General features: G+C 38.4%; 13 protein-coding genes, 2 long non-coding RNA genes, 3 other non-coding genes and 1 pseudogene across 22 annotated transcripts; 8 read left to right on the forward strand and 11 right to left on the reverse strand.

Moving 5' to 3' along the window:
* Positions 1-11,993: 11,993 nt before the first annotated feature.
* On the reverse strand, positions 11,994-12,452 carry LOC106407899. The gene has a single exon (XM_013848747.2). The coding sequence runs from the start codon at positions 12,450-12,452 to the stop codon at positions 11,994-11,996; it is 459 nt and encodes a 152-aa protein (XP_013704201.2).
* Positions 12,453-12,860: 408 nt separating this feature from the next.
* On the reverse strand, positions 12,861-13,250 carry LOC106442507. The gene has a single exon (XM_048764114.1). The coding sequence runs from the start codon at positions 13,248-13,250 to the stop codon at positions 12,861-12,863; it is 390 nt and encodes a 129-aa protein (XP_048620071.1).
* Positions 13,251-13,868: 618 nt separating this feature from the next.
* LOC125590515 (glutathione S-transferase T3-like) lies at positions 13,869-14,654 on the reverse strand. Its single transcript, XM_048764115.1, has one exon. The coding sequence runs from the start codon at positions 14,652-14,654 to the stop codon at positions 13,869-13,871; it is 786 nt and encodes a 261-aa protein (XP_048620072.1).
* A 10,719-nt stretch (positions 14,655-25,373) lies between these two features.
* Positions 25,374-26,388, forward strand: LOC111207784. The gene is made up of 2 exons (XR_002660042.2): positions 25,374-25,516; positions 25,595-26,388. It is a non-coding gene; the product is annotated as an uncharacterized LOC111207784 (long non-coding RNA).
* A 2,376-nt stretch (positions 26,389-28,764) lies between these two features.
* LOC125590330 lies at positions 28,765-29,292 on the forward strand. The gene is made up of 2 exons (XR_007326640.1): positions 28,765-28,931; positions 29,020-29,292. It is a non-coding gene; the product is annotated as an uncharacterized LOC125590330 (long non-coding RNA).
* A 15,223-nt stretch (positions 29,293-44,515) lies between these two features.
* On the reverse strand, positions 44,516-45,661 carry LOC111212930. The gene is made up of 2 exons (XM_022714564.1): positions 45,169-45,661; positions 44,516-44,949 (listed from the first exon to the last, which is right to left on the reverse strand). Exons 1-2 carry the CDS (start codon positions 45,659-45,661, stop codon positions 44,516-44,518), a joined length of 927 nt encoding a protein of 308 aa, XP_022570285.1.
* An 18,152-nt stretch (positions 45,662-63,813) lies between these two features.
* LOC106409174 (plastocyanin major isoform, chloroplastic) lies at positions 63,814-70,208 on the forward strand. 2 transcript variants are annotated; one of them, XM_022706017.2, is made up of 2 exons: positions 63,814-68,510; positions 69,028-70,208. In XM_022706017.2, exon 2 carries the CDS (start codon positions 69,494-69,496, stop codon positions 69,995-69,997), a length of 504 nt encoding a protein of 167 aa, XP_022561738.1. In that variant the 5' UTR covers positions 63,814-68,510; positions 69,028-69,493; the 3' UTR covers positions 69,998-70,208. The 2 variants fall into 2 exon arrangements, with proteins under 2 accessions (XP_022561738.1, XP_048619749.1); XM_048763792.1 differs by having other exon boundaries at positions 65,051-68,510; positions 69,021-70,208.
* Positions 70,209-70,856: 648 nt separating this feature from the next.
* Positions 70,857-72,457, reverse strand: LOC106409191 (uncharacterized protein At1g76070). Its single transcript, XM_013849864.3, has one exon. It carries the CDS (start codon positions 71,777-71,779, stop codon positions 71,036-71,038), a length of 744 nt encoding a protein of 247 aa, XP_013705318.1. The 5' UTR covers positions 71,780-72,457; the 3' UTR covers positions 70,857-71,035.
* Positions 72,458-81,117: 8,660 nt separating this feature from the next.
* On the reverse strand, positions 81,118-85,216 carry LOC106410220 (V-type proton ATPase subunit B1). Of its 2 annotated transcripts, none has more exons than XM_013850701.3 (15): positions 84,462-85,216; positions 84,227-84,317; positions 84,010-84,065; positions 83,837-83,935; positions 83,695-83,754; positions 83,488-83,599; positions 83,190-83,398; positions 82,808-82,936; positions 82,584-82,721; positions 82,294-82,444; positions 82,131-82,213; positions 81,985-82,032; positions 81,839-81,892; positions 81,666-81,749; positions 81,118-81,575 (listed from the first exon to the last, which is right to left on the reverse strand). In XM_013850701.3, the coding sequence occupies exons 2-15, from the start codon at positions 84,276-84,278 to the stop codon at positions 81,390-81,392; spliced, it is 1,461 nt and encodes a 486-aa protein (XP_013706155.1). In that variant the 5' UTR covers positions 84,279-84,317; positions 84,462-85,216; the 3' UTR covers positions 81,118-81,389. The 2 variants fall into 2 exon arrangements, with proteins under 2 accessions (XP_013706155.1, XP_013706156.1); XM_013850702.3 differs by having other exon boundaries at positions 84,400-85,216.
* A 154-nt stretch (positions 85,217-85,370) lies between these two features.
* Positions 85,371-85,443, reverse strand: TRNAK-CUU. The gene has a single exon. It is a non-coding gene; the product is annotated as a tRNA-Lys (tRNA).
* A 5,320-nt stretch (positions 85,444-90,763) lies between these two features.
* On the forward strand, positions 90,764-96,583 carry LOC111213482 (heterogeneous nuclear ribonucleoprotein A1). 3 transcript variants are annotated; one of them, XM_048762048.1, is made up of 15 exons: positions 90,764-90,966; positions 91,081-91,203; positions 91,552-91,632; positions 91,720-91,808; positions 91,894-91,968; positions 92,061-92,125; positions 92,206-92,268; positions 92,382-92,900; positions 92,994-93,954; positions 94,025-94,103; positions 94,199-94,389; positions 94,717-95,215; positions 95,300-95,410; positions 95,587-95,798; positions 95,923-96,583. In XM_048762048.1, exons 1-9 carry the CDS (start codon positions 90,835-90,837, stop codon positions 93,083-93,085), a joined length of 1,239 nt encoding a protein of 412 aa, XP_048618005.1. In that variant the 5' UTR covers positions 90,764-90,834; the 3' UTR covers positions 93,086-93,954; positions 94,025-94,103; positions 94,199-94,389; positions 94,717-95,215; positions 95,300-95,410; positions 95,587-95,798; positions 95,923-96,583. The 3 variants fall into 3 exon arrangements, with proteins under 3 accessions (XP_048618005.1, XP_048618006.1, XP_022570964.1); XM_048762049.1 differs by having other exon boundaries at positions 92,994-93,896; positions 95,479-95,798; XM_022715243.2 differs by having other exon boundaries at positions 92,994-93,896.
* On the reverse strand, positions 93,631-93,702 carry TRNAD-GUC. Its single transcript has one exon. It is a non-coding gene; the product is annotated as a tRNA-Asp (tRNA).
* On the forward strand, positions 93,791-96,390 carry LOC111213481 (annotated as a pseudogene).
* Positions 96,584-97,594: 1,011 nt separating the features above from the next.
* LOC111213479 (expansin-A11-like) lies at positions 97,595-98,823 on the forward strand. Its single transcript, XM_022715241.2, has 3 exons — positions 97,595-97,854; positions 97,939-98,260; positions 98,334-98,823. The coding sequence occupies exons 1-3, from the start codon at positions 97,725-97,727 to the stop codon at positions 98,638-98,640; spliced, it is 759 nt and encodes a 252-aa protein (XP_022570962.1). The 5' UTR covers positions 97,595-97,724; the 3' UTR covers positions 98,641-98,823.
* Positions 98,824-99,403: 580 nt separating this feature from the next.
* On the forward strand, positions 99,404-99,475 carry TRNAE-UUC. The gene has a single exon. It is a non-coding gene; the product is annotated as a tRNA-Glu (tRNA).
* Positions 99,476-100,600: 1,125 nt separating this feature from the next.
* On the forward strand, positions 100,601-103,984 carry LOC106410219 (subtilisin-like protease SBT5.1). The gene is made up of 9 exons (XM_013850700.3): positions 100,601-100,890; positions 100,978-101,243; positions 101,317-101,434; positions 101,501-102,017; positions 102,387-102,487; positions 102,570-102,812; positions 102,884-102,998; positions 103,122-103,332; positions 103,401-103,984. Exons 1-9 carry the CDS (start codon positions 100,709-100,711, stop codon positions 103,982-103,984), a joined length of 2,337 nt encoding a protein of 778 aa, XP_013706154.1. The 5' UTR covers positions 100,601-100,708.
* Positions 103,962-104,794, reverse strand: LOC106409721 (SKP1-like protein 3). The gene is made up of 2 exons (XM_013850294.3): positions 104,360-104,794; positions 103,962-104,281 (listed from the first exon to the last, which is right to left on the reverse strand). Exons 1-2 carry the CDS (start codon positions 104,669-104,671, stop codon positions 104,108-104,110), a joined length of 486 nt encoding a protein of 161 aa, XP_013705748.2. The 5' UTR covers positions 104,672-104,794; the 3' UTR covers positions 103,962-104,107.
* Positions 104,795-134,219: 29,425 nt separating this feature from the next.
* LOC106407901 lies at positions 134,220-134,561 on the reverse strand. The gene has a single exon (XM_013848750.1). It carries the CDS (start codon positions 134,559-134,561, stop codon positions 134,220-134,222), a length of 342 nt encoding a protein of 113 aa, XP_013704204.1.
* A 1,596-nt stretch (positions 134,562-136,157) lies between these two features.
* On the reverse strand, positions 136,158-137,169 carry LOC125589721 (SKP1-like protein 3). Its single transcript, XM_048762050.1, has 2 exons — positions 136,511-137,169; positions 136,158-136,432 (listed from the first exon to the last, which is right to left on the reverse strand). Exons 1-2 carry the CDS (start codon positions 136,820-136,822, stop codon positions 136,259-136,261), a joined length of 486 nt encoding a protein of 161 aa, XP_048618007.1. The 5' UTR covers positions 136,823-137,169; the 3' UTR covers positions 136,158-136,258.
* Between the last annotated feature and the right edge of the window lie 5,445 nt (positions 137,170-142,614).

Raw genomic sequence — 142,614 nt, forward strand, 5'->3', positions numbered from 1 at the left:
ACACAAAACTTAAAAAAAAAATTATGATTATTTTATAAAAAAATTTCTCTTTTTTTTCATGTAATACTTTTATATAAGTAATAATGTGAATATAATTTGTCAAATCATATGTTATAATAATAATTATTTAAACTTATACATTTAAAACATTAAGTATAATCAATATGTACATGTATTTATATATTTCCGGATCAGAGCGGATATCCGCTTCTTAAAATTTTGATATTTGTGATTTGCTTCGATTTTAACGGATATTGATTTTTAGTATTTGCTTTGCTTTGGAGTCTACAGATATCCGAAAATTTTGGATCGAATTGAGACGAATAACGAATCGAATCAAATTTAACGGATAAAATGTCCGGCCTTACAAACGGGAGTGCCATCATGAAAATTCTCCATGCAAACTCATTGTCCAAAATTAAGATTCGCCTATGTATAAAAAATATTATGCTTTGATTTTGAGAACACTTTTAGCTTATAGTAATTAATGCAAAAGCTTAGTTTCTTCGCACATTTTTTGTTAGGCAGCTCATTATTCAGAACACTGAAACCCAAAGTGTGGATATTTTAATACCCTCGAGCAAACCAAAAATATCACTTTATACTAGATCTCTATAAACTTGGAGTCTTGGACCAATTAAACCCAAAATATCCGACTAACCAGCAATGCAATTATCATCAAAACATGATAGATCGATGAATACTCAAAAAATATAAATGTATATGTATGACTTGCGTGTTTTGTCTAGAGATGATGATAAATGCATAACTATGATCAAGCAACAAATCTTATCGTAAAAGCATGAAAATTATGAATTGTTTTCAACTCATGATAAACAAAAAGTAAGCAAGCTATAACTTATATTGTATATATATAGGTCAGAAATTATACCAAATGAAGGAGTACACGTAATCTCTACAACTGTTTCAAATAGAATAAGGGAACATCATAATAACGTCGTGGACTTTCAAAACAAGATGCTTCTCCTTCCCCCTATGTTCTTAAAGTAAATCAAAACCTCTGTTACCTTTTCGGAAATCTGGGTCCTTCTCTTTTTCTTAGTGTTTTTTTTCTAGGTCCTTCTCTTTTTCTTAGTGTTTTTTTTCTAGAAGACGAAACATCAAGACTTCAAGACTTCCAAAAAAAAAAAAGCATCAAGACTTCGCACAATGACACCTTCTCACGATATATTTCAAAGTTTTTACACTAGAAAGGTGGAAAATATCACAGGGTATTAAAGTTTTTAACAAAAAGATATAAAATAAATAACGATGCAATGGTCTAGATCAACAAAAAGTGAACGATCAATACCAAAAACGATTTTATGTAAGAACTCAAACAAAAAGAGAACAACAGAATCAAAGTTGTGGGAAACAAGAGAATGGTAATTAATCCACACCTTACCTCATGCCAAATAGAGGCTTGTCATCACCAAGTAACAGATCAAGCTCACCAGATTCAAAACATTGATAAATATGGTATATCAAGAGGGTTTTACAAAGAAAACCTAACAGATGTCTGTTGACAGTATGACCACCTCCCTCTTTCACACACCATGCATATCCATAAACTTGTATACATAGAAGGAGGTGGACAGAATGCCAAAGAAATCTGTAAGAAACTCTTTGTCAAACCCTAGTGAAAGGAAAAGAGTTAAAGTGTAAAAATCCAATCTGTAACCCGCTCATGAAGCTGTATTCAACTCTTGGAGAGAACACACACATTAATTAGAGGAGTCTTGTAGTATATGGTAGAGTGATGTGAGAGAGGGAAGGTGGTGGTTTATTTATTGGAGGAAGAGAGAGAAAGAGAGTTTCCGCGAGGCTGATGACTCCTCTTTATGACGGCTAGCTCAAAACCCTATAAGAAGATCTATAGGATCTGGGATTGAAAAGACCATAGATCTAACAACATTCACAGATAATCGTGTAAGAGAGAGGTTAGAAAAGGAAATATATGTGGCTTTCTTGAGGGGAAAAAACTTATTTCTTCGTTATGAAAGAGATTGAATAGTTTTCTTTATTTATTTCCTTTTGTTTCTTCACCAAAAATAGTTAGCAACTTTTCAACGGGGTTTACCTTAGCGCCTACCGTTTCCGTTTCCTTTTCCTTTTCTTTTCTCTTTCACCCTTTTTCTTCATATATATAAACGTTGACGTTGGCAATATGTACAGAGTCTGACCCAAAAATATAAATTAGAGTAATATCGAATTAAGTCGACTAGTCACGAAAATGTCGACAAAAGTGGAGTAGTCACTACTACGGCCATGTTCGTTTACCTATCGCGCGACTTGCGACATGCGACCTGCGACTGATCGCATATCGCATATTGTTGTTCGTTTTGATGTCGCGTGACATGTGACCTACGATTGGTCGCATGTCGCAAGTCGCAGGTTGTTGTTCGTTTTGATGTCGCGATCAGTCGCGGGTTCTCATTCAAGTCGTCCGAAAAACAGCGACTAAAAATTAAGAAAATTTTGATCGCGCGACTGGTCGCAGGTCGCAGATCGCAGGTCGCGCGACACATAAACGAACATAGTTTTAGTCGCAGGTCGCAGATCGCAAATCGCAGGTCGCGCGACACGTAAACGAACGTAATCTTAGTCGCATGTCGCAAGTTGCAGATCCCGCGACGCGTAAACGAACATTGACCTACTTTTTTTGGTGACATTAATTGAAAATTGACTTTCATCATGTAAAGAACCATAATTTTTTTATTTTTATTTTTATCGAATTAAGTGTAATTTAATTAGCTACAAAAACACAAAATACTACAGTATACATACTCTACATGAACTATTGTGGATTCGCAATAGCATATTGTTATATCATCAAATTTTGCGTGAATAATATGCATGTAATGTTGTCACGTCGATCAGTGATCACTACAACCGTTAGTACGTTACTAACAATATACTATTAAACTTATTAATAGCAACGTTAGTATATCCCAAACAGAGAATAGTAATATGGCTAATTTTGTTGGCGCGAGTTTAACAATTTTCTCATTCTGGTTCATGCCAAAGATACGAGACAACTTCCACTTTGATGGGTCCATTTACTAGTCCACTAGAGGGGAGTGGATTACAGAATCCAAAGCTCGGGGTAAAAATGAATATTAAGTCTAAGACGTCTAAATTAACTATCTCTAGGACTAGGGCTCATAAAAAAGATGGGTAAATCTACATGGAGATGGCCAGCCTCATTATTTGTATTATATATTTTTTGGATATAAATATATTTTGGAGAATACAAAATATAATGGGAATTAAAACATCTTCCCCCACCACGACCTTCATAACAATCTTTTTACAATTTTGCTTCGAAGAAATCACTACTTTTTATGTATATAAAGAATTTTCACACTAATTTTTTTATGGTAGATCACATTGTAAAATTTAGGGTATGCATCTCTCTCTCAAAAACAATAGAAACCTAAAATTAGATGGTGTCGAAGGCGTCTCCCCTAGCCTCTAGTCATCGTCTTTGTTTTCTCGCTGCCTTTGTTTCCTCTCTTCTGTCTGAGATGCATGGGGCTCTGGTTTCTTCCGACTTCACTTCTCCGGCGACCTGCTCATGAGGTTTCGTTCAGTTGTGGAGTTCGTCAGTCCTTGGAGTCCCGGCAAGGCGTGTAAGGTTGGTCAGTTCAGGGAGTCGGTTTTTAGGGATTGAAGATTGTAAGATCTTGTTGGAGGTGGACTTACATCCTCTCTCAAGGCCCATTAGACAATGAATTAGACTCATATTGCTAGAAAACCCTAGGCTTCATCCTCTATAAATAAGGAGCTATCTCCTTCTTAGAAATGATCTTCTCCTCTTCTTAGACTTTAAGAACATATTTTCATAGAGATTGTGTATTCTAAGGTTCACTTTACCCTTGTAATCATCTTGGTAATGAACCTTCAATCAATAAAATCTCTTTTATATTCTTTTTCCATTTGATTTCATCTAAAGATTTCTCATAAGCCTCAAGAATCTAATTCTTATTCTTAGATTATTTTATTGTATTGATTCAACAAACATCACCAGCATAAACACCATTTTTGGATCAAACAGTTGGCGCTAGAAAGAGGGGGCCAAGGAGAATTTTCTTCAAAGCATATCAAACTTGGGAAAATCAAGATCTAGCAAAAAAAAAAAAAAAAAAAAAAAAAAAAAAATCAAGATCGGCTTTTTCCTCTTCCATTCTCGAAAAACAGCTCAGGAGTCTAGCTCTCCAGACTTGGTGACATCGCGACGAGTCTCTCTCGAAAAGGTTCAACGTTTCGACCCACAAATCTAATCAGAGATGAGATATGGCGATTGATGCTTCTCAGACGACGGAGCCACACACGAAAAGGGGCGATCGGCTCCAAATCATCAAAACGAGCAGCGAAGAACCTAAGCGGCAGAGGCCTTATCAGCATCACTCTCGTCGAGAAAGCAGCCCTAGCTTGCTCCGCTTCCGGTAAAGCCAGAGACTTTCTCGCTTTTGATTGCTGCGATGAAGGTCCGGTTGCTTCCTTAGCTCGTGCGAGCTTCAACCTCCATCCATTCCTCGCTGGGGAGCTAAACAGCATCGAATCACCTGGATACAGACCTTGAGCGACTCTCAGCCCAACGGTGACGGAGTCAGAGCCCATCTCGAGAGGTTTGGGTTTACCGGCGTGGGTCAACCAAAAGATCTAGCCAGCGGTGGTTTCAAGATAAATAATGAAGCTTTCTCATGAAATATTGGCTTTCTTCTTGTGGGACTTTGATCAAACACTTGGTGGGCTAACAACAGCATGAAGCAACAATGTCCGCTCGTCTTGTTTCTTACCGTGGGTGCTCGACACAAACGTAAGCTCCTCAAGACCCATTCGTAAGGAACCAATTTGAAGCCAGTGAAGTGAGGCTTGCCTTTGAGGATCAACAATCTGAGAGATGGGAACCACTCTATTAACCTCTCCGGGTTAATTGCGTAACAGTTTCTGATGAACACTCTCTTCCTGCTACACCTCTCGATCTTGTGCAATGAGTTACTCATGAGAGAGATCGAGGTCACGTCTTTCTGAGAGCTATGAAGTCGAAGATGTGCTCTGCAGGAAACATAGTTATGTAAAGTCATGAACTTGATAAACAGAGGAATGATTCCACGAGATCTTGGAACTCACTGACTTCGATCAAATCCCTTGTCGATCCATTGTTGTCCATCTCGGCAAGGTCTCCATCTTCATGATGACAGAGCTCAACACAAGCAGACAAAAACACAGTCACAGTCGCTTCATCGAGCTCGACTCTTTTCCCTTCCATTCGTCAAAACATAGCTTTTTCATTCTCAGTATAAGCTCTGATGTATCTATGGCTATTCTCTCGGCCAACAGCATCAGGTCACCGAGATTAGTTCCGAGGATGAGGCCTACACCAACGGCAACGTCTCCAAGCTCCCCGCAAACACAGTGGTTTTTCAGATAAAGGAAAAAGCTTTGCTGTTGATACCACAAAGAGGGCTCTTGAACCAAGCACATGGTCTGTCTGGTCGACAATCACCGTCTAGTTTCCGAACGATCTCAACAATGGCGTTAAGCTCGGGTCTGTCTGTTCTTTGTGGAATCACCATAACGAGGTCAAGCAAGAACACGATTGTCCTTAGATCCTGATAGATTGCTACAAAAATCAAGACTTGGTCTCGGCAACGAAGCTACGCGATTTGGGTTCAACGCCGAGCTGTTTTGGGCCTTCATCTCTAATCTCTTTCGCTCCAGCAAGAGCTTTGATGGGGTGATAAACATGACAAGGACGAGGAGCTAAACGTGCCGAGGAAGATAAATATGATAGACTCAGCAAGGTGTAGTCATGACGTACTCGTGGTATCTCGTTAGGTTCGACTTCAATCTTCTTTGAGAGCTCATCACCATCTCAGCTCGTACATGTGAAATCTAGATGATGACGCTCTCAAGATTCAACAAAGCCTTACCGACTTGAGTTCCAACATCAACAGAAACAGTCTCTGTTTCATCTTCATCATAACTGGTTTTGAGAAGTGGAGATTGCAACACCTCGCAAGGCACGCTCCAGCTCGTTACTGCCGCTGTTATGATTCCTCTCAGCTTCACAAGTTTGTTCACTGCTCGAAACTCGTTCCAGTCGCCTCTCGCATCTCGTCTTCAAGCTCGGCCTCTTGGACAGTAACAATCACGTGATGACCTTGGCAGTAACGATCTGATCTCCACCACCATGACGTCTTCAAAAGCTCTATACAAACAGAGCCAACAAGCGGTTGCCACCACCATACGTCCTCATTCTTCGAAAGATGGCTCTCAGCCACGAGCTTATCGGAAACAGCACAAGCCGTCGCTTTCTCACGTCATCATAGCCTGACGAATACACAAGCCAACAACTTGCTCGGCACACACGATCTCAACACGAGACTTCGGGTCGGCAATAGTTCGGTAAACATGCATTTTAGGCACGAGTTTAAATTGAACTTGCTCTTTATTAGGCACGAGTTTGCGGTCGACTCGCTTATTGTTAGACACGAGTTTACAAAAACTCGTCTTTGGCTAGGCATGAGTTCACAGAAGCTCTCCTTCTACTAGGCACGAGCTCTCAGTAAACTCGCCTCTGTCTTAGCATGAGTCAAGTAAACTCGTCTTTCGCTAAGCACGAGTTTAAAGCAAACTCGCTTCTTACTAGGCACAAGTTCGAAATAAACTCGCCTAAACCATCATAGGCATGAATGTGTCTAGTTCATTGTCTAATAAACCCTATTCGTAAACTTCGCAGAGATCGATTTCATCTCTCTCAACGAACTTGGGGGGACTTACTGTTGGAGGTGGATTTACATCCTCCCTCAAGGCCCATTAGACAATGAATTAGACCCATATTGCTAGAAAACCCTAGGCTTCATCCTCTATAAATAAGGAGCTATCTCCTTCTTAGAAATGATCTTCTCCTCTTCTTAGACTTTAAGAACATATTTTCATAGAGATTGTGTATTCTAAGGTTCACTTTACCCTTGTAACCATCTTGGTAATGAACCTTCAATCAATAAAATCTCTTTTATATTCTTTTTCCATTTGATTTCATCTAAAGATTTCTCATAAGCCTCAAGAATCTAATTCTTATTCTTAGATTCTTTTATTGTATTGATTCAACAAACATCACCAGCATAAACACCATTTTTGGATCAAACAGATCTCATTTTCCGTTTGGAGATCTCTGGCGTTCCTCTTCGTTAGGCGGCGCGTGAATCTGTTGAAGACATCCTCTCACCGGCCTCGGTGTGTCATGGCTTTATCCGTCATTTGAAGGAACGGTGTAGGAGGTTGGTGGCGCGTGAGAAGTTTTGTTTCTTGGTGTCTTGCGACGGGTCTCTTCCCGCCGGTATCGTTCCAGCTTGTTCGTTTTGCTGATGTCTTTCAATCCCAAGTGTCGTAGTTCTAGGTCTTGTTGTCTTCGTTGTTGGTATCCGTGTTGTTGTTATTTTTTCTGTGTTAGTGGCTTGTCTTTGTGGTGTTTGTGTTGGTTTGTTGTCGTTGTTTAGTTCTCGGTTGTTTTGGTGTCGTAGCTTGGTCCTTAATATCCTTTAGTGTTTTGGTGGGTTTCTTGAATCCGTTTGTGGTGGTAATATTAAAGTGTGGTGAGAGTTGGGTTAGCAGAGGTTATTCTTCGAGTGGTGGGTGCAGTGATCGCTTATCGGTTCTCAGACAGTGTTTTTGTAGGGTCTGTATGGTAAGACCTAGGCCTGGGCATAAAATCCGGAACCCGAAATCCGAACCGAACCCGAACCGAAAAATCCGATCCGTTATCCGACCTGAAACGTAAAAATACCCGAACGGGTCTTGTAGGATGGTACAAAAAATATCTGAACCCGAAGTGTTATTAACCGAACCCGAACGGGTAACCCAAAAAATCCGAAATAAATAGTCAATATAAATATTTTGAAATATATATAAGTATTCCAATTATTAAATTCAATATTTGTGGTAATACTATATATAATAATAAATATTAAAATTCTAATAAATGCTTTAAGTACACAATTAGTTATAAATAAGTATTTTATAATTTACTCATTGAAATAAAAAATCTACTCTCTATAAGGCAATACATATTGTTTACAAATGATGTTTGTTTTCATGCTTGATTTAACATTTTATTGTTATTTTATCAATTTTATATGTGATAGATTAATTTTTATTTAATTTAGATGTTTTTCTTTGTGTTTTACTTCAAAAATTTTGTTATTTTTATTTTGGTCATATCCGAACCGAACCGATATAACCCGAATCCGTACGATATATGATTACTTTACGGGTTTTATGATGCAATACAATTTTGAACCGAACCCGAAGTGTTATTATCCGAACCCGACCCGTACTAATAAAATTTTAGTATGGGACCTAGAAGCGTAAACCCGAAATCCGAAAACCCAAAAAACCCGATCCGAATGCCAACGGGTACCCGAACGCCCATGCCTAGTAAGACCTCGTCTTAGTTGAGTTTGTGTCTGGGCTTCTTTCTATGACTAAGTGGGCGCGATGAGCGTCACACTTTTATCTGAAGGGGGTGTCGATCGTATAGCGGTTCTTTCTGTCGTGTCATGAAGTCGCATGATTTTAGTTCTTGAGCGGTATCATTTGGCGTGCGTGTTGCAGCAACGATAAGTCGTCGTGTAGGAGGTGGAGTTTATCGCGTGGCGAGCTATGGGCAGCAACATCGACAATTTCCGATCATTGGCCTCTACAAAAATTTAAAATCTGCTAATTATCTTTTCATTCACTCTTGGGTTGTTTAGCCTTATCTAGTATTAGTGTCGGTTTTGATTTTTTGGTACTGTAAGCTATCCTGGTATGGGTTAAAGTAGCCGCTTTTATGTGGGTTTTTGTGGATGAGGATTGTTCATTCATCTCCGAGTTTATTTTTGAATCATTCCTTTGTGGGTTTTTATAGTCATTTTCATATGAGTTTATGTGTGTTTCTTTTGAATAAAATAAATTACTTTTCTCTGGAAAAAAAAAGAGTGTAACACCCACTGTGATGTATGCCGAATCTCTTTATTTTTATTCAAAAAAAAAGAATAAAGGAACAAACTCCAATAAAAAGGAGTTAGCATTGCTATAAATCCATCCGTATGAATAATAGATGCACTCTTCAAGGTATTAATTGCACCAACTCATAATAATAGTACTCACTATTTATTGCCTCAAAATCTACCCCATCCACTTTTTTCAGCCACCAAGCCACTTAATTGAATTAAAATTACATTTAAAAAAAAAATTTCTTCCTACACTTTTTATACTGAATGGGGTATGTTCGTAGTGGTTACGTATGAATGTGTTTACGTACGAATGTTTAACAACGTTTTTCTTTTTATATTCCTCGAACTGTTGCATCTGTCTTTTATTTATTTTTTTGTCATCACATCTGTCTTTTATTTGTTTTTCTTTTCTTCATCTTGTATATTAAAGGTCCGAATGGTAACCGCGGTTTTGGTAATAAAAGCGGTACGGAATTGAAGTACGGTACGGTCCAACTGTGGTTTGTGCGGTTTGCGGGATAAGTGCGGTTTTGAAAAAATTAGCGGTGCGGATTTGTGTTTGATTGGTGAAAATATAATTTGCAGAATTGAAATTTTTTAAAAATATAAATAATACAAAAGAAATATATCAGTATAACTAACATAACTAATTTTTTAAAGTATTAACAATTATATTTAAGTTTACATGATTTACTTTAAATTTAAATAAAAAGCCGAATTTTGATATTGAACCAATTTTTTAGTTCAATTTTGTTGTAATTATTTTCTTATTATTAAAATATATGATTTTAGTTTGTTTGTTTGTTTTTTTTAAATAAGAAAATAAATAAAAAGTAAAATATTTTGGATTTAAAATTGTGAAAAGAAAAAATAAATATTAATTTCATAAAGTATTTTAGATGAATAAAATCTATATTTTCAAAAAGAATCGTAAACTAATAAAGTAAATTATATTATTTAAAAAATAAATCAAGTGGAACTTGTAACCCAAAAAATTATACACAATGCAAGTCAAAATATTATTATATCCTATCAAAAGCATAACAAGTAATGTAAGGTACTTTTCATTAATATTATAAATAGTGGTACGTGAGTCGATGATATTTGAAACGTAGACTTTGTGCTATATTGAAACAAATATTAATTACACAGGTGCGGTTTTCAGCTGAACCACTATCTTTTATGTGGGAGTAGTTTTAAAGTGCGTTTTTTGGATTCTGCATGTATACAAAAATAATTTGCGTATTTACTTTTTGTTTTTTTTACTAGTGTGCGTTTTTGAGTGACAGTGGTGAATGGTGATCAATTGGCGGTTTTGACAATTCCGCACTGAAAACCGTGAATTGCATGTCGCCATTCTCAACCTAAAACAGAAATCAAAATCTTGATTTATGGATGATTTTTTTTTAAAAAAAACATAATGAACATATTTCTAGAAAGTCATGTTACATTTAATCTCTAATCTTATCACTTAAATTTTAGGCATACCAAAAATTTTTATTGGGCTATCAATAATTGGATTTAAACAATAGATGATCCATTGAATTTACAAATAGTATAAATTAAATAGATATAATTTAGTGTTGTGATCCTATACCTTCATATGTTAATTATTTAAATATTTGTCGATGTTAACTTTTAAAATTATAAAGATTTTTTTTTAAATAACAAAAATCATATTATCTAACAATGATTAATCTTTACTACCTTAAACCAATGAAAACAAATTTTAAACTATATAGTTTATTTTAAAAATTAAACAAAAACTAAATGTTTAATTATTTACTCGATAATATAAATCTATGAAGCAAAAAGTTTAATTTTTTTTTAACTTTCTAAATTTGTGAAATGTTACAGTATCTTTGAATATGATTATAAAACAATATTTTCCTAATTTTTAAATATATAGTTTCAATTTTAATAATAAAATAATAATTCGAAAATATATATATATAAAAAGATATAAATACATATGAAAGTTTGAAACAATCTATTCAATGAAAAAATACACCATAAACTTATTATGTTTGAAAATTAGGAGACACATATATATTATAATGTATATCAATTTAGAATTGAAAATAAAATGTTTATATAAAAATAAATGAAAATAAAAATCCATCGAAATCTAGTACTCCCTCTGTTCCTTATAGATCCATTTTTTAGAAAAAAAATTGTTTTAAAAAGATACATTTTTTACATTTTCAAGACATTAATTAATGAAAAAATGTACTTTTCAAAAAATACAATTGCGTTTAATAAAATTTCATTGGTTAAAAGTTATTGAAAATAGCTAATTAAGGAAAATAATGTATTGGAAAATATAATTTTAAATGTTTTCTTAATAAGTGTGAAAAAACTATAACATGGATATTTTAGGAACGGATGGAGTATTAATTAAATGAATAAATCACTGAATTCAACCAAGCTCTGTGATGAAATGGGTTTCGTATTTATTTGCATTCAATGATAGTGAAAGTAAAAACTGAAACATCGGGTTTGTCGGATTGTGATGATGTCAGTGAATGTATGATTAAATCATTTAATAAATGTTTCAAATTTCTGCTTTCCAGATCATTACAGGCTATTGGATTTCAAAATCTGTACTATAGTGATTTTACCTTCACAATTAATATATGTGAAAATGTTTTATATTTATATATCTTGAGAAAGTAAGAGCATGTACATCAATGAACCCCAAGGGGGTTCATTGGATTTTTTTATGTATTTAATGGTGGGGTCATGAACAATGTTGAACATAAAACAAATGTGCTTCTCCATCAATGAACCTCAAGTTCGGGTTTATAAGAATAAAATTATATATTTTTGGAACAAAAAAACAAATTTTGAAAAAATTAAAAATTTGATTTTTTTTTTTTAAGAAGTTGTAATTCAGTACATTGAGAATTCATAAACTTACTAAATATTTTTAATTATTTCTTAAAAGGTTTTATTTAATATATTGGAAATTCAAGAACATACAAAAGATTAATCACTACGATCACCAAATTTTGCCCATACATTTTCAACTAAATCAGCTTTCAGACGCTCATGAATTTGTGGATCCCGAACCAGATTGCGAATGTTAAGCATATCAACATTCACACTTTCTCTCCTTCTTACCTTCGAACTTCGGTTAGATTCTCCTGACTCGAACTCAGATGTATTAGCTAGAATGTATCCTTGTCTTTCGTCCTCTACTATCATATTGTGCAATATGACACATGCTCTCATTACCTTTCCTATCTTTTCTTTGTCCCATTTAAGAGCAGGGTTTTTAACAATTGCAAACCTCGATTGCAAGACTCCAAATGCCCGTTCGACATCTTTTCTGGTCGATTCTTGACGTTTTGCAAATGCCACTGCTTTAGGACCTTGAGGAAGCGGGATGGATTGGATAAATGTTGCCCAATTAGGATAAATCCCGTCGGTAAGATAGTAGGGCATACGATAAGTGTGGTTGTTGACCTTGAACTTCACTTTAGGAGCTCGACCTTGTAAAATTTCATCAAAAACCGGTGACCGATGAAGAACATTGATATCGTTGAGGGTACCTGGTAATCCGAAAAATGAGTGCCATATCCAAAGATCTTGTGATGCCACGGCTTCTAAGACAATTGTCGGTTTTCCCGAACCACGTGTGAACTGACCTTTCCAAGCAGTTGGGCAGTTTTTCCACTCTCAATGCATACAATCGATGCTGCCTATCATTCCCGGAAACCCCCGTGCCTCTCCAGAATCAAGTAGTCTTTGAAGATCTTCAGGTGTTGGTTTTCTTTGATACTCATCTCCAAACACTTGTATTATCGCTTCCGCGAAATTCTCCAAACATAAAATTGCAGTACTTGCCCCAAGTCAGAGATATTCGTTATTCGCATCTCCGGCACGACCGTAAGCCAACATTCTCATAGCTGAAGTGCATTTTTGAAGTGTAGATAGGCCGTTCCTTCCATGACCATTTCTCCGTTGTTGAAAGTATGGAACTTCATTACCTAGACGTTCGACAATGCGAAGGAACAATGACTTGTTCATTCGAAAACGTCGCCTAAACAAGTCGTGTGTGTATGTAGGATTTTCACTGAAATAGTCCTGCCAAAGTTGAATGTGTCCTACTTCCCGATCTCTTTCGATATAGACTCGTGTCTTCGGCTGTTTGGTAAGAGCAGACTCGATGTAATCATCAATTTGTTGGTCGACCATTTCTTCAAATACTCCATATACTTCATCATCTGAGTTGGTTGACATTGTTCCTGTTTTTTTAACATATACAAAAAATTATTGAATATTTTTAAAATCAACCTTGAATTTTTTGGTGGTTGTTTGGTTGCTTCTTGTTGGTGATGTACGAAGAGGCAAAGATGTACGACGAAGTGATCAGAGAGGGAGATAGAGAGTGGACTTGAAGATGTGAATCGAAGAGAAACAAAGGATAATTTCTAAGGAAAAAGCATTCAGATAAAGAGAAGAGGTAGAGTTTTGATTTATAAAGGCATACATCAAGAGAGCATATTTATATATGCTTGTTTGTTACATAACCAGTGACATGACAAAGCATTGTAGAAACAAAGTACCACCCGTGAAACAAAGCAACATCAATGTAGAAACCAACAAAATACTACACTGCATCCGATAGACATAAAGCATCCGAGAGACATAAAGCAACACACTTATTAAATCAGCAACAGACACCAACCCGTGAGACAGCAACAGACACCAACCCGTGATACAGCAACTCCTGACATAGCAACTCGTGAGACAAAGCAACCTGCACAACAATAACGTGACAACATAAGTTAATTACTACACCTATTGAGGCAAATAAATAATGAAAACACAGAGATTCGATCAAGCAAGTTAACCAAATCAATCAAGGATTTCAGATATGAGTTTTTGTTTGAGGGTTATTTCGTTAGGGGTTAGATCAGTCTCAATTTTGGCTAGTAGAAGTTGTAGGATTTTCTGCTGCGATATCTTTTTTCTCTCAGCCAGGATGGTCTCTATTTGATCGAATGCAACTTCTTTCCCGTGCCTCTTGCGTTTGGCTGCTTTAGCAGCCTTAACACCAGCTGGTCTAACCTCGTCCTCAGCCATTACCTCTTCAGCTTCCTTCGTTTTCTCCTTCCCGCCATCTCTTGTCTTGAAAACTGACTTCCACTTCTGATCATGTCTCAGTTCCCTCCAACAGTGTTCCATGGTGAATTTCGCTTGGTAATCATTGAAGAAAATCTCATGGGCAGCCTTCATCACATCATCATCATTTTGACCACTTGATTGGTGCTTCAAAGCCGCGTCGTAGCTTCCTACAAACTTGCACACTTGGTCGTTGACCCTTCCCCACCTCTGCTTACACTGACCCCACTCTCTTGGAGCGCTGCCAGTGAGCAGAGAGCTAGAATTCACGTACGCCTCTATTCTCCTCCAAAAGGAGGTGATCTTCTGCTCATTACTGACAATAGGGTCCTTGCTCGTGTTCACCCAACCACTGATGAGCACAAGGTCCTCTTTAGTTGACCACTTCCTCTCGGAAGCCGGTTTCATTAACCCAGGAGAGTTAGCTACTGCTTGTGGAGGGTCGCAGTCCGGGAATGGACTGCCCTGCGAAGCTAGTAGGGAAATGAAACCGGAAGTTTGTGTGGAAAAGGGTTCCATGGTTTTGGTTTATGTTTTAGTTATGGTTTAGGTTTATTTTTTAAGATAATGGGGTTTTGGTTCTCTATTTAAACTAGTTTTCACGCAGGTAGTAGAGTTAAATTAAATTCAACCAGCCAAGCATTGAATATAAAACCTAATAGATAACAACTACTCCACACAGAGAAGTTAATACACATCAAATCAACAACTTAATACTATCAACTACTTAAATAACTTAATACTATCAATTACTTAATACTATCAACAACTTAATACACATCAAATCAACAACTTAATACTATCAATTCACGCAAACACATTCCAGTCTACATCACAGCTAGAGATGGGTTAGAACATTTACCTCTCTATTTCAGTCGAAGCACACCTTCTCTAGGGTGCCGACCTGGACTGTGAGGCTTCGAACCTGTTCCTGGACATGGAAACAACAAGAATACAGTGTTACTCATTAATATTAATAGAGGACATACATATTAAAGTAACAAAAATAAAGCAAGCTATTGTATTTACCTGCAGGCTCTCAATCTGGTAATTGAGACTCCACACCCCCTTGATAACCTCCTCAGCCTCTTCCAGACGCTTCCTCAGCCTTTCCATCTCCTCCTGGACACCAACCACCCAAGGATGACTATAATGCAACCCATTATCCTTGTTGACAACAGAAAACAAAATATTAGAGACAGTTCGAGTTTCATAAATTTTTATGACATAGATTAAGGAAAATATACTAACTTCATAGTTTATGCACGTGAAGTAGCGCTTTCCAGGATGACTGTCGTAGTCTTCCTTCCCCCGTACCTCGTCAATGATTCTTCCACCGCAAGCACACCGTCTTGGAATACCGTACTGTGAATCCTCCACTAAGCCTAACATGTCGCAGTACTCCTTTTGTTTCTTTGAATGTCTTCGTTCTTCTGAGGGATCCATCTGCACCAGAAAACGAATTGATTAGAACAAACTAATGAAAAATTTTGATTACCCAAACACAAATCTCGACTCTATTAGAACAAACGAATCCTAACAAAGAAACCCCCTTTTCAAATTCATATCGACTCTATTAAACCCTAAAAAAGAAACCCTCTAATCGATTTCAGCTAATAGAAATCTCTCAGACTCGATTTAGAACCCTAACGAAGAAATCTCCTAATTTATTTCCCCTACAGATCGATTTAGAGCCGTAACAAACAAACCCCCTAATCGATTTCTCCTCCAGACTCTATTGGAGGAGAAACCCCCAATTCGAATTCGTATCGACGCTTTTCAACCCTAACAAAAAAAGAGACTGAAAAGAGAGAGGATTACAAAGGACGGTGAAGTCGATCAGAAAACTCTCCCTCGTCGATTTGATGGAAAAACGACCTCTCGATCGTCGTCGCTACAAAAATCGCCTCAGAACTCGAAAACCCTAGGCGTGTCTTTTCCGCGTCGGCGTGTCTTTTGGAAGAGAAGAGGAAATGAGGAGAAACACGCGAGGCGTGTCTTTTCCGCGTCGACAACCCTAAAACGTCAAACCAATCCCGTGCCGACACGTGTACTGAACTCGCTTCACACGAGATCACTCCAGCGGCCCGGTTCACTTAAAATAACCCATTTTTCATTTTCTTTTTTGATTAAAACCCTGTGAAACCCAGCCCATGAACCTCTTTTAATCTCTTGATGTACATGGTCTAAGAAAGCAGAGATGGCCATGTACATACTAGAAAAAACGTAAAACCTATTTGCATAATCTTTTCTTATGCCAACATTTGTAACCCATTTACATGTGTCATGTGGTGTATACATTTCAATAATATTTTCAGTATGTGTAGTTTTCGTCCTTGAAAGGTTAGTGAAAGACTGAAAGATGATTTACTAATAAAGAAAACATTTTCAAGTCGCCCGCAAAATCATAATTATGTTTTGGCGAATTTATTCCCTTCTTTGGAACCTTTTCCATTATGCATGCGTAGACACTCTCTCTCATGCATACCACATCATTATCGCCATTTACTAGAAGACTTATTCTTGGGTTGTGTTATTTACCAACCAATAGGATTGTGTTATTTTATATTCGATATATTTTAAAAAAGGAAACAAAAATTTGTCAAATTATATTATTTTTTTAAAAATTAAAAAGTAAAAAAAAATAAATAAAAAATAGTATTAATTACAAAAAAAACTAATATTTTTAACGTCATCACCAAAACATTAAACCTTAAATCCTAATCCCTAAACCCTAAATCCTAAACCCTAAACCCTTGGGTAAACCCTAAACTCTAGGATAAATCTTACACTCTAAATCAAAATCAATAAACACTAAAACACTTAAAGGTTTAGAGTTTAGGATTTAGGGTTTAGAGTTTTAGGGTTTAGTGTTTTTATTTAGAGTTTAGGATTTACCCAAGGGTTTAGAGTTTACCCAAGGGTTTAGGGTTTACCCAAGGGTTTAGGTTTACCCAAGGGTTTAGGGTTTATGATTTAGAGTTTAGGGATTAGGATTTAGTGTTTTGTTGGCGACGTTAAAAATATTTTTTTAATTCTTTTTTTTCTGTAGCTGCTATTTTTTTTCACTTTTTATTTTAAAAACATAATATAACTTGATAATATTTTGTTTCCATTTTTAAAAGATATCGAATTTGAAATAATGAAATCCTAGTGGCTAGTGAACCTAGAGGTTCACCCTAAGGGGTGAACCCAAGAATAACTCTTTCTAGAATTATCAGGTGTATTAATTAAAAAATCCATGAACATAAAGGTTTGATTACAATTTTGTATGCTTATTATACTTACGTAGTTACATTATTAATTTATTACGACCTCACTTATAGGTCATAAGTTGCATTGCTCAAAAATTTCAGTTGAGTATATATGAAAACATCCAATCTTTTTATGAAAATAAATAATAAGTTTGTTCGGTCTCGATCACAAGCTTCTAAACATCAGCATCGATAGAGCTCTTCTCATAACTAAAATTAGAAAATTTAAACAAAGAAAAAAGTTAAAACTAATTACAATATGTCAAGTAAGTTCGAAGATCTCTCACAATTTTTTTTGAGTTTCAAACGAGAAACTATCTATGTTCTCTCATTTTTAACATTTACACCCAAAAAAAATCTATGTTCTCTCCTTTCTTGGCCTCTTCTTTTTTTTTTTAATAGAAAGAGCTTTGGTAAAATGTGCTCTTAGTTACGCAAATGTTATATAAATAAACATAGCTAGAAAAATCAGAAATATATGCAAAATATTCTTCTTAAAAATGAATATTGACTCCAAAAGTTTATCGTATGCTTTAAAGCTTAATATGGATGTGAGTAATAATCATATTTTTAAAAGACGAATAATTGAATTTCCTTTTTTTATCGGGAAGATCTACGTGAGAATCCATGATTGAAAATCTCTTTGGGCAGCATTTCTTTTATTTATTTGAGAAAAGGAGCAACATTTCACATGATGGTGAATGTCTTTAATGTATATAAGCTGTTCTTTAGACCGTTGTAGAGTATTACTGAAATCTTAAAGGGCTTTTTGCATTGACCTATAACTTAAAGTCAAACACAAAACTAACCTTTTTTTTTTGAAAATTGGTTTTGCCCTATTCACCGCACAAGTTCATATAATTTACGAAAATGCCATCAATTTTTTTTTTCTTTTTTTTTTCGAAAATGACATTTTTACTCTCTCACCCTCATCATCTTCAAGTAATTACAAGATTTTCATTGTCATCAATACCACAACCACCATGAACAACCAATTTGAAGCTCTTAATGCTCCCAAAATCGATTTACCCTTCTTCTTTTTCCATTCTTGTGAACTAAACACAACATATCTCTCACTTTCTCTCCACAATGAGCTAAAAAAACCCAAGATTTTGATTCTAATTTTTTTATGGTTCATAGAGTCATAGAAGCTAACGATTTTGGGTGGGTTACTTTCGTTTGTGATTCTGTGTGCTTGGAGAAGCCTTATGTATGCTAAGGAACTTATCTCACCAATTTAAGGTATGACATCGAGTTTTTTTCCAGATCTGTTCGTCAGACGACTTACTTGGGAAGTCGTCTGGCTGTAGACAACTTACCTGGAAGTCGTCTGATCAACGTAGAGGTTATTTTTGCAATTGACTTTGAAATCTGTAACCAGAGACGACTGAAAGTTAAGTCGTCTGTTTTTGTTTGGTTTCAAAAAAATTTCCAAAGAACCTAGATGACTTACATTTCAGTCGTCATAGGTTAGTTTTGCATTTGACTGGATAATTTCAGAAGTTTGACTTCCCCAGACGACTTACATTTCAGTCGTCTGGCGAAAATTAAAATAATAATATTTTTTTAAAAGTAGGCGACTTACCGTTAAGTCGTCATAGGTTAGTTTTGCAATTGAAAAAAAAAACTTCAAAATTTAATTATACACAGACGACTTATACTTCAGTCGTCCAAGATTTTTTTCTGAGATTCTGGTCAAACCTCGTAAATCCTGGACGACTTACATTTCAGTCGTCTCGTGGACGACTGAATTATAAGTCGTCTGTATATAATTAAATCTTGAAGTTTTTTTTTTCAATTGCGAAACTAACCTATGACGACTTAACTGTAAGTCGTCTACTTTTAAAAAAATATTATTATTTTAATTTTCACTAGACGACTGAAATGTAAGTCGTCCAGAAAAGTCAAACTTCTGAAATTATCCAGTCAAATGCAAAACTAACCTATGACGACTGAAATGTAAGTCGTCTAGCTTTTTTGGAGTTTTTTTTTTAGCCAAACAATAGTAGACGACTTATTTTTCAGTCGTCCGAAATAACAGATTTCAAAGTCAATTGCAAAAATAACCTCTGTGTTGACTAGACGACGTATAGTTTAGTCGTCTGGACAACTTAGATTGAAGTCGTCCGCGTCTTTTCCGCTAGTTTTTAAGTCTTCTACGTTAGTTTTTGAATAACTTGTATTTTTAAGAGTGATAAGTAACTTCAAGATATGTAAAACTCATATTTACAAAATATGTTCTCTCCCTTAGTTTTACTAAATTTGACTAAGTTTTTCAACGCAAACTTATAATAAAATATGATATGCTTTGACTAATTACTATTGTTTGTTTCCATCTCTTAAGTATTATTGTTATAGACAATAATGATGACTATTGTTATGAGTTGGAAGAAGGGTTAAAATACTTCTTAAAATGTTGTATCAATATAAAGCTACCAACTTTCTTGTTTATTAAGATGAGAAAAAGGCCATTGGAGTTTATTATTGCATATGAGAGATCCAAAGATAAGAAAAAGACTACTGAAGTCTATTATTTCATTGATTTGTAAATGTGTAAACACATTGTTAGCACATTTAATACATCTTGGAAAACATTATTACTGATTTTACAAAAAATTCACAACTAAAAGAGTAGACATGCAATTCACAAAACAAACCACAAACAAAACTATTATAGATCATTCCTCTACAAAGACAAGCTTGGATTCCACTTGAGTAGACAAGACCACACGACTTTTAAGAAGTCCAGACGACTTCTAAGAAGTCCAGACGACTTCCAAGAAGTTCAGACGACTTTGTCAGAAGACTTTTAGGAAGTTCAGACGACTTCCAGACGACTTTACAGGAAGTCCAGACGACTTTACAGGAAGTCCAGACGACTTTACAGGAAGTCCAGACGACTTTACAGGAAGTCCAGACGACTTTGTCAGAAGACTTCCAAGAAGTCCAGACGACTTCCAGACGACTTCCAGACGACTAACAGGTAAGTCGTCCCAGAAGTCTTACAGATCTGAAAAACCTGCATATTAAATCCAGATCTGAAAAACCTGCATATCCAAAAACGTTCAAATGGCTTAAAAACAGAAAAAATGAGTGAAAGATTAGATAAATCTACTTTTACAGAACACACAAAAATACATATCTAAAAATAATAGATCTACCTTTAAATTAGTGGAAGATGAGTACCATCTAATTAAAAACCTGCAAAAAAGATAGATTAGTAAGAAAGACATGAGACAAAACTGGAAAATTCATATAAAGTTTGGTGTTTTCAAGTCAAAGAGATTAGAGTGGGTTTGGAGAGTTTTAGTTTGGGAAAAAAGTAAGAACTTTATACAACAAGAAGTTCCCAAATGAAGAAAAATCAGACATAAGAACTTACCAAAACGCTCAGATCTATTATGAAAGGGAGACTTCGTCAGAAGACTTCCATGAAGTTCAGACGACTTCCTGGAAGTCCAGACGACTTCCCTGAAGTCCAGATGACTTTCTGGAAGTCCAGACGACTTCCTGGAAGTCCAGACGGCTTCCTGGAAGTCCAGACGACTTCCTGGAAGTCCAGACGGCTTCCTGGAAGTCCAGACGACTTTGTCAGAAGACTTCCAAGAAGTCCAGACGACTTCCAGACGACTTCCAGACGACTAACAGGTAAGTCGTCCAAGAAGTCTTCCAGATCTGAAAAACCTGCATATCAAATCCAGATCTGAAAAACCTGCATATCCAAAAACGTTCAAATGACTTAAAAATAGAGAAAATGAGTGGAAGATTAGATAAATCTACATTTATAGAACACACAAAAATACATATCTAAAATTAATAGATTTACCTTTAAATTAATGGAAGATGAGTACCATTTGATTAAAAACCTGTAAAATAGATAGATTAGTAAGAAATACATGAGACAAAACTGAAAAATTCATATAAAGTTTGGTGTTTTCAAGTCAAAGAGATTAGAGAGAGGTTGGAGAGTTTTAGAATGATGAACATTACATTTTTGTTGCAGCCATTTGAGAGGAGGAGAGAGAATGTGTAAATTTTTCTTTATATAGGGAGACAAAAAATCCAATTAGATTAAATATTTTTTACTCAGACGACTTCCTGGACGACTTACATTTCAGTCGTCTTGTGAAGAAATTAAAACAGAAAGTCGTCCAGAAGAGTTTAATATTTTTAGCGGGAAATTAAATATTTTTAGCGGGAAACTAAAATAGAAGACTTTCCAGACGACTTACAAGTAAGTCGTCTGGTTTAAATTATTTAAGCGGGAAAATAATTTTTTAAAAAAATTTTAGGCGGGAATATTTGGACGACTTACATGTAAGTCATCTGTTTTAATTTCTTCACCAGACGACTGAAATGTAAGTCGTCCGAGTAAATTATTCAACAGACGACTAAAATATACGTCGTCCGAGTAAATTATTCAACAGACGACTGAAATATAAGTCGTCCACACCCTAAACATAACCCCTAAACTTAATTATCTAATTAAAGACTTCATAAAATCAAATCAAACTTGAAAAGTGTTTACTATACACATAAATAAACACATATAGGTGAAAACTAATTTTTGAAAAAAACATTTTAGTTTTCCAAAATCTAACCCTAACAATACATACAATACTACAACATATGTTTGCAAAACTCCTAAACCAAAGTATTTCATGATTCTCTACTTCCACTCATCTATCTTCAAAACAAATCAATTTTATCATATCTTAATTTATATCACTTAAAACTGTTTATAATTACTTGATTTTTATTTTTCACGCATCAAAATATTTTTTTACAAGATTTATAAATTATTTTTAAAATAAACTGGTACCAGACGACTTAAACTTCAGTCGTCCAGACGACTTCCAACATCTCAGACGACTCAGACGATTTACTGGGGCTATATTCGTAAAAGTGGCTTCTATTTTTTTGTTTGGTCACAAGGGGTTGAGCTGTAATTTCACTAGGCTTTTAGGTTAGTTTTGCATTTGATTCAAGTTTGGGTATAGGTTTGAGATTAAAATAAAGTTGTGGGTTAGTTTTGGCAAAAACTCCAATCTTAAATCCAAATTAATCCTTAAAATAAAAATTTAAGATAATGAGTGCAGAAACGAACAAGAGAAAACGAAGAAGATAAAGAATGGAAAAGATAGTGTTGGGTTTGGTCGAACGTCAAGTGATAAGATGTCACAAAAGATCGGCTTTTTGTTATATAATTCAAACATGAATCATGAAGTCCCATGACTATATAATATTCACATCACTTATTACTTTCGGGTATCCTTCACTCCTGGATATGCGTTCATTATTTTATTAACTGATTGTGGTTTAACGACGAATGTCAGTGTACTAGAGTAGATAAACAGTATTCGAAGTTTTAGACCTATGTTTTTCTTCGGCCTAAAATTCTTGAAAATATATTCAGTAGTTAAGTGAACACTTATACGTGAACAAAAAAGAGAGACGAGAGAGAAAAAGCTCTATCCTCTCTCTAAAGCCGGCTAGTTTTTCCGATCTCCGTTTTTCGACCGGCGACGGTAGGCTCTCAAAGACACGTTGTCAGTCGGGATTTGTGTTTGTTGGATCTGTTCCTTTGTCGCCTCTCTGTCTCTTCTTCTTTTTGGCGATGAGATGTATCTCAACCGGGATCTCTCGGTGATTTCCGGCGACGCACCAACGCTAGGTGGTTGATCGGGTTTTGACTCCGATGTTGCATCTGTTTCAATTGAAAGTGAACAGTCGGCTTCTGACTCCGCGTAGCATCGTCTTTGGTGTTGACGGCGGCTCTGTTTCTTTCTTTGGGTTGTGTCCGGCGTCGGCCGATTGATGATCCACGAGGTGGACGATGGATGAAGATGGAAAGAGGGGGGGGGTAGTGGTGTCTCTTCCTGGTATGCTCGATGGTGGAGATTGGGAGACGGTTTCCGGCAGAGGTCCGGTGAAACGCCAGTTAGGTCTCCGGGAGGCAGCCATGTGACGCGTGTTGCCTCGTCGGTGAGGATTTCAACACGTGTACCGTCCACGTTAATGCTTGACGCGTGGAGTGAGTGGCGTCTCGGTGAAAAAGATGGGTCTTAGTGTTTTGGGCCACATTTGGACTTGTGGTCGAAGTAGTTTTATTTCGCCCTTATGTTTTGGGCTTATGTTGTTTGTATGGTAGATGGGTTTAGCCTGTTGGGTTTTGGCACGTTAATAATAATAAAAATAGATGGAAAAAAAAAAAAAGTGAACACTTATACAAAACGTCCAACCAAATTCAAATGGTTAAATCAGAACTGGCCCATATGATGCATAAAGCCAAAAAAAATGTTTTGTAACCTGAAAAAAAGTTGTATAGAATGTGTGGTTGGGTTTGAACGCTCAAAAAATTGTAACTATACCACTACACTTAATAACATAGATACCATGCGATGCCTTCTAGAGTAAACCAGGATAAGACATAGATGAGTTTATATGATAAAACATATAGTATTGAGAAACTAAATTTTTTATATTTGATAGTTTTTTTTTTTTCACACATGTACAATTATGTTTTTAGCTATTATATAATAAGCAACCGATGGGCCAGTCTATTTTTAATAACAAATTTAGGCCAGACCGATGAGAAATTACTGATGGTCCTAAGGATTTGGACCTTAAAAATAATTTTCGTTGTGCTTGTTCTCTTTGTAGTTTGGTTCTACCGACGACTTGGTTACTTTTCACAGAGTCGACTGGAAAGGAGATTAGATTATGGGATTAATTCAACCTGAGAATCATTCGAGTTTTAAATTGACGTCGATGTAATCTCGAAAATCTCTAACATAAGATTCAATTCCAAATCGACGGCAAGACAGTTCAACCGACGAATACTTCGCTGAGATTGTATGGATATAGTTCATTCAAATAGAGTGATATAGATCCAGAAATGTGAAAAAATAAATATGCTAAAAATAAATGATGGGTTGATGAACTACTTAAATAATTGTTAAGCCTTAACTATATCAAAAGCCCGAATAAATATAGTGAACCTATCTTCCATATCTTGTTTATTGTCACCATCTGTCTCTTAAAATTTTAAAACTTAAGATTTATTTTCAGAAGAATAGAGACTATGTACAATCTTGACTCATCTGAACCTCTCGCTGGAGCTCTGCTACATGAAGATTTCGTAACTGTTTTTATACGCTACCGAAACTACACTAAAACTTATTACGATATCTATTAACTACACTAAAATAAAGTTTTTGGCTTACGTATTTCCAGCCAACGTTACGGTACGAAGTCCCGTTATCAACATTATGTCTTCGTTATTTACAACTGATAAATAACAAAATAATGCAGTCAGCACAGGCTGCACAGCGCAAGAAACTCTTCTTGTAATGACATAGTTTGACATTTAACTAATAGTTTTCACTAAAAAGATACAGCTGTGTCAAAAGCTTCTCAAAAAACCCCAAGTCTTTCTGAGAAGAGTTGGTTCTTCTCTCATTTGTAATAATGTCTTTGTAAGATGAATCTTGCAGTGTTCGCAACTATAGATTTGTCCTTCAAGATTCACGATAAATCCCTTCCATCTCGGCTGTGAATTGAATGATCCCCGAAGTCTTGAGTATTTTGATATGTATATAGTGAAAGAGAAGAAATCAAGAAGAGGTTTGATAAGACGTTTTGAGTAGTTTTGAGGAGCTTATAAAACTGTTATACGACCATTAGCACTAATGCAACAAAAACACAAGACTAAAAAATATATAAGAGTCCCAACTATCACAACAAGAAATATCGGTATTGGTAGCAGTTCACAGTAGCACGAATTCACCAAGTGCTACTAAAAGCGTCTAAAATCGGACTCTAACTCTATCGTATCATTAAATTTGCGCTACTAAATATTTTTGCGCTAAATAAAGTAAAAAAATCACTGTTATAGCGGGAAGTTGTTTTGGAGGCAGGTTTTTAGTTTGCATATATATAGTTATGAATTCTTTGCATCTCTTCAAATTTTGAAAGGTTGAATATTTTGTTCTTGTTGTTTAGATAGTGGGTGAGTCACAGCTACTAAAGGGTTTAACACTGATGGTATGTCTGCTGGGTTACGAGCTTCGGGGATGAAGCCTGATCTCGGTCTTGTGACCTGTGATGTCGATGTTGTTGCTGCAGGTTCAGTGCTATAGTTATGTTTGTTGTGCTTAAGTGGAAAAATGTTTCTGATTTTCTTCTTGTGTATTTTTTCTTCAGTGGTGTTGCTGTGATTTGTCTCTTTTGCAGGTTTGTTGCAATGTTGTTCCCTTCTTTCTCAGTTTTTGTGGACATGCCGCGTACACGTGACTGGTTCCTGGTGTTTGAAACTTCTGCATTTGTATGCAGTTTTTCTCGTACTTGTCCGCTTTCTTGAAACTTCCAAAGTCAAATCCCCATGTGCTTTGGTTGGTTCTCAAGTATTTTTTGCTTTGAGAGATCGCAAGCTTGTCTCCTTTGCATAGTCTGTATCAGATGTTGTTGCAGTCTTTGTTGGGGGATCTGGAACTCCATCTTTCACCACCTCCCATAGCTCTCTGACCATCAAACTTCATTGTTATGTCTCTTCACTTCTTCTTGTTCTTTTTATTGAACATGCTCCACAGGGCTTGGATCCTCAGAGCCCAGATTCCATACTTCACTCCCTTGCGTGCCTCTGCCTTCAATTGATCTTCATTCTCTTCCTTGGATGTGATGAAACTCCACATAGTTTCAGACGATTTGATACCAGTCGTTGTCAAAACACTTGAAAATCAAGCTTTGATTTTTCTTGAACTGATACAAACTAATATGCAAAACTCCAATACTCTATTCCTTTGGAATACTTTGTCGGGATGATTTTTAATGGCAAAGAGAGATTGAGCATAACCAATAGAATAGAAGATGATCAAAAGAGACAGCCGATTAAAAGGAGAGTCGAAGATAACACAAAATTAAAACTTTATTGATCTTCAAACCAAAATCAAAAGGGTGATGATAGAACTTGAAGAACAGATTCGATTTAGGTTTGAAAGCAAAACAAAATCGCCTAAGCGAAGTTTAGATCCGCAAACGGAAGATGAAAATCGATCTGTAAGATCGAATATTTACAACAAAAACTCAAAAAGATATGAAGATCTCCTCCCTCTGAAAGATTTGGATGGGTTAAGAGGGATAGAGAATTCTCTCTCTGTTCATAAAAAGTTTTATATATTGTAAGTTGAAGTTTATAAGTTAAAAAGAAGTAAACGAATGTTACAACTTTAATCTTACGAAATTTCTGATTTATAGGAATATTTTTTGCTTATTTATATTTTGTACTTTTTGAAACAAAACCCTAAACCCTAAACATATTTTTAAACCCTAAACATAAGCTTAAAATCTTCAATCTTTTCATAATAAAACTTTAATATTAAATTTAAAATCAATTGTTTTAATATCTTATCTTAAATTTAAATTCTAAACCTCAAACACTAAATCTTAAATCTACACCCTATATCTAATACCTTAAACCCCATCTTAATCCTTACATACAAAATCATAAATCTAATCTTTACAAAATTGTCTACAGATATAACAGATTGTTTCAAAAAAAAAAAAAAATCTTTACAAAATTATAATAGAAAATTTAAATTTAAACTTCAAGTATATTTTAAAACTCAAATCATATACTTGATCCTAAATCTGAACCCTAATCCCTAAACCACACATCTCAAAATAACATATATCATAAAACATTAAATCTTGAATTTTAAACCTTACATACAAAATCATAGATCTAATCTTTATAAGTAATATAAATACTAGACTAAAACCTATTCCTTACAGAAAGTATAACTTTATTATTTTATTTTTCAAATATTTATCCTAAATTTTAACTTAACCAAAATTCTATTTTAAAATCTTCAAACCATATATACTTTAAACTTAACCACAATTATATAAACTAATAGTAAATAATTATAATGTTAACTAACAGATTTTTAAAACTAAAGTATTAATTATAAAATATTATTTTTTTATCAAACATCAATTTTAAATAATTATAAACCAAAAATGGAATAACAAAAGATAAAAACAAGAAGAAAAAAAACAATAGGATAATTATTTTTAAAAAAAGAAAACTATAGGCCAATCAGCTCTCATCACGCGGATCATCCTTTAATCCGTAGGATACAATAAAATCAACGGATGAGATGTTTTTATTTCTTTTTTTTTTTTCTTTTTTTTTCTCGTTCTCTCTGATCTCACATATCTCTTTCTCTCCATCGACAATCTCTCTTCCCATTTTCTGTTCTTTATGTTTTTTAGAATTCATTTCCTCCATCTTTGTTCTTAATCATCTTACAAGTTACAACACACACAATTCATCTCACACAGACACCTCTCTACTCTTAAACTCTATCTCACACACAATTCCATAGCCGGAGCTCTCTTCTTCACTCTCATATAACTAGGGGTGGGCACTTCGGTTATTTTCTCGGTTCGATTCGGGTTCGGTTAGTTCGATTATAGTATTTTTCCAATTGAAATAAACCATAGTTGGTTTGGTTCGGTTTAGTTCGGTTTGTGTTCGGTTCGGTTTATATTCAGTTCGGTTTGTATTCGGTTCGGTTGGATTTATTTTTTGGATCAGTTTATTTAGGTTCTTCTTAGTTTAATTTTTTTAAGAGAAATTATGTTTTAAAGCATAAATTATGTAAACATAAACCATGTGAACTAAATTCAATATCAAATTGAAACAAAAACCTTTAAAAAGTCACAAAAGATATATAAAATTAAAACAAATGAAAGTTAACTAAAATTAAAAAAAAACAACATCATTAGTAATGTCTCTTATATCATTATTAAAAAGCTTGCAATTAATCATCTTCCATGTGACGCTGTGGAGAAGAACTTTTGTTTTTAATAAAATTTGCTTTAGGTTTAGGTTTTAGGTTTAGATTTAACATCCATGTTTACATATATAAGAATACAAAGATACCAGACTTTTCTATTTTTTAAATAAAACATTTTAATGATTACATATTCGGTTAGAAGAATATATGTTAATAAATGAAAATGGAAAATGGAAAATATGTGTTATGGTATTATAATTTTATTATATTGGTATTACTAATATTTTTAATTTAAATCATTACAAAAACATATCGGTTTTTCGGTTTAATAAATGAAAATGGAAAATGGAAAATATGTGTTATGGTATTATAATTTTATTATATTGGTATTACTAATATTTTTAATTTAAATCATTACAAAAACATATCGGTTTTTCGGTTCGGTTCGGTTTAAAACCGAACCATTCGGGTGGAGGAAATCTTCAACCGAATGGTTTGAGATAGACTTTGGTTCGGTTTGAATCGGTTTCGGTTCGGTTCGGTTCGGTTTGGGTTTTTCGCCCACCCGTACATATAACTTGGTAAGTGGAAAAAGGAAGATACTTTATTTTGAAGTTTGGATTTTCTGGATGGATTAAGTAAGTACGAAGCTTTGTTGTTGCTACTTTAATTTGCAGAAACAAAAGATCTGGTCTCTGGTCAAAATCTGCGTTGGCTTCACCTCCTCACCACCACCACAGGTCGAACTCACTTCACCTTGCTCTTATCTGCTCTCTTCTTCTCGTCATCTTCTAATAAATTTATTACTGATTTTTGTTTTGTTTACAGTTTATTAAAGAGCAGGGAAGGAAAAGCATTGGTGTGACATAGCGGAGTCTCCGGTCAAGCGTGGTGCGGCAGTGGTGCAAGCCGGTGGTGGTCGTGCGGTGGAGATGCGAGCAGCGGCGGAGACTGAAGAAGTTAATTAGGTTTAGTTAGGGTTAATTAGGTTTTGGTTTAGATTTCTAAACCGGTTTTGTCTGTGAACCAGGTTTAATAATTAAACCGATATCATTTGTAAACAAATTTTTTTAATAATATATTAATTTCATTTTAAAATCAGTTATAAGAAAATCAATTTTAATTTAGATTAAAATATATTAATTAATATTTTTATTTAATAATTTTAAAATATAAATAAGAAATAATATTATATTTATGTTTTATAAAATATTTTATAGCGTTGAAACAAAGCTATAACAAATAAATAACAGCACGAATTAAATGATATGAAAACTTATTTTATAGCACAAGATAAACGCTATAATATCTCTATTTTTTTATAGCACACGAAAATACGCTAAAATAGAGGGGTGTTTATTAAAGCTGCGGCTATCATATTGTTTATAAAAACGCTACGAAAACGATATGGTAGCGTTTTTACGGTGCCACTAATACCGATATTTCTTGTAGTGTATGACAGTATGAGTCACATGACCCATCTTTGAACAAACCATTCTTCTTCTTATACTTTTTTTTTTTTTCTTTTTACTTCATGACATTTCCTTCATTCTCTCTCCCTTTACCATGAAACTTTCTACTACTATTCCTTCTCCTCCTCTTCTCAGCCACTATCCTTGCCGCTCCTTCCCTCTCTCCAACTCCTTCACAGATATATTCGAAATCCCACTTCTAGCACCTCCTCTTCCCCATAACCTCGCCTCCCAGACTCATTCCACTCCTTCTCTACAGAGGCGGATCCACTTGAGGTAATGGGGTGTCACATGACACCCCTTAAATTCCTATAAATAATAATATGTTCCCAAAAACAGCAAAAAAACCATAGTTCTGCTGGAAAAATTTACCTCTTGACACTCCTAAACCACAGTTCAAACCCCACCAATGACACCTATTAACTTTTTTGACCCCTGTTAAATGGATTCCTAGATCCGCCATTACTTCTCTACCGTCTCTTCCTTCATCAGCCGCCGCAACGGCTCTTAGGACTCCAGCTAGCTCGTCTCGTTCCTCACTGACCTCACCGTCTCCTCCATCCCCATCCCCACCTTTGGTCTTTTCATCATCCTTGGAAACATGCACAAGATCATAATAACGGCGATGCTGTGTTTTAGGGTTTACATGTGCTGGTGTGGTGACGAAGCTTTGAAGCTTTGAAGCTTTAATATCATTACTTTAATAAATATGCATAGAGGCGGAGCTTTAATATCATTCGTTTTATAAATATGTATAGAGGCAGACTGGTTTTAATTATGTTACGTTAATTGAATGTTTCTAGAGAATTGTTATAAATCATATTGTGGATGTTCATAACCGGTCCGGTTCATAACCGGCCCAATGCTAGAGAGAGAGAGTCGACCGTGAGGAGAGAGAGAGAGAATCGGCATTCTGTCTTTTCCTTATTAGATTATGATTTGTACTCTTTCCATATTTGTATTTCATTTCTTTAGTCTTTCCATTATTCTATGACGGTGTAATTTTCTATATATAAAGGGCTCTCTATGTTTATGAATAATACAGAAACATAGATTCTATTTTCTAGTTTCACAACACGTTATCAGCACGATAGAATCTAAATCCCTAACCTAAAACAAACCGCCTAAAACCCTAACCCTAATCGGCGAACATCCTTACCGGCGAACCATCCTAATCCCGATCGCAAAACCTTACATCCCGATCCTTGTTTGCAATCTGTCCCCGATCAGCTTCAGCTCAAGGCGTTCCTGATCATAGCTCAGACGATCTCGTCTTGTTCAACTTCAGCTCGCAAACAAGACGATCCCAGTCAGCTCGCGACCCGATCAGCGCGTTGGACAGCTCGCGTTCCCGATCTCAACAATCAGACAGCTCGCGACAACATTAGCTCGCGTTCCGATCAGTTCCAGCTCGCGGTTCATCTCTTTGGTGGTCCATTCAACCCTACTTGAGGTTAAGGTAATTCAAAACCTTAAAGAGAACCCATAATCGAATTTGATTGTTTGATAAGAATCGAAACCATACAAACTACAAACCCTAATAGTATGATCTAATGTTGAAATCAAAACCATAGGGTAATAGATCAAAACCCCAATGAGTAAATCGAAGCTCATAATCATAAGTTCGATACCCCAAACCCTAATCGAGATTGATTGTTTGATCAATTAAAATCAAAACCTTAATGGTTTTGAATCTCAAAACCCCAATGATCTAAGATCAAATCGAAACCCTAATATCCATGATCCTAGCCGCATATATGCTTATTGCATGAATGCATGAAATCAATTTTATTTAAAACCCTAATACTAAAACACATTCGATTTTATAAACCCTAATTCGAAATCAAATTGATTGATTGAATGAATTAAAATCGAAACCCTAATCTAATGCTTTGTATCGAAATTGATTGTTTGAATGATTGTATGTTTGGATATAGTATGCTAGCCTTGATTAATTAAAACCGTATTGAATTTGATCACATAGAAATCGATTGCTAGGATTGATAATCTCATTCTTGAATTTGGTTGTTTGAATTGATAAAACCGATTGAATGATTTTCAAATTCAAGTCGTATTGATTGTTTGATCGAAACCTTAATGGCTTGAAATTAAAATCGAATACTATCTTGTTTGATTGATTAAAACCAAATGCTTGAATTGAAATAGAAATCGCTTGCTAGGTTTAATGATTTATGCATTCTCGTCTTGATAATGATCCGGCTAGTATTGATAATTTTCATACATTCTCGAATGAACCATAATTGTTGCATTGCTCGACTGTTTGACTACAATTACACATTGAACTCTTAGAAAACCGTTTGCTAAGATTGAAAACGAATGACCATTGTATTGATTGCATTGAAACCGCTTCCTAAGATTGTAGCCGTGCGGCTTGTTTGCATCATGCATGCATAATAGTACGAACTGATTGCATATAGAATCTGAATGCTAAGATTGAATATGTATGCATCATATACGAATGACCTATTTGCATCATACCTAGAATCTGGATTGCTTGAGCATATTGATTGCATTCGCTTAAACACTTTTAAATCTAAATTATGAAACATATGATTTCAGATGTCGAAAATCAACAACTTGGATTTTGCTGCCCTAAGTCTCTCTGTAGATAATTACTTGCAATGGGCACTTGATGCTAAGATCATCTTAAAATCCAAGGGACTCGGTGAATGTATCACCGAGGGCAATAATGCAAGTGAGAAAGATAGATATAGTGCGATATTAATTATACGCCATCATCTTATTGAAAGTCTCAAAGATCAGTATTTGACTATTGAGAATCTTCTGACCTTTGGACATAGTTGAAAACGAGATATGATCACCAGAGAACAGTGTTATTACCAAAGGCTATGTATGATTGGATGAATCTCGGAATCCAGGACTTCAAGTCCGTGGACGAGTATAACTCGGTCCTGTTTAAAATAGTTTCAAAATTGAAACTGTGTGGTGAGGATATAACGGATAAGGATATGCGTGAGAAAACCTTTTCCACCTTTCACACAAGCAATGTGTTGTTACAACAACAGTACCGTGAGAAGGGCTTCACAACTTATGCTAATCTGATCTCTTGTCTCTTGCTCGCTGAGCAGAACAATGAACTGTTGATGAGAAACAGTGAATGGAGACCTCCTGGAACAAACCCATTACCTGAGGCACATGCGACCGTAAAGGCTAAGAAAGAGTCTAACCATGTCCAGAGTGATAGCCAACACAACCGTAGTCGTCGAAAATGGCATGGACATGGTGGTCGAGACCGAAACTCGTTTGGTCGAGGCCAAGGCAACTCATATGGCCGTGGCTCCTATGGAGGCCGTGGACATGGCCGAGGCCTTGGTACATCTTTCAAGCCACAAAACTCGACCAAATCCGTGTGCCATAGATGTGGTATGGATAATCATTGGGCTAAGACATGTAGGACTCCCAAACATCTCGTTGACCTCTACCAAGAGAGTTTGAAAGGAAAGAATCTTGTAGCCCACATGACATATCAAGATGGTGAAGATGATTTCATTCATGACCAAGACGATCTTATGGATTATGAAACTTCAGATTGTTTAAAAGAATAAAGTTGAATTCGACATCTATGTTTTCATGTTCTTTGCTTTATGTTTTCAATGTTTTGATTGTTTTGAACTTATTTTATTAATGAATGAAAGTTTTTATATGAAGTCTCTAAAGTATCATTCCGGGTATAGCCAGTCTCATAGAAGGCTACGACCAGGCTAACATCTTGTTGCCTAAGGGTACGCATCTAGAGATATCTGATGCATTGTATTCACCCAGCTCTAAGAGAAGCCTATTGAGCTTTAAAGACATTCGAATGAATGTCTTTCATATTGAGACTAAGGTCGAAGGAAACAAAGAGTTCCTTCAGATCATAGAGATCGGCCAAGGCTATAAGAAAGTCCTAGAGTCTATACATGCGCTCTCTACTGGCCTTTTACTATGCTAAGGTCGGAATGATAGAGACCAATGCTGGTGAGTTCACGTCCCAAGTGTTTAATGATTACTGTATGTCCATGGGGGTAAGTGTGGAACACTCCGTGGCATATGTACATACACAGAACGGCTTGGCCGAATTATTCATAAAAAGAATTCAGCTAATAGTTAGACCAGTGCTTATGAGGTCTAAGCTTCCGGCCACAGCTTGGGGACACGCGGTCTTGCACGCGGCCGAACTGATTCATATCAGACCGTCTAGTGAACATAAATATTCCGCATCACAATTGCTTATGGGTCATGAGCCAGACATATCCCATCTTAAAACATTTGGCTGTGCCGTCTATGTACCAATTGCTCCACCACAGAGAAAAAAGAAAGGACCTCAAAGGAGGATGGGGATATATGTTGGATATGATTCTCCCACGATTATAAAATACCTTGAGCCAACTACGAGTGATTTATTTAAGGCCAGGTATGCGGATTGTTACTTTGATGAATCCGAACATCCAACATTAGGGGGAGATAGCAATAAGCTGGTAAAAAAAAGATTACATGGAATCAAACATCCTTATCTTGGCAAGATCCTCGGACTCAGGAATGTGATTTAGAAGTCTAAAAGATTATACATTTACAAAAGCTAGCTAATCAATTGCCAGATTCCTTTGCTGACCCGAAAAGAGTGACTAAGTCATATATACCAGCTGCTAATGCACCAATCAGAATTGATGTTCAAGAGGGACATAATCAAGTTGCTACAGAGTCTAAACAACGTTTCAAACGTTTGAGACATGGTAGACCAATAGGTTCCAAAGATAAGAACCCTCGGAAAACTAAGAAAGGTGCAGAGAATGAAACCGAGGTTGTTGAAACCCTAGACACGACCGCGGCTGTTCCTAAATCCTGGGACTTAACCACGGCCGAGCCCAAAACCCTAATAGCGATCGCGGCCGATCATGAATGCTTAGATGCGGCCGACCCTGATGTATCTAATACTGATTCTTGGGACACCAAGATTCAAGGTACTGAAGGTCCTGATAATAATGAGATCTCAATAAATTATGTCTTGTATGGGATACGATGGAACATAAAGAATGTCAACATTGATGATATATTTGCATGCAATGTAGCACTTGAAATCATGGATGATAATGAGGATCATGAACCCACGTCTATTTATGAGTGCACTCAACGATCAGATTGGATCAAATGGAAAGAAGCTATAAACGTGGAGTTAAACTCTTTAAAGAAGAGTGATGTCTTTGGACCAATAGTTCGGACACCATATGATGTTAAACTAGTCGGCTATAAGTGGGTCTTTGTGAGGAAAAGAAATGAACACGGCAAGGTCGTGAGATATAAAGCACGACTTGTTGCACAAGGATTCTCACAGAGACCAGGAATCGATTATGAGGAGACATACTCCCATGTGGTGGATGCTACTACTTTTAGATTCCTGATAAGTCTGGCTATAAGAGAGAAATTAGACTTGCGGTTAATGGATGTTGTAATTGTATACTTATATGGGCCACTCGAGAACAACACTGTATAAAGTTGAATAAGTCACTTTATGGATTGAAACAATCAGGCCGAATGTGGTACAATAGGTTAAGTGAGTACCAAGAGAGAGAAGGATACAAGAATGATCTGATCAGCCCTTGTATCTTTATAACGAAATTCGGCCAGGGCTTTGTGATTATATCAGTGTATGTTGATGATTTAAATATCATAGGAACCTCTGGAGAGATTTCCCAAACAGCTGAATATCTTAAGAAAGAATTCGAGATGAAAGATCTTGAAAAAAACAAAGTTTTGTTTGGGATTACAGCTTGAGTACATAAGAGATGGAATCCTCGTGCATCAAATGGCATATACAGAAAAGTACTCAAGAGATTCAACATGGCCGAGTCTCACCCATTATCTAGCCCCATGGTCGTGAGGTCCCTCGGCCTGGACACTGATCCGTTCCGTCCTATCCTTGGTCTCGAAGTACCATATCTCAGTGCCATAGGAGCTTTGATGTATCTGACTAGTCACACGACCAGATATATGTTTTGCCGTGAATCTATTGTCTAGATTAAGCTCTTGTCCAACCCAAAGGCACTGGAACATGATTAAACATGTTCTTCGTTACCTGCAAGGAATGAAAGACTTGGGTTTATTTTATACTAACCAAAACAAAGAAGATTTAGTTGATTTTGCTGATGCATATTATCTTTCGGATCCACACAATGCTCGATCACAGACAGACTATGTTTTCACACATGGTGGAACGGCCATATCATGGCGTTCCATGAAGCAGACGATCGCGGCCACATCTTCAAACCATTCGGAGATCTTGGTTGTTCTTGAGCCCAGCCGCGAGTTGTTCAGAACAGGGAGAGTAGTACGTGTTGTACTCTTTTTCCTTCACCATGGTTTTGTCCCACGGGGTTTTCCAGGTAAGGTTTTAATGAGGCAACATCTAAAGCGTATTACAATCCTTGTATGGTTATGGCATCCGAGAGGGAGTGTTATAAATCATATTGTGGATGTCCATAACCGGCCCGGTTCATAACCGGCCCAATGCTAGAGAGAGAGAGAGTCGACCATGAGGAGAGAGAGAGTCGACCATGAGGAGAGAGAGAGAGAGAATCGGCATCTTGCCTTTTCCTTATTAGATTATGATTTGTACTCTTCCCATATTTGTATTTCTCTTCTTTAGTCTTTCCACTATTCTATGACGGTGTAATTTCATATATATAAAGGGCTCCTTATGTTTATGAATAATACAGAAACATATATTTTATTCTCTAGTTTCACAACAAGAATAATATTTTAGTCTAAGGTTTACCCAAAGTCCTTCTAAGACGGTCACATAAGCAATAAAAAAATGTGAAGTGTTGAGATCTCATCAAATTCATTTTGTAATTAATACAAAATTGAAGTTATATTTTTTTTTAAAAAGATCTTCAAATAATATACATGAGATACACGAAGGCAATTTCGACTTTCTGGGATTCCTCCTTGCTTAGACTTTGTTTGATTCAACTAAATACGCCCGATCTAAGTCCAGTTAGGACTTTGTGTGTCTTGGGTCAGAGATGAATTGCTCAAAGATTAAACGCAACGCAACTGACATAAATTCCACTCACAAATAATACTATTTACCGAAAAAGTGTTAGTATTTTAATTGGGTTACAATACTCATTATTATTTTATATATCCAAAGTTTCCAAACTACTCAAAACGATAGAAATGAACTTTTATAAAGCTTACTAGTGGTATTCCGGCGCTACGCGCCGGGTTCGTATGTTTTATTTTTAAATGAATTATAGCTTAATATTATTTAGCTTAATTTTAACATTTTAAATATTTTTGATATGTTTTTTCTGAGATCTTCTATATGTTTTTGTGTGTATTTGTTATCACACATGTTTTCTGAGATTTTCTAACTAATGTATTTAGTATTTACAGTAGGATCTTATCTTAGATATATAAATATTTTATATATTCAATCTGTTTTTTCTTTCATCTGTATTTTTTTGTTTTTGTTTTTTGCAGTTCTCTCCCAGTTGTTCCATATCAAAGATTAACAAACCAAGCCGATTTTAGGTTGCTTTTACGCTGATGACATATATGTACTACTTGTTAACTGCTTTAGTAGTATTTGGTTTCTCTAAAGTACATAAGACATACATATGAGAGTGAACTGCAAAAAGACATAAACCCAAATGAAATATAATTGCAACCTTTAACAACGATGTTCCTGTGGATTTCTAGCCTTTCAAGTTCAATTATAATAATTTTATCATTTTCCCAGTCTAAACAACTATCACCATCTAAAGACTGTAAGATTCTTTGTCTCTGCTCTTGCTTTTCTCATTTACCACTTTTCTCTCAGCCAAAGACTCCGCCCCGGGAATTGATGTGCTCATTGAGAGTAATTTGTAGGTACAGCCACAAAGATCTGTTCTGTTCATGCTAATTACTCGAGCATCATCAGTCAGGAGAAATGGCCTTGAAACTGAAATGTGTATCGATGGAAATGGGCTAATCATATAATCTTCGATGGTCATTTGTTCTCCATACAATCGTGTTATTGCAGGAAATAATAGACTCACATCAACCCTAAAGCTTGAATAAGCATCCCTCACAATCACATGTACTGAGGTTACCAACAGAGCAATGAAAAATTGTAAATCTGGAAACAGGAGAAACCATGTTACATCTTTGCCTGAAAAGCAAAAGTTCCAAAAGATATAATGAATAAGAAATATTACTTACATGTTATCAAAGTACGACTTTTGGTGTAAATTGTATAACATGAACCAATCTGGCAGCACAAACTCTGTTCCAATAATGCACCAATTCACATCCAATTTATAATTAGAGGAACCAGGGTAATTAGTTTATCATCAACAAATAATGTTTTTTTAACAAATAATATGATTTTGACGTAAAACATCCAGACACTACATAGAAAAATGGTGTATATAATCAAAATTTGAAATGGCTTGACATCTATATTGCATCTCTCTTCTTATACAAATAAAAATACATGATATTATTGCATTGTGCTTCTTTTCTTCCTATTGCGTTAATTGAACCTTACAACTCCAACAACACTGGCATTAAAACATGTTGGGCATGTGAAAGATGACATTCCACGCTGGAGCTTCATGAATCACTTAGCACAGGAGATGTAACACCAGTCGTAGTTTTTTCCAATTAGGCAATCTTGGATTTGCATAAGAACTCAATAGCCTGAGTTTGTTGAGGAATCTGGGTGATAATGTCATAATCCACTGTATTATGAGGTTGAGATAGTGGTTGCAGTAAAAAATTACTCGTGGGGGTGACTCCAGTACATAGTTCTCCAATTCGCCTAGTGAAACCTGTTCCAGCTTCTTCACACCACGATACTGCTTCCCACTGGTGGAGTCATTGTCGGGTTGACAACCTGCAAATTGTGTGTAATCCAAATGTGGCGTCATGGTTTTAAGTACTCCTCAAATAGATTATGGTTTGCGGCCACCTCATTGTTAAAATAAAATGGTTCCAAGAAGTAGCATTGAGGTGAAGACGACCTGCAGTGACATTAATCTTTTTTCTTTTTCTTTTTTATTTGCTATAAATATATTATTAGGTGTGAGAATAATTCAAAAACTGGTTACCTCCTATAAACTTGGGGTTGATGTTGGTTTCTATCATCACTTTAGGGTGGACAACACCAGCTTCCAATCTCTTGTGGAGGAGTTCAGCAAGACTGTCAAAAACGCTGACGCAAACAGTTGCATCCCTGAGAAGGATGTACGTGTTTTTTTTTCAGTTATTATCTATTCTGGTTATAAAGTTAATTATTCGAGTAATAGGTGGGTAGAGAATTAACTTATCTACTCGGTCGTTAACCATAAGTCGTTGAGTAGTCTGACTGTGGTCATTGTATGTTGTCCTGATGTCGCAAACCTCGCCAAGAATGTCTGAAAGAGAAGGGTTATCTTGGATTAGCGACAGCTGGGACTTCGACCATCTTCGTAGACTGGTTTAGACGGATGGCAACATTGGAATTACAGAGCTTGAAATGGTTGTTGCTTCTGGTGACATCAAAGCCACTTAGCTCGTACAAAGCACCCTCTCGGAAAGTGTTTAGGCGATGGACAGATACAGATATTTTGATGAGAGAGGACTGCAGTATAAAGGAGATTTGTAAAAAAAATAAGACGCTGTAATCCTAAAAGAAATAAAAACAAACATGAAAGAGATTAGGCGAAACAATTACCTGATCATCCAAGAGCAGCATATTGAAGCCCATTAATTCTCCACCTTTCTGAGAACTTGAATTTGGTTATGCTACCTCTAACATCAAATCCGCTGATCTCGTAAGTTGTACCTTCTCTCAGAAGATGTCGGAAAGTGTTAAGCCGATGTTCACTGATAGACCTTTGGATAAGCGTTGCCTGGGAAGAGTCAAACAAAATTAGAGGTCTTCAACTCTATGAGAAGCTGTCAGGTTTAGAGACAATAAAGGAACCTAAGGAGACAAACCTTTTCATCAAGGAGCATGTCCACTTCAATCAGTTCCCCTCCCTTGTTGAGAATGTTCTTTTTAGGGTTTTCATCAGTTCTTTTGGGAAGGATGAAATTGAATTCATCGTAGTGGGAGAGACTGAAGGACTGAAGTAAAGACAACGTTTTATCTTCTAGGCTTCCCGTTACAGAGACCCCAAGCCGTCGTGTGAGGGATTATAGAGAACAATGAGTACAGAAACGCAGGAAGATAATATAATGAGTGGGCTGCTTAACTATTGTGGCAGTTTGGGTTTAGAAAGCATTAGACTTTGCCGTTCCTAAAAAAGGGCCCCATTACAAAAACAATAATTCACACGGGAAAGTGTTTTGGATGAGCGCTGACGTGTCGGGATTTGCCCCTCCCTCCGTGATGACGTGGACAATCCAACTTTATTATATAAGATATGTATTTGGTGATCTCCTTCTTATGTGACTTGAAAAATATACTAGAATTAGAATTTACACCAAACAAGAAAAAGGAAAAGAAATATTGACATATCTCTTTCTTAGTTCGAAACCCTAAGCAACTTAGACTATCTTCAATGGCGATAAACCTCTAGAATCTGATCATGATATATCTATCACACAAATTCTTAGAAGTTTAAAACCTAAGCTCTTGGCATTTTTGTGACGGTCCTGGCCCGGTGATCCATATCAAAAACTATCATACAACTCATTATGTCCAACAACTCTTATTAAAACGCAAATAGTCTTACATAAATCCGAACTCAACTTAAGGACCGAAATATCCAGTGAAATCTCAAAGAAAATGTTTGAGAAATAAGGAAAAACTCGAGAAAACACTTACACCATACAGACTTCTACTCCTGCTCCCCCTCGGCCATACCTGTAAGAAGAGGGGTGAGTACGGATACTCAGTGAGGGCAGGTTCTAGGAACCCATAAACTCAACTCAGGAGAAGCAAGCAATCACAAGTCATGAGTTAATGAGATCTATTATGCAATAATCAACCACCCGACCATGAACTAATGCAAACTACTATGCACGTTTTTATATCCCGCCTCTCGCGGCTGGCTCGTCTTATCATCCCCTGTGGGTAGCTCTCGTTAGGCCACTACCCCACAGGTTCCTGCGGGTGCCTCGTTAGGCACTACCCCACAGTTCCCATAGGTGCCTAGCGTAGAGCTACAACCCCACGGCTTACACCTCCTATACTCTATATGATCACCCATTCTCATACTTATCCTTAACGTCATTCACTTATCCATTCACATTTACCGTCTCAACATCTTATCGTCCCTTCGTTGTCAACCTAGCATGTCTAAGGATTTCATCACATCAACACATACCATAATTCATAACACTTAGATCTATCACATATCACATCAACACATACCATATTTCATAACACTTAGATCTATCACATATCACATCAACACATACACCCAAGATCGAGATCTGATTAACAAAGGACTATGTCCCATTGGTTTACTCAACCTAAAGTGAGTTCACAACCAAGTCCTCACCTTAGCTTATTGCAGTGGTAGATCTGGATCTAGAATGGGAGGGACGGTCACTTCTCGGGATCTTATGGTTAAGATCTAAGTTGGTTACACGAAACCGAATCAAGGAGGCGACAGCTAGGTGCTCGGGTGCGGCGGCTAGGGCTTCGCGGGCGGTGGTCTGTGTCCGGCTTCGACGGAGGCGGGCGGTCAGCGGCTGTGAGAGGCGGCGGCAGGGTTCTGCTCGGACAGGGCTTCGCTTGCTGTCTCTCTTGTGACTGAACTCTAAGGGGGCTACCCCTTTTATAAGAAATGGGATGGGTTATGTCTAGGGTTTCTCCTTCTTGGGCCTCCAGCACTTGAGTTTTATTTTGGGCTGGGCCCGAGATGTTACAATTCTCCCCCACTAGAAAAGAATTCTTCCCCGAATTCTGGATCGCGTTCTCACCTCTCTCAACGTTCTCGAATATCCCGGGGTGGTTAACCCTCAGATGAAACTCAGGTTCCCACACATCCTCGTGGATTCCATCCCTCTCCCAGCGAACTAGCACCATCTTTACTTTCCGTCCGCGGTTATCCACATCCTTTTCGTCCACAATCTTCACTGGTTTGCTAACCAATGACAGGTTGCGCATCTGCAGGTGGACGCGGCAGGATTAACTCGGATTCTCGTACCACTTTCCGTAGCACAGAGATGTGGAACACATCATAAAAGTCAGACAATTCTAACGGTAGTGCCAGCCGGTACGTAACTGTACCAATCCTTTCTTTTATCACGTACGGGCCCATGTACCTGGGTCTCAACTTCTTCAACTTCCGGTTTGGGTCACTCCCTCGGAAGGTCCTCATTTTTAAATACACCTCGTGTCCTACTGAAAACTCTAGATTCTTTCTGTGTTTGTCGGCGTAACTCTTCTGACGGTCATGTGCTACTTTCAATCTTTTCTTGAGGAGTTCCACGTGCTCAATCGTTTCTCCGACCAGTTCAGGAGTCATATCTCGTTTCTCCCCCACTTCGGTCCAACATAAGGGGGTTCGACAGAGTCGACCGTACAACGCTTCGTAAGGAGACATTTCAATGCTCGCGTGGTAGCTGTTGTTATAAGAGAACTCCACTAATAGTAGATACTCGCCCCATCTACCTCCCCATTCCAAGACACTCGACCTAAGCATGTCTTCATTTGTCTGGATGGTCCTCTCGGACTGTCCATCCGTCTGGGGGTGGTAGGCAGTGCTAAGGTAAACCTTTGTTCCTAATGCCCTCTGGAACACCTGCCAGAAGTTTGAGGTAAATGTTGGGTCCCGGTCAGATACTATGCTTGCAGGTACCCCGTGTAGCTTCGCTATCCTGTTCAGGTATTCTCGCGCTAGGTCCTCGGTCTTATCGGTGGTCCGTATAGGCAGAAAATGAGCCATCTTTGTCAGACGATCGACTATAACCCATACTGCATCCCGGTTTCCCGTGGTCCTTGGTAGTCCCGTGACGAAGTCCATTGTCACCATATCCCACTTCCACTGGGGTTGGGGTAGTTCTTGCAGTAGTCCTCCTGGAACTCCACGTTCCACCTTAACCAACTGACATGTCTGACACCGGACGATCCACATAGTAACATTTCTCTTCATTCCCTCCCAATGGTAGTACCGTTTCAGGTCCTGGTACATCTTTGTCCTCCCCGGGTGAATCGCGAATTGCGACTGGTGGGCATGCGCCAGTAACTCGTCCCTTAAGTTTCCTCCATGAGGTACGCACACTCGGCCTTTAAACAGGATGGTACCATTCCCGGCCGTACGGTACCCACTCACCTCCTTGTCAACCATCCCTTAGAGAGTGGAGTCCGCTTGATGGGCCTTACTGATGCGACTCAGTAGATCAGCTTGTTCCACGACTTACAACCCGACACCCTCCTCATTTACTGTTGTCACACAGAGGTGTAGGTTCGTTAGGGACGTAACGAGTTCCTGAGTTTCCTTGGCTCCAGAAACATCAGATTTCCTCCGGCTTAAGGCGTCCGCCACCATGTTTGCCTTCCCGTGGTGGCAATCGATGTCCAGGTCATAATCTGCTAGCAGCTCCATCCATCTGCACTGCCGTAGGTTCAAGTCCCCTTGGGTGAAGACATATTTTAAGCTCTTGTGATCCATGAAGATCCGCACCTTTTTCCCCGTACAGATACGATCGCCAGATCTTAAGAGCGAAGAACACCGCTGCTAGCTCTAGGTCATGCATTGGGTAATTCGTCTCGTATTACCGCAGTTGTCTGGACGCGTAAGCGATTACCCTCTCATCCTGCATGAGCACATATCCCACTCCAACTCCGGATGCATCAGTGTAGACCACAAATGGCACCCCAGGTTTGGGTAGGACAAGTACTAGGGCTCTGGTCAGCGTTTCCTTTAGTTGTTTGAATCCATCCTCACATGCCTTTGTCCATTCGAACTTAACCTCCTTACCAGTAAGTCGGGTGAAGGGCCTTGCTGTTGTGGCGAAACCTGAAACGAATTTACGGTAGTATCTTGCTAACCTGAGGAAGCTTCGAATTTCGGTTGTGTTACTCGGTGTTGGCCATTTTGCGATTGCTGCGATCTTCTCTGGGTCCACTGCTATCCCTGCCTCGGAAATCACGTATCCTAAGAACCTGATCTTCCGTTGCCAAAAACTTCACTTGCTAAGCTTAGCATATAATCCATGCTCTCTTAACTTGTCCAGCACTATACTCAAGTGGCATCCGTGGTCCTCCCGGTTCTTGGAATAGATCAGGATATTGTCAATGAAGACTATCACACATTGGTCCAGATACTCTCTGAAAACGTCATTCATTTATCCCATGAAGGCCGCCGGAGCATTAGTAAGCCCAAAGGGAATTACCACGAATTCGTAATGTCCGTACCTGGTACGTAAAGCCGTTTTCTTAATATCCCCTTCGTGAATAGGAATTTGGTGATAGCCCGAAGCAAGGTTGATCTTTGAAAACCATGTGGCTCCTTCCAATTGGTCCATGAGTTCATCTATGCGGGGTAGAGGGTACTTGTTTTTGATGGTCACCTTGTTTAATCCTCTGTAGTCGATACACAATCGAAGGCTTCCATCCTTCTTTTTGACGAAGAGCACTGGCGCACCCAATGGCGAACTACTTGGGCGTATGAATCCTTTCTCCACTAGTTCCTCCAGTTGCTTCTTAAGTTCGGCCATCTCCGCCGGTGCCACTCGGTAGGGAGCCCTGGAAACCGGGGCAGTTCCGGGTTCTAGCTCGATCGTAAAGGCATTATTTCGGTGCGGTGGGGGTCCGCGTAAAGGTTCAAACACATCCGAATACTCCGCAGCTATCGGAATATTTCTCAGATCTGGTGCTTCAGTCTCCCCCACCATTTCTATTGTGGCTAGGAAGGCTTCTCCTCCCTTCTGATTGCTTCTTCAGCATGAACCATCGATATCACGGATACCCTGGTCCGAGTTCTCATTCCCTTATACACGATTTGTCTTCCCTCCAGCGGTATCCAGACACATGCCTTGGCACATTCGACTACAGCTCTGTGCTGTGCTAGCCAATCCATTCCCAATATCACTTCGTATCGCCCCAGCTCTAACTCCAGTAGGTCCCCCGGTAGGTTCACTACTGCGAGGATCACCGGCACCTCTTCATACTTTCCCCTCGTCGCCATTTTCTCTGTACCCGCAGTCTCGACCCCCGTCACCATGGTGTTGAAATTCCCCTTAAAGTTCCACTCACGTGTAAGTTTAGGGCTTACAAAACTTTGAGTGGCCCCAGTGTCGAAGAGAGTGAATGATGTCACTCCTCCGACCGCGACGGATCCTACACATTACTAACGCTAAGCTACGCGATGTCTAACGGTTCTTTTCACAAAACATACTCGTACTGTTAAAGACAAGGACATACCCGCGATTGGTTCGGCTCCTTCATGACCCTCGACTGCGTACGCTCGTGGCCTTGCTGCTAGTCCTCTCTGCTATTGGGGTTGTGCTCCCCCCGCGTTCCCTCCTGGTTACATTGGACAATCCCAGGACATGTGACCTTCTTGGCCACAATGATAACAGCGCCCTCGATGGGCAGCTTCCGGGCGTCCTTGTCTCTCCCTCAGACAATCCCTCGCGATGTGACCGTGCTGTCCATAGTTGTAGCATGCTCCCATCCGACATTCTCCCGGGTGTAACCGTCCACACCTCCCGCATGGGGCCCTTGCCGGGGCAGTCTTGGTCAGGGGTGGTGAATCCCGGGGCCGCTTGGCACCCTGATTCTGGGAGGCCTGGTTTCGTCGTCGCTCCTCCTCAAGCCCTGTTTCTTGTTCAGCGGCCTTCTCGATCAGTTCATGGACATCACGGTAATCTCGCACATTGCAGCTGTTCCTCAGTTCTATCATCATTCCCTTGAGGAACCGGCGGACTAAATCGTGGTCACTCAGGTAGTGTCCCGCAAACCTCCTGAGTCGGTTGAATTCGTCCCCGTAGTCTCTCACGTTCCTGGTCCCGTGAAGGATGTCCTGAAACTTGCTTTCCATTCCATCCATTGCTTCCAAGGGAAAGTACTTTCCGTTGAATGCTTCCAGGAAGTCATTCCAAGTCAAACATATTCCATGTGCTCTTCCAACCACTTCTTCCCACCACACTAGCGCGTCGTCCTTGAGGTGGTGGACAACCAGATCCCTACGGAACTCGGGTGGGCACCGTGCAGAAACGAAATTCCTCTAGAGTTGGCGCCTCCAATTATCTGCGGTAATTGCATCGATCTTTCCGTTGAAAAACTCCATCTGCATACTCTTCATATGCCTCATCATGTCCCATAGTTGGGCCCTGGGGCTTGCACCACTATAGGCGCCGCCAGTGGTGGTGGTGGCGGATTCTGGCCCGCCCCAGGTGGTATGGGGGCGTCCCCCGCCCCTGCTGCGGCTTCACCGTTGGGCAGTTGTCCCCCATAAGCTTCTCGGTACCTTTGCAGTTCTGCCAGGAGTGCTGCATTCACTGCGTTTGGTCCCTCTGTTGGGTTCTCGTTCATTGGTGCAGCCACACTCTGACTTTCTGCCTCGCTGGAGGCCTGAGTCGTAGACCTGGTGACCCGTCGTGCCGCTCGTTGGGCGGTCGCGGCTGTCCTTGCAACTTTGGTGTTCTTGGGAGGCATCCTGTTGACAAGCGAAGAGACATTTAGACACTGTTCTACTCAAGTTCGTTTGCTTACCGACCAAGCTAGGAGTTTCGGTCCGAGTGGTGCTTTTTATTTCGACATTCGTCGAATCAATATTTTGAAAACACTTTTACAAACATTTGAAAGGAGTTCTTTTGAAAATCCGACTTTTATCTACTTCTACCCAACCCTTCCCTTACCCACCCGGAACAGCACCGGGTGAGTTTAACCGGCTCTGATACCAATTGTGACGGCCCTGGCCCGGTGATCCTTATCAAAAATCATCATACAACTCATTTCGTCCAACAACTCTTATTAAAACCCAACTTAAGGACAAAAATATCCAGTGAAATCTTAAAGAAAATGTTTGAGAAATAAGGAAAAACTCGAGAAAACACTTGCACCATACGGACTTCTACTCCTGCTCCCTCTCGGCCATACCTGTAAGAAGAGAGGTGAGTACGAATTACTCAGTGAGGGCAGGTTCTAGGAACCCACGAACTCAACTCAGGAGAAGCAAGCAATCACAGGTCATGAGTTAATGAGATCTATTATGCAATAATCAACCACCCGACCATGAACTAATGCAACCTACTATGCACGTTTTTATATCCCATCTCTCGCGGCTGGCTCGTCTTATCATCCCCCGTGGATAGCTCTCGTTAGGCCACTACCCCACAGGTTCCTGCGGGTGCCTCGTTAGGCACTACCCCACAGTTCCCATAGGTGCCTAGCGTAGAGCTACTACCCCACGGCTTACACCTCACATACTCTATATGATCACCCATTCTCATACTTATCCTTAACGTCATTCACTTATCCATTCACATTTACTGTCTCGACATCTTATCGTCACTTCGTTGTCAACCTAGCATGTCTAAGGATTTCATCACATCAACACATACCATATTTCATAACACTTAAATCTATCACATATCACATCAACACATACCATATTTCATAACACTTAGATCTATCACATATCACATCAACACATACACCTAAGATCTAGATCTGATTAACAAAGGACTATGTCCCATTGGTTTACTCAACCTGAAGTGAGTCACAACCAAGTCCTCACCTTAGCTTATTGCAGTGGTAGATCTGGATCTAGAATGGGAGGGACGGTCACTTCTCGGGATCTTATGGTTCAGATCTAAGTTGGTTACACGAAACCGAATCAAGGAGGCGACGGCTAGGTGCTCGGGTGCGGCGGTCGGCTTCGACAGAGGCAGGAGGTCGGCGGCTGTGAGAGGCGGCGGCGGGGTTCTGCTCGGGCAGGGCTTCGCTTGTTGTCTCTCTTGTGACTGAATCCTAAGGGGATATCCCTTTTATAAGAAATGGGAGGGGTTATATCTAGGGTTTCTCTTTTTTAGGCCTCTAGCACTTGGGTTTCATTTTGGGCCGGGCCCGTGATGTTACAATTTTATTTTTCAAACTGAAAATTTACAAGATCTTCAATATACCCATTGGGATCAAGGGATCATGAATGATGATGAATAACTCTTCTGAAGCCAAATCACGAATGTCACAAATGGAATATTTCTGAAGAGCTACTTTTTTAGACGTCTCACCTCCCAAAAAAAGAGACTCTGAAATATGGAGTAGATAGATAGATGCTCTCATGGTTTATCACATCTCAGTTCATTATGAAAGATGCAAAAGTAATTGTCATTTATATATCCTACGTCTACGTAAAAGAAGAGTTTTTTTTTTTTTTGAAACAAGAAGAGTAAAAAGAAGGGTTTAGGATACAAAAAAAAGAAAAATAAATGGTGCTCAAAATGGTTGGCCAACGGTAACCTATTAGCTTAGGTGCCAATTGTTTGAACAATAAAAGGGCTTCAAAGGCCCAAATATTTGGCGCATTAGATGAATGGCGAACATCAATCATGTTACAGAGCTTTCAAGCCTCACTGACTAACTCATGCCAAAAGCCTCACTGACTAACTCATGCCAAAAGCCTCACTGACTAACTGCTGTCTGATCACTAAACTTCGTCATAGAGATATGTCTCCTTTGATTCTAGTTCTAGCCTCTAGGGTTCTTGTCTGGTTTGAAATAAAATGTGATGCATTAAAGTGTGAGACTGAGAGAAATTTCTGTTATGCAGAGAAGGAAAAATAAATGTTTAACAGCAGACCCGGCTTCCACAACCACCAAAAACCAAAGCAGCAGACCCGGCTTCGAATCACTACATTCTCTCCTTCGATGCCAATACAATGATCATTCTCGACGGAGAATACTTTGTCAAGTGTGAAGTTGTTGGACCACTACAAGGGAAGGAGGTAAAGATAGCATAATAAGATAGTGTTTTAGCCTATAATGCTATCGTTGACCTAACCCTTTTTTTAAGATAGCGTTTTTTTACGCATGCTATGTTATATTTTCGGAGTCTAAGTTGTGTAACACTTTTTATTTTATATAGCTTTGGTAATCTTCAAACGCTATGTATGGTTTAGGCGGAAAATTATTTCATTCTCCCGGTTAAAGTACTTAGACAATTTCATCGTTTTTGTCCCTTCCCTCTCAGTCTCGAGTTTCCCTCTCACTCCTTTTTTCACATCTCTTTGTTTCGGGAAAATCTCGGCTGACTCAATTGAATTCTCTCATCTCCTCTCGATCTCAAAAGCTAGTAGATTTCTTCTTCGATAAAGTTTCTCCGCGAACCAGATCTGGATTTAAAACCCGTGGGGTTCTAGAGTCTTCGGAATTCGATTGAAGGTTTGATTTTTCGGTGTAATCGATAATTATATGGATCTAGGGTTTCAAAATGTTAATTATTTAGGATTTTTGACCGATTTTGGGAATTTTTACAGAGAATCATCGGCAGCTCAAGATCTATCTCGGAAGCTGAGGTATTTATAATTGTAGGGTTTTTATTTGAGAAAGGGGTTTCAATGTTTCTGTTGACTAATTAAGGCTTTTAAAATAGGTTTCACAGACAGCTTTTGGTGGTGGGTTCAAGCTGAGGTATTTGTAATTTCATAGACAGATTGTAGTGTTAAGTGATTTAGTTTTGTCTAACTTTAATCGATTTTGATTTCTTTTGCAGATTATCTTTTACAAGATACTAGGATAAGACCTGCGCCTTGCGCAGGGTAAATTTATATGGAAATTATTTAAGAAATATTGTATGGAAAAAAATTATATTATTGATCGAATTAATATATTTGGCCCTTAAACAATTTTTTCAATTTTTTTTGTTAAGTACATAATTTGTTTACTAATGAACTGATCCCAATTTTAAAAATATTTTAGGTCAAAAAATTATTTATCCCATAAAAACCTAACGTTTAGGTCGAAGAATCTCATGCCTACTATTTGGTTACAATGAAACTATGTTAGCTCGGTTTTATATCATGATTTAGCAATTTAAAAGTTAATTATGGTTATGAGAATTTACGTTCACGTGCCAATCCTATCTATCTTTGATATTTTTTTTTTTTTGTGTCATTTTGGTTATTGCTCGATATAAATATTGATTTTTGAGTTTATTCTCATTTCTTTCATTTATTTTGGCCTGAGATTTAGAAATTTTTAAGATTCAAAATTATAAAAGAGATATATACTTAGGTTAAGATCTGTGCCTTGTGCAGAATAAATACTTATTTTATATTTTTCTGCATAATATGAAATAATAAATAATAATTATATATTAAATAACTAAAAAATCAGTGACTATTATGTAATAAATTGGCTTGCACATATAAATCAAATGACCGCTCTTGTCTATTCGCATCCATTTTAGAATAAAAATCAAACAATCAATCTTCTCTATCGTATATGATATATAATTAAATTTAAACGATATGAAGTATATATATATATATATATATATACAAAAACACTTATTAAAATAAAATTATTTATTTATATGATTTTATTATCATTGTATCTTATTATAGAAAAAAATTTAAACATTGATCACAAAAGTTTATGTGAGAATTTTAACAGTTTTAGTAATTTATACTCGTTTTAAAAAATTGAAAATACAACATATACAAAAAAATCTAAATTTTTAATATATGATTAATGTAATTGTGTAATTTATTTTAATAGTAAAGAATTAAACAAAAATGATAGAAAACATACAGATTATTAGCAAATCTTCATTATTTAAAATCATTTAATTACTATATATATCATAATCACATTAGGTAATTCCGTAGGTTTTATTTAAGGAAATAATATATGATAAATATCCACCTTGCTTTAATTAATATCATATGATATCATATAGTTGATATTAAATGTTTCTAATGAGATATAAAAATCGAATTGGACCAACATGTTTTTTAATTTTAATGTGAAGGTGACACGTATGATTAATTAACTACCTAATTGATTAACACATAAACAAGAGATTTTTTTTTAATTATTACAAAATTAAGGTTACATCTTTTCAAATGTTCCTCAATTAATATATAGGGGATTTTGGAAGCGCAGTAATTAGCGGGCCACTACAAATGAAACAAACGCAAATGGTGTTCTTGTACATCTAAAGACGTGTGGGTTATCGTCTCAACAACAACACTAAGAGCATCTTTATCCCTAAACTCCAATGGGGTTTCTTTAATTTTTTTTTTCTTTTTTTAGGATTAAAAAAAAAATAAAAAATACACCAATCACAGGTCGTCACGTGTCTGTGAGATCCACGAACAGTGCATAAAACTCAAAGTAAACGGTTTTTATTTCACACTTTTGGTGACCGATTTTAAGGAAATTTGTGGAGCCTACAGGGAAAGAAACCCATTAACAAACCCCAATAATTGTGCTCTAAAGTCTCGTATGTGCAGAAACTTTTACTTGATAAAAAGAACTATAACGACCATCAAAATAATAGTAATACAATCTTGTAACTACAGGTAAAGTACATTTGCATATATACAAATTCTAGATCAACGTCTTATCTTAGATCTCAAACATAAAGTTTGGTTAAATATGTCTTGTAACTATTACAATCTAAAGACATGGCATGTGTTTAGATCTAAACTCTTGTTCATGCATCATTATATATAAGTAAACAACTGATTGCAAACAGTTTTTGTAATTTTTATATCTATCAACTAAATGTCCAATATGAGAAGCTGTATAGTTTTTATGTGACATTATGATTCCAAGATATACGATGGACCCACAACGTTTTACACGCCGAGATTAATAATATGAAAACTAGGATAAAACCTACGCAAGGAGTTTATTTCTATATATTATCGATAATTTTTTTATATATTTGATAATTTTATTAATATATATACAATATTTTTTGTTGTTATTATATAATTTCTTTCCGATGGATCAGATCAATTTTTATTAAAAATTATGGAACAAAACTATAATTAATACATCATGGGTTGATCGGATTGGACATGAAACAAATTATTACATAAAAAACTTATTTTTTTCATTGAACACATTCTTGAAAAAAGTGAACAGTATTGTTTTCACAGTTGAATTATTTTAACTTTTATCTTCCATATGGTTTTGAAATCTTTCAAATCAACCATCAAATTGATACAAGTCATTTTAATGTTTTTAGTCGTATACTTAAGGAAAACTTACATTTTTATAATTTAAAGTCGTTTAAAAAAATTCAAAATATAACATATAAGAAAAAATTTAACATATAAGAAAAATATAACATGTAAGGTATCCTCATTTTTGTATTTTAAAGTCGTTTTTTTAGAAAAATATAACATATAAGGTTTTCTTATTTTTGTAATTTAATGTTATTTTAAAAAATTCCAAATATAACATATAAGAAAAAATCTAATTTTTTTATTATATGGTTAATGTGATTCTTTATTTTTTTAATAATATAAAATTAAACAAAATGAAGAATGATGCAAAAATTGTTATCAAATCTTTATTATTCATAATCATTAATTACCATATATATGTAAATAATATTAGGTAATTTCGTAGCTTTTATTTAGGGAAAAAATACATACTTCTTATATTTTAGGTTAATATAATGTTCTCTAGTGGACATTAAACAAATTATGACATAAAAACCTTATTTTTTCTCTCGAACACACTCTTGAAAAAGTGAGCAGTATTGTTTTCACAGTTGAATTATTTTGCTTTTATCTTCTATATGGTTTTGAAAGCTTTCAAATCAACCATCAAACTGATTTGAAAGCTTTCAAAACCATATGGAAGATTTCTTCTTCGATAAAGTTTCTCTGCGAACCAGATCTGGATTTAAAACCCGTGGGGTTCTAGAGTCTTCGGAATCGATTGAAGGTTTGATTTTTCGGTGTAATCGATAATTATATGGATCTAGGGTTTCAAAATGTTAATTATTTAGGATTTTTGAGCGATTTTGGGAATTTTTACAGAGAATCATCGGCAGCTCAAGATCTATCTCGGAAGCTGAGGTATGTATAATTGTAGGGTTTTTATTTGAGAAAGGGGTTTCAATGTTTCTGTTGACTAATTAAGGCTTTTAAAATAGGTTTCACAGACAGCTTTTGGTGGTGGGTTCAAGCTGAGGTATTTGTAATTTCACAGACAGATTGTAGTGTTAAGTGATTTAGTTTTGTCTAACTTTAATCGATTTTGCTTTCTTTTGCAGATTATCTTTTACAAGATATTTGCAACGTATGTGTCAGGTTCTAGGTAAAGACAAAGATGAAAGAGTCAGAGGAATGGGAAGAGGGATTACTGCTACCAAGCTAGCTTTCATACAGGCTCGAGATGCACATGTGCAGAAGCTTGAAGCTAAGCAAGCAGCATTGGTCACTGAGGTTAAAGATCTGAAACACTTGGTTCGTGACTCAGCTAAAGGAAAAAGTGTAAGTGTAAGTGTAAGTGAATAAGGTAATGTGCTTATAATATCCTCTCTCAGCCGAATATTAATTGTTTTCTATGTTCTCAGAAAGATCAGGATGATCGTTCACAATCCGGCAACACTGGTACAAGCAAAGGATCACTTAGGTGTCAGCTACTTTTTTGGTGTTCCGAAGATGATGTTGTTGTCGGTGAAGGAGATCTATGCTCTGTTGAACCGGCTTACAAGATTGGCCGTATTCTACTTGGACCTCATGCAGCAGCTGTACTTGTTAACTTAGTAGTTGATAACAAAGCATATGTATGGAGGCCTACAACAGCTATCACCTTACTTGGAGACGCTATGGAAACCAAAATTGCATGGCCATTCGATAAGATCATTCTCGACAGTATGGATTCTCCAACTGCAAACAAGACTGATGGTTCCTCGGTAAGATTACTAGTCATTTATTCAGTGTATTAAAAAAATTATATCATTAGAAAGGTTATTTACTAGGTGATCCATATATTATGTTTTTGAATGACTACTTAGGCTACAAATGCATTGGAAGATAGAATCCAAATTATTGCTTGGACTAATGATGCTGAAGTGATTGCTGAGGGATATATGGTTTTGACTGACCCAACAGAGATGGTCAATAATATTCATTTGTGTCCGAATGCTGCAAAAGTTAAGATTGACAAAGTGATTAACAAAGAGGCTTACTTGTGGAGACCAAATGAAGACATGAAAGTGATTGGCGATGCACTGTTTGCGTACGTAGCATGGCCAGTTTCTAAGGTTCTACTGTGTGAAAGAGCAAGACCAACTAAAGATTCATCATCTAAGGTACCATCGGTTGCTAAAGGAGCAGTACCATCTAAAGTTTCATCTTCTAAAAATTCATCACCTAAGGTAAAACTCTACACATAATTATCTAACTTTCACATTCATCTATTGTTTTCTTAAAATGATGATCTGTATTTTTCACTTGTAGAGTGTAGCTAACAGCTCAGGTACAAGTGTCTCTCCTAAGAAGAACTGCTTACTCTTAGACTGCTTTGGATCAGGTCAAACGGTTGCAGAAGGAAAAGTTCTATCAGACAATCCAGAAGACAAAGTCCATTTTGTTCCCATTGGGTCCAAACGCCAGCAAGGTCTGGGTTGAGGTATGTAAGATTGACGACGCACGTGTATGGATACCAACCTCAGAATTCCAGATTGTTGCTGATGCATTAGGTTCTACAATCGCTTGGCCTAATGACACGATTGTTTATACGAGAACCAATGTCTTATATTGGATTGTCTCGGGTAGTAGAACTTGTTTGGCTAGTTGAATACTTTGTTTGTGGTTTGGTTGTGTGAGACTTGATGGTTTGGCTATTAGAAATTATGTATTCGAGACTTAATGTTTGGCTTATGACATTGTGTTTCTCTATTGATCAAAATATGGTAGAGCTAATAAGGACAACTCATACGTTGATTCCAATTATAAAACAAAACCCAGCTAAAATTACAGAAACAACAACAAAAGAGAAATCACTATATTAAAACTAACAATAACATCAAAATAGTGCTATGTTTATAACACCAATAGAAAATATAATACGCTATTATAAATATTACAATTGCATAACAAATAACCGCTATCGAAATAAAACTTAAAATTGCATACGGAAAAACGCTATATAAAGTGCCGAAGAAAAGATTGCGGGGGCAGACACAGCGTTCACCATAACGCTATGCTATGATGTAATAGCATTTTTCCGGGGCTATATATGTGATATTTTCTTGTAGTGGACAGAGCTTTCTGCTTCATCAGATAAGGAAAATGATTGGAGTTTCTGTTGCATTCATGAGGAACTATGCACCTGAATCACTGATCCAAACCTCTTTCAACAGGTAAGCTTAAGCTTTGTCTCTGCATATAGATTTGTGTAAGGCAAACTGATGTGATGACTCTCTATGCTAGGGATGTGAGAATAGATGTACCCTGAAATTGGACTATACCTTGATGAATGTTTCTTCACTTCTTATAACAAAAGATTTAAAAGGGAGTCATGAGGAGCTGTCAATGGAAGAGTACAAGGAAGTAGCTGAAGCTAGGGCTGGGAAAAAAACCCGGATCCGAAGATCACCGAACCGAACCCCATCCAAAAAAGTAGTACCAAACCCGAACCAAAATTGATTAAGATTGTAACTGGTTCTCTTTAGTAGGAATGTCATGAATAAAATGAATGAATATTTTTGGAATAGGAAAAAATGGAATGATGAATAAAATAGAATTGAAACTGAAATTATTAAAGGAATTGTTGATTCCACTCATTCCATTTATTCACGAGGGTTTATTTTGTGGAACAAAAGGAATGAATTTTACAAAGGATTTTAAGTTTTGTTCCATTCCAAAAATGGAATATATGGAATTGTTTTGGAATGGTATTCATTGTGGCTGGTAAATATTTTATGGAAAGTTATGGAATGATACATTCCAAACAAATCTATTCCACAAAATTGCATTCCAGTTACAACCTAAATATTCGAACGGGTTCAAAATTTTGGTATCTAAAGAACCGAAACCGATCCCGACCCGAACCGAAGTATCTCGGGTACCCGAATGTAACCGAAATAGATTTATATACCTAAATATATTACTTTTTTTAGATTTAATATATATATTAAAAACATCCAAAATATATAAGATACTTTTAAGTTGTCTAAAATACTTGAAAATATACATAAAGAGTCAAAAGTAAATGTCTAAAATAGTTAAAATATATTCAAACACCAAAATGCTTGAAATATCTATTGATTTTCTATCCAAATATTCAAATCAAACCAATTTATATGTTAATTTTAGGTATTTTGACATATATTATACAAATTTATATGTAATATATTTTTTTATAGATTTTGAGAAATTTTAAGCATATAGTGAATACTAAAATTTTAAAAATAATTTAAATTGGTTATCCGAACCCGAACCGAACCCGCAAAGATCCGAACCAAACTCGAACCAAAATTTAGAAATACCCGAATGGGACTGAAATCTTTAAACCCGAAGACCCGAAACCCGATTAGATCCGAACCCGAATGGGTACCCGAACGCCCACCCCTAGCTGAAGCATTCAAATGTAAGCATGTTATTGGCTCAGCAGAAGAAAAAGATGGAATTGTGGCGATTTGGTTGAACGAAAGAAACTATCCAGACCTATGTGTTGCTTAACACAAACCGGATGAAGTCATTGTCTATAAGAAGATCGGTGCAGCCTCTGAAGAACCATCACTAATGGGGATCAGGAGCTCTTCGTTGTCAATAGTGGAAGAGAACGCCATCGAGTGACGCGGCTTTTGATCCAAACCGGACTAGTGAGGCAGTTCAGATTTTTTTTTTTTTTTTTGGCAGTTCAGACTTGATATGCCTCATTTGTTTTAGATGTTTCCGTGGCATTGAGTTTATGTTTTCCATATGACTGGCTGGCTACTGTGTTTTTCAGTTGTTGTTACTAGCGTTTTGACATTCAGTGGAAGAGAACGCCATCGAGTGATGCGGCTTTTGATCCAAACCGGACTAGTGAGGCAGTTCAGACTTTTTTTTTTTTTTTTTGGCAGTTCAGACTTGATATCATTTGTTTTAGATGTCTCCGTGGCATTGAGTTTATGTTTTCCATATGACTGGCTGGCTACGGTGTTTTTCAGTTGTGGAAGAGAACGCCATCGAGTGATGCGGCTTTTGATCCATACCGGACTAGTGAGGCAGTTCATACTTTTTTTTTTTTTTTGGCAGTTCAGACTTGATATGCCTCATTTGTTTTAGATGTCTACGTGGCATTGAGTTTACGTTTTCCATATGACTGGCTGGCTACGGTGTTTTTCAGTTGTTGTTACTAGCGTTTTGACATTCAGACCAATTAATTCAACGTGGGTTATTAGGTAGGAGTAGGACACTTAAACTCAACGTCACGTGTAGGTATGACTTTGTGATTAACTAAAACCTTTTTTTTTCTTACGATTACTAAACGCTAATCACTAAGACCAAAGACTCACCGGATTCTCTGAGCAACTAACCACTTTTTGTTATATATTTTTATTAAAGGTCAAATATTTCTGAAGTTTTTAACATGCACATGACTCATCGTTACTAAAACCTCGACGAGAAGAGTGACAATGACACGACCTATACCAAAATTGGTAAGGAAGAAGAAGATACATCGTTTAGTAGGTGTGGTTCATGTATACGACATGGAAGCTAACAGGTGGGAAGTTTTGGAGTCAACTTATAGCTGGGCCAGAAGCGCCCTAGACTTCTTTAAGTTTACACCCTCTTTCTCCTTTTTCCAGGAGGATGAGCAGAAAAAAGAGATTGCTAATGACCTAAACGTCGACTATCTAACTGCTGTTATGGGAATTGTTGCCACAACCATCAGTTTCAGTGTTTAATACTAATCATGCAGAAAAAAAGAGGGAGTATACCAATCATGCATCTAAAGAAAAAATACTAAAGAGATGAAAAGATATACTAATTGGCCAAAGAACTGAATTTCAAATTTTCTCTTTTTGGCCAAAAGACAGAGTTTCAAAAAGTTGAAATAAAAACAAGTTGAAATAAAAACAGTTAGAGCACGATTAACCCTGTATCTTAGAGGGTTCTTAACCATAATTAGAATTAAAAGAAAAGAAAAAATGAGAATTAAAAGAAGAACCGTCGCTTAATTTGGAGTTAGAAGAAATGTGCCTTAGTGGACACGTGTAAGCACGTGAGTCACCACTCCAAGCCTCTCTCTCTATACTTCACTTTGCTGCTTTCTCTCTCTGCCTCCTTCCATGGCTCCATCTGTGCAACCTTCTTCATCACCTCTTCGTACAAGGTATAACAAAATCATCAACCTTTATTGTAAAAATCAATCCTTTTTATTACTAATCTCCTGAATCTTTGATATGTCTCGTGTTGAAACAGTAAAGGCGATGACAAGTATGCGAATGTGAAATGGGAAGAGCTCGGATTCTCTTTGATTCCGACAGATTGCATGTATGTGGCGAAGTGCAGACAAGGAGAGAGTTTCACAGAAGGGAAGATTGTTCCTTATGGTGACATTTCAATCAGCCCTTGTTCTCCTATTCTCAACTATGGCCAGGTTCTCTTCTCTCTTATAACTTGTCCTGATCTTAAAACTAAAAACGTTTATTTGCTTTGCATGCCAAATCTCACTGTTTTGTAGATTCATATATTTTGTAAAAGTTGTTTGATATTTTATAGTGTATAAGGGAGCAAAAGCTTAGAACTTTAGTGTTTATACATGTATATATAAGAGTTTGAGAGAAACCTTGGATTTGTAGGGACTATTTGAAGGTCTGAAAGCTTACAGAAGTGCAACGAGATGCTGCTGTTCTTATGGCACATTTAGAAAGTGAGCAGATACAACATGAGAAGTATTACAAGACTTGGCGTTTCAAATACAAATATGAAGAAAAGCATTATGTTGAGAAGAACACGGGAATGGATTATGTTTCTTATTCGATCTTTGATGCCTTGTTGAGTATTATCAGTAAGGATGGTGCTGCAGGAGATAGATAACAAACTTATTGTGTGGAGTTTGCTGAGTTTCCGATGCAGCAACGGCAGTGGCGTATTGGAATTACTTCATATCGGCTAGAGGTGAAGCTGAGTATGTTGTGTTAGGCTGTATCACATGGTTTTTTCTCACAGTGGTTGCAAACTCAAAGAGAGATTGCCTGGTTGATCTTGCTTTCCTATTGTCACTTCAGAACGAGCTGTGGAGTGAGCACCATTTGGTTGTGCAATTGATTCTACTCTTTTGGTACCCTGCAAGTGTTGAACAAAAAGATTATTTTGCTGTGTGGCATTTCTGGAAATACAGAGTTACAAGCAGCACGTTGTGGCAGTATTCAGGGCCAGTGTGCCTATGGACAGAGACTGAAGATGGAAATGCAACATGTTATGCATGAGCTCAAAGAAGTTACAGCGGGTGATGTTACGTTTCACATAAAACATCAGTGGGGATTGCACAATGGAGTCATTGTGTTGCTGCAGAACAATGTGTGCTTCGGAGTTCTGGCTTTGTTGGGTCTGTCATTAGCTTGGACTACACTGCAAAGAGTTCACAACATTTGGCACCGATGGAGACGCAAGGATTGGTGGTTTAAGTTCAAAAACAAAGCAGTGTTATACCTAGAAGGTTGGGGTCAAGCTTCTTTTCAAAGGCGGGGGTATTGATAAGCTGGTATTAGCTTTAGTACCATGAGAAGATAAGAGGATTAAAAGGCTGGTTTCTGTGTACACAGTTCGTCATTTACGCATCTCCCGTAGGAGATTACCACAAGGTGAGTTTCTGTGTTGCTGCTGCTGGTTTGAACTAATTTGTGTTCCTGCCAAAAGACTCCTTAGAACTGAAATGGTTGAGTCTTGTAGGGGAGCACAGGTCTGAACCTAAAAGTTGATCATAAGCATCACAGAGCTCATTCTGGTGGGACGGGTAGTGTCAAGAGTTGCACAAACTATTCTCCTGTAAGTTAAAAGAGACACCAAAAATAATACTATTATACATCACAAACTATTCTCTTCTTGTGATTGTGAGATCCATTTCTTTTGACAACCACAAAGCTCATGTTTCGTCTGAGACAAATGCAGGTACATGTTTTATCATCTGAATTGTTGAGTGTTGGCATCTTACGCTGCTGATGGTGTTTACTACTCCTTCATTGGCAGATGAAACCTCTCCAGTTCCTACGGAAGAAACCGATGAAGAGATTCCAGAAGAAGAAGCGGTATGCAGAATCTGCCTACACGTATGTGAAGAAGGCAACACTCTGAAAATGGAGTGCAGCTGCAAAGGTGATCTCAAACTTGTCCATGAAACCTGTGCCATTAAGTGGTTTAGCACAGAGGGAACAGTGTTTTTTTTAAGAACTTCAAAATAAGAAACTACCATTGGAGATCAAAAATCAATAAAGCTCTTAACTAAGGTTCTTATTTACTTTTAATTACTAAAATAATGAATAAGAGACCCAAATGGAGTTATGGGTTAATCATGCTCTTAGTGGTAACAGAAAAAGTAGCATATAAAACAATTGTCATATGGCATTCTTAGGTGTAATGGCGCAATCACAAAGAAAAAAAAGTAATATAGTTCATGTATATTTCACCATGTACATGACTACATCATGACTCAGTCCAGGAACGATTTTGATAGATCATGACTATCCACGTAACTACCAAAAGTCGATGTGGACTGACGTGGACAGGTGAAAAGAAAAATAAAGGAAAAGCACACAATAAATCGATTATAAATAGAGGGAAAGAGTCATTACAACAAAAGCAGTTTCGTCGAGAAGATTCAGATCATCAGAAGAGAGAAAACGGGGACAGCTTGGTTCGTTTGGCAAGACTCTAGCTACCAGCTGCTGCTCCTGCAAGACAGAGAAAACAGGTAATAAGTTTATTCCACCTATTTCCTATATAATCTATCATATCCTCAATCAGTAATTATAAGTGTTTGGTTTAAACTAAGGGTAATTAAGCCGGCTGCTTGGTGGGATAGAGATGAGGAAACAAAAGACATATTAGGTGGAAGAGATGAGAAAACAGGAGGGACATGGTTGGGTTGTTCTAAGCAAGGCCGAGTTGCATTTCTTGTGAATGTGACGAATCAAACATCTTTTACCCATACAGGAGCCGAGTTGCTTACTGTTAAGTTCTTGAAGGTATATATATACTTCATTCCTAATTATGAAAAGCTATTAGTACTTGGGTTCTCATGATCTTGATACAGGGGAAAATGACTACAAGTGAGTTTGCAAATGAACTTGCTAGCAACAAAGAGCTGTCGTCTGGCCTTACCTTTAACTTAGTTGTGGCAGACATAGCTTCAAAATCGATGGTTTATATCTCTAAAAAGTCTCCAACTAAGGAAGTCGATGAGATGATAGATCCTATTGGTCCTGGTCGTTATTTCATTACCTCAGCCGGGCTTTATGATATCTCCTCCTCACAGGTCAATTAAAGTGACATAATTCTGTAGTCTAACATGTTTTAATATAGTGAGTACCATTTTTGTGTGGGGGAGGGTGTTATGCAGGATAAACACCCGAAAGACAAGTTCAGTGAAGTACTTGATGAAAACAAAGAATCACCGAGGAGGGAGTTTTATGAAAAGTTGATGAATGATGATCAAATCATTGTACCTGAAGGTGAGGGTGAAACCGATACAAGCAGAACTGTAAGAATAAATACAATACAGTCATTTTTTCCCATTAATCTGATGTTTTGGACCCTTCATTCATCTTTTTTTTTTCTTTTGGGTTTAGGGTCCAAAAGGGGAGTGCATTGGAACAACATCGATAGAGGTCAAAAGGGGTACTAGCAACATAGGCTTCAATGAGTACTACTGGGAGAATGATGAATTCAAAGAGCATAAGTTCCATTTCGATATGGAGTAGTTACAATGATCCGCAATGACCGATTTGATTAGTAGTATGATGATATATAAAATAATCTTGTTGAAGTTGATAAAGCTGTTATAAGATCGATTTAGGGAAACTTCTTTCCTTGATAGATATTATTATCTAGTCAAGAATATGGTTTAAAAAGAAGTTGGATTTTCTTAGCCTTTCCTATTACTCAAATTTTACTCAATATAATGCTTATAATGTTCATCTATATAATTCAGTTGATGTCTGTTTGTATGGTTGGAAGCAAAAGAAAGCAGAGCAGTCAGGATTACATAAGTACATTTACGTACTACATGTTTTCTATAACCACTGTGTACTACATTTTATTGTCATTTGTACTGCTTAAAAGACCCATATATACATAAACCAGACCAGCACCAACATTAGAGAAAAAAACCGAAACTGCGACTATATGACAACCTCATCTGCATCCTTACGAAGAAGAGGAATCAGGTAAGAATCTGTGATTCTGTGCACGGTTCTTTCCTTCCCCTGTATATCTTTATTTATATATATATGTATGTATATGTAATTATGTATAAATGTACTTACACACCTACATACATATATCATAGTCATGAATGCTCATCTTGTATTTTTAATAAACTACTAGATTTTGATCCGCGCTTTGAAAGCGCAGGATAACATTTTAGTTAAATTTTCGATTTAAAAGTTAATAATTTTTCTGATCTGAATTTGAATATTTGAGTTTAAGATATTTAACTGAGAATAATTTATTTTAACATCTCATAGTGATGGACATTCGAAATTTAGGTTCATGTCACTTAGATTAATTCAGTTTTCAAGTTATTGGGATTGAGATGTTAAGACCCATTTATGAACCATAACTTTTCGAATCAGATCGATTCGGGTGATGTTGAGTTCGAGTCAGGTTTTATTTTTTCAAAAAAACCCGAAGTGAACCGAATTAGAAATAGTTTGGGTTTATTTGGGTGTTTATTTGGGTCTAAAGCCAAAAATTCCAAAATCACCAAAAAACCTGAGTTAAACCTAAAAAAATGAAAAACAGATAATTTATGTAATTTGGGGTTTTGGATATTTTTATTAAAAATTTACATTATATATATAAATTAATATTATGTTGATTTTCAGTTTGGTTTTAGCTCTTTGGGTTTAGAAAAGTAGAAATCATTCAGATTTTTGTATATTTTTATCCAGTTTTAGTTCTCGCTTTTTTGGTTTGGGTTTAATTTGTTTTTTGGATATTGGATAATATGTCCACGACTACATTCTCATTAGTTTTCTTATCTACATGTTAATATCCATCTTACTAAAACATGATCACTCATGAATTTCCTAAGAATACCTTATAATATTACTTTTGTACTATTTAATTTCGTTTAAAGGGATATTTGGTCTTTCACTAAATTATTTTTATTATTTGTAAACTGATTCAATAAAATAATTTATGGCTTAAATATCATATTTAACTTGCTATATTCAAGGGATGTACGTAACAAATGAACATTATATACTGTGAAAAACATTTTTCAGTATATACACTTTTTCATTAATAATTATTGAACATACCCAACATTAAATAGTATAGATATCTATATAATCGAACTTAATTTCATTTAACGCCATTACGGTTTTGTGGATATAGGTGCTTTGGACAACTATTTTTTTTTTTTAAAGCAATTTTTCAAAGCAATTTTTCAAAGCAATTATGTTTTACTTTTAAAAAGTAAAGCTACAGCAAAAAGTTAGAAAACGAAATATGTTAGCTTTCAAAATCAAAATTTTTACAGCTTTTATTAAGTGTTTTGAAAATAAATCGACAATAAAAAAATTAAAGCCAAAGGAAAAAACTCACACAACCTATTTTCTATAAAAAAAAAAATCTAAAGCTACATCACCAACCAATCAACCCCATAAGAGCCGGGTAATTTTATTTATAGGAAATAAAACTTGTAAAATAAGGGTATAATATTCACAAAAACGTAAGAAAAAATCAACAATTATAGCATCAATACAATTACAACAACAACTTTTTTTTACATCCCCTTGATTTTTCTAAGTATTTACAGGAGTACCACTCCTTTTTAGTTTTAGATAAATAATTAGGGAAATTAGTTGTAACTACCAAACAATCTTCTCCTATTTTCCAAATGTGAAATTTTATTTTATTAAACAAAACACTTGTAAATTATAATATTACTAGTATGCTACCCGTACTGCGTACGGAAAAAAAACATGATTCATTTCTTATGTTAAAGTTTTATTGTCTGTAGAAAAATTTATTCATGGATTCATGTTAATACTCAAATGTTTTGCAAATTTGTAGACATCAAATATATACTTGAGTTCTATTAGGATGGTATGTAATAGCATTCTCTTCTTCTTTATTTATGGAAAAAATTATTAATAACATTCTTACCAGATTTATTTGTTTTAAAATTTATTTTAATTGGTTGTAAGGTTTGTGTAGCTCTGGTTATGTTCTCTTACAATAGTTCCCGTACAATGCTTAGTATACCCAAACTATGATCTCATGTATTGTAAAACGTGACTAAATAATAAATTATATATATATATATATATATATATATATATCTGGTTATGATATATATATCAAACTACACTCGATCTTCAATTTTAACCAAAAAAGAAGAAAAGAAAAAACTCAACTTTCATCCGCACCAAAAAATTGTTCCACTTTCTTTGTATAAATACACAGCCGTCTAAACTGAATCATATTATGGAAATTCATTTCCGCGCCAACCCTGAAAATTTTTTTAGAGCAGACTGAGTGTAAGATATCAATTATGAATTTTGTTTTGAAAATATTAAAAGAATTATGTTTATAGCTTTTCTACTTTCACATCCAATTTTCAAATATGTTGATTTTGGCCATTAGAAAATTAACCAAGAAAGATATAATTGCTATTCAAGCAGGCTTTGAACAGAAACCACAAAAGAATGGTGATAGTATATGTACTATCATCATGACTTATTTTATTTTTGCCAGAAGAAACAAACAAATATCTGTAAAATAAAGTACTTGTATACCTGTAACTCTATTTTTCTTGATAGTAATTTTAGGTAGAGATTAGAGATATATTTTTTTCTCTCCACATCTTTTGAAATCTACATCAGTCAATCATTATTTGTTAGCAATGGAATACAATTTTCTTAAGTATGCAAATGCTAAACATAAATAGAAGCTTTTGAAGACTAACATAGATACAGAGAAATTTCAATATATCTCCTACTCACCTATGTCTTTGATTTACGTACGGGTTTGGAAAGGAAGAATAATCTTGAGTTTTTGAGAAAACCCTACATGTGAGCGAATGAGGTTTGATACAGAAACGCCATAGTAATAGAAAAGAGTGAGATTCATTGAGATTAAGCCAGAACAAAAAAATGATATGAATCAATAATTTATCTTGGAGAAGAAGCGTTGCATGAATCAGATAAGGAGAATATATATGATAGAATAACCGTAGTTATCCTGAGAATGTTGGATCGTGGAGGTGTCGACGGGGTGGAGTGATTTTTTTTTTTTGTCTTAGAATTGAAACACGTAAAATGCAACGTTTATACTTTTGCGTTCTTTAATTCTTTTCTGTTTTATTATTTTAATTTTTTTTATTTCTTTGATTATGTGGTAAAGTTTTATTGGTTGAGTTACTTGTGATTTAGTATATAAAGGATGTATTTTTAAATAATTGGTATATGATTACATGTATATGTGTGTCAAAAAAAAAAAAATTCAACATGTGTGACAAATATCTATGTTTGTAAATTATACCATATAGATTTTAATCTCGGGGTCTGATTGAGTGTATTTTTATTTTGGACGATTTAATTCAGAATAGTTTAAATACTTGATGGTTTATTATATACAATCATAATTTTCTTTTATTGTTGGTTAAGTATGCTATTGCAATATTTTTAATTGCGTATACACTATAACATTTACAAAAAATATTATATGAGAATCTATTATCAGAAAAACTTTTAATGTTCATAGAGATAAAAGAAACAAAACTTGGAGACAATAATATAGAAGGAATTGGCCTCAGCGATTTTGAATACAGATCATTAGTCATCAAAAATAGTTGGATTTGCAATAAATATTAGAATTACTCAAATAAGTTACTGACCTTATTGGTCCAGATTATTTGCCTCATCAGCTCTAAAATTATGGGTCAAACGATGGGTTTTGAAAATTTCTTCGATCATACACTGGTCGGTCAACAACCTTGATTCATAAAAAAAATATAGTGAGCTCTTTCAAAGAAAATAAAATGGTGGATAACAACGACAACTTGGAAATCAAGATTCTCATAAGCATGGGTAGTGAAAGTTTGTATTATGAGAAAGTTGGTTTAGCTTTCTACCTTTCCACCTGATCCGGTTGTTTATTGTACATAGTCACACTTGCATAAGTCGAAGTGGATCATCTGAAAGATGTTTAAGAGAACCAAAAAACCATCATTCAAGTCATCGATATGATTCCAATTGAACATCTGGATTTATAGAAGACCATCCGTGATAGCAGGAAAATATGTTCAAAGCTCTTTCAGTCTAGTTATAATCTAACAAATATTATGATCTTTTATTTATTTTCAGTTTACCTCATTGATAGACTAACGTTTTGCAAGTCATTACCGATGATTTACATTTTCAGTCCGATGAGGTTCTACAGGCTAATTTTCAAAAAAAGCTTCTACAGGCTTCGGCTAACTTCTGTCTGACATGCTTCAGTCTCGACCCTTCAGAGATAAAAAAAAATATTTATTATCCTCTCTTTCAAGTACAGTTTCGAGATTTATCTTTGACTGACACCTTTCTATATATTCTGAACATAATCATTTTATCCACCGACAAATAAAGGCTAGAAAAAAGATCTCTAATATCATTTGAATCTGTCAAACCTGTTCAAAAAGGTTGCCAGAAAGACCAGTATTTTTTGATAGACAACATATAAAGAAGATGGAAAAAAGATCTCTACTATCAAATAAAATTATAGTATTGATCTGGTGGAAATGGGTGGTGTAGATGGTAATATTTATACCAAAAGAGCGTGTAGATTAGCGTGGTGTCTCTAAATTCGGAATATATAATCTTTTTGAAATAATTGGTAAGTCTTAAGCTTAACTATTTATCTTTAATATTTGTCTATGATATTGTTAATATAGAATCAAATCTTTTTAAAAATTTATTTGTTTAGATTGTATGAACAGAACAGTAAGGAAAGATTTTGGGTGAAACTAGTGTTGATTTGGTAATATATATACTTTTAAGATGTGAAATATTTTTTGTTAAATAGTTCTATAAATATGGGCGAGTTAATTAATTCATAATATGACGGAAAATATTTTGTTACTCAGATTTTATTTGTATATGCTTAATGAAGAATTATCAAAAATGAATAGATTGATTTGAGATTATTATATCTCGAACAATTTTGAAATCCAAACTCATACCAAAAACCACATAGCTGAACAGACTTTAGTATTATATTGAATGTGGAGGTATAATTATGATTATAGAAAAGATAATTGTATAACAAACGATTAGACTTCTGAATTATTATATATAGACGAATGAATTTTTTTCATTTTTGGATTATTAAACTCTTTATTAAATAATAGTGATCACATAGTTTTATACCTATGAAAATATGAAAGGAGTTAAATGGCACACTCATTAAAATCATTAGAGGTGACGTATTAGTAATGTAAGATTTGATAAAACATTCCAAAAGGCATGTTCCTTTGTTTTCATCAAAGCATTCCATAAAACTATATATTAATTCATATAGCCACCGATAGGAATTTCATATACTATAATTACACATGTTTAATTAACTAAATAATTGACGAAAAATACACGGAATTAGTAAGTTCAAAAAAAATACACGGAATTAGGAGATGGTTTGTTGCGATTTCAAAACAAAAAAATAAAAGAATTTAATTGAAATTATAGCTTAAAAATAATTCAGTGGCATAGAATAGTAAATACTTCAAAACTTCCAAAGGCACCTCAAAAAAGACCCTCCAGTTTTAATAGTATTGATGGGATATGAATTTTGAACTGAAAGGGGATTTCAAAAATTCCAGACGCTAAAATTACGCTTAACTTTCACTAATTTAAGTACGAAGCAATTTCCAGACGCATATCTCAGCTAACAGTAACCTTACATATACAAATATTCTAGATAAATTTAGTTTAATTTTGAAAAATATCCTTACTTTTGGTAAAAATTGAATACTCAAATGGCTCAAATTAAATACTAAAAAACACGAAAATGTGACAAACACTATACACTCACAATGCCACGTTATAACATAGTATCTTAACCAACCAATAACAACGCATCATTAAAGATAACACCTATGTGAGTGTATTCCTTTCTATGGAGTTTGCTTTTAAAGCCATTCATTGCTCTATCTCATTCTCTATCTCTCACCTGATAAGAGCATCATTAATTAATGCAGTTTCTAAGATGAGTTTTTAAACAAAAAAAGGCATTTAAGTAAATCAAAAAGAAAAGAAATAAGGATAACTGATCTTTAATTAAGCGTTTTTGGAACCGATCGCAAAGGAGACTCTTATTACACGTGTCGGCTTTTGTGATTCTTTTTTTTTCCTTTCTTCCCCAAATCGATTTGCGATGGCCGGCGAAGATTTCCAGTCTCGCGTCGAGAGGATCTTCGGATCTCTCGCCTTCTCCCGCTACACGTCTTCTGCGCCGCCGCTGCGGCAAACGCAATGGGGCTCGGTGTGGTCTCTCTCCGGCGCAGAAGTGGAGAAGCGGGAGTGGAAGCGAGAGCAGCTCGCTTCGTACGATAGGGAAGAGATGCCTTGTGCGTCATCGTTCGACGAGATTCTGAGGCAGCAGAGGATCTCGAGCACTGATCGGAAGGAGGGTGAGGAAGGTGGTGACGAGGATTTTGGTGATGAGGATGATGATTGGAGCATCAGAGCATCCATGGGCCTTGACCGTACTCTCGATGATGAGGTATAATCAATTTTTCTTTAAATTGTTTTGGTTAGGTAACGATTGTGCAAGTTAGGAAACGCTTGAGTAAAACTAGGGAACAATTGAATTCATATGTATTCATATCATTAGCCTGGAAGATCGTTAGGTTTTGTAGTACGTGAACTTTCAACAAAATGATCTTGATATGATCCTTTGTTCACACATGAAGAATTAAAAGATTTAGACTAAGGTTCGTATCAGTTTGAATTAATTTTAATCTCCAAGAGAGTTTTAGCTTAGTGTTAAGAGAAATGGTAGCCTAAATTTTCTAATTCTTTTGCAAATTAAAAGGTTCGTATCAGTTTCCAATTGAAGGTTCTTGAATTTTCAATTTTTATTGTTAACAGTCGTAGGCTTAGTAGGAGAACATCTCGTTCTCTTTGATACTGAGCATTGTTTCTATACCTTTTGCTGTGAAACAATTTTTTTTTAATTCATAAACCACTGAAACAATTCTTCACGGCTTGAAATTTTTGCTTCTTGACGCAGGACGAAGAAGATGAGTATGATAAGGTCGCACTAGGGAAAGAGGATGGTGGTAAATGCGTGTCTATGGAAGATGCCATTTCGAGACCTTGTGGTGTGCGGATTCGGGACCCTCGTGCTAACCATGCTGCTGCAAAAATGAGGTTGAAGGAAGATGAACTCGAGGCCAACAAGTAAGGTTTTCTTGTTTATGTTTCTTCTTCTTGAGTAAGTGATCTTCTTCAATTCTTCTAAAAATTTTAATTTTTTTTTTTAAGAACTCTTAATTAAAAAACTCCCTTTGGACCACTCAAAATGAGAGTTTATTAACTAGAGTTCTTAAATCCAGTTAAATACATTTATATAATTAAATAATCATTAAGAAACCCAAGTTAGTTCATGGGATAATCATGCTCTAGAACTCACTAGTCCAACATTCAACCAAGGGATAAACCCACGAAAAAAAAAAATCACTTTAGATAAACCATATCTTCATCATGGCTTCAATAACCTCAGCCACCGTCGCAATCCCATCTTTCACCGGTCTCAAATCCACATCCTCCAAACCCTCAGCCGTCGTCAGAATCCCCACCGTGGCGTCAACATCACCGAAGCTCACCGTGAAGTCATCATTAAAAAACTTCGGAGTCGCTGCCGTAGCGGCTGCAGCTTCCATTGCTTTGGCTGGAAACGCCATGGCAATAGATGTTCTCTTGGGATCAGGAGATGGGGCGTTAGCCTTTGTTCCCAACGATTTCACTATAGCGAAAGGTGAGAAGATTGTGTTCAAGAACAATGCTGGGTTCCCACACAACGTTGTGTTCGATGAGGACGAGATCCCAAGTGGTTTTGACGCCAGCAAGATCTCGATGGACGAGCAAGATTTACTTAATGGTCCGGGAGAGACGTACGAGGTTGCTTTGACTGAGCCTGGGACTTACAGCTTTTATTGTGCGCCGCATCAGGGTGCTGGTATGGTTGGTAAAGTTACTGTTAACTAATAAAATGTGGCTGTGATGTGACAGAGAATCTCTGAGTCAGGTAGAGGGTTTTGTTTCAGTCTTACATAAGGTGTTTTGAACCGAATGGACCGTGATATGTTATATTGTGACTGGTTCTATAAATGGTATTTCTTGGTATAAATTATATGTAGATTTATGTCTCGCAAGTCTATACTCAAGAGTCAAGACCAATGAGTAATATATTTAATCATAATGTCTCAATCAGGATTTGAGTTCAGAGTAGATAGTATCCATAACATTATTTTAACTGTAAAAGTTTAAAGTGTATATTTAGTACGTACAAATTCAGTTATAAGACGAACTGCAACATGTAAGAATCCATTTATATAACAAATATTAAATTAATTTCATCATGTTTAAATCCAGAATCTGAAGCCTAGTCTTTCGTATGACTGTTTTTGGCTATCCCGATTTTGTTTAGTGGCACAAGTAACAGAAAATGTGGTTTGCTTCAACCGCCACTAAATATGCAATAAATCAAATTTTCATTATATTCGATAGTATTCACTTACAAAGTGTAGCATTGATGCAACTTTTTTTTCCGACTAAAATATTGATGCAACTTGGAAGGTTGATTATGTACTTGTGAGATTGGATGGGTTATTTAAATGGTTTGGACAAAAGCCTATCAGATGTTACATTATGTAATAGAGATATAAGTAAGATCGGGTGTTCAAAAAAAAAAAAAAGGCATAAGTAAGATCTCTACTTGGTTTATGACTTGCTTAGATAATCTTGGCTTCAACCAGTAATGTGTGAGAGTGATTCACGTGTATTCTTCAAGGCAGTAATACGTGATTAGGCCAATCAACTGTGGGGCCAATCATCAGTTTCAGAGGGAGACGAACCAATTATTGTGCCCATCTTATTAATAACGCATAAAAAACGTGTAGATATGTATTCACAAGTCGAATTATTTTGTTTGTTTGAAGTATTCAAAAAATTTAGACCTAGTACGTAGAAACGAAGTTCCGCACAAAAAAAGCAAGTACACATCGAAGTAGGAACGAAGACAAGTTAATAACTAGCTTTAACTTGAAGTGGTTTTGGTCGATCCATGGTTCTTCTCTTCCACAAATTAACTTCACTCTTCTGTCTCGAGCACAGGGCCAGAGGCGTGCTTACAGCGCATGGAATCATCGTCTCTTTGTCATCGGAAGAGTACCCTCGGCGATGATGATCGGACCGAGATTCTTCACGTTTGATCTCGGCCGTCCTATCAAATCCACCGAGAGCTTCTCTGCTGCTCGCGAATTTCTTCATTTTACCCAATGAAGGCACCGCAACCGCTTCCACCGCCGAGATCGGATGCTCACTAGCGGCGGAAACGGCCGTGTAGTTGGATTTTCTCGACCCCATTGAGAAGAGACGTTTTAGTTTCGACCAGTTTCCCTTGCCTGCTTCTTTAACAAGACAAGACGACGCCGGTTTGAGATTCTTACGTTCTCTGTTCTTCGCGTCCGGGCATTTCGACTTATTAGCGAGTTTGATCTGACCGATGCAGGAGACCTTAGGAGAAGTGGGTTCGGCGAAAACGACGGCGTTCTTGGTTCTTCTCCTAGCTCTTGAGGCCGCCGTTGGAAGCAACGGTGTTATCGGACCAGAGAAGAAAAATCCTCTGTTCACCGTCGAAGCCGTACGGTGGTGGTGGTGGTGGAAATCTCTTACCGGACTAAACGGCGCCGCACCGTGACCAATTGATAACGCTTTTTGAAGCATCTTCGAGAGTTTCGTGGGGTTGTTGTCGGATGCTTTTTCCATTTATTCACAAAGTACATGAACACGGAGATCCTTGGTTTTATATGTACTTTCTGTGTCTGAAAGTTCTCAGAAAGTGAGAGTCAAAGGATGATTATAGATAAACACAATTGAAAATGTCAAGATGATGACGTCATGGAAGGGTTTGGGTCAAAGCTGATGCTAAACCGGAGAAGATCTTAATGTTATGATACAGTTTTGACTTCAAACCGGAGAAGAAATTTATGGTTTAAAGACTTATACGGCCGACTTTGATCCGGTTTACAAAATCAAGTGCTGATTGGTTTACAGTTTTCCTTATAGCTTAGGTTGTCTTCTTATTTCGACGCGGGTTAGTTAATGGTTTGTTTGACTTTTATGGGGCTAATCTCACACGTGTTGTAATACGTCGTAGTGTATGAGAACTAATAAGCCACATGATTGTTATGCTTAAAACTGTAGTTGATTGTTTGGAATTTGTTAAAGAAACTAATTAGTACATGAACAGCTCGTTAACCGATATATTATTATATTGAAAGCGACGTGCAAAGTGAACACTTGTCCTTTTGGTTTTGGTCTTGTTATTATAACGTTCTGAAACAGTTGTCAATACAATACAACACATGTATCTACCAGTTTGTTACATTGTCATTAGTTCATGGCAAACCACAAATTTATACAGACAGTTGTATATACACATTACATTCCTTTTTGTTTGGAACTCAAGCTACTTTTTGATCGAATAGCTTTTTTTAAAAGATCTAGGTGACTTAAGGATTTTCTTTTGTATCTCTTGAGTTTTTTTTCCCCCCAACACGTTCTTTGGTTTGGTTGAGTCATGAGACTCATAACATTATCTCATATATAAACAAATATCCAAAAAAAGTTGGGGATATAAGTAATTTGGTGAACATTTCAAACAATTTAGAAACCGTATAGTTTGTGCATATTTTTCTTAGAAATTTGGAGGCCATCGCCCATAATCCAATATTTCACCGACCCTATTAATAATTTAATACCTCGTGATGCACGTAAACCAGTGTTTAGCCCAAATCAAAGTTACAAACTGATTGACAAATTGCTTGAAATGATTCTTAAAACTTTTTTTTTGACTAAATTTTTTCTTAAACTTGATCGAGGTAAAAAATGGTTCTGCTTTGATGCTTGAAAGGCTCCTTCCTACAATGGCCATGCTAATGACTATGGAGAATGTGATATTATCAGGCACGCATCCGTGATTTTCTATTCTGTGAAAGCAATGTACATCCTCTGAAGCTAACCCAGCTCCAAAGTAACGCCGGCCTAATCAAGATCATGATTCATGAAGGTATCCATCGAAGTCTCTACGTCACTAGATTTCATGATATCAATCAAGTGCCAAGCTGATAGGTTGAACTGTCTTACTTTACCTGCAAGACGATGATTTTATTGTAACTTGTAAGGATGAGGCGATTTCTTGTGGTACACGTAAGTTACCCAGTGAAAGAAAGCTAGCGATTGGAGGAGAGGGATTCCGTCAAGAGAGAGTTTTGATCGTGTTAACGCCATTAATGAGAGGTTTGATGACCTCTCTTGAGTCTTAAGTCTCTTTCAAAGCTCAGAACTCAGAGTAGCTCTGGATCTCTGGTGAGCCAGCAAAAGGTCAAACTTTACCTGAAGCGGCGACGTTTAGTGCTTCCTCTATAGATGATACCTGTTTTTTTCGTTTAATAGTCTTTTTTGTTTTTTTTGCTTAAACGTGTCATTATCGTGTTACTAGTCTTTTTTCACGTAAATCTATTGCTTCGCAATTAAAAACATTTAATGGAAAAACCAATACGACAAGTCATAATTCAAAAGAAAATTACTCATTTTATTTGAACATATCCGACTATATAAGGATATACCCATTTGGCAAAAAAGGGGTAAGGATATAACTCAATACATTAGACAGTATTCTACACGTATTATATGATGCTTGACCACGTTTTGTGGCTATGATATGTGTTACATCGATATATGTGTTACATGGATGCAGAGCTGTGCCCACCATGAAGTGAAAAAAGGCATTTGCCTAGGGCCCTTTTATAATATCAAAATTTTGGGACCCCTAATTTCTATTTTTTTTGTATTTAGTAAATATAATTAGTTAGATTTTTATCAGATTTGAGATTCATTTTTTTTTTGAAACCATTTTTTGTTATAATCTGTTTTAATTAAAATCCCAGAGACTTTAATTGTTTTTTAAAGTTATCAATTTCTAAGTTCTACCCATGCAAATTATGATGATTTGCTGAAAAAAATCACAGAAATAAAATTTGATGCAATTTTTGTTGATTTTTAAGGTCTTATCTATTATTATCTAGTTATATATATTTTGTATCATTTTCATTGAATATAAGTAAATATAAAAATATGTAAACATCTTATATAGTAACTTAGTTTTAGAGGCTTATTAAATCTTCTTAAAAGTATCATCATTTTAATAAACAATTTTAACCTTCATTTTTATGTTACTAATTTAATATTTTCCATCCCATTTTATATACTATGATAATTTAGTGAAAAATTTCAATGAACCAATATAAATTAATCAAAAAATTTGCATTCTATATTTTGTGTATCACTTTTTATTTTCTAATTTTTAATCCATATGGCAAAAATAAATTATTTTGAATTATTTCATTTTAAATATAATACTCATAAAATTATGTAAACAAAAAAAATATTATCTCGCCTCAGGCCCCTGTATCTCTTCGCACGACACTGCATGGATGAAGAAATATTGGATGATGGTAATTGCTACATTTTTGTCATTTAAGGTATATAAGTAGCTTGACCATGCCAATATCCCGAGTCCTGACTCGCAATTGTTTGGAAAAACTATTCTCTCATTATACAAATAAGCATATACGATATTAAAAAAAAAAACAAAAACAAAAACATATACGATAGTTTCTTTTTTTTTTTGAAACACATTCATATTAATAACCATAACAATAGTTAGGTGTTGGCCATTAAAGCCTCAACCATACCAAGACCCTATTTTGCTAAACCATCAGCAACAAGGTTCTTTTCTCTAGGAATCCAAACAAAAGCTATAGCTTCAAAACGAGAGGAATAGTCTAGGATGTCGGCAACAATGCCATAAATCTCCAAGGAAACTTCATTCCCATTGATTGCTTTGATTAGTTGAGCAGAGTCAGCTTCGCATCTCAGTCTCTTATGGCCCAGTATCCAGCTTTCTTTTACTGCTTGTCTCATCGCCATGGCTTCGGCAACTAGCGCTGAGCTCACCGACGAGTCTGTCGAGAAACTCGACACTCCCTCCGCTTCTCTTCTGATTGTCCAGCCGAATCCAGCCAGTTGTGAGGCAGCTCTCCACGCTGCATCGGACCGCATCAGAGCACAATTCAGCGGGATGGGAGTACAAATTGGATTCTTTTTCTGTGGCTGTACTGGTTGTTCTTGAGCATTCGTCCATTCCTTTGCCATCTGAACTGCCCTGGTAATTGTCTCCTCTTCTGATATTTGCCTATTATTAAAACACAGACTGTTTCTAGAGATCCAAATTTGCCACAAGATCCATGGTGCCAAGGGTCCCGCCGCTAATCCTGTCGGAGGAAGACAAACTTTATTGCACAAACTCACCCATACCTCCGATAAATCTATAAATCCACTCAAGTCCACTGTTGGCGTCACCGGGAGGTTTTCCCAGACCTTTTTAGCGAAAGGGCAGTGGAGGAAGAGATGATTTATAGATTCTGGAGCGTTGCAGCGCTTGCATCGGGTATCAACATTAACGTTTCTGATCGCCAGTAGCTCTCCCACCGGTATGGCATTTTGGAATACTTTCCACAAGAAGAGCTTAACTTTTGGTGAAATATTTAAATTCCAGACACTCTTATACCAGTCCATCTCAGGTTGGTCTGCTATAAGGATGTTCTCTTGCCCTCTGATTTTGATTGCAGCTTTATAGCCTGATTTGTTTGTGTATTCTCCAGTCTTAGTACCCAACCAAACTCTCTTATCTGGAGCTCCCGACAGGCTAGGCTTAATGGCGACTATCTTCTCTTTCAGATGTGGGAGCATATTCTGAATCTTGTCATCGTCCCATTCGTTGGAGCCTTGTTGGAAAAGATCAGCCACTGTCAGATTCATATCCTCTTCTCGCGCCGGACCTATTGGTCCTTCTTGTTCTGAAAGGCTTAGCCACGGCGAGTACCAGATTTTGATGGAGGCTCCGTTTCCCACCACCCATCCAATATTAGCAGCTAGTAAGTCTCTGCCTATGAGCACGCCCTGCCATCCATACGAAGAGGAAGTCTTTTTTGAGCACTCCATGAAGCTTTCTTCCATACAATACTTTCCCAGAAGGACACGGGAAAGCAAAATGTCCGGATTATTCATGATCCTCCAGCTTAACTTCCCGAGATAAGCATCATTGAAGGCTTGGAAATCTCTGAACCCTAGGCCTCCTATCTCCTTTGGCTTCGACATTTTCTCCCAAGAGGTCCATGCAATCTTTCTTTTACCTGTGTTATCTCCCCACCAGAAGCTAGTAACTTCGGATTGAATCCTTTTGCAGAGTGAAATTGGTAGTTTGAAGCAGGTCATAGCGTGTGACGGAATGGGCGAGAGTACACTTTGAAGCATCGTCATCTCCCCGCTGTTGACAAGAATCTATTTGACCAGCTGCTCCGTTTTTGTTGGATCCCTCTTTCTTCTCCCAAAGTGCTCGGGAAGTCCTAAATATTTTCAAACCCCCCCCCCTTCTTTTTGGATGTTCAGCTCATCCTTAATTCTCCGCCTCAAGTCTGTAGGTGCTCGTCGTGAAAATGTAATAGAGGATTTTTCTGCGTTTATGGACTGTCCTGATGCATTCTCGTACTGGGAGAGAATCTGCTTCAGCGACTTGATGCTTTCCTTGTTTGCTCGTAGGAAAAACATAGTGTCGTCGGCGAAGAGTAGATGGTTGACGCGAGGGCATGCTCTAGTCACCCGGATCCCTTTCAAGGATCCATCTTCGCTAGCTCTGTTACAAAGTCCCGAGAGAACTTCACTACACAAAATGAATATGTATGGTGAAAGAGGGTCTCCTTGCCGGATGCCTCTACTCGGTGTGACCCTTCCTCTAGGCGAGCCGTTAATGAGGAAGGAGTATGTAACAGTGGATACACACTGTGTTATCCAAGTGATCAGATGCTGATCAAATCCCAGTCGCTGCAGAACCAGTTCAATAAATTCCCATTCCAAGCGGTCGTATGCTTTGCTCATGTCCGTCTTTACCGCCATGGATACTCTCTTTTCCGCTCTGGATGTTTTCAGGAAATGCAAGACTTCATGTGTTATTAACACGTTATCGGCAATCGCTCGTCCCGGCACAAAGGCCGACTGGTTTTCGGATATAATGGTGGAGAGGATAGGCTGTAATCTCTTCGTAAGCAGCTTCGCAATGATCTTGTAATAAACATTACACAGCGCTATGGGACGGTAGTCAGCTACCTTTTGTGGATTGGGGATTTTTGGGATAAGCCTGATGTTGGTTTCGTTTATTCTCGGTGGTAGCACGCCTGTATCAAAGAATGTCTGAATTTCTGCGACTATGTCCGGGCCTATCGTACTCCAGTTTGAGTGGAAAAAGCTAGCGGAGAAACCATCCGGGCCCGGGGCTTTGTCCGCGTGAATTGATAGAACTGACTCATGTATCTCTAGTGCTGATGGTCTGGCTGTAAGCTTTGCGTTATCTTCATCAGATACCCTCTTTTCTAGCACCTGGTTAACGATTTGCACTCTATCTCCCTCGGTCGAAGTGAAGAGAGAGTTGTAGTACCGAACAATCACTTGGGATATTTGTTCCTCTTTATAGATCATCTTTCCCTCCTCATCCTCTAGCACTGAAAAAGAGTTCGCTCTCCTCCGGCTCTTGGACACAGCATGGAAGAATCCAGTGTTTCGATCTCCCAATTTTAACCAAAGCAGCCTGCTCCTTTGGCGCCAGTACTCTTCTTCAGATTTATATGCCACCATCAGATCCTCATTGATTTTTTTTATCAAGTCTGCATCGTTGACAGCACCAGACAGAGCTGAGTCCAGCTCTAGTCTCTTAGCCTCAATGAGGAGGCGGCTATTTCTATATTGGTTCTTGCTCCAGGCCGCAATCACAGCTCTTGTTTGAGCTATTTTATCTCTGTCTCCTCCTGGTTCGTACTATGTGGGATCGCTGGGCCCAGTCGGAGAGAGACAGGAAGTCTTTCTTGGGAATTAAGCATCTGATCATGTGAGTTTTCCTCCCTACTAACTGATTTCTGTTGGGAACTGGGACCTAATCTTTGAGTGGCTGGTACTCTCTCAGGTGTAGCATCTTCTAACGCTCTCCTTTTCCTTTCTGCACTTATACTCATAGAGGTTTTTGCCATTTGAATGGCCGTTTCTTCCATTTCACCTTGTTCCTCAGCTTGTCGGAATCTCTCTTTTCTAGCTTCTCTTTCAGTCGGGTCTGCGCTTTTTGTGTATTGTATCATATAGTCTCGCAGTTCCGCTCGAGCTTCTTAAGCATTTCATCAGGTATGTATACTGGTGTGATTTGCAGGGGAGTCCCCCTGACTGGAGCTTCTTGGTGTACCTTTGAAACACTTGAACCCGTCTCTCTGTTCTCCGGGGTTCTCCTTGACACTTCCCGGTAATAGCTTCTTGTCTGAGGTTCAGGTAGCTGTCGGAAGTTGGAGTATTCTCGAGAGGGTCGAGTGGTTCTTTCGTGCTCAACCTTTGATCTTTCTCTTGCTTGTGATGATTGGCGGAGGGAGCTTCTTTCTTGCCAGATTTTTGCTTGGTATTTTGGCTTTCGGTGATGGGCGTAGTCCCTTCCTTCTTTTGTATACCCCTTGATTGGCTAGCCTCACAATTTGTTGCTGAGAAACAGAACTCTCCTTTCCTCTGTCCACTTGCTGGGTGGTTCTGAGCGTCTCTGTTCGATTCCTTTTCTTTGTAAACTGCTGATCCCGCAATTTCATCAGCTTTCTCCTGCGCTGCTTTCTTGGCTTTTACTTCCGCTCTAGCCACCAAATATTCATTGAGCTCATGATCCAGGCGCAAGCACTTGGTGCAGTGTTTGTCTAGCCGTTCGTAGACTAATGTAGCTGATACCTCGTCTCCATTTGGGAATTCAACAATAGTGCTTTTAATCAGCGGTAGTAGTCCATCAATGTGGACTCTCATTCTTGCGGATAAGGCAGAAATCTCCACTTTTTCATATTGCCCAATGTTCCCTCCAATGCATTTTATAGTAGGTTCCGTCCACAAGTGCACTGGTAAGCCTTGGACTTTTATCCAGAATGGTATTAGAGAGGGAAATCTGGGGGAAGTTGTAGGTTCCCACCGTTGTAAAATCACCATCCATCTAGCATAATGGTAAGGGCGTTGATCCAGGACTGTTAGCAGGTCCGATTCGAGTTCAAACTGGAATTGAAATAAGCCATTGCCCAGGTCTGAGCCTACAGGTTTGAACTCTGTTTTCCAATGCTCAGTAAAGAAAGGGATCAAAGACCACACTTTCTGCGCTGACTTGTTAGTTACTCATCCGATGAGAGTGAGTGAGTGTTTGCGGAGCAAATCCGAGTTGTCCGGGAGTGGAACCTTTACACGAGTAGCGCGCGCCGGTTCTTGATGCTCCCAGTCAAGCCCTTTTCCTTTTTCAGCTGAAGAGAGCCTGCGGTGAGCCATGTCTGAGCTTGTGTTGGTTGTGGTCGATTAATTTCGTGATAGTCAGAGGATTCAGTGTCACCGGTAAGACTTAAAACTTTTCTGTTGCTTAAGGGAGTCCCCCGAAGTCAACCGAGAATAAGATCTGACAAAAAGTTTTTCCACTTCTCTTGGTAGCTTGCTTGTAACTGAATTGGGAGTGAAGTGTGCAGAAATCCTGAAGAAACCAAGCAGCTCCGTGGATCGGGATTTCCCAGTAGAGATTTATACTCTTATGCTTAGGAGGGTGGAGAGTCAAAAACCATTTGTCTCCTTTGAAGCGAGCCGGTTCTGGTTGTGTGAGTAAAGAAGCCCCGATAGACCGTTATCCTTCAGGTTGTTATCATCGTACGTCGGCCGAGAGGTGAGGCGGCGGTCCCTCCGACTAAGTCGGGGGAAGAACCCGGTGTGTAATTCTGCAGTGCTGTTTACCGACCGGTAGATACTTCCAGAAAAGGGAACAATTCGAAAATACTGTTTTAAACTCCCTGGGTACGATAGTTTCAAACCTAGCTTATTGGTTACAGAAAATCAAAGTCTTAATATGATTTATAATGACAAATGATTTAGGAATACGACTAATTAAAACAAACGACTCTTTCTAAAGTTTAAATCTTCTCTAATCTGCGATCCTAATCCGATCTAGCTTTGGAAATTTTCACATTTACATTCCAGAGATAAATACTAACAACACACGCGGCTTATGCTATCTTCTCTATATCTAAGTCCTAATCCAACATTTATTTCATAGTTGTATATAATTATAGATATAGATAAACACATAACCCTTGTTGTTTATATTTATATATTACTCGAAAACCTCATAAAAACAGATATTAATCACTGGGTTCTTATCAAATATTGCCGTCGGCGCCAGCGCCAGCGCCGGCAAAGAGAGGGAGACGGAGGATCAGCAGGTGTCGTTAAAGACTCTGATTCCGTTCCGTTATCCAGCTGGGACCAAGACGCCTCCGTTCGAGCATATGTCTAAGTCGTTACAACGGCGTTACGTCAAGGTTAAAGAGCCTCTCTTTGATCCAGTGACATCCAAGCGTATTTATTGGCGGGAAGAGCCTTTTGATGTCAACGGCAAAGATGACGATCACGACCACGATCATGGATGTTTGTTCTTCTTGAAGGTAAGCACTCGAAGAATGGTCGATAAATGGTTTGGTCCTCTTCTTGGATTGCCCAAAACTGAAGATTTTAATTACTGAAATACTTTTTCTTAAAGGTTGAAACACAAACATGAGTTTCATTCTGGTTTGGGACTGACATTGTGAGAGTGCTATAATGAGTTTTTTTATACGAGTCTTTGATTGTATTATCAATAATTATCTTGATATGTTTTTTCGAATACGAAGAGTATGCACGTCTAAAGATTGTGGAGAACATAAAGTCTACAAAACAAAAGATTGTGGACAGCATTATTTCTTGTTAACGGTTTCAATTTTGTGTTCCAGGCCCGCATATTCATATTATGACACTATCAAATAAAAATTGTCTTTATATAAAAGCTGGACTGTTATATTCATACAAATTATCAAAGGGACGGGACCATTCATGATTTGGGTTCGTATAATAGTTTCTCTATCTTACAACCAGAGAACTCACCAAATACAAGCTATGGCACAAATGTATAATAAGAGTGTTCAAGGAATAGATTATTACACGAGAAATACATGGTTCACCAGTTTGGAAGACAAAAACACAACAAGGCTTATAAATAGCGTTTGTGTTACTAGGCTTTTCCTACACAAAGCCTTTATTATACAAATGAAAAACAAAAGAATAATCCCAAATCACAATTCTCTGAGTTTTTTTTCACGCAATCTTGTTTTTTCTTCTCGGGACATAATTTAAGTTCCAAACTTCCAAATAAGAATGGAGCAACATAGAGGTTGCTTAAGAAGGCTTAGCTTGTGGAGTCGCGGCTGTAGAATTGATCAAGTGTTTTGGCAGGAATACGGTGAAGAAGCTCACGAGGGAAGATACGGAGCAGTGTCCATGCCAAGTCAAGTGACTGGAAGATGTTTCTTGTATCGTATGCTCCTTGCATCACAAACTTCCTCTCAAATTTGTCCAGAAACTCTAAATACAGCTGCATAACCACACCACAAGAAGCTGAGTTAATTATTGTTGTGAGTATTTGATATGAACATGATGTATGTGATTAAGTAGAGAAAGGTACCAGATCTTCAGAAGAAAGAGCTTCTTCTCCAACTACAGCTTTCATGGCTTGAACATCCTTCCCGATGGCATAGTTTGCGTATAGCTGAAAATTAACACAGGACACTGTGAATTGGGTTTGATGATACTAAATGAACATGCTTTGGAAGAGTAAAGATCCTATAAATAGCTAACCTGGTTGGACACATCAGAATGGTCACGGCGAGTCATTCCCTCACCAATAGCACTCTGCAGAATTGAACGTTGCTCAAGTTATATAAATCATAGTATCTTTCGATCCATGTGAATCCATAAGGGTATAAATCGAATGGCTTGGTTACCTTCATTAATCGAGAAAGTGATGGAAGCACGTTGATGGGTGGATATATCTGTTGTAAGAAAGAGCCAGAAAAAATCAGAGATCATCGTACATGGATGAGAAACTTCTTTTATTACAGATATGCAAAATTAATGAAGTATATCGCACCTGTCTGTTGTGAAGTTGCCTGTCAATATATATCTGACCCTCAGTAATGTAACCAGTAAGATCCGGAGTAGGGTGAGTGATGTCTGAGTATTACAAACAAGAGATATTATGAGCTTTGTTCAATCAGAAAGAAGAGAATCCAAGAATGATATTAAATTTTTACCATCATTGGGCATAGTCAGGATAGGGATTTGGGTAATGGAACCCTTTCTTCCTTCAATACGCCCTGCACGCTCATAAATAGTTGCAAGATCTGTATACATATAACCTGGATATCCACGTCTTCCAGGTACTTCTTCTCGAGCAGCAGAGACCTACAGTCATCAAAATACTTGAGAATTCGTGCTGTTGTCAAAAATAAAATGTAACATCATGCTGGTTGGGGTTTTCGAAATCCTAAATCGAGTTATGTATTATGGGACAAAACACAGAAACCAATGAAAGACGTTTTACCTCACGAAGAGCATCTGCATAGGAACTCATGTCTGTCAATATAACCAGCACATGCTTCCCACATTCATAAGCTAAATACTCAGCGGTTGTAAGGGCAATTCGAGGAGTGATAATTCTCTCGATGGTTGGGTCATTTGCCTGTTGGAGTGGAATGCATACTAAATGTCAACACATCATCAACATAATATATTAGTACTATCAACGAAGTCAAGACGCATAGTTACCAGGTTCAGGAAAAGAGTAACTCTTTCCATTGATCCATTTTCTTCAAAATCACGCTTGAAGAACTGAGCCGTCTCCATGTTTACACCCATAGCTGCAAAAACAATTGCAAAGTTGTCCTCTCCATGGTCCTGGAAACCACACAAGGGAATAAATCGAAGGTACTGAAAGTACGAAGTAAAATACTCAATTGTCAAAGAAGTTGGGTATAATTAAAATGTCAATGGCATTACAAAATATAGCCCTTCATATCTCACACGGATTCTTTGAGATGCTTAAATCCTTCTTAGAAAGTGAATGTGTGCACAGACACACTTACACTTCAGCAAGATCCTTAAAAGATAAAAAAGTACTTTACTGGTGGTGAGTAGGGCAAATGATTACCTCAATTGGGTTCTCAGTCTTTTCCAACCGCTTAACAAGACCAGCCTGACGACAAATTTGAGCAGCGATTTCGTTATGAGGTAGACCAGCAGCAGAGAAAAGAGGAATCTTCTGTCCACGAGCGATTGAGTTCATGACATCAATGGTAGAAATCCCTGTTTGTATCATCTCTTCAGGGTAGGTTCTCTCACTGGGGTTGATTGAACTTCCTATACACATTATTCACCAACACAATTAAAACAACAGGAACATTTTTTGTTTGCTTGAGAGACCACACAATGGGGCAACCTACACTCACCAGAGATATCAAGGTATGCCTCTGGCAAAATAGGAGGACCATTATCAATTGGCTTCCCAGAGCCGTTAAATATGCGTCCAAGCATGTCTTGTGATACAGGTGTTTTCAAAACCTGAAACACATACCATTGAACTAAAAGATTAAACAAGAAAACTGTAGTAGTTCTCGGAAAGCTGCCAACTTGTAACCAATCAACTTAGTACATACCTCTCCTGTGAACTGAACGGTGGTAAATTTGTTGTCAATTCCAGATGTTCCTTCAAAAACCTGAAAACCATTAGATTGAGTAGAGCCTGTGCATATACTGCATTGTACACCTCGAGAGAGTAAGACGAAAAAGATCATAAACCTGGACAACAGCTTTCTCCCCATCAACTTCCAAGACCTGACCACGTCTCATAGATCCATCACCTAAGCGAATATTAACAATCTCCTGGTACTTTGGCCCCTGGTATATTTCACAAAAACAGTTAAGTGAGTTTTATTTGATGGCAAAGCTTCTTGCTAACAACGTATATATACCTTCACTTTCTCAAGAATGACTAAAGGTCCAGCAACCCCTGAGACAGTTCTGTATTCTACACAAATTCAAAGATTCTCAAATTACAAAGATAATACTCTACAGAAAAGGGTTGACTACACACAAATCGATACAAAGCGGAACAATCACATGAAATCCACAAAGTACAAGGACTAAAACGCAACACCAATATGAAGGATCCATGATCGGGTGACTTACCCATTCCGATCTCGAGAGCTCCTTCATCCATGTCGATACCAGCCGCTCCCATTGTCACAGATCAATATCAAATCAAACAGCTCCACGAATCCTGGAAAGAGAGAAAAAAAAAAAGAAGTTACAATCGCGATGTCGAAATGAAACTAAATCGATTGAATGAGATCCAATCGTACGACTCGATCCGAAGATGATGAGACGGAGATCGAAGAAAGATCTGATGAAGCAAATCACGTACCTGGAACGAATGGAGAGAGCGAGTTGTGTGATTGAACTATGATGATTCTGTGGCTCTATGTGAAAACGTGGTTGGAGTTAGGCCTGGGCATCGGGTATCGGTTCGGTTCGGTTCGGGTATTTCGGGTTTTGGGTAGTTCGGATAGGGGCTAGAGGATCCATTTAGTATTTGACCTATTTTTGGTTCGGTTCGGTTCGGATAGTTTCGGGTTCGGTTCGGTTCGGATAGTAAATGTAAGAACCGAAAAATATCCGGAAAAAATTTGGTTCTCATTTGGATCCGGTTCGGGTTCGGATAGTTCGGATAATTTGGATAAAATATCGGTTATTTATGGTAAAATATCAAATAATTAGGATGATTTAGATAAAAAATTTAGATATTTCGGATTACTTTGGATATTTCGGATAAAACTATCTGGATAGTTTCGGATACTTTCGGTTAGTTTGGATACTTTATAATAATTTAGTTATCATCTACTATTTTCAGATACTTCTAATAGAATTTTAAATTAAAAATATATATTTAGTGATGTTATATGTATATATAATTAATATTTTTATATATTCGGGTATCCGTTCGGTTCTTGGTTCGGTTCCGGTTCGTTCGGTTATTTTGGATATAAAAATATAGGAACCGTTCGGATATTTGAGGGTATTAGTCCGGTTTTGGTTTTGGGTATTTCGGTTCGATTCTTCGGTTCCGGTTATTTTGCCCAGACCTAGTTGGACTATATCTAACTGACATCTAATTATTTGAGTATTATTATTATTTTATTTTCCTGCAAATCTAAAAATTATTATTTTTCCACCGAAAAGTTTTTTTTTTTTGTTTGATCAACCACCGAAAAGTTTTCTTCCGTTTTGGGGAGATATTTCTAAAAATTTCTCTACGGGAAAAACAAAATAACAGCGCCCACCGTGGGGCTCGAACCCACGACCACAAGGTTAAGAGCCTTGCGCTCTACCAACTGAGCTAGACGGGCTTGTTGTTACAATTTTACACTGTTATCCTTTTATCTAGTATAACAGGCAGCCTACACATAGTAAGTGTGTTTACCAAGCGAGGCTCATAACGCTTATTTGTATATACTAGTTTTACTCCCGTGCCAACGGACAGATCAAATTCATTTTAGTTATTTTTATCATAATTTAAAATTAAAGTAGATTAGTGTTTTTACACATTTTATAAACATGAATAATATTGAAGCAAATCGTTTGGAAACTGTTTTACAGAATTACTGATGTTTTTAAAATAGACGTGCTGATATATGTTTGTAAGTATTTTATGTCAAGTTTATTTTTGCATTTTATATAGTATTATTTTCTCATGTCTATTTTTGGGTCATTATTTTACATTTCCTCTTTTTCAGTGATGCTCTATTTGCTTTTGCATTTTTAATGAGAGAAACTACAAATTTGACAACACTACATAAGAATAACAAAATCAAAAAAAAATTCTGAACCAAAAGTAAAGAAAAATATTTCACCACGTTTTTTAAGATCTTAAGTACACAAAAATATGGAAGACTAACCTGCTGAGGTTAGGTCTTCATCTAAATAGTAGACATGGTTCTTCTCGTTTCCCTTATCACCCGAATCTCTTAGACCCATTTGTTGCTTCCTAATTATTAGTGACATTTTTTTTTCTTCTTAGTGCTTCTCAAGTTTTTAGGGCTCTCTAAGTGTGATTTAAAGTAAGCCTCTTACCCTCCTCTGAATTATAACACCAGCAAATTGAGAATTAGTTAAGTCCGATATCTAAAATAACAAAAGGAAAGAAATATAGTATCACTGTATCAATAACATTTTTTATCTGAAATGCTAAAATGGATGAAAAAGCTAGGTACATACTTTCAAAAGTAAAACCACGGAAGCAAATTTGTAAAATAGCCATTTTATATATAACAGAGTTGAAGATGAGTATTGTCTTATTGATACCTTTGTTGCTGATAAAGCTTTCATCTCCCATTCTTTATTGAAAAGTTAAGCTTTGAAGCATGCGCACACAGGGCAGAGCCATTTACAACTTAAAATATGTGAAACAAAAAAAATTAAAAGATTATTAATTTAGAATAAGAACAAACTAACGAACCACGGCCAGTGATGGAGCTTTTAATCATAAACCTATATGGATATTTTGCTTTCATCAAAGATCTAGAGAATATGAAAACATGGAAAAGCAGAAAGAGAGATGAAAGGAGAAAAATATATTAATAGAGAGTAAAACTAATAGGTCAACATTATATAAATAATAAAACAGTTTTTAATCGTGATTTCTAGTTTTGAACGTGGGAGTGATATCTGAGGAAATTCAGGGATTTTTAGTTATTTAGAATTTCAGAAATTAAGATCAAAACTAACTTTCTGTCGACATTTTTATTTTTTATTTTTTTTTGTAAAATTTTGTCACATGTCAAATTTTGATTTGGCAGACTACTTGAGCTTTAATATATAGAAGATAGACATTATGAAATAAATTGCTGAAAGCATCATGCACTACATGTCTATATCTTCTGCAGGTTGACCATTCATAAGCTTCTAATGAACCTATAACGAATAGTACTATAGAAACCAAATTTACGATGATCAACAATCTTCAAAAATCAGTTTGCAAAAAAAAAAACAATCTTCAAAAATGTCACCAGAAATCTACAGAAGAACATATACCATCTTTAAATTAATGAACCTATTTGTATCTTTATCGAAGATATCTTTACCTGCGTAAACCGATATTAATTTAGTCATTGACAATCGCCGCTTATCCTAAAATTCTATATGACTGAAGAGGTGTACATTCTGATCTGTTGCTAGTTTCTCGTTGTATCCGCATAACATATGCCTCGCTCTCTCTTGCTCCTCCACATATGACCAGTGGTGGCAAGCATAATTTCTTATAGGGGTCATTTAATAAAATAATTATAATAATAATACTAAGCAAAAGTTTTAAATGGGTCAATGAAGAGGTTAGAACATGTGACATGGGGGTCAAAGTAAAAAGAAACAGTGTACCTAAGCTAAATTCATTTTGTTTGTAAAATTCATAGGGGTCAACTGACCCCCTCAATACTACACTGCATATGACAGAGCAAAATCCAAATTTCGCTGATGACTCGATTTCTTCATCTTTTTGCTAATCCCAGACATATTCTCTGTTATTTGATCTATATATGCAAACTACTTTGATGAAATATTATTGTTTGATAAAAAACTTTAAAAGATGATATTTAAAATCATACTAAGTAATAAAGTTGGAGATAAAAAATTCACTAACGATTTATGATGAGGATAATATAACTAAATTAGTGGAATCTCTTTCGATGTTAGTTGTTTGATTAATTTAGATCTATTTAAACTCATTTAAAATTGATTTAGAATTATTTATATTGATTTGAGCCTTAGAATTTTAGAACATCTATATATACTATTATTTCCGAATTGATTTTACTCGTTCGGGCACTCACGTTAAAAATTAGAGTGATTAATATCGTTTATACCTTTAATGAACAATATATATAAATTAGCTACAAAATAAAAACGAATTTAAAATTTTTGATTAACGAAGTGATTAAAATTATAATAATAAGAATTATCCAAAATCTAAAAAATATTTTAAAATAAGAAGATAATTTCTATATATATTGTGTTGTTATCTGAAAAATATTTTTAAGAAAAAGTTAAAAATTAAAAAACCGAAAGCACATCTCAATAATATTAATCAGATAAAATTCTTAATTATAGATAGTTGAAAATAGAATATTGAGTGTTTTTTTCAGATTTATTAATTAATTATGAATATAGTGTATAAAGAAATTTTCTAAAAATATAATACATAAGAATTTTTAAATGAAAACATAAAGAACAACATTCATCACTTAAAGATAGAATTTTGGGAAATTGCCAAAAATACTATTTTCAAAGTACCATTTTTTATATTTACACTAACCACTTTTACCCTCATCTTTAATGAAGGATAAAAGACATTTATAACTTTTTCATTAACTTTAACAAAAAAAAACAAACGATTAACTAATCTAAACTTAAAACATCAACTCTAAATCCTAATGTTTTAGGGTTTAGGGTTAATTTTTTTAGGGTTTAGGGTTTAGGGTTAATTTTTTTAGGGTTTAGGGTTTAGAGTTTACTTTTTAGGGTTTAGGGTTTAGTGTTGATAGTTTAGGGTTTAGTGTTGATGGTTTAGGGTTTAGAGTTGAAGTTTAGGGTTTAGAGTTGAAGGTTTAGGGTTTAGGGTTTAGAGTTGATGGTTTAGGGTTTAGAGTTGAAGTTTAGGGTTTAGGGTTTAGAGTTGATGTTTCGGAGTTTAGGGTTTAGAGTTGATGTTTCAGGGTTTAGGGTTCGTTTTTAAAAAAAATAGGGTTTAGGATTGATGGTTTAGGGTTTTGGGTTCGTATTTCAAAACACAATAGAGTTAGGATTGATGGTTTAGGGTTTATAGTTGAGTTTTATGGTTTAAGGTTTGAATTTCAAAATAGTATAATTCGATAAAATGTTAAAAAAATTATTTTTTATTTTTTTAGATTTTTATTTATTTAAATATTTATTATTATATATATAAAAAACAAGGGCATAAGAGTATTTTACCACTTAATGAAAAAAATATTTTTGAAAATGTCTTTTTATTGGTGGTAAAAATGAAAAGTGGTAGTATAAAAGTGGTAGACTTGTAATTTACTCTAGAATATTATATAAAGGTTTAACTGACGGCTCACATCTTTTTTCATATTTAAATCAGTATTAATATCAATCAGGGGAAAAAAAAATAATATTCATCACTTATTACTGTAAAATTGAAAGTCAAGGCTTGAAGAGAATCTCGATGGCTTCAAAAAAGAGTGGAGTGATCTCAGGGGTTGGAGTCTTGACTGCACATTTGAAACCGGGTTTACCCACCATGGCCGTTAGTTCGATCTACGCCTCTTGGGAGTTTGGCTGATAGATAGAGCACGTATTAGCTTCCGTTCTTAAGCTTTGATATGAAGAACATGTTTGACGCGGCAAGCAGTCAAGTGTTGATTCCACCCTCGTGATTGTTATCCCGGGGAAGTCCTCATTTGAGTCTGGTAGAGACCTCCATGTCTAAATAAAAAAATGGTTTATATCTTTAGTCAGCAAAATTATAATCTACGGTGAGTTATAGAGCACATGACGGCTCCAAATCAGTCACTAAGTAGTAAATAATCTCAATATCGAAAACCCTTTTCTACTTTTTCTCAGTCACTAACATGATGATGTGTTAGTGAACTGCTTATCGTATATTATAGTCCCTTACCTCAAGTAAGGTTTGGCGTTCCATTCTACCATCTTCGTCAATGATGATTCCCAAAATTATCGAGAGTCGATGCCCATTAGAATTGAGTCTAAGAATATGTTTACAGTGTACCACATAAAAAATCATTTCAAAGAAATTGTTTCTCGCCATCTTTTCGAAACTACCAAAATCGGTGAAATATTATTCAAACGGAATAGATGAGTTTTTTAATTTTGTGGGTCAAAATTTTGATTGATAACATTTGTACTTGTTGAACTTGATATATGCACAAACAATGGGACACAATACATAATTCAAATTACAAAACAAAACTTTGTTTTTTCTTTATGTTCTTTTAATGCATATAAATATTTTTGAATTAGAAAAATTGCATATATGATGAAAATTGCACGAATTGAAATTGGAAGATAATCTCTAGTTGTATTTTTAATGATAAATATTTAATTTAACTAAAATATATTATTATGGAAATTTTGTAAACATAAAATAGTTGGGTTAATTGGTAATTTTTTATAAGTTGAAGGTACTACTAACAATTATTAACTAAATAAAAAAATATATTTATTTTGGAGTAAAAAATAGAGTAATACATTAGAGTAAAACTCAACTCCATTTTGGAGTTACACCATTTTGAAGTAATACATTGGCGTTGCTCTTACAATGCTTATTTCCGGTGACTGCGCGCATGAGACGGCTGCCGCTAGAGAGAAGAGAGACTAGGGTTTCCTCAGAGAGATCAACATAGAGCCTAATTAAGTTAAGAGAAATTGCATCCTATACATACAACTTTTTTCTTAATTAGGTAAATACCCAAAATCCTTCGTAATGGTGCTTTTGCTAGACACTAAAATCTAATGTTATAGGTAGATTGCTAATATTCATATTCTTTTTGTATAATGAGCCAATTGACTCTTAAGTTAAATTCAAAAGAGGCAAAAAGAATTAACGAAGAGAGAAAAAAATTGAGGAATAAGACGGTACGGATGGTCTTACCCTGGGTTTGCTATGAACCGGTTTAAAATTGAAACCGGAAATCAATTAGGGCAGTTCAGTAGTGAATGGGTGTGTGTGGAAGGGCATGTTATAAATGAGAGAGGCGCCTTCCACAAACCGCTCTAACTGTATCGAATACTTCTCTCTCGTCCAACTACTACACCATCCTTCCTTATCCGAATCTTCTCAGGGTTTCGGAGGATCTAAACCCCAAAAGTCGCACAAGGTAAGCATTCACGCACGCACGACCTTTTTGAGGATTCGAAGAAAAAAAATCGAGTTTCACCGCTAATGTGACTCTTCTGGTTCTGTGTTGAATTGGTGGCGGTGTATTGTTCAGATGGACAGGTACGAGCGAGTGGCGAAGCCTAAGGATGAGACGCCGATTGCTGAGAACGAGATTCGCATCACCAGTACGGGTAGGGCGCGTAACTGCATCACCTATGCGATGGCTCTTCTTCAGGTATCGTCTTTCTTCCGTGAATCTGAAAATGAACGTGTGTGTGTTGATTCAGTTTCTTCCATGGTTGCGATGACGAATTGGTATGCGTACTGTTATGAATTGGTGTAGATACGAGTTTTTTTTTGGTAATATATGGTATTTTATACATTTAATTGCAACTTCAAAAATGCAGATTTCAAGTAATCTGCTAGCATTTATAGAGAAGAATTGAATCATGAATTTGTTTTTCTGAAGAGCAAATTATTGGTTAATCTTTTGCTTCTTTTGATTTACATACCTTTTGAGTATTAATTATGTTATTTGTGGTGGTTTTATAAACGCCATTGTGTATTTGTTTCTTTGAAATAGGAGAAAGGATCAGATGAAGTTATTTTCAAGGCAATGGGAAAAGCTATCAACAAGAGTGTGACCATTGCTGAGCTCATTAAGGTATGCTTTTGTTTTATCCGTTCCTAATCACAAAATGGAGCGGCTTTATTGTATCTGAACTTTTTTTTACTGTAATATTTGATGCAGAGAAGGATTCCTGGAATCCACCAGCACACATCTATTGGATCCATTGACATAACTGATACCTGGGAGCCTAAAGAGGAAGGCCTTCTTCCGTAAGTCCATTGACTATGTTTGTGCTCTTAGTTTTTTGTCCAGGCCTGTTATTTACTACTTTCTTGTTCTTTTTTTCTTGTGAAGGATTGAGACAACAAGGCATGTGTCGGTGATCACTATAACGCTTTCGAAGAAGGAGCTGAACACATCCGCAGTTGGGTGAGTTCTTAGTGCTTGTTTGTTTTGATATTTTAGTTACAGTTACATTGTCTTAAGCACTGGTGCTAATATCTTGTTAAATTATGTTGCAGGTACCAGTATCCAATCCCAATTGAGTTGGTGAAGCCATTTGTTGAGATTGATTACGAAGGAAGAGGTAATCACAGTGACCTTTATAATGGACATTTTCATCCTCCCTGCGATGCTGTCTTTTATATGTTTATCTATTTGTTGTAGTTGGATCACCTAGTGGCAGGGCAAGAAGAGGAAGAGGAAGGGGAAGAGGAAGAGGTGGCAGAGGTAGCATTGCTTTAGCAATCTTCTTTCCAAAATCTTAGTTTAATCGGAGCTGTTGAGAAGGGTTCCGTTTTTGTTGATCTGATTGTGGTTTTATGTTTTCTCGGATGAATCAGGGGACGGATATGTTAACGCTGAGTATGATGATGGAAGTATGGAGCCTGAGCGGGTACCTGGGAGAGGAGGACGCGGTGGTCGTGGAAGAGGAGGGTTCAGTGGTCCTCCTCCTTACTACGAAGCTCAACAAGATGGAGGTAATTATGGACGCAACGGTCCTCCTCCACAGCATCATGGGTATGATGATGGAGGTATGGAGCCTGAGCGGCCATCTGGAAGAGGAAGAGGGGGCGGGAGAAGAGGTGGTCGTGGAAGAGGAGGTTTTAATGGTCCTCCACGTTATTATGAAGCCCAACAAGACGGAGGAAACTATGGCCACAGTGGTGGTCCTCCACAGGATCATGAGTACGATGATGGAGGCATGGAGCCTGAGCGGCCATCTGGTAGAGGAAGAGGGGGAGGGAGAAGAGGTACTCGCGGTGGTCGTGGAAGAGGAGGTTTCAATGGTCCTCCACAATACTATGAAGCTGAGCATGATGGGGGAGACTACGGATACGGTGCTCCTCATCAGGGCCGTGGTACAATGATGTTTAATCACATTTCTATTTTCTCAATACGCAATATTAACCGTCTTGCCACGAGTTGCTAATGTGAATAAGTTTGTGGAACAGGAGGTGGGCGTGGTAGGGGAGGTCGTGGAAGGGGAGGAGGCCGTGGTGGATTCAACAGATCAAGTGGACCACCGATTCAGGCAGCTGCTTAAGTGATCGTTGAATGGATTTTGTTCTTTTTTCTTCATTCTCTTGACTCTGTCAATCAAATAACAACAAGATGTTCCGTAGCATAATTTCTCTTTCATTTTGCATTTAGGTTATATAATATTGTTGATTTATTTTATGGATGTTGTCTTTGGGATTTCTCCAGTTTTTGTTCACTCGTAAGAATTTTCCAGTTTTGTCTCTGTTTTTGAGTGTTGGAATTTATGGTATTTGGTTTGCTGGCACGAGACATGGAGTCTGCAAATTACACACGTTCTTTGTTTTACTCTTCACCAATAAGCAATCCGAATTTTCAACGTATTCTGGCGTTACAGTTTATCACTTACACGTAGTATTTTCATCTTTCAAGAAAAATGTTCAAAAGTACAGTATTTGTATATCCAGTTATTCAAGCCTAAACAGACGAGCAAAAAAATATGGAGACAGTAATAGTATATGCTGACTGATTGTATTTTGGAATACGCGAAGAAGGCCCACTAATTTAACAAACTAAGGGCCCGTACGTGGGAAGCCATGTTAAAAAAGATATCGCCGTTGCCGGGGATCGAACCCGGGTCACCCGCGTGACAGGCGGGAATACTTACCACTATACTACAACGACACATGTTGCTCACTGTTATCATTGAATATATTTAAATAAATTATTAGAAAGCTTTTCTTGAACAAAGAGAAAAATACTTTTGGAAAAAAAAAAAAAAAAGGCTCTACGCAGCAGCACTATAGTTTCATCTTCAAATAAATCTGATTCATCATCATCACCGGTATCTCCTAGGCGAATTCTGTTCGGTCAACTCAGTAAGCTCTATCTCTGACTTGTTCATTCAGCTAAACGCTAGTTACTTCAAACGATCCCGTATGATCTCTACAGCTTAGTTGGCACTTCCGCATAACCCTAACCTAATCTTCTTTCCGTCTTTGTGAAGAGCAACGTGATTTGGGCAAAGATGGCTCAGGACGTCGAAATGAAAGATAACCACACCCCTTCTCAATCCACGATGCAGCGTGCGTGAATCTCGACCTGGGTTTCGAATTTTGAATGCTTCCACTCCCAAATTTCACACCTTTTTTGGTTTTCTTCTTCTTTGATTTATTTCCAGATTTGAAGGAGATAGCAGACTTGATCGATACTGGCTCGTATACGAAGGAAGTCCGCCGTATTGCTCGTGCTGTGCGGCTAACTATTGGTCTCAGGCGAAAACTCACCTCCTCCGTGTTAACTTCTTTCCTCGATTTCGCTTTGGTTCCAGGATCCGAACCCCACTCTCGCCTCTCTTCCTTTACTCCCAAGGTACTATGGGGTTCTATTTACTTCTTGATTTTGATACTATTATGCAATGTTCAATAAATACTTAGGAGCTTTATATATTTTTGAGCATCTAGACCATTTTTTTTTATTATTTAGGTCCGATTTGACCGATTTTTAAAACACTTGTTCCAATTAGAGCATGATTAATGGGGTTCTTAGGCTGGGATTCTTATATTCCGCCAAGAACCCCGCCCTAAAAACCGCCATTAATCATGCTCTTAGGTTCGCGCTAATGATGATTATGATCTCTTTAGTTGTTGTGAATGACATGGAAGTTGAAACTGAAGTATTGTACTTATAATGGTTTAGGGTGATGAACATGACATGGAAGTTGATACGGCTACATCTGCTACACAACCTCCTTCTAAGAACCTACCTTCTGAGCTCGAGATCTACTGCTACTTCATTGTTCTTCTTTTTCTGATTGATCAGAAGAAGTACCCCGAGTTTACTCCTGCTGCTGACTCTTGATGAGTTAATATTTATGATATGGTTTAGTTTCATGAGTTTCTTTTCGGTCGGCTCTTAGGCTAAACCTTGTTCTTCAGCAAGCATTGCTCGTCTCAAGAACTTTAACAGATGAACCATCGATGTGATTGCTTCAAGACTCTATGTTTACTATTCCTTGAGCTACGAACTAAATCCGCGGGTTAGTTGTAGTTCACAGACAGGTTGTTTTTAGTTTTTTCTTAACTTGGTTCTACCCATCTTAGTACTAATCAGTAGTTTAACTGTTAATTCTCTGGTTCATTTGTTTATACGTGCCTTGCATCACTCTGCAACACTACGCCATGATGAGTTGGGTCAGGTATGTGTGCGTTTAAGCCTCTACGTTCGTTCATTGCTATGAAACTTTTGCTTGCTGATTGAAAATTATTTGTGTTGAATACAGGAAACACTTGTAAACATGTTGCTTCGCAACTACTTCCGTTACAATTTGTATGATCAGGCAGAGAAGCTCAGATCAAAGGCACCTCCATTTGAGGCCCATTCAAAACAGCAGGTAGCTCTTTCTTGTTTATGCTTTCATACACTTATATATCCATTTGCCTAATCATTTTCCACTTGCAGTCATATCACTAATTGATGTGTTCCATTGTGCTCTCTTGCTCATCCTTTGGTCATTATCTTCTATTTGATTTCCCCAAATGGAAATATGTCAAATGATATGCTTTGCAGTTCTGTGGGTATCTCTTCTACCTGGGGAAGATCCGAACCAGAAAGTCTCCTTCAAGCAGCCAGGAAAGCCCCTAGCAGCTCCGGGGTTCAGAATCCAATGCAATAAATGGGCCATTCTGGTCCGCTTGCTACTGGGTGAGATCCCTGAGAGGTCAGTCTTCATTCAGAAGGGGATGGAGAAGGCTCTGAGGCCTTATTTCGAGCTTACCAATGTGAGTACACACCTTCATAATTTTGCTCTTGCTGCCGTTGGCATGAGCTTACATGATGCAACAAGATTATCAATCTGATCTTGAAGGTTGCGATTAATAGTCTGTGTCAATTTTTTTTTTGCAGGCGGTGAGGATTGGGGACTTGGAGCTGTTCAGGACAGTCCAAGAGAAGTTCTCAGAGACATTTGCTCAAGACCGGACGCCCAATCTCATCGTAAGACTCCGCCACAACGTCATCAGGACTGGACTACGCAACATAAGCATCTCGTACTCGAGAATCTCCCTTCCTGACGGAGCAATCTGACGCGACCATCGATCACAAAAACGGGTGCATGGTCTCCAGAGAAACAGGGGACATTTACTCCACGAATGAGCCGCAGACAGCGGTTAACTCGAGAATTGCTTTCTGCCTCAACATGCATAACGAGGCGGTCAGAGCTTTGAGGTTTCCTCCTAATACCCACAAGGAGAAAAAAAAGCGATTAATTTTTCTTATATTCAAAAAAAAAGAAAAGAAAAAGAGCGATGGGAAGAGGAGAGAGAGGAAGAGTTGGCTAAGCACATGGCTGAGGAAGACTATGATGACTTTTAGAGAAGGATAATATCTCAGTCTGAGTTTGTTACTCACACAACTTTACTTTCTAAAGTGTTTTATTGGAGGTGTGTTAAGTGTGTTTTATCCTCCGGATAATCATTGTTCCTTTTTATTACTTTGGTTTCAGGTTTAGGAAAATAGATTTATATTTGTCGTTGGTTTCAGAAGATTGGAATATTTTTTCGTTTAATGGTGTTTCGGGGGGGAGGGGGGATTCAACGCATCTTCAGACGGTGGATCATTGTTAGAACATTGGCATGTGAAATGTTATCATCACTAAGGCTTATGCAGATTATAATGTAACTTTAGTCCACACTTATATCTTGTAGCTACTAGATGGTAAAGACCCTTAAATATCAGAAGAATGAAGACAAGACATGTGTAACGCCATTAAATAATTGACACATAAGTCCGTTCCTGCCAAACTAGGTTTCATTTTCTTAATAAAACAATCTCATGTTATGCTTTAAGTTTACAGGTCTTTGTCGTGTGAGTCATTAAGTTTTCAATAATGAAGAAAAATCGGTAATAAATTTCCTGGGCTCTTTGATGGCTACAACTGCCAACTATCTAAGCCTCATCATCAATGTCATTGGCTCTCAAGGTTTATTGAACTCTAAATCACATCTAAACAAGGTCCTCGAGTCCTTAACCTTCTTGTATCCATATGTTTATTTATCACTGTTTTATTTATTACTGTGATCTTCCCCAACTTAGAATGGAAATCAAGTTTTGAGAGATGAATAACCCAAATAAGTATTAATTAATAATGATTTAAAGAAATAAAATTCGATTTGGCCTGTTGCTAATAATGTCGGAGAAGAGAGCATGTGATTGATGAACCTGGACAGACCAACCTGCACATGATAGTATTGTGCACATTACAAACAAGAAAACTATCTTATATGTATTTAAGCAAAAATTAAATATCCACCGCATTGTACAGCAAAATATATATCTGATAGAAATGAACAAAAACTAATATTAGTGAAACTTACATCCAGAGTTTATATGAACTTAGTGGGGAATATATACAATAATCCCATCTACATATTACAGCAAACAAAATTTAAACATCTACTATCTTTTTGGACTTATATACTAGTGTTTACTTACAAAAAAAAAAAAACACATGTAAAAGATTTGCCAAAAAGAAAAGAATAATAAAGAAAATAAAGATACACACAGGCTAGATAAAGGTAAGATCACATGTAAGGTTTTGTTGCTACTACACAGTCTACACAAACACACACTTCCCACCTTTATTTAAACAAGTCTCTCTCCTTCACTTGATCATCATCATCTCTTTCTTCTTCTACTAGTTATAAGCAATGGCAAAGTCTCTAGCTGGGTTGGCGCTTCTGGCCGCTCTTGTTATAGCGGTTGATGCGTTTAGGCCTTCTGGTTTAACCAATGGCCACGCCACATTCTATGGAGGGAGTGACGCTTCTGGAACAATGGGTAACATAAATCATTTTAATTGCATATAAATATATTTCCATACTAGTCCATTGGACTCAAAGTGTGTTCTTTTTGTCTATCCAGGCGGAGCTTGTGGGTACGGAGATCTCTACTCGGCGGGGTACGGTACAATGACGGCGGCGCTAAGCACGGCTTTGTTTAACAACGGAGCTTCTTGCGGCGAATGCTATAGGATAACGTGCGACTACGCGGCGGACTCACGGTGGTGCAAGGAAGGAGCTTCGGTGGTGATAACAGCAACAAACTTCTGCCCACCGAACTTCGCTCTCCCCAACAACGACGGTGGCTGGTGCAACCCGCCGCTCAAACATTTCGACATGGCACAGCCCGCTTGGGAAAAGATCGGAATCTACAGAGGCGGAATCGTCCCCGTCGTGTTCCAAAGGTTAGAACTTTTCATTAAAGGTTTAAACTTTTCAGAAAACTTCTAAACGGAAAGTCTCTGTTTTGAAAAACAGAGTAAGTTGTTACAAGAGAGGAGGAGTGAGATTCAGAATCAACGGGAGGGACTACTTCGAGCTAGTGAACATTTCGAACGTAGGAGGAGCTGGTTCGATTCAATCTGTCTCCATTAAAGGATCAAAGACTGGCTGGTTAGCTATGTCTCGTAACTGGGGAGCTAATTGGCAATCAAACGCTTATCTCGATGGTCAATCTCTTTCTTTCTCCATCACCACTACCGATGGTGCTACGAGAGTCTTCCTCAATGTTGTTCCTTCTTCTTGGTCTTTCGGACAGACTTATTCTTCAAGAGTTCAGTTTTAAGATTGTTTTGTTTGTCTGTATGTCTGAAAAAAAGTTATTGGCTGTGGTCGCGCTCTGTATCTCTGTTTCTTTTCTCCCGGAGTGACCCGCCCGCTTTGTTTTTTCTTTCTGGTTTGATGGGTCTGTTTATGGAGAAGATCCGATTCTATTTGAGGAAATGATTATATATATTTGTTGTGTGTATTTTATTTGAATGATTCAAACCCGGAAAGATTATGTAGCAAAGTGAGTTTACCAAGTACAATTTTAACAAGACTGTGAAATTATATCTGTTTCTTTGTAACCATCTTGGTTTGTGGTTTGGTTCGGTTCAATTATAATGATGTTTGACCTACACTGCTTTAGAACACAAGAAAAGAACATAATCAAATATTTTGCTTGGACAGTTTTACTAGAATCATGAGCAAAACATTGAAATATTTTCCTACATTGTTAATTATTTAATTTTTGATGAACCAAAATAATCAAAGGATCAAGAACTTGATACGGTGATTTGCGCTACCACTAGTCTTCTTGTCTTCTTGATCTGTTAATACTTAGTGGTGTGGAAACAGAAGTAGAGATGTTCTTCAAGCTCTTGCAGTTGCTCTGAGAAGCTTTCTCATGTCCATTAAACTCCATCAATGCTTCCTTTTAACACTTCAATTTTCCTACTTGTGCACATCGCAGCTACAGATTCAACATTCAGCGTACTCATTATTATAAATCTAGCTTGCAAGTAGCGGAGGTATAATATGTCTAGATTCATAAATGCTAACATCTATCCGATGTCGTCCAGCGGTTAGGATATCTGGCTTTCACCCAGGAGACCCGGGTTCGATTCCCGGCATCGGAGATTTTTTACATACGATGGAAACTTATTTGGGCTTCGAGAGACTATCATTTCACTCCCCTCGAAGTAGGGCCTAATTCCATTTTATCTCTTTTTTTTTTCCCCTCATAAATTATCTAAATAGAAATCATGATCATGTTTTGACCAAAAAAAGAAAGAAAAGAGATCAAGACATGCGGTGTCTTTTTGTTGATAATACAAACTTTCTCAAAGTAGAACGAGTACGAGTGCACTCTACTCTGAACCACTACAAAGGTCGGCGATAGAATTTCATTTAAAAAAAAAAAACATATCTCTAAGTTGCCGTGTATATAAAACTGATATGATCTCGTTAGACATTAGTTTAAGTACAACTGTACAAGCCTAGAAGCATGATTTGGACTAAGAGGATTTCATGCACTTCAACTTTTCTAACTGTAACAGGTTTACACTTTCTCAGAGCCTTCATTGCAACCAGTTCCACAGAATTTCACTTGCCCTGCAGAGTCCAAACTAGACTTGATCTCAACCATCAATTACCCGTCAATAGGAATCTCCGGATTCAAGGGTAATGAGAACAAGACAGTAAATAGGACAGTACGACTAATGTTGGTGGAGACGGTGTGTGCTGTTTACACACTCAGCTTGGAAACACCACCAGGGTTTACCATTCAAGTGACCCCGGAGAAACTCCAATTCACAAAATATGGTGAGAAGTTGACATACCAGGTGATAGTCTTTTCTGCTCTGCTTCACTTAAGCAAGATGTATTTGGAGCTCTTACTTGGTAAGATGCCAAGTACCAGGTCAGAAGCCCATTGTAATTCGTAGCGAGAGTAGCAGCAGCACAAACTGAGTAATGGTATAAAGTTCAGTATGATGAATATGGAATAATAAAACTTAACCTAGAGAAAAATAAACGATACCTTTTCTCATTAATGAATTAATTGAATGTTCAAGTTACTAAATAATGTAATGTTTCTGCATTTAATGTGTTAATATCCATGCAAAAAAAAAAAGACTCCTTGAAGTCAGGCAATCTTGTTTTCACACAAAGGGCATGCATGCATGATCATGTGACCATTCCCCCATTGAAACAGACAAGACTCAAGCGTAAGAACTTACCTAACACTTCTGAAATTATATATGTTTTTATTAGGGACTACTAGATATTCATAGAACATTTACACGGAAAAATAAGGAAAGAGTTAGATCCAAACTGGAAGCATTCTTATTTTGTGTCTTGAAGTTCAGGAAATGATGAGATGTTTTAGAGTCACTTTCATCTTATTCGTGTTTCTTCTTCTGTCTGTGATCCAAACTAGTGAATGTGAAACAAGTACGTCAGGAGACTATATCATATACATGGGAGCAGCATCCTCAGATGAATCAACAGGCAATGACCACCATATTGAGCTTATGAGCACAATGTTAAAGCAGTAATTACAAAATCCAAAACTCTTATGATATTCTAATTATGATACATGTTACCAAGTGATCTATATACAGTTTCTTACTTGCATCAGGAGCGGGAAAACTCCCATGCACAGATACAAACATGGATTCTCTGGATTCGCAGCCCATTTATCAGAAGATGAAGCACGTCTCATGGCCGAGCAACCAGGAGTAGTCTCTGTCTTTCCTGATCAGATGTTACCTCTCCACACAACTCGCTCATGGGACTTCTTGGTTCAAGAGAGTTATCAAAGAGAAACCCACTTTACTGAAATGAATTCTCAACAAGAACTAGACGTGGCAGTAGGAGACACCATTATCGGCTTCATTGATTCAGGTGAGAACATATATATTGGAGCATTAATGAGATATTTTGATGCATTTAACTGATATTATGATGGTAAATACAGGAATCTGGCCTGAGTCAGAGAGCTTCAATGACATGCACATGCGACCAGTACCAGATAGATGGAAAGGCACTTGCATGAGAGGGAAGAAGACAGAACCTGATGCTTTCCGGTGCAATAGGTAATAAGATGACACATATGTTTGAATCCACCACCTTGTACTTAACGTTAAAAGTTTCCTAAACAGGAAACTAATAGGAGCAAGGTACTACAATTCCTCATTCCTCTTAGACCCGGACTATGAAACACCACGAGACTTCTTGGGACATGGGACACACGTGGCATCAATAGCAGCAGGGAGAATAATCTCTGATGCATCCTACTATGGCCTGGCAGGAGGTATCATGAGAGGAGGATCACCAACTTCAAGAATAGCTATGTACAGAGCTTGCTCGCTCCTTGGCTGCCGTGGCTCCAGCATACTAGCTGCATTTGATGATGCCATTGCGGATCGAGTTGATATTATATCGATATCTATGGGATTATTTATAGACAATTTGCTTGAAGATCCGCTTTCCATCGGTTCATTTCATGCTGTGGAAAGAGGGATCACGGTTATTTGCTCTGCAGGTAATCTTGGCCCTTCGAGTCAGTCCGTGGTTAATGCTGCTCCATGGATGATCACTGTTGGTGCAAGTACTATTGACCGTGGCTTTGAGTCTAACATTCTTCTGGGAGGACTAGATAACATCAGATTGATCAAGGTAAGCCTTAGTGCTGAGCATATTATCCGAAACCCGCAAACCGAACCGAAAAACAAAACCAAAACCGGACCAAAATTTACAAAAACCTGAACGGTTCCTATCTCTTTAACCCAAAAAGTAGGAACCGAACTTAGAACCGAACGGAAACCCAAACAAAATCCGAACATTTTTAATTCGGTTATGTTTCGGATTTTGACCCAACCCGAACCTGGCATTACCCAGAACTAATCCTAAACATCTGAACCCGGATAACCCGAAATCCGAATAACCCAAATAACCGGATCTGTAAACCCGAATGCCCAGTGCTAGTAAGCCAAACACTGACAAGTCTCCATACATTAACAATCCCAAGCTTCATTGATATTTCAGGGGGCTGGAATAAATATAGCCAACATTGATAGAACTCAGTCTTACTCTATTATACATGCAAGATCAGCCAAGAAGATTGGTGCTAATGAGGAAGCTGCTAGGTAAACAGCTGCTTCTTGACATTAATTAGAGTGCTACTTTTCTTCATACTAATACAAGACAAGATAACTGCAAATGCTGCAGGAACTGTGCGGGTAACACTATGAACAGAACCATAGTTGAGGGTAAGATAGTAGTGTGTGACAATGATTATGGTAACCAGGCGATTCAATGGAAAAGCGAAGAGGTTAAAAGACTTGGTGGTACTGGTGTGATAGTTATTGACGACGAGTCAATGGATCTGTCTTATATAGACCCCTCCTTTCTAGTAACAATAGTAAAACCAGTGGATGGACTAGAAATCATGTCCTACATAAACTCAACAAGGTAAACAATAAGATGTCTCATTTTACAAGAGATTGCATTCAAACAGAACACTAATAGAATCCAATTTGTAGAGAACCAATTGCAATGATCATGCCAACAAGATCAAGAACAGGACATGAATTAGCACCATCCATACCATCCTTCTCATCAAGAGGTCCTTACTTGCTTACCAGAAGCATCCTCAAGGTAATAAACTTAAAGCTCTCAGTTTCACTCACAGTTTTTTTTTTTTTTTTGGTAATCATGTTAAATTCATACCAATTTATAGTTCATAGTGGACTAATTAACTCCATGAGAAACCTGTTACAGCCTGATATTGCAGCTCCAGGGGTCAACATACTAGCATCATGGCTAATAGGTGACTTAAATGCAGCACCACAAGGCAAGGAACCGCCACTTGTCAACATCGAATCAGGGACTTCAATGTCATGTCCCCATGTCTCAGGGATAGCCGCTCGTCTCAAATCTGAAAACCCTTCATGGAGTCCTGCAGCAATAAGATCCGCTATCATGACAACAGGTAAGAACACAGTTAGGGATTACAGAATCAATCATAACCACTAGTCTTAACATTGTCTGTATCTGCAGCCGTGCAAATAACCAACACAGGATCACATATAACTACAGAAACAGGAGACAAAGCCACACCTTATGACTTTGGTGCTGGTCAGGTTACCATATTTGGACCTTCGTCACCTGGACTGGTTTACGAAACCAATCAAATAGACTACCTGAACTTTCTCTGCTATGTCGGCTTCACTTATGATCAGATCAGAAGGATCTCAAACCGTATACCACAAGGCTTTGCTTGTCCTGAACAAAGCAGCAAGGGAGACATATCTGACATCAACTATCCATCAATCTCAGTTTCGAACTTCAATGGAGAAGAAAGCAGAAGGGTAAGCAGGACAGTGACTAACGTAGCATCACGCCTCATTGGAGATGAAGATACTGTCTACAACGTGAGCATCAATGCACCAAAAGGGTTACGAGTCAGAGTGATACCAAGAAGTCTACAATTCAAGAATATAGGAGATACGCTAAGATACCAAGTGATCTTTTCATCTTCTACATCCACACTTAAAGAAGATGCGTTTGGTTCAATCACATGGTCTAATGGAATGCACAGAGTTAGAAGTCCGTTCGTTGTAACCAGCAAAGCTGATATATAATATGTTTTTCATAAACCATATAATAAAAGAGAAATAAGGTTTGTTACACACTCAATTATTCAAATCAAAAGAGAAAAGAAACAACATAACACAACTTCAAAAACAACATAACACAACTTCAAGTCACTCAAAGGCCCATGCATTCTCCTTGCGAACCTCAGCTTCTTCCGCATCTGTGTAGTCGTTCTTGATGTGGAAGATTTCGCGAATCTGAAGCACAGTCTTGCCTCTCATCATATCGGCCACAGTCTTGCACGTTAGGTCAAGAAGTCCAGGGATGATCAGAAAGTTTGCAGCCTACAAAACATATCATCAAAACCCTAACAGAATCATGCATGATTAGAAACCCTAATTGGCTAAGAAAGCGTGACTCACAAGCATGAGATCAACGAGGAGAGGCTGGTCGACTTTGACGAAATCGGCGTCCCAAGTCTTGAGCTCGATGTCTTCGTTAGCACCGTAGGTGTCTTTGTCTCCGGCGTTGGCTTCGGCGGCTGCTTCGACGTGTTTCTTGCAGTACTCGATAACCTTGGCGAGGGTTGCACTGTTGACGTTTGCAAGAGGGATTCCGCCATCGGTGCAGTCGTCCTCGATCATGTTCTTGATCGTCTGACACTCGAGCGCAACGGCTTCATCGACCTCGAAAGATTTGCCTTCGGAGCTCTCGAGGATGATCTTCTTCGACATAGTTGGCAGAATATTCTAAAAGGCCGAGAGGGAGATGAGATGATGAGTGAATTACAAAAGGTGGTGGATTGGTGCTTTATTTATAGGACCTGATTGTTAAAACTAGAGAATCTAAATTATATATTAACGTTGGTTTGTTGTTATCCAGGACCTGAAGAAAAAAAAATGTAAATATATACTTCCAAAATTTAATATGAAATTTCCATCTTCGGATGATGATACGGGTGAAAAAGATTTCAAAATTGTAAAGTAATTTTGGAAAATAAGGAAAGGTAAATTCAAAGATTTTTTTTTTGGGGTGAAATTAGGAACTATTGCTAGGCTGTAAATTTAAATAGACTTAATATAAACCTGGCTTACATTGTACTAAAAGAATAAATATCTTGAAATAAAAATGTCTTTTTCAGATTAAAAAAGGACAGAACTTAGATTCACCCCCTAGGGTGAACCTTTAAATTCACCCCATCATTTATGACCAATCAAAGTGACACATAGATTATTAATTAAAAAACATTAAATTAAACAAAAAATAGCTACAAAAAATAAAAACGCCAATTTTAACGACGCTAACGCTTCCGGCTAAACCCTAAACCCTATATCTTAAATTCTAAACCCTATACCCAAAATTCTAAACCCAAATCCAAATCCCTAAACCCAAACCCTATACCCTAAACCCTAAACCCTAATCCTAGACCCTAAACCCAAATTATATACCCTAAACCCAAAAACTAGACTATAAACCTAAACTCTATACCCTAAACCCAAGTCCTACACCCTAAACCCAAACCGTAAACCTTAAACTCTAATCCTAGATCCTAAACCCTAATCCTAGACCCAAAACCCAAATTATATACCGTAAACCCAAAAAATAGACTATAAACCTAAACCCTATACCCTAAACCCAAGTCTTAGACTCTAAACCCAAACCGTAAACCTTAACCCAAACCCTATAGCATCTAAGTTTGGGGTTTGAGTTTTGGGTTTTAGGTCTAGGATTTGAGTTTAGGGTATAGATTTTGGGTTTAGGATTTACGGTTTGGGTTTAGGATTTACCGTTTGGACTTATAGTTAATGTTTTGGGTTTAGGATATATAATTTGGGTTTAAGATTTACGGTTTGGGTTTAGGGTCTAGGACTTGGGTTTATGGTACAGAGTTTAGGTTTATAATCTAGTTTTTGGGTTCAGGGTATATAATTTGGATTTAGGGTCTAGGATTAGGGTTTAGGGTATAGGGTTTGGGTTTAGGGGTTTGGATTTGAGTTTAGAATTTAGGGTATGGGGTTTAGAATTTAAGATTTAGGGTTTAGCGTTTAGATGGAAGCGTTAGCGTCGTTAAAATTAGCGTTTTTATTTTTTGTAGCTATTTTTTATTTAATTTAATATTTTTTAATTAGTAATCTATGTGTTAATTTGATTGGTTATAAATGATGGGGTGAATTTAAAGGTTCACCCTAGGGGGTGAACCTAAGTTCTGTCCATTAAAAAAATATGATTTCTTGCCTTGTTTATCCAATGCAATTTATAGACATATATTGTTAAGGCTGTCAAACTGACATGTCGGATAGGGCTGGACATAAATATCTGCACCCAAAAAACCGACCCGAAACCGATCCAAAATCAGGGTACCCGACCCGATCGGATCTTGCCTAAATATCCGAAAAGATTCTTTTTTCAAAACCAAAAAAAAAAAAAATCGAACCCGATCCGCACCGAAAATTTAAATGAGTATCCGAACATATCCAAACATGTAATTATATTTTTATTTATATTAATACCTAAAATTAAAATTATAAATTAAATATAATATTTTTTGGGTATCTATAGATAAAAAGGGATGTTTCAGATGCATATATCCAAATAACATTGTATCTATGGTTGTTGTAAAAAAACATCGTATCTATGGTTACTTTCGGACAAAAAATAACCAATTTGAAATATATATATTGAGTATTTTTGGTTTTAGTTATTTTAGATAAGTTTGAGTAGTTTAGATATAAAATGTCGGAGTTGAATCGAGTAGTTTGGTTATTTTGGTTAAAACCCAACCCCACCGGATTTCGGGCCAACCCATTTTTTATAATATCCGAATGAGACTATTTTTCAAAACCCAAAAAATATGGTTTCCGAATGAGTAGTATCCATACCCAAATGGATATTCGAACGCTCATGCCTATATTAGAATGTGACTAGACGATCTAACTAGAAAACCAGATTCCACATTTTCTAGGTAGTCTGGGGTATCAACAGGACCGTCTTAACCAATTTAGTAGTGGGGGTTTTTGGCAAAACTAACCCACAACTTGATTTTAATCCCAAACCTATATCCAAACTTGAATCAAATGCAAAACTAACCTAAAAGCCTAGTGAAATTACGGCTCAACCCCTTGTGACCAAACAAAAAAACAGAAGCCATTTTTACGAATATAGCCCCAGTAAATCGTCTGAGTCGTGTTGGAAGTCGTCTGGACGACTGGAGTGTAAGTCGTCTGAACGACTGAAGTGTAAGTCGTCTGGTACCAGTTTATTTTAAAAATAATTTATAAATCTTGTAAAAAAATATTTTGATGCGTGAAAAATAAAAATCAAATAATTATAAACAATTTTAAGTGATATAAATTAAGATATGATAAAATTGATTTGTTTTGAAGATAGATGAGTGGAAGTAGTGAATCATGAAATACTTTGGTTTAGGAGTTTGGCAAACATATGTTGTAGTATTGTATGTATTGTTAGGGTTAGATTTTGGAAAACTAAAATGTTTTTTTCAAAAATTAGTTTTCACCTATATGTGTTTATTTCTGTGTATAGTAAACACTTTTCAAGTTTGATTTGGTTTTATGAAGTGTTTAATTAGATAATTAAGTTTAGGGGTTATGTTTAGGGTGTGGACGACTTATATTTCAGTCGTCTGTTGAATAATTTACCCGGACGACGTATATTTCAGTCGTCCACATCGTACCGAACCTTTAATTTTACCAATGTACGTTTTAACCTAACCGGATCATTTTACTCGGACGACTTACATTTCAGTCGTCTGGTGAAGAAATTAAAACAGACGACTTACATGTAAGTCGTCCAAATATTCCCGCCTAATTTTTTTTTTTAAAATTATTTTCCCGCTTAAATAATTTAAACCAGACGACTTACTTGTAAGTCGTCTGGAAAGTCTTCTATTTTAGTTTCCCGCTAAAAATATTTAATTTCCCACTAAAAATATTAAACTCTTCTGGACGACTTACATGTAAGTCGTCTGTTTTAATTTCTTCAACAGACGACCGAAATGTAAGTAGTCTAGGAAGTCGTCTGAGTCAAAAATATTTAACCTAATTGGATTTTTTGTCTCCCTATATAAAGAAAAATTTACACATTCTCTCTCCTCCTCTCAAATGGCTGCAACAAAAATGTAATGTTCATCATTCTAAAACTCTCCAACCTCTCTCTAATCTCTTTGACTTGAAAACACCAAACTTTATATGAATTTTTCAGTTTTGTCTCATGTATTTCTTACTAATCTATCTCTTTTGCAGGTTTTTAATCAAATGGTACTCATCTTCCACTAATTTAAAGGTAGATCTATTAATTTTAGATATGTATTTTTGTGTGTTCTATAAATGTAGATTTATCTAATCTTCCACTCATTTTCTCTATTTTTAAGTCATTTGAACGTTTTTGGATATGCAGGTTTTTCAGATCTGGATTTGATATGCAGGTTTTTCAGATCTGGAAGACTTCTGAGACGACTTACTTGTTAGTCGTGTGGAAGTCGTCTGGACTTCTTGGAAGTCTTCTGACAAAGTCGTCTGGACTTCCAGGAAGTCGTCTGGACTTCCAGGAAGTCGTCTGGACTTCCCGGAAGTCGTCTGGACTTCCAGGAAGTCGTCTGGACTTCCAGGAAGTCGTCTGGATTTTTCTGAGCGTTTTGGTAAGTTCTTATGTCTGATTTTTCTTCATTTGGTAACTTCTTGTTGTATAAAGTTCTTACTTTTTTCCCAAACTAAAACTCTCCAAACCCACTCTAATCTCTTTGACTTGAAAACACCAAACTTTATATGAATTTTTCAGTTTTGTCTCATGTCTTTCTTACTAATCTATTTTTTTTGCAGGTTTTTAATTAGATGGTACTCTTCTTCCACTAATTTAAAGGTAGATCTATTATTTTTAGATATGTATTTTTGTGTGTTTTGTAAAGGTAGATTTATCTAATCTTCCACTCATTTTTTCTGTTTTAAGCCATTTGAACGTTTTTGAATATGCAGATTTTTCAGATCTGGATTTAATATGCAGGTTTTTCAGATCTGGAAGACTTCTGGGACGACTTACTTGTTAGTCGTCTGGAAGTCGTCTGAAAGTCGTCTGGACTTCCTAAAAGTCGTCTGGACTTCCTGTAAAGTCGTCTGAACTTCCTAAAAGTCTTCTGACAAAGTCGTCTGAACTTCCTGGAAGTCGTCTGGACTTCTTAGAAGTCGTCTGGACTTCTTAAAAGTCGTCTGGTCTTGTATACTCAAGTGGAATCCAAGCTTGTCTTTGTAGAGGAATGATCTATAATAGTTTTGTTTGTGGTCTATTTTGTGAATTGCATGTCTACTCTTTTAGTTGTGATTTTTTTATAAAATCAGTAATAATGTTTTCCAAGATGTATTAAATGTGCCAACAATGTGTTTACACATTTACAAATCAATGAAATAATAGACTTCAGAAGCCTTTTTCTTATCTTTGGATCTCTCATATGCAATAATAAACTCCAATGGCCTTTTCTCATCTTAATAAACAAGAATGTTGGTAGCTTCATATTGATACAACATTTTAAGAAGCATTTAACCCTTCTTCCAACTCATAACAATAGTCATCATTATTGTCTATAACAATAATACTTAAGAGATGGAAACAAACAATAGTAACTAGTCAAAGCATATCATATTTTTTATAAGTTTGCGTTGAAAAACTTAGTCAAATTTAGTAAAACTAAAGGAGAGAACATATTTTGTAAATATGAGTTTTACATATCTTGAAGTTACTTATCACTCTTAAAAATACAAGTTATTCAAAAACTAACGTAGAAGACTTAAAAACTAGCGGAGAAGACACGGACGACTTCAATCTAAGTTGTCCAGACGACTAAACTATACGTCGTCTGGTCAACGCAGAGGTTATTTTTGCAATTGACTTTGAAATCTGTTATTTCGGACGACTGAAAAATAAGTCGTCTACAAATTGTTTGGTTAAAAAAAAAAAACTCCAAAAAAGCTAGACGACTTACATTTCAGTCGTCATATGTTAGTTTTGCATTTGACTGGATTATTTCAGAAGTTTGACTTTTCTGGACGACTTACATTTCAGTCGTCTAGTGAAAAATAAAATAATAATATTTTTTTAAAAGTAGACGACTTACAGTTAAGTCGTCATAGGTTAGTTTTGCAATTGAAAAAAAAACTTCAAGATTTAATTATATACAGGCGACTTATAATTTAGTCGTCCACGAGACGACTGAAATGTAAGTTGTCCTGGATTTACAAGGTTTGACCAGAATCTCGGAAAAAAATCCTCGACGACTTACAAGTAAGTCGTCTGGTGGACGACTGAATTAAAAGTCATCTGTGTATAATTAAATCTTGATAGTTTTTTTTTTTAAATTGCAAAACTAACCTATGACTACTTAATTGTAAGTCGTTTACTTTTAAAAAAATGTTATTATTTTAATTTTCGACAGACGACTGAAATGTAAGTCGTCTGGGGAAGTCAAACTTCTGTAATTATCCAGTCAAATGCAAAACTAACCTATGACGACTGAAATGTAAGTCGTCTAGGTTCTTTGGGAATTTTTTTTTGAAACCAAACAATAGTAGACGACTTAATTTTCCGTCGTCTCAGGTTACAGATTTCAAAGTCAATTGCAAAAATAACCTTTGCGTTGACCAGACGACTTCCAGGTAAGTCGTCTACAGCCAGACGACTTCCAGGTAAGTCATCTACAGCCAGACGACTTCCCAAGTAAGTCGTCTGACGAACAGATCTGGAAAAAAACTCGATGTCATACCTTAAATTGGTGAGATAAGTTCCTTAGCATACATAAGGCTTCTCCAAGCACACAGAATCACAAACGAAAGTCACCCACCCAGAATCGTTAGCTTCTATGACTCTATGAACCATAAAAATTTTAGAATCAAAATCTTGGGTTTTTTAGCTCATTGTGGAGAGAAAGTGAGAGATATGTTGTGTTTAGTTCACAAGAATGGAAAAAGAAGAAGGGTAAATCGATTTTGGGAGCATTAAGAGCTTCAAATTGGTTGTTCATGGTGGTTGTGGTATTGATGACAATGACAGTCTTGTAATTACTTGAAGATGGTGAGGGTGAGAGAGTAAATATGTCATTTTCGAAAAAAAAAAAAAAATTGATGGTATTTTCGTAAATTATATGAACTTGTGGGGTGAATAGGGCAAAATCAATTTTAAAAAAAAAAGGAGATTAGTTTTGTTTTTGACTTTAAGTTGTAGGTCAATTTTGCAAAAAGGCCTTTAATAGTTTTCAGTGAAGTATTGAATATGGGCTATTGTAAACAATTCTTAACTTTTATTTGTTGCATTTTCTTAAGTTGAACCAATAGAATTTTTTCATCTGGAAAACTATAAAATAGTGAAACCATACAGTTTTTTATAGGGTTTTGTCTTGTTGTGTGTGAGTTAGTTTTAGTTGATTATATGGACCCTTTATTATAACTTTACCAAGTAATTAGTCTTTCAACAATTTAAAATACAGAGTTAATAGTAATGCTAAACGAACCTTATGCATGGCTGAATTTCTCGACTGTGTTGGAAGAGATTCAAGAATTAAAGAGAAGATTTCAGGATAAGCTATATTTCTCGGAAACAGAATAGGACTGCAGATCATTTAGCCAGATCTGCTCGATCTTTTCATAGGTCTCTTTCTTATGTTGGTTATTCATTCCGGTCTGATTAACCAGACCACTTCAAAATTGAATGATAAAATAGTTTTTTTTTCGTTGTAAAAAAATTGAAATAAACCTTTATAATTAATAAAATAACTCTAAGAAAATTTGTGGGCCCGTGTATCCAGGGCAACCGCCCTTATAGCCATGGTCAAGGGCCGGGACTGCATATCGGCAATATGACTCTTGCATTATTCGGTAACGCTGGTCATGATACTTACTGCCCGATCAAGATTATGCATCGGTGTTATGGCAACTGCTAACTTAATAATGAAAGCCAAGACGATCATGCGCTCGGAGCTTCTCTCATAAAAAAAAAAATTAGTTAAGCAAAATATACCCTAGTAGATCTTGTGACGTGTATATTGAAGATTTGTGATACAAGACAGTCTATGATATTTTTAGACTTGGCTAGATGTGTACTCGTCGTAATGCTCGCAGATTCTTGGTGGATCTTAAGTATACATGGATTCGGAGTACTTGTGGTAGATGTGAATACTTAGGATATAAAGAGAAAAGATGTCTACTCCCAGCTGTCCAAAAGAATGTGGAAACACTTTCAGTGAATGAGGTGCTAAATGAAGATCGTGGGGTTAAGCCGAATAAAGAACAGTCAGGAAAAGAGGTGATACAAGTTGAAGATTCAGAAGCGGATTTGGTTTTAGCTTCTACTGATCAGATTTTAGAGCCCACTAATGGGACAGAGATTGAGCAATTGCAATCACAAAAGGGTGTTGAGCTTAAGGCTCAGTCAACGCCAGTAAAGCTATCCATCCACTTTAAGGTAACAATAGCCAATGGCTCAAACTCTCAATCCACTACACCACCATTCGCAGGTACCCCTCCTGCTCCAGCTGAACTAACTATTATGGAAGAAATTTCATCTCATATTATTGTTTCCGAGACCAATTTGGAATCATGAGACAATTAATTGGCTTTTATGTACACACCTACACATGGCAGCCCTTTTCACAATGACATTGAGCAATTCAGTGTTCATGATGTTGGAAATGGGATGATGAGTGATGCTATAGCAAATCTCAACATGTCAAGAGGTGGGAGGCCAATAAAACCAGTTCAGAAATATCAAGATATGGATTGGACTAGGGTACGAGGGAAAGGTAAAGGAGGTTGAGGTCATCGAGGCCGTGGATACCACACTCCCTAGTGTTTGGTCCATTCTTATCTTGTTTTGTTAAGGTTGTTCAGCTTGGCAAAGAGTTGTTTGATGGAAGGGTGGTTACTAGACTTAGGGTTTCATTCAGGTTATTAGAACTCTAAACTATAGATGCTAAGGATTGATTCTAGAACTCGATATCTAATGCAAAAGACAACCAACTCGAGCTGTGAGTCTAATCTATTGACTAAGTTCAGTGTTTCAGCTCTCGTATGTTAACACAGATCGAGCGTCGATCGATGCTATGGTATGAGCGTCGATCGATGCTACGGATTGAGTGTCGATCGATGCTATGGTATAAGCGTCGATCGACACTGACTTAGGCAAGCGTTATCGATCTGATCGATTATGTTCAACTAAATTCATAGACCAACTCTCGTATGCGCCTAGGTATCTAATCCAGCAGGATTCGGGTTCCGTTAATTGATTGCACTCTCATGCCTCTCAATTGTCCTATGATTCTAGGTTCAAGCAATTAGTCACACTCTCATGGTTTTTCAACTACTCTAGATCCTAGTATTACAAGCTATCCTGATGTAGAGATCTTTAGATATCCTAACAATCATATAATTCAGAAATTCATTCAAAACCCTAGAAATTCCTAAACTTAGCAGATGGATCTACTCATGCATGATGTTTGTCACAGAAATCATAGATGAATAGATGAATAACATAAAATATAAATAAAACCAAAACAATAGAGTTCCAAGAGGACTCTGAAGGAGTTCCCCTCTTCTCTCATATCCTAGAACTATGAATAAAATAAAGCTTAGCCGTCAACAATGGTTTAGACAACACATAAATAGGGTTTTAGGTCGTCCAAACTTATTCTGGTAATTTGGGGTGGCTTCTGGGCTTCAACAGTCATAAAATATGCTCAGCCCATATTCTGGCATCACTGTCGATCGACACCAATGCTGTGTTATCGATCGACAGTCTTTCATCTCCTCGACAACTTCCTCTTGCGAGGCAGACTGACCACACTTCAGTAAAACGAGCATAACTTCTGCTACATGATGCTGATTGACCTCAAACCGGTGGCATTGGAAATCTAACTCAAAGCTCTATCTTGTGTCAAACGATGGGCTCAATCTAACAGTGGGAATATCTCCATCCATAGCTAGACATCTGACACGTCTGTGCAGCTCTGCACTAAAAAGGCTCCAAAAGACACCAAAATCACCACATTCCTCCAAATCGTCCCTGAACCTGTATATACTCTAAATAGACTCTATAAACTAGCAAATATATATTAAAACACTTATAAACCATGGCTAAAAGTGGGTAAAATCCATGGTCTATCAACTCCCCCAAACTTACCCTTTTGCTTGTCCTCAAGCAAAACAGACGGGTAGTCTCTCTGAAAGAGGTTTGAAAACAGCAGGGACTCACATGATTTAAAACTTAGAATCATCACCTCTGCAATATTGCAATCCACATCTAAGAAGTCCTAATCACAAAAGCACATTATACCATATCCTAGCTTAGCAACCAAATTCACCTAGCCAACAACTTAGCAAATCATGTCTGACATTTCCCTATACCAACCTCATTTCTTAACATAAATAAAAGTGCAGGCTTTACCTTGGGAGTATCGATCACAAGATGCAAAGATTTTCAAACAAGTATCTGGATCTACAGGTAAAAGTTAATTTCTATCTTTTCTCTCTACTAATTTCTCTTTTTAGTCAAAGTCTGCTTTTATTGCAGGATCATTGACCAAGATTGGACAGGCTTCCATGAATCAAGCCTTAATGGTGGTTGCCACCAAGTCCTGTTCACTTTTTTTTGACCTATATCCAAGAATTCATGTGAATCGAACCTTGATGATTGCCGCCACCAAGTCCCGTTCGAATTATTTTTGTTGGAATCCTTATGAAGCAAGCCTTAATGGTTGTAGCCACCAAGTCATGTTCGGATTCCACCTAACTAACACCGATTATATATTATATTTATTTATTTTTTCTTTTTCTTTTCCTTTCTTTTTTTTCGTTTTTTTTCTTTTTGAAAATAAATATCTCTATCTATAAATATAAGGTCGAAATAGAGAGAAAAAATGTGATAAATCTATACAAGGCTTTACCTTCCAGACTTGTTTGAAGAATCCGATCCCATGTATACCAAGCCCCAAGACAAGCAGTTGTGTCAAGCTTAGTGTTGGAGGTCAGCTTTGGTTCTTTCAAACAATCTCAGCAAGTGTGAATAGTTGACAGGTCGATCCACTTTAGTATCTTTAGTACTATCTGCAATCAGTAAGTCTAGAATGATGCTAAAGAGTGGTTAGATAACAAGCAAAAATCTAATAAGTTCATTATCTCCTTCTTGACTCAATAAAACTTTTTTTTTTTGAAAACGTTTGATAAGACTCACAATTAACTAAGTATCAGTAAACCTCCCTCCAGACTTAAATTACACTGCCCCCAGTGTATATCTAGTCGGAGTTATGGTGATAAATAAATCATAAGTACTCAATTTAACAAGTTAGAACGATATACCTGACCGGATTAAGTGTCGATCGATGGAAAGGAATTACCATCGGTCGCTATAGGTAATGTACTGTCGATCGATATCGACATGCTCTCATCGGTCGATATGCTAGGCAATCGTCAACTCGGATCCTTTTTTTATATATATTCTAAATAGCTAACTAAACACACAATATTAGTAAACCTCTCCCAGACTTAAACAACACTATCTCCAGTGTTATACAGTGTAAGATCAGTGGGGAAATAAATAATAAGGACAATATTTAACAAGGAAAACGGTATACCTGACTTTGATGTGAGTGTCGACCAACACAGTTAAGTGGCGATCAATACTCTTGAAGCTCTGTCGATCGACACAGTTAAGTGGCGATCGATCGATGCTAGTAATGCTCTGTCGATCGATGCTGCGCAGCCATCGTTGATCCTTTGCAAACTCGTCTTCCGAGGTTTTTTTTTTTGACCTGCAATAAATAAAAACTTTAAACAGTAACAATCTAAACTAAACTGAAAGAAATTACCTAATAGTGGGTTGCCTCCAACTCAGCGCTTTGTTATAGTCATTTAGCTTGACTTTGGAGATCTGATTTAGTCCGGATGAGAATGAGAGCATGCTCCAAACAAGTCTCAATGTCTACTCTCTGAAGCTTTATCATTCTTGTGTAAAAGCCTCCTCCATAGACTCTACTCCTTTGTCTATCATCTCAGCAATAAGGAGTGCTCAAAGCTTTGCAAATGGCTGTGAGAAGCATCTGCTCCGCACTCCGGATTTCCTGACACCATCTGAGAAGTGAGAGATCAATGATAACTAAGAACCTCCTTTGGTCCTTTTCCTCTTCTTCCAATTCCTCCTCTTCTTTCCCCCAGACTTGTTTGATCGCGTGGTGGTTTCTCCATCAAAAAGATTTCCACAAACATCGAACTCCTTCTGCTCTAATATGCTCCCAGTGTCGATCGATGGAGAAGTGGTAGTGTCGATCGATACCGGTATTTTTATGTCGTTCGATATTGCATCTGTGGTGCCGTTTGATGGTATCTGGTCGGTGTCGATCGATGCTGCTTCTGTTGGGCCCTTATTGACTTCATCTCTAAATCGCAACCCTCTCTGAGAAGCTTCTGCATGTAGAGGATCATCAAGTACCCCAATGTAAGGACTTAAATTCATACATCTATCTGGTGGGATAGGAAATTCAACTTCGACTACAGCGTAAGGAATCACAATCTTCACAGGGTCATATATCCTCTTTACACTTTTGTGAAACCCAACAGCTTCTTCTGTGCATATAAGTAGTCTCAGATGTTTAGAGTCAGCATTGTGTGAGGCCTCAGACTCGTGCACTCTTTCCTCAACTGGTTCCAGCTCTACTATGTATACTGGTAGTTCTTCCAACGATGGGTGTCGATCGACGATCTCGGGTGTGTGTCGATCGATGATGGAGTGTGGGTGTAGATCGATGCTATCTGCTGGTTGTCGATCGATCTCATCAGGTTGGTGTCGATCGATGCTACCCTTTGGTGAAGTTTCCAGATCTCCTCTCGAAGTATGCTGATCGTCATCAAGCTTCTTCTCCAAATTCTGATCCATATCCTCAAGACATTCCTCCAGCTCTAAGAAGTCTTCCATAGTGACTTTTTTTTCTACATCGTCGATCGACGTTGAGGTTGTACCGTTGGTAGACGTTGAGGTTGTACTGTCGATCGATGTTGAGGTTGTGCTGTCGATTGACGTTGAGGTCATGCCGTCGGTCGACGTTGAGGTCCTGCCGTCGGTCGACGTTGAGGTCCTACCATCGGTCGACGTTGAGGTCGTGTCTTCAGTACCAGCTTCCTCTACTCTGCTCAGCTCTCCAGACACATGTTGTTCATCCCTTTTTGCCATAATGTCGTCGAGCAGCTGTATTGGAATCATATACTCCTCATCTAACGATGCCAAGAACCTCTCCCATTTATCATTTTTCTTCTTTTCTCGAGTTGCTTCAGCATCATCAAGAAATTTGTAAAGGAAGGCTCTTTCAATGTCATCCCAGCTGGTTAGAGATCCTGGTTGCAGTTGACTGAGCCATCTGAATTCATCCCGATAGATAGAATATGGGAAGATCTTGCAGAGCATGTGGTATTCAGATACTTCATTCTGCTCACTCCTTGACACGAGATCCTCAAGCTCTTCAATGTGGTTTCTAGGATCTTGGTGAGGAAGACCCTGGAAGGGGTCTTGTCCTACCCAATCATACCACTCTCGGCTCAGGTCAAAGTCATTCATCTCAGCAACATCAATCACATCAGGGATCACAGCACCATGAGCATTAATCAACTGTCTTGTGCTGTTGCGGGTGCGACTTTCTTCGTCTCTTAACATCCCATTCTCATCGACCATAAGAATGAGCACTTCCACATTCTCTGCCTCCAAACAAGTGGTGTCAGACGGCAGATGAACAGTGTCGGTCGACGGCGGATGAACAGTGTCGGTCGACGGCAAATGAACAGTGTCGATCGACGGTTGATGAGCAGTGTTGATCGTCGGTTGATGAACAGTGTCGATCGACGTCGGGTGAACAATGTCGATCGATGTCAGATGATCAGTGTCGATCGACGTCAAGTGAACAGTGTCGATCGACGTCAAGTGAACAGTGTCGATCGACTTCGGGTGAACAGTGTCGATCGACGTCAGGTGAACAGTGTCGATCGACGTCGGGTGAACAATGTCGATCGACGTCGGGTGAACAATGTCGATTGACGTTGGTGAACAGTGTTGATCGACGTCGGGTAAACAGTGTCGATCGACGCTTGAATTTCTATGCTGTCAATCGCTGCTTGGAGGGTGTCGACTGCCCTCTTAGACTTATGGATCACGCGTTCCAAATCGAGTGGCTCTACTAGTAAGAGCCCTATCCCCTTGTTGCTTCTGGTACTCATATGCATGTTCCTGAAGCACAATAAAAAAACTCTATCAGTTTTTTGAATAGTAGTAAAACCTAGACTAAATCTAACTAGACAAGATCTAATGGCGATCAAAGCTCCCCGGCAATGGCGCCGAATTTGATATCACTCAAATTACCCTAAGGAGTGATTTATACTCTCTCAAATAAGAGGTCGAGTTGTAGTACTTAGGGATCGAATTCACAGGGAGCTAGGCTAATAGGTTTGAAGTAGTAAATAAAGATATGCAAAGCAGTAAACAATAAACAAGTTGAACAAGACAATTGTTCAGCTTGACAAAGAGTTGTTTGATGGAAGGATGGTTACTAGACTTAGGGTTACATTCAGGTTATTAGAACTCTAAACTATAGATGCTAAGGATTGATTCTAGAACTCGATATCTAATACAAAAGACAACCAGCTCTCGCTGTGAGTCTAATCTATTGACTAAGTTCAGTGTTTCAGCTCTCGCATGTTAACATAGATCGAGTGTCGATCGATGCTATGGTATGAGCGCCGATCGATGCTACGGATTGAGTGTCGATCGATGCTATGGTATAAGCGTCGATCGACACTGCCTTAGGCAAGTGTTATCGATCTGATCGATTATGTTCAACTAAATTCATAGACCAACTCTCGTATGCGCCTAGGTATCTAATCCAGCAGGATTCGGGTTCCGTTCATTGATTGCACTCTCGTGCCTCTCAATTGTCCTATGATTCTAGGTTCAAGCAATTAGTCACACTCTCGTGTTTTTTCAACTACTCTAGATCCTAGTATTACAAGATATCCTGATGTAGAGATCCTTAGATATCCTAACAATCATATAATTCGGAAATTCATTCAAAACCTTAGAAATTCCTAAACCTAGCAGGTGGATCTACTCATGCATGATGTTTGTCACAGAAATCATAGATGAATAGATGAATAACATAAAATATAAATAAAACCAAAACAATGGAGTTCCGAGAGGACTCTGAAGGAGTTCCCCTCTTCTCTCCTATCCTAGAACTATGAATAAAATAAAGCTTAGCCGTCAACAATGGCTTAGAAAACACATAAATATGGTTTTAGGTCGTCCAAGGGTATTCTGATAATTTGGGTTGCTTCTGGGCTTCAACGGTCATAAAATATGCTCAGCCCATATTCTGGTATCACTGTCGATCGACACCAATGCTGTGTTATCGATCAACAGTCCTTCATCTCCTCGACAGCTTCCTCTTGCGAGGCAGACTGATCACTCTTCAGTAAAACGGGCATAACTTCTGCTACAAGATGCTGATTGACCTCAAACCAGTGGCATTGGAAATCTAACTCAAAGCTCTATCTTGTGTCAAATGATGGGCTCAATCTAACGGTGTAAAGGTCTCCATCCATAGCTAGACATCTGACATGTCTGTGCAGCTCTGCACTAAAAAGGCTCCAAAAGACACCAAAATCACTACATTCCTCCAAATCGTCTCTGAACCTGTAAATATCCTAAATAGACTCTATATAGTAGTAAATATATATTAAAACACTTATAGACCATGGCTAAAACTGGGTAAAATCCATGGTCTATCACCGTTATATCATAGACGGTATTCCTAACAGGGATGATCGGTGGAGAGAAAAGTTTTTCTTCTTCAAGATTAACCCGACGTCGGTCGGCGACTTTGATTTCGGAAGGATCCCTAGGGAGTGGTCCGACGAGATTGGTAAGTTTTTCTTTTTCGAAGTGAATTCCGCTCTTCGATCTCTTTTGGCATTTTTAACTTTTCTCTACTTATTTGTAGAGCCCTTCGGTCCTGCACCTATGACTCCCGAGCTTCGTGGACTAATCGCCACTCTCCGGTGAGGTAACCCTCGATGGCTCGCATTTACCATAGATCGAATTCGAGCTGCTTACACTCTTCCACCGGGTGAAACCGAGCTACCCCTATTGGTCTAGCGGCTCTCGTTCGACCAGGGAAGGGTCGCCGTAACAAAAGTAAGCTGATCTTTCTTTTCTCTCCTTTTTCGAAAAGATCCGAGCTAGTTTGTTTGCGTGTTCCTCAATTCTCCAGATCTGTTTCGTTCAGGAGCGAGGGAGAAATTCGTTCAGGAGCGAGGGAGAAGGACGCGTTACCCGATCGTCATGACGAGTCCTCTGAGGCTGGGTCATTGGAACGAGCTCAGAAAGCTCGGCGCAGACCAACTCTTAGGTCGAGGTCGCAGGCTCAGTGTCCTGGCCTTATGGCTAGGCCGGTATCGATCGCTGTTCCTGTTGGTGGGGCATGAAGGACGTCGAACACTTCAGCCGGTTCTGTCGGTGATCGAGCTCTCGATGACGATGTCTATTCATCGATGCCGACGTCAAGCTCTAGAGAATATCAATTCAGTGAGTTCGAATTCGCCGAGCTCGGAGCTTCCTCCGCCGTGGCGGGCTCCTGGCGAAGGTACTTCTTATGTCGACCCGAGTGCTCAATCCCGGAGGTGCAGGAGACCTCTTCGTGGAGATTTTTGTACGATAACGAGGTATCGATCCTCGAGAATCCTGAGCGTCTTGCCTTGATTTGGCGTAAGATCGAGGAGAAGGGATGCAAGCTTCCTTCTTTGGGGGACATGCGAGAACATGACGCTTACGTTCGGATGGCGGTCGCGAATGCTAAGGTAATATATCCTGCGATTGCTTCTGGCGTTTTATTTGGATAAACTGATGGTTGTCTGAACTTTTTTATCGCTTTTGCTTAGGCTATGGAGGCGAGCAATGAATATGCCACCTTGATGGAGAAGCAACTGGCTGACTTTCCGAGCAAAGAGCAGGTCGGGAGTCATCTCCTTACAATTCAGCAACTTCGAGGTGAGTTGGAGGCCGTTCGAGTGATGGAGCAGCAGCGCGATGTCGAGATTGAGGGATTGAAGGGGAAGTTGGCTGCTGCTTAGACGGAGAAGGTCGCTGTTTAGAATGGCCTCGACTCGATGAAAGAAAAGCATAGGCGGGAGATCGAAGGTCGTGACGAGGTGGCTCGCAAGGAGCGCGATCTTGCTCGTCGTTCTCTGGCTCGAGAATATGATGCGGTTCTGGCTGTGGTGAAGGATAAGCTTCAGAAAAAGAAGAAGGAGACGGCTGTGGCGATTCGTTTGCAGGAGGTTCGAGCTCGTATCGAGGCTTTGACCGAGTACATCGAAGGTGGTTTCGAGCTTGAAGAAAAGTTGGAGCGTCTTAGAGACCAGGAGGTTTCACACGATGTTGATTATGGTCTTGCTTCAGTGTCGGATCCTTCCTTAGTCGCCTCGAGCTTCCTGAGGTTTTTGGTGACTCGGTCGATCAAGATTGATGCGAAAATTGGTCCGCGCGACTTTGGAGTTTGTAATTTGTTATGTTTTTAACTTTCCTTTTGGTTTGTTGAAGAAACATATATATGTCTTCAAAATGGATTATCGGGTTAATACCTTTCTAATCGTATGATTTGTTCAACTTTAGCTTCATTGAGCTTGTTTGTTTTATCCTTTAGAAGGCGTTGAACAGAGACTGATTAGGAATCTGTTTTGTGGACCTTTATACGGCATGATGGCATAATCGATTGGGTGGGTTATGCTAGTAGTTCATGTCTTCTAAGTAGTAGAAGGAAAGTGACAAAATTTTGTTTGGTTTTTTGGGTTGGCTCGGTATCGAGCTGCCTACGTACCCTCTTCGAGAGATCAAGCATATTCGTAATTCTGTTTCGTTTTACTGAGCTGTAGGCGCCGGTAACCTCCCAGCTCGAAGCTCGATTGACTTGGTCGGGATTCGGGTTTGCGTTATTTGCAATATTTCTTTAGGTTGTTCGCATTCCAGGGTCTCATTTTGGGGTGGCCTTTTTGCATTTTTCTGGCTCGTATACTCCGGAACGGATTTCTTTGGTTACTTTGAATAGTCCTTCCCATCTGGTTCCCAATTTTCCTACTTTTGGTTCTTTTGTTCCGTCGAATACTTTTCGAAGGACTAAGTCGCCGACAAAGAATGTGCGGTTTCTTACATTAGAGTCATGATGACGCGACGCGACTTGTTGGTAATTTTGCACGTGGATCGCCGACTCTTTCCCGTCTTTCTTCGATCATATCGAGTTGATCGATTAGTAGGTCTTCGTTGAGTTCGGCATCTTCTGGGCACACCTTGCGTCGCTGGCTTGGGGCCTCAATTTCTGCTGGTATTACGGCCTCGACCCCATAAGATAATGAAAATGAAGTCTCTTGGGTTGTCTTGTGAGGGGCGTCCGGTAGGCCCAGAGGACTCCATGCCGCTCTTCCCCCCATCTTTCTTTTTTGAGGTCGAGCTTTTTCTTGAGATTGTTCATTATGGTCTTGTTCGCGGCTTCGACGTGTCCGTTACACTTTGGGTAAATGGGGCTTGCGGCCTTAATCTTGATCTTCCATTTTTTGCAGAATTCTTTGAATATCTTGGAGATAAACCGTGGCCCGATTTTGGTTACTATTTCGTAAGGCAGACAATGCCGGCATATAACGTTTTTCCAAATGAAGTTCGTCACCCTATCGGAGGTGACCTTGTGGTATGCCTCAGCTTCGATACACTTGGTAAATTAATCTGTTAGCACCAGAAGGAAACATAGTTGGGCTGGTCCCGAGGGTACTAGCGGTCCTACTATATCCATGGACCAATTCATGAAGGGGTATGGAGGTGATATTGTGGAGAGTTTATGCGTCGGTTGGTGTATCATTGGCGCATATCGTTGGCATTTGTCGCATTTTAGTGCGAATTGTTCCCTGTCGTCGGTGATCGTCGGCCAGAAATAGCCGAGTTTCTTGATCCTGATTGCTAACGATCGTCCGCCGGAGTGGCTCCCGCATGATCCTCCGTGGGTCTGTTTTAAAATTATGAAGGCGTCTTTAGGAGATACACTCAGCAAGTAAGGTTCGTTTATGCTTCGTTTATATAGTTTTTCTTCTATAATGCAATATCGTGAACTCCGGGCTTTTATCTTTCGGGCTTCCCATCTGTCGTTGGGGAGCTCGGTGTCTTTTACGTAGTTGTATATCGGGATTTTCCAGTCTGGTATGGCCTCGAGTTCTTTTTGAAAAGCTTTGTGCGCTTCGTTGTTAGTTTCGTTGACGGTCTCTTCGAGGATAGTCGCGGAAGTCGCTGTCCTCCTAGTCCTGGCGGATGGTTCCTTAGGGGATGGTCGATCGTCGAGCTCGCCGTCGGTTTCGCCGTTAAGATTTTCGGTTGTTCTCTGAGCTCTGCTTCGTGTTATGATTGCGCCGATGCAAGAAGGATTGTCCCCCTGAATGTCGGTTGCTTTGCATGGAAGGTCTATGCTGGACTTCTCTATTACTTCCACTGGTATTACTCTCCTTATTGTCGGATTGGAAGTCGAAGCTAGCGCGGCTAGAGCATCGGCCGACGTGTTATCTCCTCTTGGGATTTTTGTGAGCTCGAATTTGTCGAACTGCTGAGCGATCTCTCGTAGAATTGCAAGATATGTTTCCATTCTTTCGTTGTTTACTTCATATTCTCCATGGAATTGGCTCGTGACTAACTGCGAGTTGCTGAAAGCGCTAATTTCCTGGGCACCGATGCTTCGTGCAAGTAGTAAACCGGCGATCAGGGATTCGCATTCGGTTTCGTTGTTTGATGCGCTGAATCCCAAGCGAAATTTTTGTTCGATCATTTCTCTTGTCGGGGATTCGAGTTGTATTCCGATCCCAGATCCCTGTCTCGACGAGGCCCCATTGACGTGTAATTTCCATGTTTGGGTATTCGATCTCGCGTCTTCCTTTGGGACGAGTTCAATGAAAAAATCGGCTAGTACATGTGCTTTCGAGCTCGTTCGTGGTTTGTACTCTATGTCGTATTCGCTGAGCTCGATTGCCCATTTTGCCAACCTTCCAGATTGGCTTGGACTGTGGAGTATGTTGGGGTCGAAAACGGTTGCAACGAAGTTAACGTCAAAATCCCCGAAGAAGAAAACGTAGAAACCTTCTTCGACAAATACTTCTTCGAAATAGATTCTTCTTTACGAAAAGCTTTGCGGAAGAAACACGAGTCATCGGATAAGAGCTCGAAGAGGGTCGCTACGCAGTAACCGAACACATGTTTCGCTTGGTCGCTACGTAGCGGCCGAGCTCGAGCGTTCGCTACGTAGCGACCGGGTTTTACCAAAGTTTGGTCGCTACGTAGCGACCGAGCTCTTCCGAAACATCGATACGACATTAGGCCATGCGTTCTCGTCTACCCTTCGATGCTATCTCCCGAAGACCGTAGAGAACCCATTTCACGATTCCCCGCCATTCTAAGTTATCAAACTTTACCGTAAAAACCGCGGAAAGTTCGTTCTTTATCGAAAGAAGCCGTAATAAACGCTTTGGGTCGGAAGACGGCCCAAAGGGACCTAAGACATGACTCGAAGCCCAACTTACGGTTTCTTAACCAACAGTAAGCCGCATGACAGTTTACGCTTGGTTCGCAAAGAAAGATAATTGTCAAGTTTCCGCGGATAAATACGAAATTTTGAAGATAATTACGAAGATCAGAAAAAATGAAATATCTCCATTTTTATGCTATGGTGGCTTAAGGGCAGAAGGGGAAAAGCGTAAACCGACCTTGGAGCCAGTATATAAGGAGTCCTAGGCGAGAGGCATGGAGGAGGACTTTCCTAGCAAACTTAGCACTTAGAGCAATTTTAGGCAATTTTCCGTTTTTGTTATTCGAGCTGCGACTCAATTAGGTTTTTGCCGTCTTAGGGTTTTTGAACTAGGAATCTCGCCAACAGCTCTCGTAGCTCAGGCACTTACCTTGTTGTAAACGCTCAAACGCAGATTCAGAATAAGAACTATCTTGCTCTCTTTTTCGATTTCTTATTTCATTACTGTTCTTGTTTCGTGTTCTGATTGCTTGGCGTGTGGTATTAGCAGATATCCGGGACCTCTGGGAAATTAGGGTTTTCCTAGTTTCCTTATTTAAACGGAAATCGACAGTGCGAATTTCGGTTCCCACAGTTTGGCGCTAGAAGGAGGGGGGGGGGGTACAGATCAATCTAACCCGCAAAAACCACTCAACGATCAGGAACGATATGCAAGACTCAATGTGCGCGAACGTCATCTCGTTTAAGGGGGGGAGAAACGGTCGATCGAGCCAAACCTCGAAACGATCTCCTTGTTATCGAACTGACGATCTGAGATATCGACGTCGCTAGGGTGCTAATCGACACCGGAAGTTCGGCCTATATCATCTTCATAGATACTCTCGAGAAAATGGGGATCGATCAATTCAAAATTGTGAAATACCCTACAACCATGGCCTACGGGTCGATTAATCTTGCAGTCAAAGCCGGAACCGTGACAAGAGTCACAAAGTTTCTAGTCGTTGACCGTCGTGCATCTTACAACGTTATCATGGGAACACCATGGTTGAACGCCTTGTGTGTCATCCCATCAACGTACCATCTTTGCCTCAAGTTTCCAACCCCTAACGGAATCGAGGTAATATGGGGAAACCCAAGAGTATCACAGGTGTGTTACGCCGCAGAACAAAAACGAAAAAAACCAGACCTCGAGACCACTCCTAGAAAAACGGAGAAAAAGGTCTCCGACCAAGGTTCGCAAAGTCAAGATTCGGCTGAACTCTTCTGGCAGTCTCGTAGCATCACGGCCCTAGAGGAAAAACGCGAACCAACTTGCAAACCTGTGGTCATAGTCTGTCTCGACGAAGCATCTCCGGAACGATGCGTCGAAATCGGAGCCAATCTCCGCGAGCCTTTGAGGACAGAGCTCGTAACCTGTCTAAAAAAGAACCTCAATACTTTCACATGGGCCACGGAAGATATGCCAGGGATTGACATTAACATAACGTGTCACGAATTAAATATCGATCCGACTTTCAAACCCGTCAAACAAAAAAGGCGGAAGCTAGGACCTGAACGAGCTTCCGGGTCAACGACGAGGTCGAAAAATTGCTTAAAGTTGGGTCAATAACGGAAGTGAGGTATCCAGACTGGATCGCCTACCCCGTAGTAGTCAAAACGAAAAACGGAAAATGGCGAGTTTACGTGGATTTTACCGACCTAAACAAGGCCTGTCCAAAAGATAGTTTCCCCCTGCCAGACATCGATTGATTGGTAGAAGCAACGGCAGGAAATGAACTTCTGTCTTTCATGGACGCCTTCTCAGGTTATAACCAAATTATGATGAACCCTGACGATCACAAAAAGACTGCTTTCATTACCGATCGCGGAACCTATTGCTACATGATAATTCCCTTCGGCCTCAAAAACGCTGGCGCAACTTACCAACGACTCGTGAACCGTATGTTCTCTCAACAACTCGGTAAAACGATGGAGGTTTATATCGACGACATGCTCGTCAAATCCCTCAAAGCAAAAGATCACGTATCACATCTCGAGTAATGTTTCGCGCAGTTAAATTCCCATAACATGAAGCTCAACCCGACAAAATGCAGATTCGCCGTGGCATCAGGGGAATTCCTCGGCTACCTAGTCACATTCCGTGGCATCGAGGCTAATCCAAAACAGATCAACGCACTGATCGAGATGGCTTTGCCGAAGAATAAGCGGGAAGTCCAAAGGTTGACCGGTAGAGTCGCGGCACTTAACCGGTTTATTTCGCGATCAACAGACAAGTGCCTGCCTTTCTATGATGTCTTACGGGGAAATAAAAAATTCGAATGGTCGGAAGAATGCGAAAACGCTTTCCAACAGCTGAAGCGGTATTTGGCTTCCCCCCCAAGTCCTCGCAAAACCAGTGGAGGGGGAACCTTTGTTCTTGTACATCGCTGTATCAGCAACAGCTGTGAGCGGCGTGCTAATCAGGGAAGAACGCAACGAACAGAAACCTATTTTCTATATAAGCAAAACCTTGCTGGATGCCGAATCTAGATACCCGCTAATGGAAAAATTAGCATGCGTGGTCGTAACATCGGCCCGAAAACTAAGACCATATTTTCAATCCCACAGGATCGTCGTCCTCACGACTTTTCCCCTACGAACGATCCTGCATAGCCCGAGTCAATAGGGCCGATTAGCCAAATGGGTGGTAGAACTGAGCGAATACGATATCGAGTACCGACCGAGAACAAGCGCAAAGTCACAAGTGCTTGCGGACTTCTTGGTCGAATTACCGACAGAGACCATAACCAACTAGGGACCAAATTCCACTTTGCTCCTTCACGTTGACGGATCCTCGTCCAAGCAGGGATCAGGCGTCGGAATTCGCCTCATGTCTCCAACTAGCGAGATCTTAGAGCAATCATTTAGGCTGGAATTCCACGCCTCAAACAACGAAGCCGAATACAAAGCACTCGTCGCAGGACTGCGTTTGGCTCACGGCTTGAAGATTCAAAACATCCACGCTTACTGCGATTTCCAGTTAGTGGCAAGTCAGTATAGCGGAGAGTATGAAGCCAGGGACGAACAGATGGATGCGTACCTCAAACTGGTTCGAAAACTAGCTCAAAAGTTTGACTGTTTTGCCCTTACGCGAATTCCCCGTTCCGAAAACATCCAGGCAGATGCTCTCGCGGCCTTAGCATCAAGTTCTGATCCAGGACTTAAAAGGGTAATTCCGGTCGAGTTCATCGAACACCCGAGCATCGGACCACCAATCGTCGTCAACCTCATAGAAGGTCAAGATGACGAAGAAGAAGAAGTTACAATACAACCGCAATCTGAGCAATCTGATTACGGCTGCGATACCCCATGGCTGCAGAAAATTCGAGACTACATTATCGACGGACGCCTGCCCACCGAGAAATGGGCAGCCCGCAAAGTCCGAACACAGGCCGCGCGCTTCGTAACAGTAGACGGCGAAATTTACAAATGGAGATTCTCCGGACCACTCATGACGTGCCTGGAAGGGGAAGAAGCAAAAAAAGTGATGGAAGAAGTACATTCTGGGTCCTGCGGCAATCATTCTGGCGGAAGATCACTGGGAGTGAAAATCAAACGCCATGGATACTACTGGCCAACGATGATCGGAGATTGCGAGAAGTTCGCACGAAAATGTGAAAAATGCCAGAGGCATGCTCCAACCATCCGACAACCAGCCGAAGTTCTCTCCTCCATCACATCGCCCTATCCTTTTATGCGCTGGGCCATGGACATCGTCGGTCCCCTTCATGATTCAAAGCAAAAGCGTTTCCTTTTAGTCCTCACCGATTTCTTTTCAAAATGGGTAGAGGCAGATTCGTACGCAAGTATAAAAGATGTCCAAGTCGAAAGTTTCGTATGGAAAAACATCATCTGTAGGCATGGAGTTCCTTACAAAATCGTAACCGATAACGGATCTCAGTTTATCTCCACCCGGTTCGAGGCGTTCTACGAAAAATGGAAGATACGGCTTAACAAATCAACGCCCAGATATCCGTAGTGTAACGGACAAGCTGAAACGATTAATAAAACCATTCTCGACGGACTGAAGAAACGCTTAGAGGCCAAAAAAGGCAGGTGGGCCGACGAACTCGAGGGAGTCCTCTTGTCCCACCGTACCACCCCGAGGCGAGCAACAGGAGAAACCCCTTTCGCTCTGGTGTACGGAACGGAATGCATGATTCCCGCAGAAGTAGAATTCCCCGGTATTCGAAGAAGATTACTTTCCGAACGAGAGGAGCTCAACAAGGCAATGCTCCTCGACGATCTCGATCTCATTAACGATCGCTGAGATCGAGCGCTCATCCGAATCCAAAATTACCAACACGCAGCCGCAAAGTACTACAATTCCAACGTACGGAATCGCAGATTTAATCAGGGAGATCTTGTCCTTCGCAAAGTTTTCCAAAACACCGCTGAACGAAACGCGGGAAAACTCGGAGCAAACTGGGAAGGACCCTATAAAATCGAAAAAGTCGTCCGACCGGGCTCCTACGAAATAGCCAACATGCAAGGCATAAAAATTCTAAGGACCTGGAACGCGATGCATCTCAAAAAATACTATCACTAACCAACTCACAATCACCGAACTACGAGACGGCTTGATCTCCATAAGGAGTACGTAGGCAGTTTGTCAAAAGGCAAATTCAGCTGTCCCCCCTAATCCAAAAGGGGGGGAGTGGATACGTATACTCGTATACTCTCAAACTCGAAAACATCCGACCACGCCTTCGATGTTTCCGGCATATCTTAACCAAGCAAATTATCTTTTATCAGCGAAACAATTTTGATATTCGAAAATAAATCAGCCGTTAGGGAGAAGCAGCCATTGGTATCGCGAGAGATGCCTCGAGGGTTACTTCTTCCGAACGACGAAGACGGACACTCCGTAAAAAAATGATGAACATTTTAACACATATCTTGCGCAAAAACTCTAAACGACGGCATTTGCCGCCAAGTTCGGTGCTGATCACATCGAACTCTTGAATGTCCTAAACAGACATAGCCATCTCACGAAGATGACTCTCGTACATCCGACACAAGGATAATAGCGCTATAAAAGAAACCCGAAATTTTGGTCAAGCACTTCGGTTGGCTTAAAAATTATCTCTAGAGAGATGCTCGATTCGTATATAACAAGTCATATAAGCCGAGAACCTATCGCGGACTTTAAATCGGTACGAATCAGGTTAAAATCGCGACAGATAAATCGATAGCCGGCTAGTCACCGCATAAAATCTTAAACCGAGAGTAAACCTAGGTCTTGCCCTAAACCCTACGCACTGGTCTCTAACATCTCAAGGCATGATATCCAAAAGATACGAGATCCCAAAACCATGCCTCTATGTTTATATTCGACATCTTCAGATATCCCGCGAAGTCGATATCTCGCGGAAAAACTCTCGAAACAGATCTCGAACAAAACATTTCACATCGAAAAAGGATATGAGACGATAACTCATCACCCTTCTTCCACGCCATACGTAAGCTTATGAAAAATGCAACTCGACCATCTTGTCATAAAAAGCCGCAGAGCGGCGGGGATTCAAAGCCACATACGGCCAGTCCCAAAACACGAAATGAGGCCATTTAAGGCCGAAACATCAAACATAAAAAAATCTCCCAAAAGAGATCTAACCAAAGTCATCCTCAGAGCTCACGCCCCCTCTTCACCCGTCGCTTCATAACCTGGAGCCGCGTCACCTCTGAGTACCGGATCCTTCCCCTCCGGGCGTTCTGAACACGTCGGAAGAAAGCACGCGGATTTCAGGTCAGCAAGGTTGAGATCGAAATCTCCATCCACGACTGCCAAATCTCCCTTGCAGCCGGACAGTCGGGCCTCTTCGGCCTCTAAGGTCGGATGAGTCTCACTTTGGAACGGTTGAGCCACGGCCATCCCGCCCTCGATCGTCGCCAAGGCTAAATCTCTGTTCCGAATGCATTCGAGAGAGCCCGGAAAGGCGGAGATCTTCGCCAAGCAAGCTTGGAACTCAGAACAAAGAGCGTCCTTGAACTCTCAAATCCCACGGCTCACTAATCCTGCATCGCCCTCGATCTGACGCTGAAGACGACGCACCTCCGAAGATTTGGCCTTCCTGGCTTTCTTCTCCTTAAGAAATGAACTCACCGTCTTCCCGAGGTCCCTCTCGAGCTCCCCTATCGCGACCTCAAGTTTCGACACTTTCACGGAGTGAGAATCCTTGACTGCCGTCAGCATGGCCTCGGTTTCGGACCATCTACCCTGAAGTTCCAACAACTCCCCGGCAAGACGACTGGTCTCAGAACCGCACTCGCTGATCATCCCGTCGATCAACGACACGAACTGCGAAACGAGAAGAAAGTTAGGAATTCTTTGTCTTTTAAAAAAATATATAACAATCAAGAAAGTAAGTGAGCGACAAACCTTTCCGCGAAGCCCCGACGCTATGCTCGAGCCTCCTTGCTGCGAAGATTCCCCGTCACCACCCTTGGTAAACTTCCTCTTCCGGCCCTTAGGCTGAGTAACCGGAACAACACTAGGAGCGTGCAGCCCTAGAACGATCTTCTTCCTGGCCGGAGGAGGTGGCATAGAGTCAGCAGCCCTCTCCTTATCTTCGACGAGAATCGGAGTCGTGGACGATCCAGCAGGTAAAGCCGAAGTATCCGGAACGACCGAGCCTGCGAGAGTTCCCGTATCTCGCGGAGTTACGCCCTCGGTCCCATGACCCGGAGCAACGGCCAGTGCAGAAGAGGACGGTAACTCGGCGCCAGCTCGAACATATTCTTTCTCGGCTTGGCGACGAACTAATTTTTCTCGAAAGGAGAGATGATCAGCAACCCAAGCCGGCGCTTCGACCGGAGAAGTCGGAATCGGCACCAGAGATGTAGCCTCACCCATCTCCACATCGGAACTTCGCTTGTCACCATGGGAAGAAGACATGTTAATAACAAGAGATTTGGAGCTAGAGAGTTTTTGAAGGTTTGAAGAAGGGAAGGTGTGAAGTAAATGAAGGTGTGAAGCAAATGATTGACAAGAGCTCACTACTTAGAGAAGTATGGGCTCGGAATTTTATATTTTTTAATAAACATTTTCTCGAGAATTTTCTTCCGCGGAGTTTGAAGTAAACTTCGTTCAATACGCCTAACTTCGCCGAAATCGTCAAACCGCCCGCAAGAGTCTCGACTCTAACGAGCTGGAGGGCTAACTGTTGGCGTCAAAAGCGGTTGCAACGAATTTAACATCAAAATCCCCGAAGAAGAAAACGTAGAAACCTTCTTCAACAAATACTTCTTCGAAATAGATTCTTCTTTACGAAAAGCTTTGCGGAAGAAACACGAGTCATCGGACAAGAGCTCGAAGAGGGTCGCTACGCAGCAACCAAACACATGTTCCGCTCGGTCGCTACGTAGCGACCGAGCTCTTCCGAAACATCGATACGACATTAGTCCAAGCGTTCTCGTCTACCCTTCGATGCTATCTCCCGAAGACCGTAGCGAACCCATTTCACGATTCCCCGCCATTCTAAGTTATCAAACTTTACCGTAAAAACCGCGGAAAGTTCGTTCTTTATCGAAAAAAGCCGTAATAAACGCTTCGACTCGGAAGACGGCCCAAAGGGACCTAAGACATGACTCGAAGCCCAACTTACGATTTCTTAACCAACAGCCCGTAAGCCGCATGACGGTTTACGCTTGGTTCGCAAAGAAAGATAAATGTCAAGTTTCCGCGGATAAATACGAAATTTTGATGATAATTACGAAGATCGGAAAAAATGGAATATCTCCATTTTTATGTTATGGCGGCTTAAGGGTAGAAGGAGAAAAGCGTAAACCGACCTTGGAGCCAGTATATAAGGAGTCCTAGGCGAGAGGCATGTAGGAGGACTTTCACAGCAAACTTAGCACTTAGAGCAATTTTAGGCAATTTTCCGTTTTTGTTATTCGAGCTACGACTCAATTAGGTTTTTGCCGTCATAGGGTTTTAGAATTAGGAATCTTGCCAACAGCTCTCGTAGCCCAGACACTTACCTTGTTGTAAACGCTCAAACGCAGATTCGGAATAAGAACTATCTTCTCTCTTTTTTGATTTCTTATTTCATTACTGTTCTCGTTTCATGTTCTGATTGCTTGGCGTGTGGTATTAGCAGATATCCGGGACCTCTGGGAAATTAGGGTTTTCCTAGTTTCCTTATTTAAACAGAAATCGACAGTGCGAATTTCGGTTCCCACAGAGTACCGTCCGTAAGGGTTGTCATGTCATGACTGTGATCGAATGCGACTGGAAGTAGGGTCTTAATTTTCGAGCCGCGGTTGCCACTTCTAGCGCTAGCTTTTTCATTACGGGGTATCTAGTTTCGGCGTCTACCAATGATCTACTTACATAGTATATCGGTCTTTGTTCTCCGCTTTCTTCGTGGATTAGCACTCCGCTTACTGCATGTTCGGAAGTTACGACGTATAAAAGGAGGGTCTCTCCTGTGACCAGTTTTTATAGTACGTGCGGCTCACTGATATATGCCTTAAGTTCTTTTAGGGCGGAGTCGCATTCGGTGTTCCATTCGAACTTCTTATTTCCTTTCAATAGCTTGTAGAAAGGAAGGCACATGTCGGTTGACCTGGAGATGAAACAGTTTAATGCGGCTATTTTGCCGGTGAGGCACTGTACCTCTCGGATTGATCTCGGAGGCAGGGTATCGATGAGCGCCGCGATCTGTTTCGGGTTAGCTTTGATTCCCCTTTCAGTCACGAGGTATCTGAGGAACTCTCCGGAGGCTACTCCGAAAGTACATTTTGTAGGGTTCAGTTTCATTCTGAACTTGTTGAGAATGTTAAAGCACTCCTAGAGCTGGAGAACGTGGTCGCTGGCTCTTGATGACTTCACTAGCATGTCGTCTATGTAAACTTCCATCGTTTTTTCGAGTTGCGTGGAGAACATCTTATTTACTAATCTTTGGTAAGTGGCTCCGGCGTTCTTTAATCTGAATGGCATCACCTTGTAGCAGTACATGCCCCTCTCGGTGATGAAGCTCGTTTTTTCTTGGTCGTCGGGGTTCATAAGGATCTGATTATAGCCGGAAAATGCATCCATGAAGGAAAGTAGTTCGTGTCCAGTTGTGGCTTCTACCAGCCGGTTGATGTGTGGTAATGGGAAGCTATCTTTTGGGCATGCTTTGTTGAGATCGGTGAAATCGATGCACACTCTCCACTTTCCATTTTTCTTTTTTACTACGATTGGGTTTGCGAACCAGTCGGGGTATTGGATTTCGCGAACATAACCGATTTTTAAGAGCTTGTCTACTTCGTCGTTTACAGCCTTGGCTCGTTCGGGCCCCAGCTTTCTTTGTTTCTGCTTGACAGGCTTAAACATAAGGTCGACGTTTAGGTCGTGGGAGGTGATACTGATGTCGATTCCGGGCATGTCTACTACAGACAATGCGAAAGTTTTTATATTTTGCTTAAGGAAAGATAAAAGGTCGCGCCTGACTTCAGGAGGGAGATCATTTTCGATGTTGACACCTTTTTCTGGGGAGCTTTCGTCTAGAGCGACGACGCTCAATAGGTCTCTGGCGGGGTCGTTTACCGTGAGATCACGTACGAGTGAGACATTCTCTCCTCGCTGGGGCATCCTTCGGAATCCGGTCATATAGCAGGTCGTGACTGTTTCTGGCTCCTGCGTATGGTTTCTTCGCCGGTTGGTGATAAAAACTTCAAGCATTGGTGATAAACCGAAGGGACCCCATCTGGTGTAGCCAGGGACGTCCTACGATGGCGTCGAACGGCATGAAATGATCAACTACGGTGAACCGGATCTCTAGTTCGACGTCGTAAGTATTGGTGGTTAGTGGCACAATCCCGAGTGACCGGACCGACTTTCCTTCGAAACTATTGAGGGGAGTCATTTCGTGATCGATTACTGGGGTCGGTTGGCTAATCGATCGCAGTATCTTTTGTGAAACGACGTTGACGGTGCTTCCGGTGTCTACGAGAATTTTCGTAAAGGTAGTGCCTGCAAGCTCCAACGTGATGACTAGGGCGGCGTCGTGGGGCATGTCGAGCTTAGCGATTTCGTGTTCGTGGAAATTTACTGTCTCGATTTCTCGTGTTATTTCTTCGGAAGGCGCAATGCCCGGCTCGTTAGTTGCTTGTTGCGAGGTATCAGATCGTTTGTCACTGGAGATACAATCTCATCTTCGGAGAGAGATGCTTTGATCCTTCGTGTCGTGGACAATTTTTGACGACTTCGGTTTTCCCGATCTAGAGAGGTCGAGACTGGTCGATTCGATGCAATTGGATCGTGTGTGACTTGGATCCATAGTCGCGCTTAGGAAACTTAGATCGCTTTCTTAGAAAATATGTTTTTCGTTTATCATCCCCACAGTCGTCGCCAAAATGTAGATCCTAAAATCTACACTAAGAATTTGATAGTGATCGGGATTTTAATCTAGGGAAGATAAATGATGTAGGCAACGATATCTTTAGAACACAACGATATAATCAGTTTCTAGTAAGCAAAAATAGACTTTTATTGATGAATAAGATCGACTACAATAAGTTAAACAAGGTCGAATATTACAAACGAGATCGTTAAGAGAAACGATCTAAAGATAGTTGAAAACAAGGTCGAGGTGTGGGTGTAGCTCTCTCTAGGGTTTTCAACGTGTGTTTCTTCATGTGCCTCGATCTCCTTTTGTAGTGAATGGAGTCCGGGGTCTCCGCAACCGTTCCGTGGTCTTTGACTTCCCGAATCGGTCTATCCTTGCTCGTACTGGCCTCTTAGTTGCTTAACGTCGCACGGCCCAAACTGGCTCCGGTCCGTTTGGCATATGGACCAGAATTGGGTCCAACACATACCTCGTATGTTTTATGTTTTTAATTTGAATGCACTTTTTCAAAAAAAAAAAACAAAAAAAAAATTCAACTTAGCCAGAAGACATGGGCCATGGCTAGATACACATACACATCCTGTAACCAAGAAAATAGCTCACTAGACTTTCTCTGCTATTCGGGTTCACCTCAGGTCAGACCAGAAAGATCTCAAAGCGCATGCTTTGCTTGTCCTGAGCAAAGCAACAATGGAGACATATCTAACATCAACTACCCCCATCAATCTAATTCTCAAACTTCAATACAGAAGAAAGCATAAGGGTTTTGTTCCAAAAAAGGCAGAAGGGTGACTAGTGTAGCATCACGCCTCACTGGAGATGACACTGTCGACAACGTGAGCATCAATGCACCAAAGGGTTACGAGTCAGAGTGATGCCAAGAAGGGTACACTTCAAGGAAATAGGAGATAAACTAAGCTACCAAGTGAAATTTTCATCTTCTACATCTACACTTAAAGAAGATGCGTTTGGTTCAGTCACATGGTCTAATGGAATGCACAGAGTTAGAAGTCCTTTCGTTGTAACAAGCAAAACTGATATATAATACTCCTTCCGTTTCATATTAAGTGTCGTTTTAGAGAATTTTTTTCGTTACAAATAAGTGTCGTTTTCGATTTTCAATGCAAAATTTATTTTTTTATTGGTTGAAATATAGTTAGGTGTAGAGGTAATAGTGTTTTTTTATAGGAAATGTACAAAATTAATTGTTTCCTTAATCCGTGTGCCAAAACCTAAAAGAATAGTTATAATGAAGGGAGTATATTTTTCATAAACCATATATATAATAAAAGAGAAATAAGGTTTGTTACACACTCAATTATTCAAACCAAAAGAGAAAAGAAACAGCATAGCACAACTTCAAGTCACTCAAAGGCCCATGCATTCTCCTTGCGAACCTCAGATTCTTCCGCATCTGTGTAGTCTTTCTTGATGTGGAAGATTTCGCGAATCTGAAGCACAGTCTTGCCTCTCATCATATCGGCCACAGTCTTGCACGTTAGGTCAAGAAGTCCAGGGATGATCAGAAAGTTTGCAGCCTGCAAAACATATCATCAAAACCCTAACAGAATCATGCATGATTAGAAACCCTAATTGGCTAAGAAAGCGTGACTCACAAGCATGAGATCAAAGAGGAGAGGCTGGTCGACTTTGACGAAATCGGCGTCCCAAGTCTTGAGCTCGATGTCTTCGTTAGCACCGTAGGTGTCTTTGTCTCCGGCGTGGGCTTCGGCGGCTGCTTCGACGTGTTTCTTGCAGTACTCGATAACCTTGGCGAGGGTTGCACTGTTGACGTTTGCAAGAGGGATTCCGCCATCGGTGCAGTCGTCCTCGATCATGTTCTTGATCGTCTGACACTCGAGCGCAACGGCTTCATCGACCTCGAAAGATTTGCCTTCGGAGCTCTCGAGGATGATCTTCTTCGACATAGTTGGCAGAATATTCTAAAAGGCCGACAGGGAGATGAGATGATGAATGAATACAAAAGGTGGTGGATTGGTGCTTTATTTATAGGACCTGATTGTTAAAACTAGAGAATCTAAATTATATATTAACGTTGGTTTGTTGTTATCCAGGAAATGAAGAAAAAAAATGTAAATATATACTTCCAAAATTTAATATGAAATTTCCATCTTCGGATGAAGATACGGGTGAAAAAGATTTCAAAATTGTAAAGTAATTTTGGAAAATAAGGAAAGATAAATTCAAAGATTTTTTTTGGGTGAAACTAGGAACTATTGCTAGGCTGTAAATTCAAATACACTTAATATAAACCTGGCCATTGTACTAAAAGAATAAATATATCTTGAAATAAAAATGTATTTTTTCAAATTAAAAAATATGATTTCTTGCCTTGTTTATGTCCAATGCAATTTATAGACATATATCGTTAAGGCTGTCAAGCTGACATGTCTTAGGATAGGGATAAACATAAATATCTGCACCCAAGAAACTGATATGGAACCGATTCGAAAATCAGGATATCCGACCCGATCGGATCTTGCCTAAATATCCAAAATGATTCTTTTTTTCAAAACCCAAAAAACAGAAAACGAATCTGATCCGCACCGAAAATCGAATGAGTATCCGAACATATCCAAACATATAAATATAATATATATATATTATTTATAATTATATTTATATTTATATTAATACCTAAAATTAAAATTATAAATCAAATATTTAGTTATTTTGGGTATATATAGATAGAAATGGATGTTTTGGATACTAAATACCCAAAAAACATTCTATCTATGGTTGTTGTAAAAAAAACTGTGTGTATATATGGTTACTTTCGGACAAAAAAATAACCAATTCGAACAATATATATTGAGTATTTTTGGGGTTTTAGTTATTTTAGATAAGTTTGAGTAGTTTAGATATAAAATACTGGAGTTGAATTGAGTAGTTTGGTTACTTCGGTAAAACCCGAACCACCCGGATCCGAGAGGATTCGACTCGAACCCAATCTGATTTTTTATAAGACCCGAATAAGAACATTTTTTAAAACCCAAAAAATCAGATATCCGAATGGATAGTACCATATCCGAATGGGTATCCGAACGCCTATGTCTAAGTTAGTATGTGACTAGACGATCTAACTAGAAAACCAAATTCTACATGAGCTAGGTAGTCTGGGGGTATCAACAGAACCGTCTTAACCAATTTAATAGTTTTGGTGAAATATTGATATGGGCTCTTTTATAAACATTTTCTTAACTTTTCTTTATTTCATTTTCTTAGGTTGAACCAATATAATTTTTTCCTCGGAAAAATTATAAAATAGTGAAACATACAACTAATTTATAGGGTTTTGTATTGTTGTTGTGTGTGAGTTAGTTTTAGTTGACTATGGACTTTTTATTATAATTTTACCAAGTATTTAGTCTTTTAACAATTTAAAATACAAATGCTAAAGTAACCTCTCGCATGACTGAATTTTTCGAAATAGTTGGAGGAGATTCAAAAATTGAAGAGAAGATTTCAGGATAAGCTTATACTTCGAAAACAGAATAGGACTGCCGATCATTTAGCTAGATCTGCTCGATCTTTTCATCGGTCTTTTTCTTATGTTGGTTATTCCATTTTGGACTGATTAACCAGACCACCAGGTCTTTAAGATTGAGTAATAATATATTTTTTGTTGTAAAAAGAGAAGTTGAAATGCACCTTTATAATTAATAAAATAACTCTAAAAATAATTGTGGGCCCGTGTATCCAGAGGGCAACCGCCCGTGTAGTCAAGAGTCGGGACTGCATATCGGCAATATTACTCTTGCATTATTTTGTAACGATGGTCATGATGCTTACTGCCCAATTAAGATGATACTGTTGGGGAAAGTCACACGGCGCAGCGGAAATAGTAATGGTCGTGTTCCCCTGACCTTGTGTGAACCTGTGAAGAAAATACTTCGACGATGGCAGAATATAGTATAAGCGGAAACGTAAATGAGACAATCACTTTTTACGTGAAAAACCTCCTCGATGTGAGAAGGAAAAACCACGGGACCGTATTCCACTCAAAAATCCACTATATAAATGTTTGTGAGTACAACCACGTCCTCCCTGTTCAACAACCAGAACAGAACAGAGACACTAGCTTCAAAAAGAGCTATCTCCAACACAAACAACAACAACAAGAGAGCAACACAAAGCTTCAAAACCGGCAGCAACCAAACGACCTCAGCTCACAAGGATTCCGGCATCCAGAGACTAATCCAACCATACAAATCCAAGATAAACAAGGCAACAATACCTCCGCCAAATTTCAGCTCAAGAAGAGAAGATCTCACCGTCGGATTTACCAAACACCCAAGACTGTCCCGCTGAAGAACTGTGACGACCAGCTTCACTAAAAACCAGACAACAGAAGATCCAACCGTTGAAATCCAAATCCCTTCGGTGAATCTCTAACCCACTGACTGAAGAAGCTTCCCACAATATATCAGCCCGATCGAGTTCCGTTTGATCCTCCAAAACCAATCTTGAAATAGCCTGACGAGTTTTCTCCTCCTTCTCTCTTCTTTCTCTCTTTTGTTTCTCTCTAAACTCTATTATTGTGAGTCTACAGTGCAAAGGGGAACATTAATTATTTCCTAAGTTCACCCCAATTGGTTCTCTCCATCTAGGAGGGACCCAACAAACTCCCCCTCCGACTAGATGGAAGAGACAGTCATTCCGGCTATCTCTCGGCATACCTCAAGCTTCCCCCTCGGTAATGACTTCGTCATCATATCAGCTCCATTATCATCCGTATGAACTTTCTCAAGTTCCACTTCCTTAGAAGAAACCACATCACGTATCCAATGATACCTCCTCTGAATGTGTTTTGACTTCGAATGAAATGTAGAATTCTTCCCGAGACAAATAGCGCTTTGACTATCACAAAGCAACACATACTTTTCTTGCTTGAAACCGATCTCTTCACAGAAGTTCTTCATCCACAACAGCTCTTTACAAGCTTCAACTGCAGCAATGAACTCTGCCTCAGTGGTAGATAGTGCAACACACTTTTGCAACCTTGACTGCCATGCCACAGCTCCACCCGCAAATGTTACCAAGTAACCCAAAGTAGACTTGCTAGAATCAGCATCTCCAGACATGTCAGAATCAGTGAAACTGGCCAGCAAATGCTTTTTACCCCCAAATGTAATCTTCAAATCAGAAGTCCCTCGGAGATATCTCAAAATCCACTTCACAGCATTCCAATGTTCTCTTCCCGGATTGGAGAGAAACCTGCTGACAACTCCAACGGCGTAGGCTAAATCCGGTCTTGTACAGACCATGGCATACATCAAACTACCCACTGCAGAAGCATACGAAACCTTCGCCATATCTTCCTTCTCCGCATATGTCTTCGGACTTTGTTGACTGCTCAGTCTTAAGTGTGGAGCAAGAGGAGTACTCAACACTTTAGACTTGTCCATGTGAAACCGCTTAAGTACTTTTTCAATGTACTTCTCCTGAGATAAGTGAATCAGCTTCTCACCTCTATCCCGAATAATTCTCATACCAAGAATCTGTTTCGCTGGACCCATATCTTTCATGGCAAAGGACTCACTGAGCTGCTCTTTCAACTCCTTAATTCTGTCCATGTTCCTGCCCACAATCAACATATCATCGACATACAACAACAAGATGATAAAATCATCCTCACCGAACACCTTCACAAATACACAATGGTCTGAATCAGTCTATGCCTTGGTGCTTGCTTCAATCCATAAAGGCTTTTCTTCAAGCGGCAAACCAAATTTTCTTTGCCCTTTTGCACATAGCCTTCCGGTTGTTCCATGTAGATCTCTTCTTCCAAATTACCATGAAGAAAAGCAGTCTTCACGTCCATTTGCTCAACCTCTAGATCAATGCTCGCTGCCAATCCAAGTACAACCCGAATGGATGACATCTTCACAGCAGGAGAAAAGATTTCATCATAATCAATTCCCTTCTTTTGGCTGTAGCCTTTCACAACCAATCTAGCCTTGTGTCGAGGTGGCAAATTATCATCCTCATGCTTAATTCTGTACACCCACTTATTAAGCAAAGCCTTCTTGCCCTTAGGCAATTCCACCAACTCAAAAGTATGGTTCTCATCAAAAGAATCCATCTCCTCATCCATGGCTCCAAACCACTTATCCTTGTGTTCATCCTCCAAAGCTTCTTCATAGCTTTCAGGCTCTCCCCCATCAGTAAGTAATACATACTCACTAGGATCATACCTTGTCGACGGTTTAAGACCTCTCTCGGATCTTCTAACAATAGTAGGTTGGTTCTCAGCAGCTGGTGTCTCACCATGATCGTCACCATGATCACCACTACCATCTTCATGTGCGGGAGCATCTGCACTGGGTGTATTATCCTGAACCTCAACCTAACCTCACCGTGAACCGATGTAGAAGGAGTAGCCTCTGTATCGATCAAACCCTCAAAAATCTGAGTTGGCTTTTTGGACTTGTCAATGTCCTTAATCGTTTGATCTTCCATAAACACAACATCTCTGCTCCTTACGAGCTTCCTCTCAACGGGATCATAAAAACTGTACCCGAACTCATCATGACCATAACCGATGAACACACACTGCCGCGACTTCATCTCAAGCTTCGATCTATCAACCTTGGGAATATGAACAAATGCCTTACACCCAAAGACCCTCAAGTGACTGTAAGAAACATCCTTACCAGTCCAAACCTTCTCTGGAACATCACCATCCAATGGAGCACTTGGTGACAAATTCAGCACATGAACCACCGTGTTCAAAGCTTCTGCCCAGAAAGTCATCGATAAGCCTGACTATGAGATCAAACATCTCATCCTCTCGACAATCGTCCGATTCATCCTTTCAGCCAACCCATTCAACTGTGGAGTATGAGGTGGCGTGAACTGATGCTTTATTCCATGCTCTTTGCAATAAGCATCAAATGGTCCAAGATACTCTCCACCATTATCACTGCGGATACACTTCAGCTTCTTCCCCGTTTGTCTCTCAACCAATGCCACAAAGTGCTTGAAATATCCCAGCACCTGATCCTTCGTCCTCATAGGAAATACCCACGACTTCCTTGAATGATCATCAATAAAAGTCACAAAATATGATGCGCCGCCAAGAGATCTTGTCTTCATTGGACCACACACATCTGAGTGTACCAAATCCAGTACCTCGGGTTTCCTAGAAGGTGCGGAAGACTTGAAAGATACCCTGTGTTGTTTTCCCGCAAAGCAATGCGAACACTTCTGTAGGTGCAAACCAGAGATTCCTGGAATCACCTCATTCTTAGACAACACATCCATTCCCTTCTCACTCATGTGACCGAGTCTCTTATGCCATAACTCCATGGCATTATCATTCTCCACCGCATTAACAACATCTTTGGAGACCTTAGCCTGCTTCCAATAGAAAAATGAAGACTTCTCACCACGAGCCACAATCAAAGAACCGCGAGAGAGCTTCCATTTACCACCACCGTGCAAACTGAAATAGCCCTCATCATCAAGTCTTCCCGTCGATATCAGATTCATCCTAATATCAGGAACATGCTTAACATCCTTAAGCACCAGCCTAGTACCAAGACTAGTCTCCAAGCAAACATCACCAATGCCAGCAACCTGAGCCATCGCATCATTCCCCATCTTCACAGAACCATAATTACCCGTAGTATAGGTAGAAAACAAATCCCGCTGTGATGTAGCATGAGTAGTAGCTCCACTGTCAATCACCCAACTG

Source organism: Brassica napus, chromosome C7 (assembly GCF_020379485.1).
Source record: "Brassica napus cultivar Da-Ae chromosome C7, Da-Ae, whole genome shotgun sequence".
Classification (NCBI taxonomy): Eukaryota; Viridiplantae; Streptophyta; class Magnoliopsida; order Brassicales; family Brassicaceae; genus Brassica; species Brassica napus.

Coding starts and splice junctions, on each gene's coding strand:
- LOC106407899 (XM_013848747.2), bottom strand. CDS start 12,452: ATGCCCTACTATCTTACCGACGGGATTTATCCTAATTGGGCAACATTT.
- LOC106442507 (XM_048764114.1), bottom strand. CDS start 13,250: ATGTCAACCAACTCAGATGATGAAGTATATGGAGTATTTGAAGAAATG.
- LOC125590515 (XM_048764115.1), bottom strand. CDS start 14,654: ATGGAACCCTTTTCCACACAAACTTCCGGTTTCATTTCCCTACTAGCT.
- LOC111212930 (XM_022714564.1), bottom strand. CDS start 45,661: ATGGATGGAATGGAAAGCAAGTTTCAGGACATCCTTCACGGGACCAGG. Junction 44,950..45,168: donor TTATCATTGTGGCCAAGAAG/GTCACATGTCCT, acceptor AGTAATGTGTAG/GATCCGTCGCGGTCGGAGGA.
- LOC106409174 (XM_048763792.1), top strand. CDS start 68,163: ATGGCCGGCGAAGATTTCCAGTCTCGCGTCGAGAGGATCTTCGGATCT. Junction 68,511..69,020: donor ACCGTACTCTCGATGATGAG/GTATAATCAATT, acceptor TTCTTGACGCAG/GACGAAGAAGATGAGTATGA.
- LOC106409191 (XM_013849864.3), bottom strand. CDS start 71,779: ATGGAAAAAGCATCCGACAACAACCCCACGAAACTCTCGAAGATGCTT.
- LOC106410220 (XM_013850701.3), bottom strand. CDS start 84,278: ATGGGAGCGGCTGGTATCGACATGGATGAAGGAGCTCTCGAGATCGGA. Junction 83,600..83,694: donor CCGTTCAGTTCACAGGAGAG/GTATGTACTAAG, acceptor TATGTGTTTCAG/GTTTTGAAAACACCTGTATC. Junction 81,576..81,665: donor CTCTTTCTTCTGAAGATCTG/GTACCTTTCTCT, acceptor GTGGTTATGCAG/CTGTATTTAGAGTTTCTGGA.
- LOC111213482 (XM_048762048.1), top strand. CDS start 90,835: ATGAGAGAGGCGCCTTCCACAAACCGCTCTAACTGTATCGAATACTTC. Junction 91,633..91,719: donor CCATTGCTGAGCTCATTAAG/GTATGCTTTTGT, acceptor TATTTGATGCAG/AGAAGGATTCCTGGAATCCA. Junction 91,809..91,893: donor AAAGAGGAAGGCCTTCTTCC/GTAAGTCCATTG, acceptor TTTCTTGTGAAG/GATTGAGACAACAAGGCATG.
- LOC111213479 (XM_022715241.2), top strand. CDS start 97,725: ATGGCAAAGTCTCTAGCTGGGTTGGCGCTTCTGGCCGCTCTTGTTATA. Junction 97,855..97,938: donor TGACGCTTCTGGAACAATGG/GTAACATAAATC, acceptor TTGTCTATCCAG/GCGGAGCTTGTGGGTACGGA. Junction 98,261..98,333: donor GTCCCCGTCGTGTTCCAAAG/GTTAGAACTTTT, acceptor TTTGAAAAACAG/AGTAAGTTGTTACAAGAGAG.
- LOC106410219 (XM_013850700.3), top strand. CDS start 100,709: ATGATGAGATGTTTTAGAGTCACTTTCATCTTATTCGTGTTTCTTCTT. Junction 100,891..100,977: donor ATGAGCACAATGTTAAAGCA/GTAATTACAAAA, acceptor TACTTGCATCAG/GAGCGGGAAAACTCCCATGC. Junction 102,488..102,569: donor GCTAATGAGGAAGCTGCTAG/GTAAACAGCTGC, acceptor CAAATGCTGCAG/GAACTGTGCGGGTAACACTA.
- LOC106409721 (XM_013850294.3), bottom strand. CDS start 104,671: ATGTCGAAGAAGATCATCCTCGAGAGCTCCGAAGGCAAATCTTTCGAG. Junction 104,282..104,359: donor TCCTCGTTGATCTCATGCTT/GTGAGTCACGCT, acceptor TATGTTTTGTAG/GCTGCAAACTTTCTGATCAT.
- LOC106407901 (XM_013848750.1), bottom strand. CDS start 134,561: ATGCCCCACGACGCCGCCCTAGTCATCACGTTGGAGCTTGCAGGCACT.
- LOC125589721 (XM_048762050.1), bottom strand. CDS start 136,822: ATGTCGAAGAAGATCATCCTCGAGAGCTCCGAAGGCAAATCTTTCGAG. Junction 136,433..136,510: donor TCCTCTTTGATCTCATGCTT/GTGAGTCACGCT, acceptor TATGTTTTGCAG/GCTGCAAACTTTCTGATCAT.